Consider the following 141,690-nt stretch of genomic DNA (forward strand, 5'->3'; position numbering starts at 1 on the left):
TGACAGCATGTTTTAAAGCTTTTTATCTTATTAGTGAGGAGATGACTGCACTGGCATCTGCACGATTAGTTAATACTGATCTTCCATTACTTTAAAATCACATTTCATTTTCCTTTTAAGCAAAAATCCATGGAAATTACTTGCAGTGGTAGTATGGTACCATTCCTATAGCCTTTCTGCAGTAATCTCATTTTTGAGGATACTTCATTTTGGTTTTAGGATGAATTCCAGTATGATAACATTTCTTGCTTTGCTCTGTTGAGGTTACAGAGATGAAACTTTAGGAATTCAGCAGTCTAATTTCAACCCAATTCAGACTTGTTCATGGAGATTTTTCTTCAGAGAAAGTTTTTGTAGGGGCATGTCATAGGTAGCAAGCATAGTCCCGGAAGGGATGTCCTTGCTAAGGGGTGCTTACAGCTTCCTCTGGGATCTGATAGAACCTATCAGCTGGCCAGTTTGAATATGGACAATTCTTTAAGCCACTTAAAGTTGTGACTGCCTCTGTGATCCACACTTAAGAATAGACAAATTCCCCCCCCAAGCTCTCTCTCGTTTCCGGTGCTGGGACAGGTGTCTGCGGGGCCCGAGCGGGGGCCAGTGGGCCTGGCCAGGCCCTGCTCAGGCCAGGCCGGGCCGGGCCACGGCTCCAGGATGACCCCCCCCCCCCCAGCAGGGCTGTGGGCAGCCAGAGCAGCTCGGAACCACCCCCCCCTCACCCCCCCTCCACTGCAGCCAAGATTTCAGCAAAGCAGCACCGATGTCTGGCAGAGGTCAGGTGACCAACAGCGATAAGACACATTCCAGCTGCAAGGCCAAGGTGAGATTAACCCTTTTATTGCTGTGAAGAGCTGAAAACCTGAGGGAAGAGAAAGAGGAGATGCTTAAAGCTGAAATTCTGTTGTGAAGCTATGATATATCAGAGTATCCTGTTGTAATTTCATGAAGATATGGGGGTGGAGTGTTCAACTCGTAAGCAAAAGCACCTGCGCTGAGATAGGCAGATGCTGATGCACCTGTAATTTCATGAGAAGTTTGGACAGGAAGAGATGGAAGCGATGAAGACTTTGGCTCCAAATGGGAAAGGAGAAAACCTCAGTTCCTAGAGATGCTCCCAGAGATAGTCCTAAAGATGAAGGTGAGGAAGACCCTTTGCTCCCAGGGAAGGAGAAGGGCCTCTGTTCTTGTTTCTGAATGGCCCAACCTTAAAATTGTACCCCAAAAAACTTCAAGAGTGGATCCTCGAAAGCAGTTGCGGGAGAAGCTGCAAGTCGGGGGAAGGGACTCGCATGCGAGCAGAGAGACTCCTCTTCCTAAATGTACTGAACAATATCTGGAAGTGGGCGGCTGTCTCGTTGTGATAATGTTTTCATAGCACGAGCAAGAGAGACTCTTCTTTCTAAATGGACTGAACAAGGTTATTATGGAAGTGATAAACAGACTGAACATCTTAAGGGTTGTCTTTTTACATTGTCAGTGGGAGAAGGGAGGAAGGTGGGGGGAGGAGGAGAGTTCTGAAGGTATGGTATAATTTTTTTCCCCCCTCTTTTAGGTCTGTTAATAAACTCCTTTATATTCTTTCAAGTTTGGTGCCTGCTTTGCATTTCTCCTAATTCTTATCTCACAGAAGATAAACAGTAATGAGTATTTTGGACCAAACCACTACAGGGCAGGAAACTGTGAGCGTGTAGTGATGGGCAGAGCTGTGAGTGACTGTAAATTCAAAGCTCACATTTATCTTGCTGCACAACAATGATTTTTTTCCCCCCACTTGCAGAAATCAATTGTGAATTTGAATTAATTTTTGAATACAACCTGGATTTGTGAATAAAACTTTATGTCTGGCTGAATTTACAGCAGCAGAGCAGAATTAGGAAGGTTGCAAAGTCTGAAGTGTAGGCAATGGTGAACAATCCCTTGTACCTCCTTCTCTCTCTGCCCTAAACTTTTTTCTAAGTGAGGAGAAAAATGTACAAAGACTTCAGCAAGGTAAAAAACTCTGTGATTCCAAAAATCTGGTAAGAATAGGAAGAACTGGAACGCTTTTATTATATTAAGCTAAACCAAGACAGAAAGTTTGTATTGCAAAGAGTACTTCTTATCATGCACCTTTTTTTTTTTTATTCAACAGCATGACACAGTTTGTTCTGGGCCTATCAGTCACAGAAGCATCCTTGATGGTTTCTAGTTGTTTCCAGTGATACAGGTGGATCTAGCAGCCACCTGTATTGTCTGTATTGTCTTTATCTCCGGGAGCACAGCTTCCTTGATGGGAAATGCTTTTTACAGTAGACTGTACTCCAGCAATCAAGACTTATGACTTATGAAATGTCCATAAAAGAAACAGCTGGATGATGTTGTGATATGTACTGGAAATATTTCCCTGGTGTAAACTGATGCTGCTTCACTCCTTCAAGCAAAGTTCTTTTATTTTACAATAGACAAATACAGAATTGCTTGTACTTATATAATACCAAGAGCCTCCAGACCTGATGACATGGTTAAATTTTGCACAACCAGCACTGAAACTCATCTTTAAAATAGAAAATGCCACACTAGATGGGTAAACTGCTAGAAAAATGTGACACTTTGTGAAAATCTAGATAACTTGGTAACAGGTAAGGACTGTCTAAACTCATGGAAGGTCTTAGTTCTGCCTTCACAGAACGACTGTGAATATTGTACAATGAATCTGGGATTTTCATTTGACTGAAATCTCTCCTACGTCATAAATTGATGGTGGATGAGCAATTGACCTGACCTAGTGCTGCAAAATGTTCACTTGAGATGATATATTCAACTACATGTCACCTTTTCTTGTCCCATTTGTGCAAACATTCGTGGGCGCAGGGCTTTGCCTATGATAATATTCACAGTGGCTGCTGCTCTGACAAATCAGGACACTTGTGAGACAGAAGGGACAATGGTTACTTGATGTCTTCCAGTATAAATGGGGTCAGACTGCTCCATGCCTGGCTGCTCCCTTCATTTACCCAGAGACAGGTCAGTCCAACCACACAGCAGCTCACAAACAACTCGCCATCTCAAGTATTCACAGCCTTTTCACTGAGCAGTTATGGACAGCAAATACATCAATAAAAAAGTACCTATTCATTTGAGGATAACAGGAGGAGAAAAGCTGGCTTTATGCGGCCTGGTAAATTATTTGCATGAATCATTCAACCAGTCAAAGTGCATTTGCTAATAAAAGAGAATGGGAAAGGAGATGTGCTAGCGGCAACAACGTGTTGTCAAGCCAAGATGAAAATGAAAGCAAGAAGTAGGGCACTTTGTTGCCTTCTCTCTCTCCCCTGCATTAGTACTCAAGGAAGTTTAGACCCTTTGAAAGCCTAAGAGCTTTGCACTCCGGCAGGAAACTCCAGTAATAAAAGAGAGGGCACTGTGTCATATGGTTCCTTCCCTGGGACTCTGGAGTGTGCACAAACACATAATTTCTGTTATTGCACATTTCCACTGAGATGGTGCCCAAAGGCTCCAGTGGGGCTGGCTCATGCCACGTGAGGGGCTGAACAGCATCTCCCCCCGAGGCCAGGGAGGCTGAGGGTGACCAGTGAACACAACAGCTGTGCATGGTAGCAACTGGTGAGACCTGTCCTTTCTGCAGCTGTCAAGCAGCAGGACTGTGCAAACAGTAGCTGATTTCAAACTTGCTGCAGAGAAATTTAGGAGCAGCTGGTGATTAAGAGGAAGGAATTATCACAACAGGTTTCTTAGTGCTCTGTGTGACATGATCAGCTGGATGCAGCATGCTCCCCACCAGCTGAATTGGCCAACACTGTCACTGGCATCAGGGATGCTGCAGGTTTCTGACCCAGTGCCGGTCAAGATGTTGCTTCCATTTGGAAATGAAATATTAGCAAAACTGGCTGGGCATCTGCAGGACAGCATGCCTGGCCTGTGAAGAAAACTGTGTGAAGAACCAACAGTTTTACAGAAAAGATTCCAGGCTTTTCTTTTCCCTCTTTTCACCTTTCACTTGAGCTGTAATATTTAGGATGATCAGATAATTCAGGGGATGTTTCAGCTAAGTCAGAAGGGACATTTCTGTGTGCATGGTAGATCTCAATCTCAAAAGCTGGAAAGAAGAATCTCTGTGTATTCAATGTGCTGCACTGTCACCTTCCTTGTGACAGCATGTCATGGCTCATGATGCCAAGGTGTACTAGTTTGAAAACAAACCAGTGGGAGGCACCAAGTCAGAATAACAATTTAATGGGGAAATTAAAGAAAAGGAAAAACTAAAAGAAAACACTGGTTCAAACTGACAGAGTCAAGATACAACCTGACACCCTGTTAGTCAGGGTGGTGGTAGCAGTCTGGTAGAATGGTGGCTGCAGTCCTCTGAAGTGGTGATCCTGTAGAAAAAGGGTCTGCTCTTCCTCAGAAGGTCCAGTGGTGGCTGTGTAGCTCCTGTCCTCTAGAAGTCCAGTGGAAGGGTTGTCTCTGGTGTTCAGAATCTCAGATTATATCCAGGATGGAATGCTTGGTTCCTCCCTCTGGGTGGAGCATCTCACAATGGGGTAATGAGTCATGAGGCCAAGTGTTGATTAGGCTCATTAACAGAAGATAGTCTGGAGGGAGTTATCTGTGAGTCATGCGGCAGGACAATGATGGGCCATTAACAGCAAGATAGTCTGGGGGGAGGAGGCAAGGAAACACTGCCCCACCTGATTTCAACAGCTCATGAAGATGGTAATAGAATACACTGCAACCCAGGACACAAGGGTGGTGGCAGCCAGACTGTGGGAGCATTAGGAATATATAACTGAGGAATGTTGCCATTTTCATCACATTTTGGGCCATATGTGTTGAGAAGAAGGATTTTGCTACATGCACCTCTGCACTGGGGAGTGTGTGGGGGCAGAACTTGGTGTGGGACAGGAGCTGTCTGTGACTGATAGCTGGGTTTTTTTGCCCAGCAGAGCCTCAGTCTTCTTACCTGTTTTTTGAGCATATGGGGTATTAAACTCATTGATAAAGTGTTTGAGACGCACTGGGGAAATCCCCTTGATAAGATGAGAGGTTGTTATTAAAACATTTTAAATTCCTCCATGACTGTTTTCAGTGCCTGCTTTGCAACATAGTGGAAAAAAAAATGTTTGTTAATACCTTTTTCTTCTGTTGGCTTCTCTGCTGCAACCCTGTGTCCTTGCTTTAATACTCTGTCCTTCATGCTCCAGTTTCCTTCTGTAGCCTACCACCACAGTTTGTTGTTACCTACACAATACATGGTTCACCTAACCATATGTATCATTTCTCCTAGACGGTCCTTGCTCCTGGGGCCACTAGAACAAAATATTGCTTGGGAAAAGACCTTGTCTCCTGCAGCTCTCATCGTGCAATGGTAGGAGCAATGGTAGGAGCCTTCCCCAGGGCAGCAAGTCCTTTGCCGTGTTCTCGATGCCCCACTCCCTGGTGCTGCAGCTCTTCTCACAGCTGCTGGTGCATCTTAGCCCATGTGACCTCAGCTGGGTCCTAATATTGACAACTGACAGAGGATGCATATATATCTACCCAATATTCACTGTGTGCACATCAGTGTGCATTAATTCTTTATTTTATGAGAGCTGCCATTGTTTGCTGACTTCCTCTTCTGAGAAGATGAGAGTGGAAGCACCGTGCCTCCTCACCAGAGCCGGACTCCGACCATCGCTGCTGTTTGTTATTCACACACCAGAGACCACAACTAACACTGGCTATTACATACATTATTCGAGGCAAGGAGATAGCAATTGTATTAAACAGTGCATGATGAAACAGTTCAACAAAGGGCAACTTTCTCCAAATGCATCTTAAACATCTTAGTGCACTGCTGGGATGCCTAAAATGCTTCTGAATTTACCATATGTATTTCTTTTTTATGGGAGACAGTGTTTTTCCTAGCAAGGCACACAGATTGAAAGCACTTAAGAGCAAGAAAAGCAGGCCTGTTCACTTGATGACTGAACACAGGTTGATCCTGTGATATTCAGAAACAAAAAACCACTTTTGAAACAGAATTGCAGTCAGAGGCAAGGAAAGGGACATCAACCTGCTGTGCTACACAAGGCTATTAGTTTAATTGCCTCCAGGAGAGGGGCAACAGCTCCTGGTTCATGCTTCTCATCAGCCCCGTTTGGGGTCATCCCTGACTTTGCTGTACAGGCCATGGTACCCAGCCCAGAGGACTGGGCTGCTTCAGCTCCCTCCACCCGTGGCATTCCATTTCCCCAGCTGCCTCTCTGCACTGCTTGTGCTCCTTGCAGACAGATGGTGGTCAAGGTGATCTGCCAGAGTAAGATTTCAAACCTTATTATGGTGCACTTGTTCTCAGTCAGGATTTATGTGCCCAGCATACTCCTTTCTTGGCCTCTGCTTTCTCTGTAACCATTAAAATTAAAGGACCTGTGATGGTGATAGCAAAGAAGAGAGCATTAAGCATTTAAGGCTAAGGAAGAAAGCTATGGCAGGACAGCATATTCCCTCCAGGCCTGCAAGTTATTCCTATTTGCCGTTGAGAAAATACAAGGAATTAAACTCTTCAGAGCGCGTGAAAACTTCTTGCCCCAAACTCACATTTCAGGAGAAGCTGCTGGCCTGAGCCACTTCTGTAACCCAAGCCTGAGGCTGAGGCTGCAGCGAAGAGGTTGGTTTGCACCAGGAACCGGGAGACCCAGTGCAGCACCCCGACATCCAGCACCCTGATATCCAGAGCTTCCTCCAGCAGCATGTCTGTGGGGAGCAGGGCAGCACTCCCTTGCATGGCGTGGGTTGTGGAGCTGATGTCCCACGGGTAAGCCTGTCACAGCCATGTGCCTGCAGTGCCTGCAAGTACGCGGTGTTCCAAGGCACCACCTCTGCTCTGCTATTTCCTTCAGTTGACCCCACAGCACTTTCCCAGCTGGAAGCAGCTCCGTCACACCCAGTCCTGGCAAAGTTATCACTGAGTTCAGGGCCATTAGCACCTGATTTTTTTCCTCTGAACTGTCACAGCTTTGTAGCTGATCAAATCTGAACAGGATGCATTTTGCAGACATGCCCTCATTCTCCCCATATTCCCAGGAGCCGCCCCAGGGCCCTACCCCCAGGCTGCAGAGAGGCAGAGCACTTTGGGGGAGCTGCATGGCACTGGAGGGCTTATATGAGCTGGGTGGAAAATATGTTGAGCTGTGGGAAGCAATGGTCTTTCAATAAGCATTGAAAAGTGTACAGTCAGGCATTTAAGAGCAGCCCTGGCAGAAAAACAAAGAGAAACTCTGGGTGAGCTAATCCAAAAACAACAAAAGAAATTTTCCTTTGCCCCTCCTGGCTTAGAGCTCTGCCTTTCCATAACTTCTGCCTGTATTGCTGTCTCTCACACGCACCCTTCTACTCCTGCCCAAAAAGGTTCCAGAGAGGAAACCAGCTCTGCTGGGGAAACATTGATTTGCAGATTTTGCAAGAACGCAAGAAGAGAAAGAAGTGGGGAGGAAAGACATGAGATGGCACCCTGTACAGGGTGGGTCAGCCTGCGAAGGCTGCCTGCACTGCTGGGGCCACCTGCCACCTGCTCCTCACCTTGAACTCCTCTGGCAGGGTGAAGGGAAAAGGCTGTGCAGGGAATGGGGGAAGGAAAGGCATCTGGGGAACTGTTAGTCGAGTCTAGTTTAGTTAATCAGTTGAGCTTGGTTTAGTAACTTGTAATCATAACGTGTCATGAACGACACAGGGCATTGCCTCATGAACAGCTTGACCTGTGCTCCCACCCCAGACTGGACAGGGTTTGGTCTCCTAAATGTATATATTTGGTAAGGAAGAAAAGTTCACCTCCCTCCATCCTTTCACAGAGGCCTGAGAATGAGGAGCCTATTTGCTTTTGGGGTATAAAAGGTTTTTCGGAGCAAGTCCCAGGAGGGCTGTGATGACTCCGTCCCTAAGCATGGCTCAAAAATTGGACCATGAGCCTGGATCCTTGGTCTGGGTGTTGTTGTCACATGCTTCCTATCACACCACGTGGGCATTTCCAGGCAAACTCTGCCTGACTTGGAAAGTTCCTGCCTGCCTGGAGGTTATTTGCAACAGCACTGGCTGCTGCAGAGCGCTGGATGTGAAAGACAATGCTGCAAGGAGCATCTTCCTCCAGACAGCTGCTTTCTGCTCTGGGCTGCACAAAACACACCACATCTACACACTCAGGAACAACCTATGGAGATGTCTGACGATACCTGCATGGAAATGCCCTGTTCCTCCTGCATTTAGGTGCCTGAGTGCAGCAGTCAGAGCTGCTTTTAGGCTCACATAGCGACACAGAGCTCGTATAGCGACAGCATTCCCAGGGCAGTTCTGATTCCCTTGCATATATGCCTGCATCCCTCTGCTCCCAATTTAGCAGGTCATCTGCAGCCTGCTGCCTGGAGCAGGCAGGATACAGGAACACAGTCTGCCACTCAGTTCATCTCTCATTTGTCCAGCAAAGAACAAGAAAAGAAAATTTTTTTTTTCTGTTTAAACAGACAAAATTCACGAGAAATGCAGGATTAGGGAAATTCTGGATTTTTACAAAAATATTTTTGATGTCTGGCAAAATGAGAATGGTTGTGTTTGAGCAAATCTGAAGATTTAGAGAAAAGACTGACATTTTTAGCATCCTTTGCAATTCCACTTCCAATTTTGAAAAATGCTGACCACTTTAACCAAATTTTAAAAAGCAAAGAATAATTATATATGAAACAATAGCTTTCCTGGATATTTCAAATCACTGTGGGAGATGACTTTTTAGTTTCAAGAGCTCTGAAAGAGACAAATTCCTTTGGCCTTGACAGCAGCAAGTGAATGTGACTCATGGCTGGGGAGCTGTAGCCAGAGCAGGATTTGTCCTTTAGGACAGCCAGCAGCTGTCCAGGGGTGCTTGGAGCTTCTTGGCTCAATAGCAGATCCATAACCAATGAATAATTATTTCTGCATTGGTATATAATGGCTATTGTAATATTTTCATTGTACTTTTCTCTTTAACCGTCAGCAATGCTGATAAATAAATGAAAACTTCTCTTCTGTTGGAGAAAGGATGGTGGTGTCCAGCGTCTCTGCATGTTTATATGCCCCTGCCCCTTCACCAGGTTCTTTCATGGTCGTTATTTCAGTGAGTTATCTCCTTGTGTCATTTGTCAGCAGGGAAGGCTGCAGGGTTTCCCTGCTGGGTGGGACCATGTGTGGGCTCCTGTGAACACCTTCCCCAGTATCCTTGGGGCACACATCTTATAAAATAGTACAGAAATAGTCAGCAGACAACTCTTATAATACATTGGTCTCTTTTCAGAAATACTCAAGATCTGTTTGAGAGGAAAAGATCCTCCTGTGAACCTCCTCCCTTCGTGAAAACTGCTCCTTTGAATGACTTCCTGAAACATCCACGTGGCTCCAGGGAAAGTTTCATAATTCTGAATTAGAGAGGCTTTGCTATGCAATCAAGACTTCAAACATTGTCATTTAGCAGCCTTCTGAAATAGAGTATTTCAGTGTCTTTTGCTCTTCTCACAATAGCAGTAATGTGAGGAAATCTCACAAGCACAGCTGGTCTAAATAGTGACATGTACGAAATAAAACAGACTACTTGGGCCTGGTACATACATCCTGCTGCTCTAGATGATTTCTAAACACAGAACACAATGAGCATCAATTGACAACGCATAAACTGTTGAAAGGGGATGCTGGGCTATTTCTGTATCCTGGAAGTGTGCACTGTCTGAAAAAAATGAGAAGGAATAGTTTTCATTTTGAGCTTACATCTACCAAAAGGATTTAGACAGTTAACTACATTTAAAAATATCTTGGAGGCTGTATTTTCTTTCCTTTTCTGGAATACCTGCTAAGTAACAACTTAACCATGTGTTAAGGCCAACACACAGACAGCCCAAGCTCAGAAAGGCTCAGTGAATTCTTTAAGTGGGAGAAAAAGGAGACAATCTATGGGTGTGAATCTGGGGGAGGGTTCTCTCTCTGCTATTTTTTTACCCTCCATGGACCCCTTTCCTGTGCAATAGCTGTAGATGGCTGCAGAGTCTGCAGAGCCAGACTGTGTATGCTTCAGGCCCCGGACTTCTGCATGACACATATGCATAACCCCAAGAAATTAGAACATTATATCCGGGGGATCAGCCCTGAGCCATTTCTGACAGGAGTTAATAAATGGCACAAGATCTGCTAAGGGACAGAGGGTAACAGGCTCATTTGTCAGCCTGTTCGAAGCAGTTGTCTTCTTTGTCTTCAGGATATATTTCAGCATCTCAAATATTTTGCAAGCTGCCAGCCCATGCAACTGTACTAAATTCTTGTAGACGCCACTGCGGTGGCTTCACTCTGGGTCAAGAGGCCACATTATGCTGCCACACTGTAAACCTGGCACTGGGGCACATGCTGAAGGGTTTTGTCCACATAAGCAAGAGTAACATTAGATATTCATTGATTTACTGAAATCACCAAATCTGCTGATACATTGGACACTATAGGTGAGAAATCAGCTATCTTTTTTAGAAACATAGAATCTATCAAGAAATAGAAGAGGCTGTGGAAGTTTCTGATAAGGGAGAAATCCGTGTTATAATGGCAAAGTCCTGATTAGAGGATCATCTGCATCCAGATACCAGGATCAGCAAAACCAAAGAGAATACTGGAACAGCATTTAATGACACTTTTCTATGTAAGGATTCAAAAAGACAGCACAGTGGAAAAATATGAATTTCCTTGAGATGTGCCAAGAAAATGCTGTGCATATTCCTGGTGTGACCGTGTACTGTGCCAAACATGTGATGTGGGTACGTGCCTTGGGCAGCGAGAGTCTTGTGGCACAAGCCAGGGCACCTTCAATGATCAAATTGTCAGGAAGGGATTTCTCCATTCAGAGTGAGAGTTCAGTGACTTTTTTCAATATTTTGCCTCTTGCCAGAATATTCCTGGCAGAAAACTTGTTTATTTGGATATTTGTATAAGGTAAATCATAACAAAGGAATCACAGATGCAGCTGAAACAGGCTGCTGCTCAGTCCTTGTTCAGCGGCTCATTTTCAGAAAATGCCACTGATTTACTGCCATTGACATCCAAAATCCTATGGATGAATCAGGTCTTTGCTTCTCAGGTACTTGAGTCTGATTTTTCTGGCTATGCTGAGTAACAGGAGGGTTATTATTTAAATGGAAACAGTAAGTACAATGTAAAGAAAAGAAAGAAAAAGAGAGGGAGCATCATGACTGCTGTGAGACCTTCAGCATTGGCAGCACGAAAGTTGTGTGGTCTTTCTGCAGAGTATTAGGCCAAGCAGTGCTGCTGGACCTCCAGCTTACTCTGTAGTGCTGTGTAACACCTTTGCGGGGTTAGAGAGGAGAAGGCAGCATTCTCACCTCCAGCCCAGGGTGGTCCCTGCTGTGCTGTAGGACTGATGCTGGCTGCTGGTGATACTCTGAGGAGGGACTGTGCAGGTTCTTGATACTGTGGCCTATGTCCATAGAACACAACAGTATCAGGCTACAATTTCCTTGAACATGACATCTACACCTACTGTCTGGCAGCATCAGGAGTGTGACACAGCAAAGACTGTAAAGAGCTCGTCTGTTTTGGTGCTGGTGCTATGAAGGGTGATGCTTCCCTATATTTCTAGTCCAAAACCCAACCTGCATTATGAGGAAGATCCACCCTAAACAGCACAGAGTGCTCTGGGCACAGAGTGCTGTTTAGCTTCCTTGTTTAGCTGCAGATGCATATTGTTTTGGGCATCAGATGCTTTGTTTACAATAGAAGCCGTGGTCATCACAGGGTGTCTTCTATGGAGTGAAGGAGGGACATGGCAGGAAAAGCTTCTCAGGCTGCACTGGGGGAAACTGGGTGGCAGTGCTTGGGTTATGTCACAGGTTTGTGCATGTATTGGATTTTGAGGACCAGTTGTCCAGCAGCAGTACAGGGGTGAAGGAGCTCCCCACTGAGTGGGAGCTGGCCCATGGGTTGTGCTCCCAGGATCATTGTGTCAGACAGGGGGAGAGACAGAAGTGATTTCTGCTCTCCGTCACCTCACTACCATGTGCAGGAGTTTCCCCTCCCATGTAATGATGGTGTTGAAACTGAAAGATAATGGTTCAAGGAACTTCTGGCATTTAGCATATGATAACTTAAAATCTTATCAGGATCAAAATGCTTCTGATACAAAAAGCCATTATGAAGTTGTTTTTAAGGCTTGACTTCCTTTTCCCGGCAGTGGATGCAGTCCAAGGTAAAGTCCAAACTGAGACTGCCACACTGAGGGACACTTTTTCCTAATGCTGACACTGCTTTTCTAATGCATCTGGATGAAGCTTTGCTGTGGGGGTAGATGCTAACTCTGAAAGCTGCCAGTGCAGGGTGGGACACCTTTCCTGAGTGTTCCCCACCAGGCACCAGGATCCTTAGGATGCATGGCTATCAGGGGTGATGCCCCTGGGAAGGGAAAGAGAAAAAGCCTGTTTGTACCAGGATATGCTGTGCCGGAGCCCTGTACACACCCATGCTTGCTCTTCTCATCCATGCTCTACATAATCAACTCATGAATCTAAGACTGCTCTCCAAAACTCTTAATAACCAAAGATCCCTCTTAATTCAGTTGTTTGTTTCATGCTTTAGCTGTTGGAAAAGTTATATCTTTTTTCAGAACAGGAGGCAAAGTACTGTAGAGTAAGTTCCAAGTTCTCCCATTCAAGGAACCTGAAAAACACTGCTACAAAGTCCACAGGATGGGAGGTGTCCTGGCAGAGAGAAGGGAAGGAGAGGTGCCACATGTCGTGTCACACCCTTTGCCCCGAGCTGCACCACCGCCCTCAGGCTGAGCTGCCCCTCACTTTGCAAGTGCTAAAGGGTAAGTCCCACATAAACACTCGAAAGGAGATTAGGCCCCAGAAGGTGTGTCTGGCACCATCCTACCCTAAAAAACATAGAAGCCAAAACCCCCAGACTCCCCTGCTGGGCACATCCTTGACTCCTCCTGGTACCAGCAGCCTCTGAGCTGCTGAGCCTGTCTTGCTCCATGGCAAAGAGGTTCTGCTTTCTCATCACTGCCTCCAGCACCGAATACTCCAAAAACTAAGCCAGAGGGGGCTTATTGGGTATGAGTCCTTGCCAGGTGCAAAGGCTGATGAACTCTGGCACCCACTGCTATTTGCAGATGCATAATTACATGTTCATAACAAATATGCCATCAGTTCAGGGCGGTCAGGAACGTGTTTCATCACAGGCACACTAGGGCACAGGTACAGGCTTGAGCTGCCTCCTTCTTCTTAAAATCTTTAATGATTTTTTTTCTTCACCTGGATAATCCTGGAGCTGCTGCCCATGAGTGGTTCTCACACCTCCCCTTCACAAAATGAGTGCACAAAGGCATTTGTGGAGAACAGAAAGTACTCAAGATTTTGACAACAGCTACAGCTGAGAAACATGTTTGATTCAACATCTGGTTTTCCCTTTGTCTCACCTGAGGACCTCTGTAACTATTTGAATTTCCAATGAAAGATTTTTAAATGCATTTTTTCCATTACAAGTAACCTTAAGTGTAAGGGAGGTTAAATATAGAGTTAGGAAACACAGGAATGTTCAGGTTGAACAAAATGCTTCTGATTGCTCAAGATTAAGTATTTTTTTCCTCCCTGCCTTGTTAACCCAGAAATGTTCTCTTTCTGGTTTGTTTTGACCTCTGAGCTGACAAATGCTCCCTCCTCTGTGCCTGCTCAAGGGTACAGTAAGTGCATCTTTAGAATGTTTCTTGTTTTTCCCCAGGCATTCTCATTTGCCTTGAGCTCTTTGAATTTGAAACCTTGATGTCTGCTTTCCAGCACATTTTCTCCCTTGCCAGCTGAGAAAAGGCATGTTCAGCACTGTGATGGTGGAGGCAGCTGCTCTGAGCCTCGTGGGCAAGTTGGGCTGTGGCAGAGCAAGCTGATGGAGCTGAGGAAACCTGCGGTCCTCCTGAATGCCAGCATTGAGGTTTGTTTTAGGAGAAAAGAAGGACACTTATACTTTCCCCTCGTGGATTCTTTTTGCTTGTAAAAGAGCCAATCTGACCTTAGCAGGTCTTCTTGTACACCTCACCTTGGGCAGAGCCAAGGCCATGGACCTGCATTACCCTTTATACCTTTCTTGTAAGTACTTGCATGGCAGGTGGGGTCACCATCCTCCCTTATCATGAGTTTTATATCACCTACTCATTTGTTAAGTCAGAGAACCTCTTCTGTCATCCTGACTGGGTGGGCAGAAGAGGAAGACACCCCATTCCCATCCTCCCACATGGAGGGTGAGCATGGGAGCAGCTCCAGCTCTCATCCCCAGTGAGTGGGTGGCTGCCTTAAAGCACCAATGGTGCCTAGTTGCATGGGTGTCCCTTGCCATATTGCAGATCAACTCTCACTCCTGAAAGCATCCTCACTTTGCAAGACGTCAGGATTCAGAGGATTTTGAGCTCAGCAAAGCATTTTGGAGATACATTGCGACACATTAAGATTCCTTGTTTTGTGGTTGGCTTTCTGCACTTTGATGGATTCCTGACACCCGTTCACTTTAGGACGGGTGGTTATCACACACTTAAAGCCTCTCTTCAACTCATCAGGGACAGCCAAAAGTGGCAGTATAAAGATACAGACCAGCAGACTGATGTGTGGAAGTTTCAACATCTGCATTGCTTGTCTAATTCTTCTTCTCAATCCCTCATCATGGAGTATTGCCATCCCTGATCCTCCTGCCAATGCCTTCTAAGGGTACAGAAATGTCATGGAAGAGTTCTCATTGACAAAACCATAAACATGGGCAGTTTTACAGGAAAGCTGGTGTATTATACATACAGCAGATAATTGTGCTGCTAGGAGAGAGATAGCACAGGCAATAAAAAGTAAACAGTGAGTGTTTGCCCAGCAGCTTGTGGACTCACAGCAGGCTGCTGGAGGAGGCAGGGCGCAGCTCAGATCCACTACTTCATGGTCAAGGCCAGAGAAGCAGTAAAGGAGATCCTGAGGAGGATCTGCTGACAGCTGGGACCCTGTTGGGTAGATCTGTGTTTGTGGTCCTTTACACACACCTGCAGCCTCTGGTCTCAACCATTCTGCTAAAACAGGCCGTGGACTGACCATGTGTGACTTCTCCCACTGCCTGTCTTCTTCCACACTGAGCGCTGTGTGAGGAAGAGGGAAGAGAAAGCTGATGCAGGTGCAAGCAGTAGTATGGACTGTCCCCAGCTGAATCATGATTTTCATACAGCAAGTGAGGAAGTACTATACTCTTGCATGAATAAATTAAGTTTTTAATAATAGCATTGAAAAATCAGTTTTGTACATGTGGGTGTGCAAGAGTGCTGAGAGGAGCAGCACCCCATGCAACAGGTGATTCCATAAGCCACCCTGGCTGGCCACACCACAGGCAGCTGCCTGCACCCAGGGTCAGCCTACCCAGCTGTTGTCCCAACAGCTGTGTCATCCTAATCCCCTGCCATGTGTTAGTGTTCCCCTGGCATGCCCAGAATTGCCAGCGATGGCTGCAGCTCCTCTTGGCCAGAGCATCTGGGGAAGGGTGGCCTCCAAGAAGTCTTTATTTTCATGCTGATAAAGATCAAAATCTTTCTCTCCGGGGTTTCACAGCAGTTCCCACTGTGGAGGAGGGCTTGCTTGGGAACTGAGTGATCTGTCCCAGGGTGGAGGCAGTGGCCACAATAATAAAGCAGAGCTGCACACGAAGCCAAGGGCAAATCGCAGAGGGCAGTTTGGGACAGAGGCACTGTCAGCCCCTGGCAGATCTGTGTCCAGAAGGAAAAGCTGTCATTAAAGGCCACCCAGATCACAGCATCCGTGTCACCCAGGGGCTTGTCTGCAGAACACATGAATTTGCGTTGCCATGACCTTTCACAGCCCATCACCCTCCTGTACCCCTCGGTGATGTCACTAGTGCCTCCATAATAATGGTTCAGAGAATCCGCATGTGTGGATCAGCACCCACTCTGTTAGATGGCACATGGCCAGGGGACATGATCATCATTATCCCAATTTATCTAGATACTCTGAATAAAGAGTGAAAGGTGGCAGGTAAAAACACAGTGGTGGATTCAAGGAGGTGGCACTGTTCAAGAAGAGTTCAAATTCTTAAAAATCGTGCAAAATATTGCAAGTCTTAACAAAAAATGTTGGGCTGTGCCAAGAAGAATATCCAACTCAGAGGTTGTAAAGATTAAGCAGCTGGGTGGCGTTAGGTAGGGTGGGACTTGATAAGGGAAGAATTAATAATTCTGTTTTGCTCACTTGGAGATTATTATCAAAATGAGAAGAAGGTGCCAGGGTCTCAAGTTGACATTTAAACCTGAGGAGCTGTGTATGCACCAGAAAGCTGCATGTATGTGGAAAAATATTCCTCCTAGCTGGGAATGTAAAACCATTACGGGCTTGTTTGAATTGCAGGGCAAAGATTTTATTTAGTGTGTGCTACACAGCACATCTTCCAGCTCCCAGGTCTGTGAGGCTGGTTCCCAGTGGGAAAGTTAGATTCTTTCTCCCAGTTGCAGGATGGGAAAATCAGAGTTTGGCTAGCAAAACAAAACAGAAAAAGGATAAGTTGTAGCTGGAGTGAAAATTAATAACTCGTTTTGCATCAACTTGAAGATTTTCACCACTTGCAGCCTTCTTTAAGTGTTTAACCTCACACTCAAAAAGACGTGTCAAGTGATTGTGCTTTAAAATATTGCACTTGAATCTGTGGTTAGTATTTGTATTCCCCAGGATCTGGGGTGATTTGCTGAGTTTGACCTGACTCCACACTTTTTGTCATTCACCTGGAGCAGCCTCTTCCTGAAGGACAGACCCCATGGAAGGCACCCATGCTGGAGCAGTTTTTGAAGAACTGCAGTCCATCAGGACTTCTCATAATGTGTGATTTTCAAGTCTTTGTGAAACAGCTCTTTCAAGATAATACTTCAGTAGTTGCATTAATACAGAAATTAAATCCACAGGGAGCACAGACCTTTACAATCATTTGTAAACAAAGTCAGGTTTTTTGAGCTGCCTTCATGGCTAGGTGGCCTGACAAAACCATCAGGCAGTATTGATGTCATCACCATCAAAAAATAGTGTGTTTCAAAAGATAAAGCAAATATGAGCCACTTAGCAGCTATGTGGTACAGAAAGCTACTTCAGATTTTCTTCCAGTACCAATTTGATGGACCATAAGTGTATAATGATTGAAAAAAAACTCTTTTCACAGATCAGGAGGGAATATTTAGTGGCTGAAAAATGGTTTTATGTGTTAATGCCCTTGGCAGTGCTTCATTCTCAAATTTCTTATGACATACATGTGTGAACGCAAAAACAAAGTCAATTGTAAAATCGTTGGGGACAAAATCAAAACTAAAGCCAAATGTTGCTTGCCCTACTTCTAGAAAAAAGCCTTTTATTCATAGCTGTCAGAGCAGTTGATGTTGGTCTGGATGAAACATCAAAAATATGAAAAGTGAGGACAGATAATGCTAAAATAACAGCAACAACAACGAAAAAGCGGGAAGTGATCAAAACTCTTCCCACTGCCAAGTCAAAATAAGATGAGATCTCTGTGACAGATATATGTTACTTTGTCTATCAGAAGAGTGCCCTACTCTATCTGGGGTACTTGGTGCTGGCAGTTCTTAACCCTGTTTTGTCTCCATGGGGAGCACAGGAAGTGCTGAGGTCGGGAGAGCTGTAACGGCAGACACCACCCTGCAAAACAGCTCCTGGGGATGCGAACTGGGCTTCACATGGCCACCTCTCCTGCAAGTGTGGCCCTTGGAAAAGTCTTGGACCATATACCCCTTGTCAAAAAGCTGCATTTCTAAAGAAATAGAGCTTTGGGCTCTTCTGCTGGAGTGGCTGCTGAGGCAGGGACCCAAAAGAGGGGTAGAGGCCCAGTCCTTAAACACTGAGGTGATAAAATGCCTGGGGCAGATGGTTTGGGGAATATCCTTGGCTTGGCATGGCTGAGAGCAGTGCCATTCTGAGAACCAGTTTGTCCTTTCTGTACAGGTCAGTACGGCCAGGGCCTGGTTATTTCAGGTATTCTCCACACATGGCAGTTGAGGGCCTCTCACTGCTCTCATCTGCCGCCCTTGAAAAGACCATCAGTGCCTGCTGCAGAAGCAGAAGGACATGGAATGTCCCTGCTTGAGGACAACACAGCCTGTTTTCTAATTCTGCCTGTGTCCAGCCCACTAGAGAACCTTTTTTTTTTTTTTTCTGCAAGAGTACTGTTTTCTTCTGTTTTTAAGCCATGTCACAGTTATGAATTCCCTTTGATCCAGCATGTCCCTATCAGCTCTAACAGAGGGAGAAAGAGGAGCTCCTGGGATGAATTCCTGTCTGCAGCTGATGCTGAGAAACACTTTTTATGAGCTGTTACTGTCCTTTTCCAGTAAATTTATTACTGGAAATAAACCTTTATTATAGAGCATATTGGTCAAAACCTGAGGACTGTTTTTGGGCTGGAATGTGAAATGCCAGGACAGTGTCCAGTTAAAAGTCCTGTGATGCAAATTATGTGAATGCAGAAGATGAAGTTTCTGCTCACCCATCACATTTGACACAAATGTCCTCCAGTGCCGTGAAAGCAAATATCCATGCAAAACACGTTTTTTTATGAATTCAGAAAAAATTTTCTGTCCAAATGAATTTTTAACTTATGCATCTTCTTCATTGCTGAGCCCTCTCCCCTCAGCCAGGATGCTGCTCTGGCCAAAGAGGATATTTTGGGACACAGAAGCTTTCTGTGAGCTCCTTTCACAGACTGTCCCAAGGCTGCACACTCCTCAGAGGGGTTGAAGCAATGTCTGCAGGACTGGGCTTGCTTTCAGAGGTGGGGACTGCTTTTGGAGAAAGGTTTTATGTTTTCTACGGTCATTGTCATCATAGCAGAGATGTTGATTTGTCCTCGTCTCCTCCTGCCTAGGAGACATTAAACACTAGCTACAGACTACTGGCTGAAGTGAAGGCATATGGAAAAGACTCTCTGCACTACTGGAAATAAGGGTGGTAATGATTCCAGAATGCAGACCAGAGAGAAATTGAGCTGGGCTCTTGACACTTGAAGGCAAGTAATTTTACAACATGGAAATGCATTTTCTTGTTCTCTTTGAAAAAAATATTCCTTGTTTTTAAAATGAAGCTTGCAGGAGTTTTGATGCTGGTTAGTCATCAGAAGTGGGTATTTAGTGGGTTAACAGCTCACAGACCAATGCAAATGATTTCAGCAGCTGACAGTCACAGACTGCAGTGACCCAGCTATCTAATAACCTTGCCTAGAGTCAGGCACCAAGAGAAAAAGTAATTTTAACGTGTCTAGATCAGCAAAAACTAGAACAGCAAGAGCTAAGCAAGGGGAATACAATGGTGGGGTCAGGAAGGCGAAAGCATTGCTGCCAGCTGGATGCAACACTCCACATACTGCTGCCTGGAGGACTGATCCATGCTCCTGTGCCAGGGGGATGGAGCTAAACACCACTTATGGGGCTGGAAATGAGGTTAACTCCATTGCACACACAGCTTGCAGCTGCTCCATGCACTGTAGTTGCACCCTCTGTGCTGCCTGGGATCCTGCACAGATGCATGGGAGAGGAGAGAAATTCCAGTGTGACCAGCACTAAAACTTGCTTTCCTGCAACGAACAGGAATGACAGTAGCAGGAGAAAAGGCTGGAAGTGCCTTGGAGAAGGTAGCTAGTCTGTCCCATATCCTGCAGCAGGATGATGTGAACCTGAACCACCCTAGACTGCTTTTTGTTTGCCCTGTCTCTGTAGTTCCTTATGTTCTTCTTGTATATCACAAGGAGTTCCTTTGCTTTCTGCCTCATCCCACACACAATTACCACAAAAGTCACATTATTTTCAGGCAGTTCTCTCTTTCCTGCTGTGTCCTTGGCAATAAAGTTTAGGGAATGCAAAGCATGGATATGTAAGTGTGGGCTGGTGCACCAGCACCAGTCCATGCACTCACCTATCCTGAGGAGGCTGGTGTGCACCAGAGCCTCCTGGTTTTGATGAGCAGGATCATCCCTGCCCCAGCAGCACTCAGCTACCTGGAACTGCAACTCAGGGCAAAGCAGCTTCCTTGGATCTGCTCAGATCAAGGCACCTGGCCTGATCCCTGCTCTGCAGAGACCAGGAGAAGGAAACAAAGCCTTGCAGTTGCTGGACCTGTTAAAGAAACTGCTCCACTGAGTTTGTTCCGGCCACTGCATTGGGTTTCATGTGTCCTGGGCCCAAGTGGAGCTACGCAGGGTGTTTGATTTGGCAGGTGTTGTGCAGCCTGGCCTCAGAGCTGGGAACAGCCACAGCCTGGGCTGTGAGACTACAAAGCAACTTCTGTGCTAGGCAGGGTGCAAGGGAGTGAGTGTGTCACAGCTACACCTCCACACAGAGTCCTGCTCCTGTTACATACAGCACAGCTCCTGCAGAAACACACACGTGGCTGGAGAGAGAGCATTGCTTTTAAGGATAGCTTTTTTGTTTCCCTGGGTAAATATCCTTATCCAAAATCAGCATAAGAGAATTCTGTGAGTCTTATCTTGTTCTGCAATTTTCCTGCCTTACACAGTCACTAATAGTTCCCTATTTATTAGCCCTGGCACATGTCCACACCATCTCCCAAGCCCTGGGCTTGCAGGAATGTAGACAGCCCTGCTTCACTTCCATTCACCATAGATTTTGGAAGCTGTGGGATGACTGAGTTTTGCAGGAGCTGAAGGAACTTTGTGCCAGCATGAGTACAAGGGAGGAGCAGGCAAAAGTTAGAGTGGCAAAAAAAAAAAGAAAAATCGAGGAGAAAGTCCAGAGAAAATGAGAACTAAATATTCAGAAATATGTTACAGACTAGAAGAACTAAAAAGTCCAAATTAGTTAGAATCATAGTATAATTTAGGTTGTAAAAGACTTTTAAGATCATCAGGTCCAGCCATTAACCCAGCACTGCCAAGACCACAACTAAACCATGTCCCTCAGTGCCACATCTACAAGACTTAAATCTGTCCAGGGATAGTGACTCAACCACTTCCCTGAGCAGCCTGTTCCAGTGCTTGACAACTATTTTGGTGAAGATAGGAGCAAATTAGTAAGTATTAGAAACATAAGAAAAAGTGTCCTTGAGCAGCAAGAACACTTCCTCAGTTATCAAGCACAGCCTCCAGCTCTCAGCCTGCAGCGGATGAATATAATTCATTAGCTGACATGCAGGCTCTGTGTACCTCATTTTAACTTGAGTTGAGCCAAAGGAAGGCAGAGTGGAGAGAAAAATGAAAGCAGGGCCATTGCTGCAAGCCTGACCAGCATGAAGGTTAGCACTGTGCACTCAAGACTCCTCCTTGGAGGCCCTGTACGTCCCTGTTCATCCCATCCCAAGCTGTTGATACCATGCAGAATTGCCTGCATAAGCAGCTATTTTGCTTCCTGCCTCCAGTCTTGTCCCAATGCAAAACCAACTGCATGAAGTACTGACCCACTCCTATCTTGCCAAACCACCAGGCTTTTCCCCCTTCGAACCCCTCCTGAAAACTTCAGTCCAGGGTAATGTTGTCCAGCTCTGAGCACATTGCCAGGATTTAATAATAAGAACCTGCATGCAGAACATCAGGCTCTGGTAATAATCAGGTTACTGCACACCAGTGTCACCCAAGATAAAAAATGAACAGCTATCAGCTACATGGCAGAGACTGTATTTTCTACAGTCTGCTTGGTTCTTCTGCCCCAAACTCCCTGTGTCTGACCTTCTGCATCTCATGTTCTCTGAAAACATGATTTTCTTTGTAAGCAGTTGCTTATACCTTAGCTAGGAGAAAGGAAACGTAGATTCAATAGCTTTTCAGCATCTGGTCTTGATGGGTTGATAAATCAAGTAAAGAGAAGAGACAAAAGCACTTTTTCATTGTCATGCTTTTTTTGATCCAGAATGGTGAAGGAGGGAAGTTCACCCTGTTGATATGAACTGGAAATAAAATCTCACCCGGTGTCCTGTGTGCTTTGAAGGTCAGTGAGGCCTCTATAAGCTCAACCCATAAAAAACCTGTAGTTAAGGGCTGTGCAAAGGCATCATATGTGTAACTCTGGCTTGCCACTGATGAGTTGGAACTGAAGAGCTCTCCTAATGCTGCATGGGTGATCCCTGAAAAACTCTCCTTGACAAGAAAGAACACAATTTTAAACAAATAAAACATACACTGCAGGATAGACACAATATGAGACCCTGGGGAACCCCTTCACCAAAGTGAGAGCAGATTAAATAGGAGGCACTGGTGGTTTCACAACACAGTCTAGAGTCCCATGAGGTGATGTGTTATCTGGCAGCCAGGACAGTGAGAGGGAAGGCAGCCTGCCCACAGCCTGGCATGCTGTTAACTTTGGTGGGTAATCTGCACTCATGGTGGGGAGTCTCAGAGACTTCTGTAGACTTTGAATATGGATTCCCTGGACTGGACAAACTTGATGGATAAACTTACTGATATTTATTTCCCAAAAGTTGTTTTTAAGTAAAGAAGAGCCCAGAATTATTTGAGTAAATGTTTCTAGTGGGAGGTAAATTCAATTTTCAGTAGTTCAAAATATAATGCAGATTTCCATCTGCTTTCTTGCAATGGGAAAAAATAGTTCCAGATTATTAATCTGTTCACAGTACCACTCAGTTGTTCTCTTTGATTGATGACAAGTGTTTTTGACATAATATCCTAGTTCTAAGATTCTGTTAATGTTGTGGGTAAGTATTTGCAGAAAACAAAAGTCTAATTGAGAACAGATGCCTTAATTCTAATGAAAGAATTTCATACCAACTCCTTAAAGGCCTCTTCTGAACCCATATGAACTCCTATGGTGTGTTTTGCGGTTTCTCTCTCTCCTTGCCATACTATGCATCAGAGACGCAAGTTTTTAATTGCCCTGTCATGCTTCCTTTCCTTCTTCCTGATTGTCACCACCCCTCACTTACGGTCTGTGATGATTTTTATCTTAGGGCAGCTATCTTAGCCATGGGATATCAGCATTGTTCAATAACCCAGCTTTAACTTTTATACAATGGAAAAGAAGTACGGGAGAAGCATCGCTAAGCTGCCGGATAAGAAGCTTACATTTTAACAGAGATGGTAAAAATTCATTTGACTTCTCTAGGCATGGAGTCACACTAACATTAACCTGGCATTGGCAAAGTCTGTTAAGGGCCCATCCAGCTTCTGCTGGAATCAGTAGCAAAATCGTACTGGATGCAGGGCCAACCCTCCATCTGCCTGGTGATTATTATGGCAATAAACTGCATTTATAGAAATCCATATCCTTACAAATTTAAAAAATCCAACAGACAGTCTCCTTCCATTGTGGCTCTATAGCCAGGTGTGCTGGTTTGGGCAAATTTGGAACTATATCCTCTGAGAGAAGGCAAGTTACAACCACCCCTCTCCCCACCAGGTTCAGGAAAAAAAGAATTTTCCTTGAAGGAAAGTGAAAGAGATAAAACCTATTTATTTAACAAACACACAGGAAAAGAATAATAATGCTAAATGATAAAACCTCTCGCTCTGCTGAGAGAAACCTGGGAAAATTTTGGAGTCCTTCTGCAGATCTTTCTCCTCCTCCTTGGAGCTGGGACAGGGTGGTGGGCCCACCTCCAGGGCCAAGGCCTTGGTGAAAAGTCCTCCCAATGTATTCTGATGTTGAAACTGTCCAGCAGAGAAGAAGGGAAAAATCGGATTCCCAGGAAAAAAAAGTTCAACTCTCTGGAGGAGAAGGAGCTGAAAAACTGGCTGAAAGCTGGCTGGAAAGAAAGCAAGCTGGGTGCTTCCCTCCACTCTCACTCTCCTGCTGCAGCTGAATGCAGAGACCCAGTGTCCTTGAAACATGAAAACAAACTGCAAAACTGCTTTGAAAAAGTACACTTTTCTCTCCCACCTCTCAGGCTCAGTTTAAAGGCATAGAAATTTCTGGGCATAGAACAGCAATATGGGATACAACATCATAAAGTCACCCCAAGACACCAGGGCATTTTCTAACACCTGTTAAATTCACTGTACTCTGCTGAGGAAGAGAATTAATTAACGACTGTTTAAACAAGTCTTCAAAAAGTATGGCCCATTTCCTTCCTCCTAAGGAAGCAAGGAGTGTGCTAGTAGTTAGTGAAGTCAAAATCCTCTGTTTGCATATTTTCTACAAGAATATTTCACTATAACTTCATTTAAAAGTCATACGAAATAACCTCAGTCATGTTGTAAGTCAGGTTGGAAATACCTGTCCCCTCTCTGGCCCTAAGCCCTCTATTCTCATGGGACTGTATGGAAAGTCCCTCTGTACAAACAGTACTCTTTGTCATTTTCTAAACAGTAATCTTTCTGAAAGGGCTTTAAAAATGTCCCAAATATAATTTCAGGAATTGGCTAACACTCATATACCAGATTTACTCTGTGCTTCAGTCTCTGTTTATAATCTCCATTGGACCTTTTATAAGAGGACTGGCTTTCCCCTGTGACCTTTGCCAAAATTTCACCTTTCCTTTCCTGGTTACATCACCTGTGGATGCAATGAAATAAGAATCCAACTGCCTGCTGTCAGGTGATCTTGAAAAAGTCTGCCCACTCTTTCACAAAGCAGTAATTGCTGAGCTTCCCTGAGAAAGGGAAACCAGTATCTGTGTGTGCTGGTTTGAGACAAATTTGGAGGAAAATATCCTCTGATAGAAGGCAGGCTACAACCACCCCTCCTCCACCAAGTTCAGAAAAAAAAATTTTCCTTGGAGGAAAGTGAAAGAGATAAAAAACCTATTTATTTAACAAACACACAGGAAAAGAATAATAATGCTAAATAATAAAACCTCTCGCTGTGGAGATAAACCTAGGACGATTAAAAGTCCTTCTGTAGGTGTGGTCTCTCTCCTCCTCCTCGGAGCTGGGCCCGTGTGGGCCCACCTCTGGCACCTCGGTGGAAAATTCTCCCAGTGTGTTCTGATGTTTTTGAAACAGTTCGGAAGAGAAGAAGGGAAAAGATGAAGTCCCAGGAAAACAAAGTTCAACTCTCCATCTCCCTCCGGAGAAAAGGAGCTGAAAGCTGGGAAAAGCCGGAAGGTGTTTTTTCTGCTCTTCTTGCCACAGCAGCAGAACACAGAGGAGTGTGTATTTGTGTCCTTGAACAACTGCTTTGAAAAGTTTGCTCAGTTTTTTTCTCTCCCTCCTCTCAGGCTCAGTTTAAAGGCACAGAAAGGCACAAAATTCAATTCTGGGCATAGAGTGGTGATAGGGGATACACATCATAAAGTCACCCCAAGACATTGTGTTAGAGTGTTTTTAACAATAATCACCCAAGAACATGCAGTTGTGTTTTTGCAAAGAAGATGTTCACTAGTTATGTGTAAGTGAAACTCCACATTTTGACATCTTATTCAGAATATGGTAATTATATTGAGTACATAATAAAAATCTTAAACTGAGTTTGATGACTATATCACAGGGTATTAAGCAGTTGTAGCTGAATGAATTGATGTGTCTACTATAGCTCAACATTCTTTGTGTAAGAAGACAAGGGGAAATCCTAATAAAGAAGCAACTGGTAAGTGCTCAATATGTTTAATACTTTGCTGCCTCATTTGGAGAACAAAGAGTTGCCTGTTTCATACTACTGGTTTGGACAAAAGCAGGGCATGGAAACATGTAATCTGCATTTTCTGAGTAGTCAAGATTTACAAAGATGATTTAATGTCTCCCGTTCTTTTATGTTGGCATGCTAGCAGAAGTGGACAAGAAGTAATCCAAAGTATAATTTTTCTTTTGCTAAAATACAGAGTCAGAAACATTCCCAGCTCTCTTGTGTTTGTAATGTAGTGTGAAGCATTGGTCTAATCTAAACACAGGACTACCACCACAGAGTGTAAAATTGAACTAATTTTTAAAATCAGTCTAAAATTACCACTCCTATCTCCAAGAGCCAGCCTAACAAACTGATGAATATGTAAGAGCTTCTGATATCCAACAAGAAATCCAACTGTATAAAAAGAATAAAAGGATGATGGGAAGAGAGTCTGATTCTCTCAGGAAACTGCTCCTAATGTGATGAGGAAACTCCCACTGTGAGCCATGTCACTTCCATCATGTGGGACAACTTTATGAGACTGTGTCATTTGGTACCTTTGGAAATACACTGCAAAATGAATTTTCCTGGCAGTTTTGACAACAAAATGCATTTTACTTTATGTTATAATTATCAGACTGACAGCCTTTCTGTAAATAATTAATACAAAAATTCATAACATAGGACTATGCAATTCAGATGCAGAAATGTGCACCGCTAACATTGCCAACACAGAGAACTACGTACTAATTGCAATGGATTTCACTGGGCAGTTCTAGTTAAATATGCCCCACATTTATTTAAGTTTGAAAGAGAAGAGAAAGAATGATCTAATGTTGGTGTGTGCCTTATCTATTAATAGTCTGTTAAGTAACCGTCACCTTTTGGCAAGTTTAATTTTTCTGACAGTGGTGGAAAATAGTTAAACGGCAAATATGAGATGTGCTTTTACATTATACCAGAGTTAGCACCTTCCACTAGTGCTCCCAGCTGTTGTATGAATTTATTACTTTGTGCTGTTCTCATCTCCAGGCATGGGAATGTCTCATCTTTCTGGCCTGGAAAGGGTTTTTTGTGCCTGAATGCGTATTTGCTTTTCTCCTAAAACTAGACGAAGACATTATTATCCGAACCCATGTTTTTTCCTCGTCCTGGTGGACGTGCCAGCATTGGCCAAGAGTGTGAAGTTTCCCATTCGGGGAAACAACTTCTGCCTTTTCCGGCCAAGGTCTGACGTGCAGCTCTGGCCCCATCTCCTTCTCTCTGTTCACCTCCTTCTTCCCACAGCAGGTGTTTGCTTTTTCTTTCTCCATTCAAGGCCTATTTTGGATTGAGTTCTGCTCTCCACCAAGCAAAAAGCATCCCTAAGGCCTTTGATTTCCTGAACCCTTGTAGCAATTTTCGGTGTGAATATCTGTGTAGCAAATGTAGAAATTAGGACAGTTATGAGGTCACCTATCCCAAATTGGACAGCTAGAAGCTGTGTGGGGAAAGGCCATGGCAATGCTCTCTGTCCAGAACAGAATGACAGGGTGCAAGGGATAGGCTCCTGCACTCTACTCACTCCCTGCCGGAGCCAGGCCCTGAGCCAGCGCCTGGCTCCACTCTGTGGGGAGTTCCTCGACCAATGTGCCCACCAGCGCCAGCTTTCCTTGGACATCCTCAGCATCACTCCGCAGTGTTGTTCCTGGGGAGACAAGCGGAATTTGCAAGGGAAGCCCAGAGCTCCTCTGTCTGCGTGGCAGGGCTGAGGCAGCCAGGGCTGCCTCTGCATGGGAGACAGGACACAGTCTTGCACGGAAGGAGGGACGCGAGCACAGAAGGAAGGGATGTAGAGAAGAAAGGATGCCTGCTTGGAGGAGAGTTGCACACAGAAGAATGAGGGATGCTTGCCGAGCAGGAGTGAGGCATGCGCGGGACTGGGGATACACGCAGGGCATGGGGATGAATACATGCAGGACAAGAGGGATGCAGGCAGAGAACAGCGGGGAAGACAGCACGGCAGGGCAGCCCGACGGCGGCAGGGACGAGGACGGGGCGTGCCCTGGCTGGAGCCTCAGCTCTGCTCTGCCCTGAGTGACTCCGCGGCCGCCCATTCGCAGCGCGGAGCACCGTGATGTGCGGGCGGGCGACCCAATGGGGCCGGGCTGGCGGGGCCGGGGCGCGCCGAGCGCGGGCAGCGGGCGGGGCTGGCGTGGCGGGACTGCTCGGAACGGTGCGGACGGTGAGTGCTCCCGGGGTTCCTTCAGCGCGGCTCCAACTCGGGGAAAGTTGCAGGCGCTCGCCCCGCCGCTGGACGTGCGCCAGAGCATCCCGGGCGCGGCGGCGGCGGCGGCGGCGGCAGCGGGGGAGGCGCCGACCAGCCCCGGCGGCTCCGCGGGGCCCGGCCCGGCCCTCGCTGCCACCCGGCTCCGCTGCCGACCAGGCGTGTCTCCGGGGGATGCTGGGGCAGTGGGGCGGCGGGGCGGGCGCAGAGCCCGGCGCGCGTGGGTGCCCGGCAGGACGCGGGGGACTTGTCCGTCGGGCGCGCTCCTGCCGCCGCTCCTAGCTCCCCGCGGCGATGAAAAGGCACTTCTCCGATTCATCCCCCTGGAAAACTTCACCCCCGGGCTGAGCCGGGGCGGGCCTGGCGCAGGGGATGCGCTGCGCGCGGCCGCCGCCGGGGCTCGGCGCTGGGATGGAGCCCCGGCGGCGGCAGACTTGGGGCTTTGTGCGAGTTGGTAGAAGCAGAACCCGGCCGAGGGGCGGGGAAGTGCTTCTTCCCGCTGTGGGTTCCCGCAGAGCGGCACTGAAAAGGGGTTCGGTTTGCATTTCACTTTTCTCTTTTGTGCAGGATAGCATTCCCAAGGCAGAGAGTGTGAGGAAATGGGAGCGACTTCTCATCTAATTGAAGCGAGGTGAAATGAAGTCGTGTGACAGCTGTGTGGGTTTATTTTTATACATCTCTAATTTGGACCGGGAGAGGAAGTGTCACCCTACTCTCCTTAACAATGGCTTCTTGTTGGGAGCCTGGGAAGGGAAAGAGAAGAGCAGGCAATTTTTCAGGATTTAAACCTTCAGACTTTTCCTTTGCTGGGGCACCCCGATGCTGGCTGGAAGTATTCTAATGGATAACATCAAGTCCCAGTGCTCACAGAGGTAACAACTCTGCAGGCATGACTGTGCTCCAGTTGTAAGTTTTTATCTAAGTAGAAATAGTGGTGAAATATGTGGATGGGAACTGACCTCCAGTTAATGGTTTCTTGGGACAGGCTGCATGTGCCTGCTCTGTAAGAGCATCTGTACCTTCAAGCAGGGCATCACTTGGACTTACTGATTTCTTTTCAGGAGAGCTGCTGGTATAGATCTGAACAAATGCCACTGAATCAGCCTTTGAGGTTGTTATTGCTGTTACACAATTTCAGTGGAATGTGAGAGCTGGGTTTCCTGGTTTTGATAAATCTGTAGAAGCGACTATAAAAGATAATAGGTATCTCAAGTAAATTGCTTTTGCATGAGAACTTGGAGCCATTGTTCAACCAGTAACACTTGTGACTTCTCCAGTGAGGCTGGTAACCTGAGAAGCAAAACTCCTTAATGCTGGGAGACTTGCTCAAAGTAACTTTAAAGACAACAGCTGGAACCTGGATATAAAGAGGGAATAGTAACCGAGATCAGTATGTGCTAGTGCTGTGCATAGTGATGTATAGAAATTCAAGCTGTTTCGAAAAGAAACCCTGTGCAAAGGGGGAGCTGCTGGTGGTTTGCAAGTGGAGAGCAGTGATTCAGGGGGATTACTGGACACGAGGCAAGTCCCCTGGGTGCAATATTCTGCAGCTGATTTTTGTCCTGGGGGTGTTTGATGGCCTTATGTGGGGTGTATGCATGCAGAGACTTTAAATTCCAGATCTCTTTGTTTGCATCTAAATAACTCTTTAAAAAAAGTAAGAAAATAATTTGTTAAGGGAAACCTTTTCCAAACACTGCTGTTATCACACCCTGTTTATCTTGCCAATGGTTTAACAATTTGAGGATGTTGTTTGGTTGTAACCAAGCTCCTCTGAAGGAATTTTTTGCTTGTGAAAGATGAATTGCTCATTCTTTGTCTGAGTTAAGAGATGTGATTATTAAACTCAGTCATTCAGTGCTAGATATAAAGAATTGTGTTTAATCAGGGTCTTTGTTCTCTTATGAATTTTAATCTGATGAAGTTTCCCCTTCCATAAAATATGCAAACATCTCCCTAGATTAAGAATGCCCCAAACTCCAGAAACCTATTTACCATTTTTGGCTAGATGAGCTTTACAGCAGACAGGGCTCTGGGGACTGATGACTTCGTTAGATATTTGGATAAATGCAGAGGAAGCCTTCCCCTGGGGCTTCCTTACTGACTTCTCTGCTCCGGGTTTCAGGTGTTGTGAGATTCAGCTGGTGAGTGAAGGAATTGCAGCCTTGTTAAATGAATTTGTCCTTAATCCACTCATGCGGGGTCTTCTAGTAACTCTTTCCTGTGTTAACTTGGCTTTCTAGTGCAGTGACTTAAATGGCTTTAGAGAAGCGGAAATACAGCAGTTCTGACTTGAGGGAAGCAAAGGAGAGTGCTTGCTGCTCAGTGATTGATTGGAAGGGATGTTACGGACAGTTAATTCAGTAGTTGTGCTTAAGCAGCTGCTGGTGATCAGAGTGATCTGTGTGCCTTGTGAACGGCTTTATCTGCACTTTTTGTGTAGTTAAACTGCAAGTGCTCCACTTGGAGCTTCAGTATAGTAGTTGCATTTATGACAACGTAAAACATAGTGCATGGGAGAAGATAAATACTTCTCTTTTACATGATTGGCAGTAAGTTTAGGGAGGGTGTGCCCCTGATAGATACTGTAATGCACTTCCTTATCTAAGTAGATGATGTGATCAGTGGCTCATTTCACACCTGAAATTGTCTTGCTGCTGATATTTTAGGAGGTAATTTATTTGGTGATGTGTCCCAGCACACAGATAATGTTCTTGGTGATCCATTTTACACAGCATTAAATAATAGGTGGCGAAACACAAAGGGGCTGTGTTTTCAGCAGAGCCAAAGAGCAGTAAGTTCTGCTTTATATCAGTATGAGCTATTTCTTGTTTGTGGTTGGGATTTGTTTTTTAAGTTACAATATTTTGCATCTCTTTGCTTCATAAAATGCTGACAGATGTGGATTGGAATTCTCTGGGGACATTTGTCCCTCTTTAGAAACAGGCCTGTTAGCTTGATTTTCTTGCATGTGAATTGCCTGTGGCAAAGGAGGTGATGGAAAAGCAGCATCAAGCCTGCTTGCATTATTCCAGCACAGATTTTGTACAGATCCATCAGTGCTACAAAGCACAGTCCCGGCTCTCTAATAGTGTTCACAAGGGCAGCTCTTGACCTGCCATGTTCGGAGGCAGTTTAACCCTGTGCAGGTATATGGTGGTGATTCCGATCACAAAGAGAGTGGAAAGCAAAGGTGGGGAAGGAAGGACGGAGATGGCAGCTGCTACAGTGTTGCTGTGCAGTTTGCAGAGGGTTGGACAGGTGAAATTGATGCAGCTGCTACTTGGTTTTTATCTGTGTACCACCAAGTAGCACTAAGCAGCAAAAGAAACATCGTTTAAGTTGATGTTTTGTTCAGGCTTTGAATATTACTCTGCCTCCAGATATATTAGAGCAGTAATTCAGCATAAAAAAAGCAGATTCTCATCTCTCCAGGCCAGATGTTTAAACATGTGACTGACAAGCTATCAACCTGCCTGGTGCAATAACAGATATTAATTGTTAGCTTTCTTTTAAGTTTCTTGTCAAATTTGGAATAGCCACAACATGAGATGTTAATATTTATCAACCAGTTACTGGCCTTTGCATGCTCAGCACTTTTTGAAGTAAGTACTAGTGTGCATTTAGTAATCTGTGTATCTTTTTGGACATTGACCTCATGAAAGTTATTAGAGTTGCTAATTATATCGAAAAAGCCAAATGTGAATCCAGAAACTCCTGCCAGCAGATGTGTGAAAGGTGGATACTGAATTTTAAAAGTTTACCAAATAGCCTTAATGCATATGCAAAGCAAAACATTCCTGAATATCTTTTCTTTTCAAGCATGTTGCAAAACTGAGACCAACTCTTTTAAAGAGGGTGATGCAAAGTTGAATTAAACCAGTATTTGTTGGGTTACTGTAACAAATGTCACAACATCACCTATCCCTGGTCCCGAAGCCCCTTGATAGGCATCTGTTGACATCTTTGCACATACATTCCTGTTGGGAATTGGATTATTGCACAAGTAGCAGTGGTTGTGTTTGTGGTGGGTAGTAAAGTCTTAGCAGAGCTCTGCCTGCAGCACTGCTGGTAGGGGAGGACTTGAAAGGATCATTTGTCTTCTGACCATCCGAGAGAGTTGCTCAGACTCTTATCCAGAATCAGCTGTCCCTGCTTGCACCATTAAAGCCCTTTTCCACCCCAGAGGTACCTGCTGTCTTGCTGCTGGTGAATAAGTAGGTGGGAAGTATGAAAACTGAAAGCAGTTGGGTGATGGTCCAATATCTGGGCCCTGGGTGCTGTGACTGGGAGCAATCATGCTCAGTGGGCATCCTGGAGGTCCTCTGAGCAGCAGCAGCTCAGCTGACAGTGACTGGGCTGCTGTAATCCCTTTCAGCCATGTGACTGCTGGTCATGAATGAACTACTGTTGTGTCCCCTGCTCTGTACACAGGGGTTTGGGTGTTCCTATGGGTGTACTGTCTCTCTTGGATTTAGTAAATTAAAAACGTATATCTCCAGTGTGGTCTGTGCAGGGAGTAGGTATGAGGTGGGTGATGTTTAGACACCGCAGCATTAGTTCAGCTTCAGTCTCAGCAGCTGCCCACTTTGTGCTCTTCAATGCTGAAGTTGTAGGTGATGGGTCAAGCCTGTCCTGTCCTTGCTAGTGTTTCCTGCCCTGGATGTCTTTCCTGTTTCTAGGTCAAGTTTCTCTGAAGTGGAGACTTGAATAACGCCTTTCCATGTGTTGTGAGATTCACTTGGAGCACTGCAGAATGGTCTGTGAAAAGTCTTCTGGTTTGTGCAGATACTTCCCAAGTGAAGGATTTCACTCAGATTTCCTCTACTTTACCTGGGGGGCATTGTCACATTGTGCCATCAGCATGGGGGCAGGGGATCCTGGCTGTCAGAAGTCCTCCTTCCTCATCTCATTGTGCTGCAACCCCCAGCCCACCCCATCTGCACTGGCAAATGGCACTGGCACACCTGGGATGGGTGTGCTGTGACGTTGGGGACATGCTGCCTGGGGAGGGTGATGGAGGCCCACTCTTTTAACTGTTGACTGAAGACATGATTTGATTACAGCCAAAAGATGGGACTTGTGTGTTTGTGGCTGCAGAGCTCAATGTGGGCAGCAGGCACTGCATTTGAGATTTCAGGTATATGATGTGTTCCTGGGTCATCTGCCAGCCATGTAAAGAGCAGCCTGTACCAGCTGAGCAAGTAAATGTGGTGAATTGATGGAGCTGAAGACAGAAGTCCCCACCTAATAGGTGGAGAGTGGGGTGGGAGGAGAACACATGCACATCTGCACTCTGCTAGTGCCACCACTGCTAGTGTTTGATCTGGAGGTGGTGGCATTGGAGGTGATAGAGCTCTTCCCTGCAGTGGGCACATCTGACATCAGTGCTGACCCACAGGTGCCCTGTCAGCAGGACTGTTTGCTTGGCTCTTCTACCCTCTCCCAGCAGTTCTGTTCCCATCAGGGGTGTGGACCTCCGTGGGCAGGGTGCTGAGCTGTGGTGGCCGGCCAGTCCACTCAGTTACTGTGGCATCCACTGGTCTTCTGGGAATCTATATGTTGGCTTTGTTTTGGTAATAGATTAAAAATACCAAGAATGATAAGCAAGTCTTGTCTGGCCTGCTTGGAAGAATTATATCACGTGTGCTCCTCTAACAGCTAGGGTTCCTGTCTGGGTTTGTGGGTTCATGCCTGGGCTACTTAAAAGCTAGTTTTGCCGTGGGTTTGTGAGTGGCATGGTGATGAAAAGGGAGCTTCTGTGCCCCCAGGAGAGTTTCTATCAGCAGAAATAGAGCTATCCACAGTCATTCTTTGCCTTTTGTTTGTTTTGCCAGCTGATTCCTGTTAGTTTATCTCTACCTTTCAGCAGCTGAGCCATGAGGGTGACCACTGCCCATGAAATGCAGTATCTTTGGCAGGTGGGCTGCTTGCTTTAGGTCCCCTTCTTTGTGTTCCCCTGTGCTGACTGGTCTGCACTCTCCAACACCCTGTGCTGCTGGGCAATCTGCACATTCCTGGGGGCAGATTGACGACTCCTTCAACATCCAGGCCGTCCCCATGGGCTACGGTGGTCTGTCCACTACTAACATTTGAGAATTAGTATGGAAGTAATAAAATAATTATTGATTTGACATGCATCTGAGGATGTGGGGAGCAGGATAATTGTCTGAAATGGGAAGCTCTGGTTAGGACTGCTGCTGATTGCTCATGTCAATCCATATGGGCCATATGCTTCTAAGCAGTCTCCTTGTCTCATTTCCTTCTCTGAAATGCTTACAGCTGTTTTTCCTGCCTCTTCAGTAGGTTTTTTGTTCCTGTAGAAGGAGTGACAGCTCACAGATGCTGCTGGGAGTCCCAACTGAATAGCTGGGAAGACAGACTATTACTGTGATCTTCAAGAGAAGATAAAGTGTAGTGTCTCTGCAGGAGGCCTAATTACTGATGTTTTAAGTAAGCTTTTTTGGTTTTTTTTCTGTTTAAAGCTGACTATAGACTTTACTGTCTCATTCACAGTTTCCTTATCACATACTGCCCTTAGTGGAGGAAGTGAGAGAGCAGGTCGTTGATGAGGTCACTTGTGTTGAACAAGGAAGGACAAAGTGAAGTTGTCGATAGTCATGTGTTAAGGTGTTCAGCATCCAGTTTTGCTGCTATGCTTATAATGTTTGGGTTAGATTTCATAGTGTTGCTTAATGTTGGCTTTTTTTTCTAAAGAAGTCTGTGACCAAAGTGATAGCAGTGCTTGAGGTTCATCACTGCTGGTCCTCCGCTTATCCCAATGTACCATCTCTTCATCTTGCCCTTTCTGCATTCTGCCAAGAGAAGTAATTGCAGACTTCTGTAGTTGGGTTAATGATCCAGCCCTGGCCAGGTGAAGAAGGATCTCTAGAGATGCTGATGCCTATGCAAGTGTTTCACAGTTTATGGATGAGTGGTAAAGGGATACCTGAAGACAGTGAGAAAAGCTATCTGTACCTGCTTTTAGACAAATGACCTGTGCACTGCAAGGAACATGGGGCTAATGTGGGAAAGTAAATGGCTGTGTTGAGTTGGCTTGAATGCCAAGTTAAGACAGGGTTTGTAACAAATAAAACTTGGTGGTATGTTACGTCTGAGGTCTGTGGGATCTTGGGTTTGTTTAGGTGCTGAGAGTACAAAAAATCTCTGCTTTAAGTGGATTGGTTGCCTGTTGACCATAAGCCCTAAATAAACAAAACTTCCCTTCTTTTCCAGTCCTCTACTTTGCCTTTTTTTGCAGTCCCAACTGCACAAAAGAGTGAGCTGTCCCAACAGATTTTGTACTGGTGTCTGAAATAGGAAACCTTGTATGGGATCCTGGTGGTATGTCCATGGCTGGTGACTGTTTTCCTGCCTCATTCTCCCAAGGGTCTCACTGCTGTGCAAGGACCCACGGATTGGCTTTTCCTCTTGTAAAGATATACTGGGGCTGTACTCTCCTCAGCCCATGTTATAAATTATAAACTCTGTGGGAAATGGAAAATAGAGTAATTCTCATTTGTGTTCTTTTAGATCCCTGTTCTTTAGACCAAAATACACATGATAAGTCTGGCCCTTCCCTCTATTCACTTTTCATAGCCTCCTTTGTTTTTAATTTATATATCTTTTTATTCCTCCCATCCCCAAAATAGAATAGACATCAGCCTGCAAGCAAAGATTGCCAGGCATTGGTCTTGTGGGTTATAGTGGCTTTTTGGCCTGGTTGGAGACTGAGCCCCACCCTACATAGGCTTGGATTAAAAATAGTCTTCCTTTTAATCAGGCTGAAAACTGTACACAACACATCTGTGTCTTGGTTTCTGGGGTATTGGCAGCCACAGGAAGCCCTTCAGCTATGAAATACCTCAGAAAATCTGTTTGCTGCTAATTAATCCAAAAGTGCTAAGGTGACCACTGTTGGAAAGCTGTAGACCCAGATGTCTGACTGCCAGCTATGTAGTTGTCATAGATGTTGATCAAAGTTTTAGCTGTGCTTCTTGAAGGACCTGAAAAAATTGAAAACTCTAGTACACAGCCTATGCATTAGGCTGCCACTGTAAGAATGTCTAAGCTCAGGTGCTGCAGGAACATCCAGTGGCCAGGAGACTGCTCCTGCCCCACAGCCTCCAGCTCAGTCCTGTCTGTCCAGGACTGAACTGCACACTCCTCCCTCTTCATATAAAACAGAAAAAAAACATTGAGGGCAAGAGGCTGACTGGTATCTGGTGTGGCGATTTCATTCCCCCACTTCCTATTGGAAAAGCCAAGCCTCAAACCCAGCCTTCTCAGGCAAGTCTGAGTGGTTTGCCATGAGATAGCAGAGGGAAGATCTGAGTGTCTCCTTGCCCTGGGCATCTGTTCTCTGCCTTATGAACCTCAAGTGTTGACTTCTTTTGTTGTTTCATTTGTTTTCCACTGTCCTTGGCCATGCTTGGTGAGGCAGCAAGTCATTTTACAGGATGGTAGGAAACGCTGCTGGCAGGCTCCGGCCCACTCTGTGGGGAAAGGCAGGATGCGGCTGACCTAGGATCTGGAAACAGGTGGTGCTGCCTGGTAATTCCTTCATCTTAGCCACAGCCTTTTTGGTTGTTTAGGGCAGGGGTGGGAGTAAATGAGCAGGGGAGTGTGATGGGAGGAGGGCAGAAAGACTGCCCAGTGCCTGTTCCATGGCTGTTTATGAATAGCATGCTCTGTGGGCCTGGTTTACGTGACCTTGGTGATCAAAGGTCTTTCTGTAATGGGAGAAAATGCTGCCTTCTCTTCAGTTTTTGTAGACTCTGCCTTGGCCTGTTCTGTTTCTGGTAATTCTATTCTATTCTAGAATAGAAAAAACATCAAAATGTTGTATTGTCTCATAAAACTTTTGTAAACAGTCATGAAACTGTCTGTAGAAGGACACTAGAAGGATTTTATTTCCCCCAAAGCCTAGGGATGAGCTTTCAGCCTCTGTCTAACTCAGTTGCATGTTTTTTACTTTGAGAGTCAAGGGGCTATTTATTCATATCTCAAATTCTTGAAGTGGAAAAACTGACTCCTACAGTTATGTCTTTACTACAGACTTTTTTTTTTTTTTTTGGCTAGAGGAAACTGATTTTTTTTCTTGAAAAAAATGCTAGCCAGGCTGTTTTTAAAAATTGTATAAATACAGGAACTTACACAAAGCAAAGTGAGCTGCTGCCCACTGCAGGGTCAGGTCAAGACAAGGAAAAACCTGCAAAACACCAACTTGGCGAAAAGCATGAAGAAGAAAATCTGATAATCTGGTAGATGAGACAGGCTGAGTAACATCAGAAATGCTGCTGGCTGGTGTCAGTGTTTCCCATACAAGGTGCAGAATGGGACTGTGGCTCAGAGATATGCTGTAGGTAATCCTGCCCCTGGCCTATGCCCTGTTAGTGCAGCTTCTGCTGTAGTTGTGTGTGCTAGAACTGCTTCTTCTGCCTTGTGTCCAAATGATGGGGAGACTATCTTGCAAGGGGATTGCAGAGTTCTGGGGACACCCTCTTAGATTGCTACTGAAGTGGTTGTCTCATTGAGGTGGTGGGAAAGGAAGCTTTAGAAAAATCCCCTTCGTTTTCTCTTGTTTTTTTTTCCTGAAGGTCAACATATGAAAAGTATTTCTATAATAGAAAGCAAATAGGAAGGTGTGTGATTCTGCATTATATCTATGTGGTTTATTTTCTGCCAATATATTAGTGATTAAATTAGAGGCTCTCCAGAGCTGAATGCACAAGATGTTTGAAATTCAGGTTGAAGACCTTGGATAACAAAAGCTTGTATCCTGTTTGGGTTAGATGGAAGGTGATGTGCAGTGGGTTGTTCCTGAAACAAGTTCGCACAGTCACCTGTGTGCCATTTCTGTGTTCTTCCTTGCCTGTTGTGTTATCTGAAAACTATAGCTGAAGTCCTTTTTTCCTATGTGCGCATTCCCTCAAAGTACCTTTTTTTGATCAGATTTGGGTTTTTTTTTAATGTTTGTACTGATCTTTGCCTCAGTGATGTTGCTGGTGCATGTGGTACTGTCCCAGCCCTGGAGGTAGGAGCCCACGTACCAGGACTTCTGCTCCATGGATTCTGCTCAAAATAACAAGGGAAGGGGGGTTGCTGATCTGCCTCTTCCACTCTCTCTTGTGTACTACAAGGTAGAAGTGTCTTGCTCTACTTTCACAAACAGTAGGACTGAACTTGTTGCCTTTGACTCTGCTCTGCTGGGAAGGTCAGTAACTGGATGAGGTCCCATGGGTTTTCAGAGTCTCTGTCTCTGTTTTTGGGGAAGATCTTGGTGCAGCCCCTCTCGGCAGATGAAACTGCTGGGCAAGGACCTAAGTTCTCAGTTTGTCTGGTGCAGTGCTAACCAAGTGGAAACTTGAATTCAAGCTACCTATCCCTGTAATTGGCACTCATATTTTGTGAAGCAGTGCTTCAGCTGGGTCTGAAAGATCATGAATTCTGGTCCTTGTTTATGCTGCCATTGCAATGTTGTGCTCCCTTCTGCTAATCTGCCAGGAAAGGTCTGTGGAGTGTTGTTTGGGTGTGGAACAGGGCTGTGGTTTTGAGATTCCAGGATGCTTAGTCTTGTCCCAGGGACAGGCTTGAATGCTCTCCTGCCTTGGAGCCTCTGCAGCAAGATGTTAGTGAGCAGGCTGATATTCCAGCCCATCTCTGTTTTCCTTGGGCTAAACCAGTGTGTGCCTTCTGCTATAACTGTTGAGCAACTGCAGTGCTGTGGTGGTATATACACATATATATTCTGCTATAAATCCTGTAATTAAACATTTCCTTGACCCAGCATAGAACAAGGTGCTTGTCTCCATCTGGTCACAGAAATAAAGGAAGTGAGTTCCAAAACAATATTGCAATTAAGCTGTTTTTTCCTGAATTTTGCACAAAATGTTTTGTCTCCAAGAATGGATTGTGAGGACTTCATTTTAGGGAATACATAGGGTGTTGTGGGTGTATATAAAGTTACCGTGTTGTGATTGGTATTGGGCAGGCTTTCAGGGAGAAAGTTGGCCCTTGCTTTTAAGAACTGTTTCTGAGCTAGCAACATTCTAAAGGTCCGTAGAGAACAAATGGAAATACATTTACAAAAGTATTCATGTTTCTCAGTGCTCCTGGTAATAATAAGCAAGTTTCTGAATCCTCACTTAGATAGAATTCACCTTTCCATAAGGAGAGAGGGGAAACCAGGCCTACTGAAAACATTTTGAATAAGCAGCCTTAATGTCTGACCTAAACTTTAGCCTGTTCCTTTCTGCACTGTTTGGCTGAGGTTGGGACTAAGCTTTCTTTGGGGACATGGATAGGAGGTTCCTGTGCAGTCCTGGTCCTGCCCTTCTTTTGCCCACCCCTTTGTAATGTTCTCTTTGATCTAATTTCCAGCTGGGCTCTTGCCACTGTATTATATAAACCAAATGCTCTAGCAAAGGCAGCATAGTCAGACTTCTTGTTGAAAACTTGAAAAACTGACATTGCTTCTGCCCAGCTAAGAAGCTCCCAGAAGTCACTGTAGCTGTGCTGGATGGATGGTTAATGGCAGTACCCAGCCTACATTAGTTAGAGCCCTCACTTATGGCAACAACTTTTATTCCTCCCTCCCCTTCCCCCCCCTCTCTAAGTAGTATATACACTTTTTATGAGTTATATAGGATTGTTTTAGTTGGTCCTGTTGCTTCCTGTGTTCTGAAGATCTGTATAAAAAGAGTTGTGAAAGTCATGAAATGGAGTGAGATTCTGCCCTGTACAGTCCTTGAAACCTGCTGTTACACAAGAGCCTTTACAACCAGTACCAGTCAATGATTCACTTTAGCAATTAAAGTTCTGTGCATTGGTTTGATATCAACTTGGCACATAGCAAGGCATTGCACTTTCTTTAGTGCATTGCCCTTTCATGTGTAACACACATAACTGATACTCTTGCTCAGCATTTGAACCTCTTTGGTGTAATCCATGTTGAACCTTGTGGTGTCCTTGCTCCCAGCTATTGATCTACCTCTTCTGCCTGAGCTCCAAAGTTGCTTCATGCCTTCTATCAAATACCATGCCTTGTTTGGCTTTATGTAGGATCTGTAGATGTTTGGGTTTTAGTTTTGTTTTGTTTAATTTCTAGGATGAGGGTTTCTTTAATACTAATTCATAAAGCATTAAACTCAACAGCAACAACAGACTAGAGACTATATGAAATCTGTCAAAGACTGGCTTCACAGCACAGAGATCAGTCTGCTACTAGTAGCTGTTTTTTATGGTCTGGAAAATGTGAGATGACTTACTAATGAGCATTGTAATGAGCTGTGTGGTGAAGATGGTGCTCAAGGGACCTAAAGGCTATGGGCAACAACTTACAGTGTATGTGTGAGTGGTAATCCAGCTCAACCCCACCTTTCTACATATTTGAAAAGAGTGCAGTAGTTGTGGGAGTCCCTGGAATTACCCTGTCCAGCAGGTCCATCCGGTCTCCCAACAGGAGACTTTCTGTTGGGGACTGAGATAAAAAGAGCAGTTGGAGGAAAGCCCACAAGCTTCCCTTGCACGAGCTAAATACCAGAAAAAGCTTCAATGTCCCTTGAGATGAGATTTTGGACTAGTTCAACACAGATGAACTTGTAGGCCCCCTTGCACAATATGATGAACCATGTGCCTCTGGCAGGATGTCCAGATGAGATACCAGCCTCTTCCTGGAGATTCTCGCTGGCTGGGCTGGGTGTGTGTGCTGCTGCCCAGGCTGGTCAGTACCTGAAACCTTTCTGATAGTGGGAGCTCACCTGCAGGTGTAGATGGGTTGTGTGGGACTGAGGAGCCACCCAGTGGCAATCTTCCCACAGCCTCCCACCTGGCCAGGAGTGGGTGGAGCAAACTGGTCTGCACAGTGGTCAACAGTTGGCCAAATGTCCATTTGGTGGCCGGAGCAGGCTGTGACTGCAGAGGTGTAATCTCTTCTTGCGTATAGGTGGAAGGTATTAAGCAGTTCCTGACCTCTGGTTCTGCATAATTGCCAGTCTTGCTACAGTCCACAGATCTATTTTTCAAACCACATCTTTTTTACTGTTGTAATCTTATTTTGAAGATTACCCCAATTTTATTAGTAATCTAGTAGGGTGCTTCTGTAGGCAAGTCCCTGGTGGTGTTTGGCATTAGAGAGCTCTTGTTTTCAGTTGACTAAAAAAAAGTTGAAATGAGGTGCAGTGCTTGGCTTTGGTGGCAGTATTTATGTTTTAGTATTTAGAAAGTGAATCTTCCCAGGGGAGAAATCTGGCTCAAGTAGCTGAAAACTTTACACAGGTGTTGCTGCTGCTCAGGCTGCAGAGTATTTATCACTGACAGAAAGTTAAAAGGCTTATGACAGACTTGTATGAAAATACGAACCTCTTCTGAACAAATCTGTACTCCTGTAATTTGCATTGTGCAACCGTTTGCATTAAGATTGGGTATTTTTTGGTGCTTCTTAAAACTTTTGTGTATGTCAAAAGATCTTAGTTCAAAGAACTACATTCCTATTAAATGGCAGCTTTTCCATATTAATACATTCCATGAGGATGCAGTCCACGTGAATGCTGTATACTTCTCAATTGTAGATGTGTCTAAACAGAATGTTGCCAGAAAATGGATCAGAACGGTTTCCTTGTTCAGAAATATTGTGTGAACAGTCACTTGCGTTCTGCAATAGTGCAGTTCTAGTGTAAAATGCTATTGCCTTGAGTAGGGACTGAAGGTGGATAGTCATCTAGAGCATGTTCTCCAAAAGAGCAGAGGATTGCCTAAGTCATGTCAAGGACAGACTTGGGTAATAGACAGAGCTGGCAGTAGAAATGAAAGATGAAAACGTGTGTTTGTGCCTCCCAAGACCCTCCTACCAGACCTCCTGCCACTCTTTCTCCAGCGGCCTGGTCTGTGGCGTGGCTGAGCTGGTTCTAACTGGGGCGCTGTGCTAACAGTGGGCACTCTGCACTGCTTCATCTTCCTTGTGCTTGTGTCCATTTGACCTCTCAAATGTCCATTTGACCAGCCAGGATGGTGGGGGACTGAAATGCTGAGGAGAAGGAAAGGGACAGGATGGCCTTTGGATATCAGCCCTACCTGGGTGCAGTTTTACTGTGTCGGGTCAGTTCTTCTTCCCATGTTTCAGTAACAGTCATTAGCCTTCATCTGATGCTGTTGTAATCACCCAAAGTGTTTTCTTTGGGGTGTGATTGTTGCAAAGTGCACTTCGTGGTTGGTTAGGTGAAGCTGCAAAACTGGCTTAAAAATATTCTCTATTCCAAGTTCCTTCCAATGGCTTCTCCTTTGGCTCAGAGGTGTAGCAGAAAGGATGGGAAAGTGCCTCAGGACTGGTGGTGCCTTGCTCAGGCCTGCAGGACTGGCCAGAGCAAATCCCAAAGGCACTGCAGACCCCTGAAGTGTTTTCAGTGCTGGCTTCTGCCCTGGGAAGTGCAGCTCATCCGGCAATTGCAGCTCATCTGGCAACTGCTTTTCCAGTGGATGTGCAAAAGGGTTTCCAGGTAATCTCTAATTTCGCTCTTCCTTTACAAAAACACCCCATCCAACCCTAGACTCCCCATGGCCCATGATCTCAAGAGAATAACTTGTTCACTTTTTTCCCACTTATCCTGTCTCCACACCCACCTTTTTTGTCTTTTGAATTTAATAAAGTGGGTGACTCAGTACTAAATATAAAGCCTACTGCTTCTGGCATCATCTGCCTCTGGCTCATTTCCTGGAGCTGACATCAGTTGAAGTCTCCTGATTTCCTTATGAAATAGCAAGACATGAAATATCCTTTGTGCGGTGTTCTGGGCATACTTGTGGACTTCTTTGGTGACTGCATGGCTCCCGGATCTAAGCTGGTTAATTGCTAAGATGAGCACTGGTGAAGAACAGGGTAAATCGGGTGAGTCCTCAGATCTGTTTTGCACTGCAAAATCATACTCAAGTTTGCAGCCATTTTTAAAATAAAGGCCAACTTTCAATCCCTCCTGCATATGCAGGGTTTTTATTAAATAAGTGTGAGCCCAGCTAATGTCTTGCTTTCTTCCAGATGAAAGGCTTGCTGACAGATCAGCTCAGGAAGCTTTTAAGGGGGAAATCTAGCAAAGATGGACCTGTTTTTTCTTTAAAAAGACTGTGATAAACTGAGGAGTTAAGGTCAAATGCTTGTCCCTCAGTTGTCACATCTTTCCATAGCTGTTTACATTGATGGGATGTACACTGCCATTGGTTGGCACTGAGGGAGAAAGCCAAAAGTGCATAAACCCTCAATTTGTATCAAAAAGTACAGGTGAGAGTCCTTCTATCTGTTCATAATTTCATTTAAATCCTTATATTTAAAAGAGAATGTGGACAGAACTGGAGGAGGGGAACATCTTGCACATGGTAAATGGTCACTGATGTCAGTCCAAAATGGGGTGGTGGCTGGCCACTCAGCTTAGCCCTCTAAAGCCCTGACTCGTAGAGCATGGTGTTCTTTCTCTAGTGAAGTAGACTGTTTAAGTTACCTGGTTTTCTCTTTCAGTTAGGTATTCTTTTGAACCTCTCCTTCTTCTCTCTTCCGTTTTTTTGGGGGTTTTTTTGGTTTTTTTTCTTTTTTTGTTTGTTTGTTTGTTTTTTTGTAAGGAGAGGGGATATTCCTGAAAACACTTGATTTGCAGCACTAGAGCAGGCAGAGGCAGGAGACTGAGCCACCTTTGCTACTCCTGATGGCTCGCCAAGGTCTGCTGATGCTCTGTTGGCTCTGGGATCCCCCAAGGTTGCTGTGGTCCAGCCCTCTGGCCATGGAGGTTTCTCTAGCATGGGGATGCTGAAGTGGACCAGCATGTCATATACCCCCATGGCTGGTTGACAGTAGACCTGGCTGTATCCCAGCAAACAGATATTTTAGGCAGGAGCTAGAAGTGCCCACAGTTAAAACCCATCCCAAAAATCACTAGGACAGTTGTAGCATGCCCAGGAACTTGTTCATCACCATGGATTTTATCAGTTATTTTAAACAACTTCCAACATTAGCATGGTATCTCTTGGCATTAGTGAGGAAAATACTACTTCTGGAGTGGGCAGGAAAACTTGGTGTCCAGAAGCAGATGGTTGTCCTCTTCTGGACTCACTGGGGAGAGCAGTGGGGCTGCACAGCCTGCCGTAGCCAAAGGCCAGGCCAGCACACTGGATGAGCTCCCTTCCTCCCCCAGAACTTTGCCAAAGGGTCTGTTCTTGAGGGTTTGTAGTGAAAGATGACTCCTGAATTTACCCTCTCTGCTCCCTTGTCACCTGGAAGGCAGCAGCTGCTGCTCCCACAGGCATCACTGAATACCTTCTGGAGAGCAAATATGCATTAGTGGCTTCCCAGTGAAACTTGGCAGCTGGAGCTTTGGAGGAGATGTGTCCCCTTGTGCAATGATGTGCTAGAGGAATCCTACCAGTGCTGGAAGTTCTCCTTGTGCATAAACCTACATCACAGTGTGCCATGCAGGGGAGTGGATGTGTCACCTGAGCACCTCAGGCACCTTCTTCTTCCCTAAAAGGATTTCTTAAAGCGGGAAGAAGAGGAAAATACACTGGTATACTGGCTCTACCAAAACATTCCTATTTTGGAAGAGAGTGGGGAGTGGTGTGTGACCAGGTGTGTCGAGGAAGTGGGCTGGGAGTGCCCAGGGAACTCGTTTGCTGCATGCTGTTGCCACACCCTGGTGTGATGAGTCTCGGGACATGATGTGGAGATGAGTAGTGCTGGCACTGCCGTGGTGCTATTTTAGGTTTGACTGTAATTGCAGGTTGGACCGCCAGGACTGGATTTTGAGTATTCAGAGAGCAAAGTGCTCTTAAAGCTCTGGAAAAACTGGCTATCTCTGATCCTTTGCAAATGTGGAAGATGGGTATTTCACGTGCACTGTGTGTGAATTGAACTCCTTGTGGTGGAGCCACTGAGGACCTGTGTTACCTGGTGACAGGGGGTAGGGATGTCATTTCCTTGTCAGTCAGAGGGAATGGTTATACCTGGTAGCCCTGTAGGATGCTTTACACTTACCTGAAAAAAGAAAAGTGAGTAAGGAGAGGGCTGAAGACCCATGGGCTTTTAGGCATCTGCCTCTGCAGTGCCAATCTGCCACCTGCACACCTGCAGGTGCTGCTTTGCTGTTCCAGCAACACAGATGACAGAGACAAGGAGAGGAGGCTTTTCTTTTCCCCCCTCAAAAGCAGACATTGCTTGTGCAATGGCTCTGCCACTGATGAAAAGTCACAACCTAGTTTGGGAGCTGGGCTCTGGCATGCTCTCCCCAGGACCTGTCAAGCCCCGAAGCCTCACTAACCCTTAAAGGATAAATTTATGCTGTGCAGTATACTCACATGTAGGACAGCAAGTGGAGACACTAAACTTCATGAGATGAGTTTCTTCATTTTTGTTGCATGTTTGCCCCAAGACTTCACAGGTTCGATGAAGTCCCTGGTTTTGGTCAGAGCAGCCAGTTGGGCTTCCTGTACCCAGAGGCTGATGGGATGCTGAGGCCGGTTGCTGGTGCAAGTCAGAGCAGAATCTCGCTCTTCCGTAAAACCTGTCTGATGTGCACTCAGCCTGGTCTCTGTGGACTGCAGAAGTGTTTTTTCAATCCAGCTTCATTCCTTTTAAGTTGCAGCTGCAGTTCTGGGCATAAAACCCTCTATTTTGGTTTCCATGATGTTAACCATCTTAAGGAAGCTGGCAGGCTATGGGTTTGGGGTTAGGTTTTTTGTTTTGTTTTGTTTTTTGGGGTGTGTTTTATACCTCTTTTGGAACTTCACAGTTGGAAGCTAAATTTTTAGGTGATATCCAAGAAATGGTACCAGGCAGTGACTCACTTTCCTGGCTGATGTAATTTTTAAAGAGAAACAACAAAAAAACCACCCAGTGACCATATTGACCATAATTTTTAGAACAGTCATGAGTTCGTCAAATTTTTCACTAATTCAAATATTGTGTTTATTAGTAAATGGCATCTTTTCCTTTTAGCTATGGGAATGCTCAAACATTATGGACTTAACAAGAACACAAATTTCTGACATACCTGATTGTAGTCTGGAAAGCCCACTTAACCTTTCTGGTGATTGATTCTGCTCCTGTGCATTGCATCAGCAGCACACAGTACATGATGTTTCTGTTGCTTGTGTCTTCCTGGCTGGCAGCAGATATCTGTCCCTGTTTCATCTAGAACAGACAGGGATTAATTACTGAGGTAATGCAATATATTACAGTATGGGCCAGTTCTGAACTCTGTATTTAATTTAATCTAATCTATTCAGACCACTTTTTTGGTTTTTTCCATTTTTGAGGAACTATGAGGTGAAATAGCAGGCAGTATCCTCCTTCAGTGCAGACTGAGGCCAAATAGGTCTGGATCCTTAGTGTTCTCTGAGCTTCCGGTTGTTTCAAAGACATCCATAAAATAAGTACATAAAGCCAAATACAAGCAACTGCGTTGCTGTTTGACTGGACACGGTGAGAACTAGCAAAGAGAAATGCATTCCTTTTAAAGAGTAAAGAGCAGTAGAGGGTTGTTTTGGTTTTTTTTGCTTTGTTTTGGGTTTGTGTTTTGTTTTTTATTAAGGAAAAAAAATAGTTTGCTTACCTAAAAGCTCTGTATCTCACTGCTTCCTGTTCCCAAGTGCCAGACAACAAAAGAACAAGAGCTGGTTGTTGGGGAGAATCCCCTCTGGGTGCTTCATGCTCACGGGATGCTCGGGCCGTCCGGCGCTGGCCGCTGTAGCGCGTCTCTTCGCGACATGACCACATTCCCTCTGCGGCTCTCGGGGAAGCGACCTCCCATCGCTGGGCGGGGAGGGAGGAAGGAATGCTGGCTGCCCAGCTCAGGGCTCGGGGCGTGGGAGACGCTTCAACGCTGGGGCCGGGCGAGGGAGCGATTCGCCTTCCCTGGGAGGAGAGAGGAGGAGGACAGGTAAGGAAGGCTGAGGAAGGGTGTCTCGGGACGGGCTGGCATGTGGGTGCTGCCCGGCGGTGCGGATGCAGGCACATGCCAGAGATTGTCCTGCAACGACTTGTTTTGCTTTTCTCTGCAAAATGTCTTGTGATTGCTACTGCTGTAGTAGATAGACGAAAACAGCTGAGGGCAGAACGAATTTCAAGTTTTGATGTGTCTAAGTTTGGAATTTATCAGTGCACTTGAAGCGTGCAAACAGCGGCAGCGAGGGCTGCCACCGACTGTGCATCACCGACGGTTTAATGTTTCAGGCGAGGGCTGAGGGTGTGTCTTCCCAGAACGCTGGGGCACAGTCATTCCATCTCAGTCTGCAGCAGGCTTTTACAAAGCAAAACTGCTTAAACTTGCATGTTAAAGTGTTAAATATTTAAACCTCTGCCTTGCAGAAGGTGCGAGGAGCTCAGAGTGCTTTTGGGAAATGGCTGTAGGCTGCTGGCTGTGGCGGCTCCTGAACTTTTTGGCGTCTTTCACCTGGAGAGGTTGGGCTCTGAATGCTGCCTTGCTATTCCAGCTGGAATGGCATGAGGCATTACAGGCTGGCAGGATTTAGTTTTCTAACTAACAGAGGAGTTTATCTTGCTTGCTGTGGTTTCTGGCTATACCTGATGCTGGAAGCCAATGTAGACTCTCTAAATACTTTAGTAGTTGCTACTAGTTTGAAACACGTGCATACCAGTACTTTTAAGTATTGAACTGAAGTGCTGAATTTTTTGTGCTAAAAACTCAACTTGTCTGCAAACCGATAGAACACTTCTAGTATAGCTTCTTCATGTACCTAATTTTGTTTGTACTGCATGTATTGCTCTGAGGTTTTGCTTAGTTGTTTTGTTAAACAGATAATATACTGGTTCTTAGCCAAAAGGCTGAGAAGAGATATTTTACCCTGCATTTATTCTACAAAGCATGTCTCTAAAGAATGATTTCTACAGCTGGAGGACTCTCACACCCTCCTGAAATTCAAAGTAGTGATGAGGTTGCATGCTGTTTACAGTGCATATGTCTCTTTAACCACAACATCTGTCCTAGGGGCATTGAGCACTGGCTGAGCTGTGAAACGGAGGGAGAACGAGGAAGAGGAGGCAAAGCTGCTTGAAGGGACCTAACGAGAAGTTAGTGCTCGGTTCCAGGAGTTCTGGATGCATTTTCCTAACCTTGATGCTGGATGCATTTACCTAACCTTGAAACATGCTGATTAGAGTGCGTTTTGTGGACATTATTAATGCTTATCCAAAATCCAAGACTCGTGAAGTAGAGAGCTTGCCTGATCCTGAATTGGCGACTGCTGCCTTTGGCTGCCTATTGCTCCTCCCCATATTAAGTTAAATTATAGAGAAGTGTGGGGAACACCCTGCAGTTAGACTAAATGTGATTTCACTGTCATTGCAACCTCCTGGGAGGCAAAGCCAGCAGCTTTCCTTCACTTCTAGCCATTTCACATTAATTTTTGAGATTAATGTTTCTGATTTTGCTAAGAGTAGATGGGATCTATACCATCCATTCTATAGTAAATAAGTGTTGAATTTACAGAGTTTTTTCCTACTTCATGAGCCACTAGGACAGCTGTGCAGTGACACTGATTTATTGCAGTCTAATGTTGCTTTCTTGCTCTGAAACAAATTATTTTGACTTCTTTCCCTTTTTCACAAGTGCTTTCTAAACAAGATTACAGATAGCAGGGGAAGAATGGAAAAGGGTTTTTCTTTTATCAGTAGCTTTTTCTAGTTAGAGATCTGTTACTGAAATTCCTCTGGTTTAAGACACTTTTGAAACATAATTACAACATGCAGAGTATGGTTTGTAGTTTCTAGTGTTTTGTTTCTTATTTAAGAAAACATTAATTGACACATTTCTCTGAGTGCTTATCATCTGAGCAGCCAGAATTTCAGCCTTGGCTGTGCTCTTTCTGGACAGCTCTATTTACCTTCAACTGATAAAATAGTTTGCAAACTGCTTGACCACAGCTGTACCTTCTAAAAGGTTGCACAGAACCCACCCTCCCAAATTTAATAGCTGAAACTCCCTATTGTCCAGCTTGCCAGGAATCAGCACCATCATGCCGGGTATTTGGCTTGCAGGAGCTTGTTTGCTGGTGTTGAATAAGCAGTGACTGTACTGTGATTTAATTTAGGGATCTGGTTGATCCCCCCCGCCCCGGGTGGGAGGGAAGTTTAACAGACTGAGTAATGCTTCTTGCTTTATCGTGGCACACTGGATATCACTCCCTTTACCTGCCAAAGGTGCTACCTGGGAGCAGAGCTGGAGGTACTGGGGGATGGAGAGGGTTCTGGGCTGTGTGGGCTTTGCAGGACTTTATCCAGCTGTTCCTGAACCAGGGTGCAGGCTCAGGTCTGCAGCTCACCTTGTAAGGAACTGGGCTCCTTTGGGGCTGGATATTTGGAAATCAAGAGACATATGCTTAAAGCATGTTGAGGGTAACCTGCAGGTCTCAGCAAGCAGGTCCCAATTGCTTCTGGGGAAGAAAGTTTGCACTGATTCAGCCTTGTGAACCTCATTCCTCCTTGCTTACGCTGGCAGGGAGCCCACTGTCTTTTACACTGTTGCTCTGAGAGTCTCCTCATAAAATGAGGGATGCTGAGTTTTTGCAGTGGATGGTAAAAGATAAGTACTTTCTTGAAGGCGTTTATGGTTAAGGTACAGAATAAGCAGAAGGAAGTGTTAAGGCTGCTCTTTTTTTAGGGAGCTATGCAAGAATAAGAATTACTATCAACGTAAGAATTTCCTGAGAGGCTTGCATGACTTTTCTGTGCCTGAGCCAGGAATTTAAATGAAGCCTTCTGAGTTTCAGTCCATTAGCTGACCCCTGACCTCAGCCCTCCTCTCGTTTACCTTCTTGCACTTAAGTTTAAATAATCTCTGAGTCTTATTTGCTTTTGTGAGTTCCAGGCAGATGAGCGTTCAGCTCTTCCTTTCCTGTGAAGTCTTGAAAGGATCACCTGTTCCATGTTGTACTAGCTAGGTAATGAGAATATTGCTGTTCTGTTTCCACTGATATGAACAAACTATTTCAAAAGTTAGTTAAACCAATCTAGTGGGTTATGATTTCAAATGTTTTTTAACCTTGGAGTAGCTGCTCTACTAAAACTGGAGGTGTGTCAAAATGCAACACTTAGTAGGAGTATTTCTCAAAGAGGCTTTTAAGGTTCATTGGTGCCTTGAGCAGTATTTTATCTGTTTTCTGCTGTGCCCTGTAGATGATAAGTACTCTGTAGATATGTGTAATAGATTTTGAGCAAGGTCTGTGTGCTGTAGCTGTGAGCCTGCAGCATGATGGGGGTGTGTGAGTGCAGTTGGTCTCCTCTGTGACGATCCATCCAATCCACTTGGCCCTGGTCTTCCATGACAGGAGCCTTCAAAGAGTGTAAGGTCTGCAGAAAGCTTTTAGTGCTTCTCCCTTCCATTTGAGTCCCAAAACAGTTTTATGTTTCTGTTGGTTCAGCCTTCTTCTCATAGATGCTGGGACATGAGAGTAACCAAGCATCCATCCACTCTGTTCCAGGGTTGCATATCACCCCATAATGTGCATCAGAGGCAGCTCTGGCTCAGAGGATGGTGATGTATTGGCGGAAATTTCACTGAGGACTGGGGAAGCTTTATTTTTCCCTTCCATGGGCAATTGGAATGGAAGCATTTGTGTTCTTCTGACTTGTGCTTCCTTCCAGCCTCTGGGCAATTTGGTATCATGTGGCCAAGCATCCTCAACTGCTTGTTCTCTGTCTCTTTTCTCTATCTGTGAGACAGAGGGTTTGTATACTTGAATCCCTGTGAACTTCTGTTCATATCCTGAGCTTTCAGTATTCTGGATGCTGCCCTGGAGGACGTGGCTCTCCTGGGCTTTTATCAAGGGGCTGATTCCTATTTGATGCTGTGGGCAGGTTTGATGCTGATTTTGGGTTTTCTCTGGATGCTGGCTACAGCTCAGTTCTGTGTCAGGGTTCTGATCATTATCCAGGCTTCACTGCACCCAAAAGAGCTTCCTTGGCTGTGCAGGACTGTCAAAGGCATGTAAATTGGCTGATGGGTCAGCAGTTGTTTTTACTAAGGATTTAAGATGATTGAAGCTAGTGAATCTGGTTCTGTCATGAAGGGAGAGAAAACACTTTGGCCAGCATGCAAAAGGGGAAGGATCAGGTTGTCCAGGCTGTCAGTGGATGTTGGGGTAATGGTTAAAGTCTGAGCAGAAGGCATAGGAATGCTAAATTGCTGCATTTGTTCCCATACTGTTGGAGTGGCCCTGCCTTCTCTGCAGCCCAGATCTCTGCTGGGCATCTACCCAAGTGCTGCTTAGAAAAATAGCTGGCATCACTCCATGCAGGTCTTGCTAGGAGAAATTGAGCTTCTAACCTGGATTTGCTGGAGGAACATACTTGTCCAGAGGTGAATACCCCACTGAGACATGCCTCCAAATCTGAAGACAACCTCTGGCAAGCTAAGAGCAGTGACTAACTCCAGCATGTGTGTCTGCTCCTGATGGATTTGGCAGACTTTTCCCTTGCAGCAGTGGTGAGTTGTGCAACAACTGGAGCAAAGTTTCACAGTCCACTCCCAAGTGAACATAAGCATAGCAGGGAACTTGCCTCTCCCAGCATGACAGTTTCAGGAGTCTGAAAGAATATAAAGCAGAACCTGCTGATGGGACTTTTGCTGGTTTAGAGGTGCTTCAGAAACAGCAGCTAGAGGTAATCTCAATATGGAATTGGGATGAAGTGATGTGAAGGGTGCCTGTGCAGTGGGAATCCCTATCTGCGGTCCTGTGTCCTTTCCCTGTGATGCCATTGGTAGGCTACACAGCCATCATGGATCAGTCAAAGAGTATACCGTGTGTAAGGGCAGTAGCTTGAGGGAGCTGGAGAACTGGGTCGTGTAAGGTGGTCAATTCAAATAGCCAGGCAAGCTTAAAATAATTCAGAATTAAAACTTAATTTATGTAGTTGGCCTTGGCCTGTTGAGGTGAGCTTTTTGGTGCTTTGCATGGCCAAGAGAAGCTGGATTAAGATTGAAATAAAGCTGCATTTGGGTAATGGCTTTGCAGGTGTTAGAGTACAGTGGTGTTCAATAGTCAAAGCATTGCAGACCTTGAGAGCAGAGCTGTAGATTCATTGTGGTTGAACCTATTGTGTGTGGGGCTGGGAAAACTTCACTGAAGGGGAGATCCACAGATGAGAGACACTACTCAGCCAAATCTGGCACCACAAAGCAATACCTGCTCAAAGCATTGTGTGCCCCTTTCTTCCTGAGGCAGGGGAAACAGCTCCCTGAGTGGATAGGAACCCCACAGTGTTTGTGTGCACAAGAACCACGATTGTGCAAAGAGCAATACCAAATTGATTTCAGAATCTGCAGTAGCAGCATCATGCTGATGCTAAGGGGTTAGACACCAACATGGTGCAACCTCTCTGGTTGGGGTAGCATCTCCTAATCACTGCTCTTACCAGGATGACATCTATCACCAAAGTGTGGTGAAGGTCTGGTTTCAGCCAGTGCCTCTGACCAATGGCTGTCTGGAAGGTAATTGCCAATTAAAAGATTATGTGCTTCTGTCAGCTTGGTGTTTGCTAATAACCACATGCAAGGTGTGGGTGCTGTCTTGTAGGAATTTGATGAGCAAAACACTGTGATGAACATTTGATGAGAACACAAACTGATTATGAGCAGGAGAGGATGGATTTTATGGATAGGTTTTAATTTACAGGCCATCAGTCCCTAAACTTTCCTGTCTCCCTCCAAAGCATTGGAAACTATTTACCTCAGGGGACTCATCAGACCAAGTCTGTCACCATAAACTTTCATGTCCTCCTGTCACCATCAGGTTTGGCAAAGTTGTCTGTAAAAACTCAAAGGCTTTGCTTGGACTGGACCAGTAAAAGCAGCTATCAGAGCTGATGATGGAGATGGAAGTGGATGTATTTGTGCCCTCTCCTGCCTGCAAACATTTCCAAAAGCAGCATGAGCATAGGCCTGTGCCTGTGGAGGAGGGTTCCTGCAGTGTCAAGAGATCTCTGCAGCATCCTCTGTAGCTTCTTAGTCACCTGGGAAGGGATGCAAAGAAAAGGTACGCTTATATCCCTTGCCAGTGACTCTTGCCTCACTATCCTGAGGGTGGTTGCTCTGGGCTGTTGCAGCATCTCTGGAGCTTGCAGAGCCCTTTTGGGATGGTCACAATGCTGCTGTCCCCTTTCAGAAGGGGCTGGGGAGGATGAAGAGGGGAGTGCATGCAGCCACCCCACTCTTCAATGCAGCTGTTGGCAGGGACCAGCCCTGCCTTCGAAACAGGGAGGAAAAGGAGGATTAGGTGAGCCACAGGAAGCCTGAGGGCTGGATCCTTTGTCAGCTGAATCACTGGGTTTCCTCCAAACTGGCCAGGCAGCTGCATCAGTGCCCAAGCCTGAGGGCTCTGGCACTTGCTGTGGGTTGTGAGGGGACTGAGTGCCTGGCTGTCCCATTGCTTATTCCTAAAGATATGTGCTGGGTTAGTGGTCACAGATATGTGGAGTTTGAGTATTTTTAATTAGCTAATGCTTAACTGACTTGCTTTCTGATGTCAGGAGCTTTTGTCATGAGAAGAGAGCAAAACCACAGGTTCCTCGGAAATGGGGAATACATACGGAGTGAGTCACTGCTCCGGACTAGGTCTAGCTTACTTGTGTTGGATTTTTTTTTAAATAGGACATATTAATACCTTTTTGTTGACACTTTAATGTATCTCTGCATTGGTCTGTTTGAGTAAACAAGTTGATATTGTTAATCAGTCATTGTAGAGATATTAAAGTAAGGCAGGCCTGGAAGGGATGAAGCACTCAGTTTTCAGAGTAACACAGAGCTGCTAAGAAAGTAAATTCTTCCATTTGGATCAGCAGCAAATTCCAGCTGTTTCTGTTGGAAATGTTCAAGTGGCTGTGAGGAAATATTTGGTTGTTATGTGCTTTCAAATTTGAATTAATCTGCCAATTTTCAAGACGTACAGATATCCCCCCTTCATCAGTTTTCTACCAATCCTCTGTGTAGGATGCAGCTTCCAGGTCTTCCCCTCTTGGAGAAGAGTCTTGAGAACATTTTTCTCTGTGCTTGAGTGTTTTTAAGTTGCTGTCTGGGCAGTTAATCCACCCAAATATCCTGGTTAGCTTCTGGCACTTGTGCTGGAAGTGCTGAGTGCCTCAGCAGGGACATCCCTCCAGTGACAGCCCCTGCAGTGGCCTGTCCCCAGGTGGCTCACAGCTGTCAAAACACACTCTGGGACAGCTTTTCTTAACCTGCCCCTATTGCAGTTCTGCAAATAAACTAACTCTGGTTCAGTGACTGCAGTGTGTTTAGAACCTGTAAAATTTGTTTGCACAGGAGCTTTATACAGCCTTTCTCCGGGAAGGAGTTGATATTCCAAAACCTGACATGTACTTAAAGCAGCTCTGATCTGTATCACAGGTAAAGTCTTCAGAGGAACAGGCTGCACTGTCTGCCAGCCATGCTCTTCTACGTAGGTGCCTTTGTGCATCCATGTGTTACAGAGCTGCCCTTGCTTTTCTTCTGTGGGGTGAGGGATGAAGACAGGATGAGGGATCTGGAGCAGGGATTGCTTCCTTGTACACTTTATCTGTGCATTTACTAACGGGCTGTCAGCCACCAGACTAAAACTCTGCTGTTGTTCTCTTTTTGTCCCTCTAAAATGGTTGTTTAAATGTGAGCCATTCCCTGGCTGTCATACCCTGGTGGAGTCTTTCTTGCAGCAGGAGTGAGCGTGACATGGTCAAGCATGAGCAGCGTGGTGTGTCCCCACAGGGCTTGGAGTGAGGCAGCTGATGTGTGATCCCTGTGCCAGTGTGATAAAAGGGCCTTTTATGTCCCACAAGACAAAGCCTCTTGTTTAAAAATGCAACTGAATGAAAAACATGATTCTGAATGCCTCAGACTCAGCTACTAAAAGCAAACAAACATAAAAACTCCCACATAACAAAAAAAAAAGAAAAGCTCCCCTGCCTTCCAGCCCAGTGTGTCAATGATGGTGTAATACCTCTTCATTGAAGAAAAGCTCTGTAAATTGCTTTGGGAGCTTAACTTTGTGGCCCACTAACCTTTCCATAGACTGTTTTAACATCCTTTCCCCTTCCCAGACAGCACTGACAAGGTCAGGTGTCTGCTTTTTCTCTGTTGGTTTGAATTCTCCCTCCTTCTTCTCAAACAGGGAAACAGAAGGAAGAAGTGGTATTATAAAAACTGAGAGGGAAACCTGTTTTATGGACTGAGCTGAACAGTCTAGGGACTGGAAGGAAAAGTTTTTTTAAGTCAAGACCCATACAAACAACTGCAGAGCATATCCAGTGCATATCTCCCTGATAAAGTTTAACAGAGCAGTATTTTTAAAAGCTCTCAGCTTATGGTAGTGTTTGCTGCTTCTTTTGGTGTTCAAGATGTTAGAGATTGCAGCAAATTAAATTCCAATTAAGTGGTTAGATAGTGATGCTTTGGGAAATACCTTTTTAAGGGAAATCCTCATGGTTTGAAAATGAATTGGTGCAAATGAGAATTAGGAAGAAGGCAGAACTTGTGGAGGAGTTTTGGCTAAATTTTCAGTCTGTAGCTCAGCCTCTCCTGCCTGGCAGCTTATGCAACCTGCCTGCATAGCCAAATCTGTCTCTGTTCTTGGTAGCGTTCCCCAAGTGTTTTTGCCAGTTGTGAAATCAATCTCTTGTATCGTGCAACAAGCTTGCCCAGAGCTGATTTTCTTGCTAAGCAATGCCTTTATCCCCTGGAAATAGCCAGGTTCTGGTGGCCACTGAGGGTCGGCTGAGGCACCCATGGGAGTGCTACAGGGAAGGAGCTGCTCCAGGAATGGAGCTAGATCCCAGACTGGATGTCAAGCAAGACAGTCAGTGCTGCACATAGCATTCCCGCATCTTGCAGGGACCTGCATAGTAGCTGCACATAGCATTCCTGCATCTTGCAGGGACCTGCATAGTACCACTGCCTTGGTCAGCTAGCCTGACTTGTAATCCATGAAACAGTAAAGAAGTTTACTTTTATAAAAATTTATTTTTTTACCTCTGTCAGTCAGATGCACCTTTGCTGTGATTCCTCCCCCTGCCCCATTTTTTCAACTTGATCCCAGTGATGAAGTTTGTTGTCTTGCTGTTGGTGGCTTTTACTGACTGTTCAACATCTTGTTGTGCCTGCTAGTGCTGGGAGGTGGAGTCTGAAGTGCTTTCCTTCATGTCTCTGCAGTGATGAAACTTCTTGTTGACTTTCTCTGCTGTGAGCACCTGTCTGAGCTGCTTTCCCAGGCTGCCACACCTGGCCATTGCTCTCATCTCTAACAACTTCATTCTTTCCAGACTGAGTGAAGTGTTACAGAAAATGAATATTTACAGCTACAGGCAAACTTGTATTCTTAAGAGTGCTTGTGAAGGCAGCTGGGAGCCTCAGACAAAAGAGGGTTGCTAATCAGAGCACAGGCATTTATTAAACTGAGTCTTGTTGCTTGAGCCTCAAGCCAGAGCCAGCCCGTTCAGGATCCTGCCTTCTGACAGTCTGTAAACCTCAATCCACTCCTCATCCTTTTGCTTACAAAGGAGGAGGCAGCTGTGTGTTCCCATAGGCAGAGGAGGAACCTTTTATTTCTCAGCTTCAGGGATTGTAGTGAACAAAGTGGGAGCTGGAAAATCTTGGGATGCAAATCTCATTTGAAGTTGCACTGAGACTGCCTAAATCCCTATTTCTACAGACCCTGAGCTACAGCTTGCAGTGTTGTTAGAATGTGCTTATCAGTGCCTGTGTTTCTGTTCACACACAGGGCTTGCCCTGTAAGCATTGTTGCATCCATTGCTGCTCTCTCATGGTCGTGTCAGCCAGAGTGCCACCAGGGCGTCTGATGCCCTGTCACAAATGTCTGGGAAGGGGATGTGCATAGGTGTCTAGCTTTCTCCCATCCCTGTGGTGACACCTCCTGTCCAGGCTGGCTGGGTGGCACCTAATCAGTGCTTGGAAAGGAGGATGATGGCAGATGGGTGGAGGAACTCAGTGCTTCATCCTCTCTGTTTCTTAAACACCAAGCAGATCTGATCCAAGTGGAGTTTCTGCGTACTCAGGGTTTCAGTGTTTCTCATGCCTGCTGTTCTGTGCTTGCTCATGATGCTCCTGCCATTCAGGGGATCAGTGGCCATGCAAACAGTCTGTTCCTTGGAGTTTTTTGGGAGTGTGAATCTGGGGAAACAAGCAAGTGTTGATTCAAACAGCTTTCTTGCAGAAAAGCAAACTATTTCCTTTTTGCAAACAGTGCCAGGTATACTACTGTGTGCTGAAAGACACTCTTCATGTACTGTTCAGAATCTTTTTTATTTGGGCTTGGTAGCTGTGTGAACTTGGGACAGATGGGCAAGCAGAGCATTCAGTATTTCTTGCATTAATATTTTAACTCTGGATTCTGGTTTTGTTCAAAGTTGTGGAAAATCTCTGGAGCTGTGAGCTTTTCTGACCTACAGAATACACTGACAGCAGGTACCTTAATATGTGCAGAACAGCATAGTTGTAAAATAATATACAAAGCTAAATATTAACAAGGCTAATAGGCTTTTTGACTTGTTAAAGAGCATTATTGTATTTGTATTTCCATCTTGTATTTCCCTTCTCTGACACATCTGTTTTCTTAGTGGAAAGATAAATGTGGTTCTGGTAACTGGGGTGACACTGGTACTGATTGTTGCTATGCTGCTGTTCGAAACTGCATGTTGTTGAATGCAGCTTGGTTTCACACAGTGTTCTTTTTCTCTCTTTAGGTACTTCCTAAATCCATGAGATGGCCAACACCATGCAAATCTCCAAAGATGAGCTGGAGGAACTCAAGGAGGCTTTTGCTAAAGTTGGTAAGTCATAGTGAGGAGGTCACCTTGCTCCTGTCTGCTGCACATTTGAATTGGATTTATCCCACCCCTGTGATAAGCAGCAGTGCCAGCAGGATGTGGGTATTCTGCTGCTCTCGTGATTGTCTCTGTGCAAAGGAGTCCCTTGCCAGCCTTGTTGCTTCTGGCTTGTCACTGTGGCCAAGGATCACAAAGGCAGGGACACAAGCCGTCTGGCTATCAGGGAGCACTGGCAGACAGCCTTGTGCTGTTGCTCCAGGGTGGGCTTTGTTGCTTCCTGATGGCAGAAGAAATATCCAAACAGGTATTGCATTGCTTTGGCCTTGGCAGCACTTCAGGGCTTGGACAGTGCTTGGTTCTGGTGGTGTTGGTTTGGCAGATTGGCTGAGCCATGTGGATGGTCAGTGTAGGTGCTGAATTTTTGGTTTGTGCAGGTGCATTTTGGGGCTTGTAAGCAAAACTGAATTTGTTTACCTGGCCATCATGGAGCGACTTGCGGTGACGATCAATACCTTGTGCTGAGTACACCTCCATTGCCCTCTGGTGGCTCCATCTCTGCTCATCTCCCTCACCCTGTCGTGCTCCAGGGACTGCAGAGCCCCCAGCTGCTCCGCCTGCCTCCCAGCTTTCTGCCTGTGCTGGCATTGCAGAAGCCTCTGGCAGGCTGCTTCAGGAAACTGAAATGGGCAAAAAAGTGACATAATGGAAAAAATTGTTTTCTGTTGGTTTAGTTTCCTGATACGGCTTACTGAAGGATCAGAGAACTAGCATGGAGGGGTGGGATGGGAGTGTAGCCAAGGGGACTGAGGTCAGTGTGTGCAGCTGGGGAACCACACCCAGGACTGGCACTGGCCAGGATCTAGTTGCACAAGTGGTGAGAGCCAGCATTTTGTTTTCCTAACTGGACATGGGCATCACTTGAGCACTGGCTGTATATACAAAATCATAGTTGCCTCTTATCTGTATTGGGTGTTACCACCCTCTAGGGCAGGGTGACTGTGAAAACTCTCACTTGCTCAGAATTTCCAGTCTGCAGAGAGAATTGTGAATTTCAGAGGCAGCTGATTCTCGTGGAGCAGTATCCCCTGTTGGAACTTGAAGCAAGTTGCATTTTAAAGAGTTCCCTCTCCTCTCTCGCTCTTCTCAAGACTTTTGCAGCAGGTAGAAGTGAGTTGCCACAGAGGGAGATGTTCCTTGGGAGGAAGCATAGTGTTTCTCTCTGCCTAATGTGCCTCTGTCTAATGTGCCACTGAGTGCAGATCTCAATAAGGCCGGGATATAGGCAGCCTCTTCTGTCCTTGGATGCATTTAAAATTATTAACCTCTCTGGAATGTGGTGGCTTTTTGTCATTAGTGTGGGGGAAATTATTGAGATTAGGTTGGCTGGCTGCCTTTGTGCTGGAAACATGGAGAAACGCAGGTCAAATCCTGGTTTGTTTTAGGAAACCAGCTCACCCTGCCCAGGAGGTGGGTCCCTGTTTGGTTTTAAATTATAAAGGCAGTGTCCGAACTTAGATATTAATGAGAAATGAGCTAATTATCCTGGACATACCCACAAATGAGATAGGATCTGCTAGTTCTTTTCAACTGCCTTTTTGTGTGCTTTAGGCATGGTAGAGACCGCAAGCATGTGGGACACACCTGCCAGGAGTGTCTTTAATGGTCTCATTCCCTTTATTCTTGCCTAAAGGAGCCATGTTTGCCCTGGGATATGGAACTGGTCACTGGCCGGGTGACTGACTTTCACTGTGAACTTCTAATAGCATCTCTAGTGAATGTGAACAGAAGTTGGACTAAGACTGCTATATAAAATGAAGCCTGTTTATCGTCTCCCAGCTACTTGGAAGATTTGTAACACAGCTGAGAAGCATGGTTATAGCAAAACTCAGTTGGTTGGCTTCTAGGATGTCATGAAGGAGATGTGGGGAGAAGGAAACATTTCATAGGGTGATTTATGCTCACCAAGATGTGCCCTGCTCTGATGCATGGCTGGTTGGGCTTCCTGGAGACCTGCTTTAACTCCAGCTTGGGGTAAGTTGCTGCTCTGGATGTGTAAGTTGATGGGACTTTAAAGGTGTGTGTTTGACCAGCTTTTCTGTATACAGCTGGACTGGACTGAGACATCTGGGGATGCTGGAAGGCAGTGAGGTGTGTTACTATGTACTCTATCACCACTTGCCTTCCACGCCGCTTGAAGGTATTTCCTCTCTCTCATGCAGCTGGTGTGCTGTTCTTTGACAGCCAGCAAAAGGCATGAGTCCCATAGACATCCTACTGCTTATTAAAACAATCCACAGGTGAGAAACCACTGTTTAAGGTTATCACTAAAGTCAGCTACAGCGCAGACAAACAGCTCCCACCATCCTACAGGCAGTTATTTGTCTTGGAACTGATCCAACTGGTAAAGAGCAGTGGGGAAAAGAAGCTTTGGTAATGTCTGAAAACAGTCATTAAGTGTGGCATTGGAGCTGTCTAGGCTTTAAGTGACCCGCAGGTTAGTGGGAGAAGAGCAGGTTGCTCCAGATCTCATTGGATCTCTGAATTTGTTCTGTGGAACAGGGGCCTGTTAGTGTGTACTTGGCCAAACAGTGGCACTTCAGAGGGGAGGTGTGGCAGAATAAAATCTGCAAACTTGCTCTCTTTATTTGTCTTCCTGCTCATTCCTTCTAAGATAAGCAGAAATAAGCTTCTTTTCTGGAAACACGACATACGCAAAAATCATAACTCAGCTGAACACTTTGTTCAGCGCTGCAAGGTGGTAAAACAATGGCTCTGAAATGTTGGCTTAGGGCAAATAGGGATCTGTGATCCTGCTAGTGTGTCCTGCTGAGCATATGTCCTTAAAAGGAAATGTGTGGGTTACTTTCCCCTCTTGCATCCTGTTATTTAAGCTATTTTAAGTACTTGTCCTCAGGAGGAAGCTGAGGCAGAGCTTGAAGCAGCTTTTGGGATTCATTGCGGCTTTGCTGCACCACCTGCACATGGCAGAGGCCAGTGCTGTGTGTTGCTGCTGTGACCTTTCTCAGGTTTAGCATGCGGGCATGCATACATCTTTCAGTGGAAATAGGAAACTTCAGATGTGCTGTAGTTTCCTTTCCATCAGGCAGACTATAACGAATCCAGGCTGTAGCTTGTCTGTTAAAACAATTTTGCTTTCTTCCATTAGTAATTCTGGGCAGGCCGCTGAACAATTTCATTTGGGATAGCTTCTATTTTGACAGCCTCTTCAGCTGTTGCATACCATCTCAGATTTTGTTAGAGAGGGATTATAGACCACCTTCTTTCTGAAGTCTGGTCCTGTTGCAGGACATCCAGCAAGGCACCATATGGTAGGCCTGCAGTAATGCTGGAAATAGTTTTGGAACTGGCTGGTACTGCAGAGGTGTTTTTTTTTTTTGTTTGTTTGTTTTTTTTGGTTTTTTTTTTTTTTTTTTGGTTTTTTTGGTGCTTTTTTAAAATGCTGCTTCTTTGTACATTTGATGCCAGAAGGGGAACAGAGACAGTAGGAAGGGAAGCAGCTGCCCTATGGGATAGGGGTCTCAGGCCTATTGTAATGTCAGGCTTTTTGACATGTTAAGAACAGGTTCATTTTCCATCACATAGTCAATCAGTGACTACTTGACTCTGCTACCAAGCCAAAACCACAGGCCAGCACCACTTTATGGTAAAACCAGCAGGCTTTAACGCTCAAATTTGTCAACCAGCTAGAACTTGAAATGAGAGCATCTTCAGTGCAAAACCAGTAACTTGGTGTGCGGTCTTAGAGTTAAACTAACAGACCTGATTTACTTGTAATTCTCACTCCCAAGTGTCTGGGACATAGATGCCGTTTTACTCTGTGAAGTTAAATTGGTGATCAATTTTTTTTCCCAGAATACTATGGAAGAGTAACTCTTACAAGTGGATATTTGGGATATTGTTAAGAGTTGCAAGACCTTAGGTCCTGAATCCTGAGAATCAAAGGTTTTGAGTGAGTTAAGGTGTGTCCTTCACACTTGTTTTTTTCTGTTTGTCTGAGCCCAATGCAGCGTGATGGGCAAAATCTTTCTTTGTGCCATGCTCCTGACTCATGTGAGGTCCCATGTGAGTGTGTTTTTCAGATGGCTCTTTGTGTGGCAGAGCTCCTATTTCTTATTGCTTTTTTTTTAGTGAGCAAAGGTAAATCTTCTTTGAACTAGGCACACCTGGAGGACTGGGAAGATGCTGATTGCAGGAGTGAATGAAACCATCAGACTGGGCAGATGTTGGCCTAGCTTGGAGTAAATTCCTGATACCAGCCCTGCAGGGCTTCATATGTAGAACCAAGCTCTAAATAGGTTTCAGCATCCTTTTATCCATACGTTCCTTATTGGAGTTGCAGACTTTGGAGCTTGGTTTCCTGATGTCTCACCTAACAGGCTTCTGCCTCCTGAAATACCATATAAGGTTTTATTCCTTTCACATCTGAATAGGCTCAGACATGCAAGCCTGAATCAGAAATACTTCTGAATGCTTAACCTAGACATGTCAAGAGGAAAACCTTTACCAAATCTGAATCAAAATCAGATCCTATCAAGGATACAATATATATTTTGAAGTCTTATTTTCTCTGTTCTTTGCCTGCTACTTACATCTACTCTAACCTTTGGGTAGATGTAGAAGTTAGGTGGTGGATTGATTGGAAGAAGTGATGAACGGATGTTTCTGGATTTACATGCTTAATTTGTCAGCATGCTGAGGGATTGTGGTTGGTTCAGTCAGGCACAGGCAAAAGCAATGGAAGTTGACTGTAGGCTGAGGGTGAAAGCAAAGTTTTGTTTTAGGTTCACAGGCTCTGGAGATTAGGAAATCCCTTCTTGACTTATTTTCCTCACTGGCTGTAAGGAGGGGAAAAGATGCATAATTGTAAAGTTAGATTCAGTAATAAAAATACCGTAATAGAAGAAGGTGTGATTTATCTAGAGGGGAAATAGTTTGCTCATGACATCTCACGCTGGACTGTTAATAAAGCTTGCCTTTGTAAGCTTGTATTATTTTGGAATAAAATTCTAAAACTGAGGGCCAGACAGCAGCCTATTGGTATCATTAATCACTGCTGAAAACCACTTTATTTCATCAGCGCTATTGTAAACACTGGCTTTACATAAAGTAGTTTAATGTATTTTTTAATCCACTGGAACTGATGCTCTGCCTTAGCCTGAGACTGGGGTGTGGGAGGGAGTACAGGTTTGCTCTGGTTACTTTGGATGTTTGCCACTGAGCAAAGTTTCACTTTCTTGCTAACTGATAAAAACAATTTTAAAATCCCATATTCCCATATGGATCTGGAAAATGAGAATGGTTGGAGTGGTGGTGCAAACGTGCTGCTTGCTGGAACATTGCTGTGAAACAAAACCTAAAAACCACAGACTCCTTATTGAAAGTAAATTGACCTCCACAATTTGGTTAAAAAAAATAACCCTGGACCTTGGAGCTATCCTGATTGTTTTCTTTTATTCTTGAAAATATCTCCCTTTAAGCATAAATACTGACCCCAGTGGCTGTGGTGAGATTCCGTCTTGAAGAAAACCAAATTCTGGGGCTGGTGCAGCTCTTCAGGCACTCAGTTAACTTCCCTGGGCTGTCTGTAGCACTTGCCTACAGCAAAGGGATTTTAGCATCCTGTTACTGAGCCAGTAACAGTACAACATATCTTGAATCCCTGCCTCTCCAAAGATGGGGCTGGAGGGTCATGCTTATGTTTTGAGGTGTGAATCTGGGCTGTGCAACTACTTCAAATACTCTGTCTCCTTGTGGACCCCTCTCTGCTGAAACCTGGGTGCCAGCTGTGCTGTGAGCAGCACTCTGCTGATCCTGATTAGCTTGGGGAAAGGAGGCACGCAACCCCTGTCTGTCCATAGTGGCGGGAAAATCTCACTTCCCTGAAGAAAGGCTGGGGCTGCTGGATTTACCATGTGTGGTGAGTAGATGTGATGATGTCCCCAAAGAGACTGGGATCTGTTGTATGCAAAGCTCCAGGTTCACACCAGATTCTTGTTTTCTTCCTTGGTCTTGTGAGTGACAATATCTCACTAAACACATGGTGCTGCTGTGGCTTGGTGATAGACTGTGAAAGCAAATGTCTTTGCAGAGCATTCTTGGGCAGCAATAAAGCACCTGGTTGCAATTTGCTGTCAGTGTTAAATGGAGAACATCACTGACAACATGATAAAGATGCAACTGCAGAGCTGATTTGGTGTTTTCAGTTCTGAAAATAAGAGGTGCTGTGTTTCATTACCATCTATTTTTAACGTGCAAAGGCAGTGGCAGTTAGATGTAAAAAGAGACATTCTGGAGATTGTTTATGAAAATGCAGATGTTCTGTTGTGAAACTTCAACACCAGACTTGTCACATGTGCCCAGAGTCATCCTGGTCAGACTTGCTTTGAAGCTGCTGTTGCCCAGAGCTGCAGGGTTCCCATGGCTTGTGTTGAGACCCTCTCTGAGGATGTGCTGTGTGTATTTACTGCATGCCTTTGGTTCCTAGGGGTGTCCTTTGAACAATGGTATTTTTGGTGTGGCCATCCTGCTGTGTGTCCATGCCCTGCATGGATTCAGCAAGTCCCCAGTGTGCAGGTTGCTCTCCATAAAGCTCTTGGACATGGGAGTTGCCCCTCTGTTGGGGGTCATTTCTGTCAGGTACAGGCACATTTCTAAAACCTTCTGCTGCCTCTTCTCTTCCTCAGACCTCAACAGCAATGGGTTCATCTGTGACTACGAGTTGCATGAGCTGTTCAAGGAAGCCAGCCTGCCTCTCCCTGGGTACAAAGTGAGAGAGATCATCCAGAAGCTCATGATTGATGGTGACAAGAATAAAGATGGGAAGATTAGTTTTGAAGAATTCGTCTATGTAAGTGAAATTTCTGAATTGCCAGCAGCCTGGGGGACCCTTTTAGACTAAGCTAAGGAAGACCGTAGAAGAGGTCGAACCTGACTTCTTAGCCACTTACCCTAATCCTAATTTTCTTTTGACAAACTGATCAATTCTGAGGACTAGCCATGTAAAAATCAGTTCTTTGTACAGGTATCTGTATATGATCTGTCTTTTGTGCTGTTATTGACAGCCTTTAGATTTGGACAGTGGAGAAATATTGGTTGGTTTTTGTTCAAAAACCAACCAGAAAGAATCCATGTGGCTTTCCTGTATGATAGCTTCATTGGAGGCCAAAATACTGTTTTTACATGAGGTGACAACTGGAAAAAAAGACTTGAAATGGTCCAAGCTTACAGTATTTACTGGAAGCTGTTCAGTTTTTCCAGGCACACAGATGAATGCTTGTTTTCCCCATGTATCAGTATAATTTCCTTTCTCTGTTTAATGGGACTACAAGTATTTACTGAAGACATGAAAGGGCATTTCAGGACAGACTTGGATTTGTGCTAGGTGCTGATCTAGGAAAATTCAAATCTGTTGCCTTGAAAGGGAAGAATAGGAGTAAGGTGATAGGAAAAGTTGGAGGATCAGTCTTTTTTGGCAGAAATAGGTCTGAATTTATTTTCATAAAAGCACAAGACTTCTGAGATCATGGTTTGATGTACATTCTTCATCCTTTTGATGCTCTGATGACTGAATGCTGAAGGAGTAATTAAAGTATATGCAGTACATTGAGGGAGCTGTTTTCATGGCAGTTAGTTTTCTTGATATTTCTTAATTTATCTTCACCTTAATTGTTCCTTAATTGTTTTCAGACCCTCTGAACTTTTTTAGTTTGGAGTCAACTAGTAAGTTGGAGTTTGCAGTTTGTAAACACTTGCATGCTGGCTGCCTGTTTCAGCTGTTGGTTTGAGCTGGTCCATTACTCCTAACTTTGCACTAGGAAGGAAGAAATAAATCTCTTCTGTTGCATTTGAAAGGTACCAGTGATTGAGTAAACACAAAATGTCTTAGGGCAGCTGAGGTGTACATTAGCAGCAATGCTTAGCTGTATGATTTTTACAAACTGAACTCTTGCTGTTTTCTAACTGAGCATTTTTGCTGCAGTTATGGTAGAAAGAATGACATGAACTGACTTTACATTGGGATAAAGTGATTTAGTGGTACCTCAGCATTAGAGCACATCTTCTCAAGAAGATATGCAATACCAGTAGTTAACACAGGAAATCTCAAAGTAAATAGATCTGCATCAAAATCCTTGTGGTTAAAGCCAACCAACCAGAAATCCCCCAACTTTTGGGCTCTCAAATCTTCAGTCAGCTTTACCTAATCGACCTCTGCATGTCATCAGGAGATGATTTAACTGCACTGTATCATCATCTTGACTTGCCAACTTCCCTGTGTTTAAGGGACGGGGACAGTAAGGTGTGACAACCAGCAGCCTGGACCTGTGGTGACACCTCTGCAGCCTGGTGTCCTCTCCTTTTAGCGGAAGCACATTTTTGCCCTGCTTTACAGTGCTGTTTCATTTTCTTTTTCTGCGTAATGTTTAGAGAACCTGTATACATTTCATTTGTGTTTTCAGCTTTGTTGAAACTAATTTAGTTCAGTTTTGAGGGAGTTACAGTAGGCTTTCCAGCCACTGAATGTGTTTTTTACTAATAGCTGCTCAGTTCTGTAGGGCCTTGGGGCTGCTAACAGTAACATCCAGCCTGTGCAAATGGCATGTGCAGTCTTCCTGTGCTAAAGCATCTCTTCGGCCCTCCAACAAGAGAGTGTTTTGCCAGTTAGCCCAAGCCTGCTGTTGAGGAAGGGGGAATCTTTACCTGCAGCAGTCATTGTTACACTATTGCAGATTTGACTGTTATATGCTTAAAGAGAATTGTTTCTTGGGTTGTGGACAAAGTCTTTTGTGTGAACTAAAGTCACAGTCCCACAAAAATCTGGCTTACACAGAAAGGTTAAAATTGCCCCACAGCTTTCTCAAGTTTGGCCCTGCAGGAACTGCTGCATGTGTTACTTGTACTCAGACTGCAAAAGTTTCATGTTTTTTTCTTGTGGTCTCTTGAAATCTACTTGTAAAGGTAAATATATGCAAGGTACTTCATGGCTAGTGCTTCTGTTTCAATAGGCACTTGCAGTGTGTGTTTGAGAAAGTGGGATGACTCTGCCCACTATCCATGTCAGATTTAATATCACTACACCCTTGCTGGGCCCTTCACATTCACTGATCTTACTGTGAAGTTTGCTTTGAAGCTGAGAAGAAATAGCTCCTTCTGTGGTCCTTTTTGTTTTATGAAGACAATTTTTTCTTGTCTAACAGAGCACTTTAAATTGTAGATTTTCCAAGAGGTGAAAAGCAGCGATATCGCTAAAACATTCCGAAGAGCCATTAACAGGAAGGAAGGAATCTGTGCCATCGGGGGCACCTCAGAGCTCTCCAGTGAGGGGACCCAGCACTCCTACTCAGGTACCACTCTATCTCTTGGGCTTTTGCATGTCCTGTGCCAAAACCAGCCCATTTCTACCACGTCCTGTGCTGTGCTCTAGTTCTCCGAGAGCTGAATGATCTCATGTCAGGGTGAGAGCAGGACAGAATTTATATGCTGCAAATTTAGCAGTGTATAAGTTAAATGTGTTCTTATTTGCTTCGTTAACTGTGCTTGCTGATGAAGTCCTTGTGTCACACTTGCGTATAATAAAGTTGAGTAACAGGTAAATAACAGGAATATTCTGGAACTTGTAAGTGAGAGTCTTCTTTCTTTAAACTTTGTGTGACTAATAAAATGTATGGTAATGATAGTGGGGCTGTTACTTCCCTGGGCTATTGTACTCTGCTTCTTTTAGGAAAATCTTTGCTATGTTATGAAAAAACCTGTTTTAAATTTACAATTGGTTATCTTAGAGGAAGAGAAATATGCCTTTGTAAACTGGATAAACAAAGCCCTGGAAAATGATCCCGACTGTAGGCACGTTATTCCAATGAACCCAAATACAGATGACCTGTTCAAAGCTGTGGGAGATGGGATTGTGCTATGGTAAGTCATGATGGCTTCTGAATTAAAGAAAAAAAAATTAAAAATCAGCAAAATAACGTTCCAAAACTGTAGTTAGGGGAATTTTCATCCTATTCTAGGCTGGTTTTGTGACTGGTGTGTGTGCATAATGTTTTGCAAATATAAAAAGAGGCTCAGTCTTCCAGGCTTTCACTGCCATTTTGTGATGCCTCAGCTTTGGTGCCAGCTGATATTTTCATCCAGTGCTTTTGTTTGGGCTTGAGACTTGAGTTTGCTGAGGGGGCAGAAGGTATTTTGTGGGAGCAGGAGTTGTCCTGGTGCAAACTCAGCCTGGTGCTGGGTAGCTTGAAGGTGGTTACATGTGATAAATAGCCCATTCTCTTGGATGTTTAGACAGGCCTTATCTATCCTCTGTGGGAATGTTAGTGACCTTATTATGCATTAACCCAAAAAAGGATTTTCTGGGAATCCTCTTGTTCTTTTTGATAACTGCACTTAGTAAGGCTGCTAAATGCCACCAACCTTCTGTGTATGAGGTTTTTGTTGGTTTTATGGGTTAGGTTCATTTGTTTTATTGTAAGTGAATTAATATAGTGAAGAACTGGATCAACCTGGAATTTCAGTAATTCTGTATCAATACACAAAGTAAGTGTAAGTCAGTTAGCTGTTGTCTTTAATTTTTTTTATTTTTTAACCTTAGCTGATGATACATATTTTTAGTTTATTTCCCAAGTTTCAAGTAATTCATGGCTTTAGGCAAAGACTGAACTGAGTAAGAAGTAGTTCATCATATAAAGTTTAAATTTGCCTTATTTTGTGTTGATTAAAAATTCATTATGCTCACATGTTCCCCACTGAGCTCTCCAAGTGTTTGTTCTTTTTTGGGGCATGTTTTCTTGCCAGCAGTAGTAAACCTTTACAATAGGAGGAAGTTTGTTGTCTTACTAGAATGTGCAGTGGATGTCAGCAGAGCATTGAGTCTTCACTAGTTCAGAGACTGCACTGTGAATAATTCATATGCTCTTTTTGCTCCAGCAGCTGAGATCAGCAGTGGCTGGGAACATGTTTAAAGTTTCAGGCTTAGCTATTACTTACGAATACATTCTCGAGAATGTAAATATTAACTTCTGATTTATACAACCTTCATTTTATGAAAAAAAATTACACAAAACGAAGCAGGCTAAAGGAAATGTGCTGTGGTGTATTGTCACAGTACACTGAGTTTTGTTTGGATTAAATACTAAATGTTGTTCAAATAGAATTGTTTTTCCCCCTAACAGCAAAATGATCAATCTTTCTGTTCCTGACACAATTGATGAAAGAGCAATTAATAAGAAGAAACTCACACCATTCATAATTCAGGTATCATGCGTTTCTGTATTTTATTTTCTGAAATTCATATTAAGATAGAATTAATGAATGCAGCATGGTGACTCAAGGCATTATTGTGGAATGTTGGAAAGGAGCAAGTTCTATAACTTCTGTTTATTATTAAATGCAGTTTTGTACTGTGCATAATTGACAGTTCTGTGGCCATGGTTCAAAAATGCTGAATTAATGACAAAATGGGTAAAGTGGCTGAAATGCTGTGCACACATGATATTGCTGTGGTGATAATGTACAGCACTGCTTTTTTTAAACAATGTGGTTATTGATGTTGGCTATGAATAATTTCATACTAGGGCAGGTTGCTTTTGTGAGGATGCCTGTGTGTGTGTATAAATTAGCACTTTTCTAGCCTTATTCTTGTTGATACCACTAGATGCAACTAACTTGGAGGCTGAAATTAAATACCAGAGGGTGAAATTAAACCCTGGTGTCTAGTTCAGTTCTCATTGATTCAGCCTGCTGCCACCACAGCTTCCTTAAAACTTCAGGTGGAGAGTGGCCGGGAGTGTTTCCTCTGAGCTACTGCTGTTGGAGCAAGGACAAGGGGCAAACCTCCACTCCGCTGGTGCTGGATGAAAGGGAAAGCAGCATCTCCCTGGACTGTGTCTGACTGGGCTTTGCTGTTTGCAGGAGAACCTGAACCTGGCCTTGAATTCTGCATCCGCCATCGGCTGTCATGTTGTCAATATTGGTGCAGAGGACTTGAGGGAAGGAAAACCCCACCTGGTCCTTGGACTCCTCTGGCAGATCATTAAGATTGGCTTGTTTGCTGACATCGAGCTCAGCAGAAATGAAGGTAATTTAAATTCTAAGTTGTTACTTCTAAAGCATGAATACAGCATTGCTTGTGCTGTCAGCCCCAGCCCTGCCGTTGCCTTTTCTCTCCCTCCTCTCTGCTGGAAGAAGGATCATGTGCCAAGCTGAATGTTCTCCAGCCTGTTTGTAGCTGTGCAGCAGGTTCATGCAGGTGGGTTGTGCCATCCTGGTGATGTGTATCAGCCTTGGAGAACTGGCTGAACACCAGCCTGTAAGTCAAGATGTAGCTTGGCTTGAGCCTGGCAGTGAAGGAGCACATTGCTTGGTGATGCCCTAGGCAGCTCCAGCTGCAGGTACCTCACAGTGTTGGGATGTGGCAAAACTGCTTGCATCCTTTTAGGATTATGGACAACTGCATATCTTTCACAAAAAAATTCTTAAAAGGGGGCTTCAGCTCTGTGGTAACCATTTGGTTCTAAAATCCTCCGTACTACTGTCAGTGGTGCAGCTTGAGCTCTTGCTTTGTCCTAGGTAGTGAGAGACTGGTGCTGCAGATGTCTCCCTGTGCTCACTTGGTCCTGCGTGACAGCCTCCAAAATTTAAACTTTCCAAATTGTCTGAAGAGCCCTGACATACCTGCATGTGCTATCAGAGCATCCAGAGGGATGGAGGGGCTTCAGTGTCTTTTATTTAAGCTTCCCCATTGCAAAGTGTTGACGTAGTTTGGCTTAGATTGAAAATTCATGGCAAGAGAAGCACTGGCCAGCAGAAAGGGTGCTTATCTTGGCTCCTCTGGGTTTTTTTAATGGTGCTTATGAAACTGCTTGGAAGCATTTTTCATTGAGATAGAAGTGCATTTGCATTTAGCTTCCTGTCATTAGCTAAAAGACTGCACATAAAGTCCAGAAAATTTTGTTATACAAGAAAATGGAAAATACTTTTTTACACATATTTTTCTAGATCATTTATACTCCTCTCTGTGTAACAGCCAACTCAGGAAAAACTCTGCTTTACCCAGAATATTTTGACATAATCAGTAATTAGTATTGTACCCCCCTGAAATCTTGCTGCAGCTCTGACATGCAGGTTTGACTCTTCCCTCACAAGCATTTTTCTTGTAGCACTGGCTGCCTTACTTCGTGATGGTGAAAATCTGGAGGACCTTATGAAACTGTCCCCAGAAGAGCTGCTCCTAAGATGGGCCAACTTCCACCTGGAAAATGCAGGCTGGCACAAAATCAGTAACTTCAGCTCAGATATCAAGGTACCAAAGCTCTCCTGATTTGCAATGCCTGGGAAAAGACTGGGAGCCAGACAGGGATGTGTTTGCATGTGTAAATGAGGCCTTTCATCCTCAGACAGGACCTTTCCTGACCCTAATAAACTGAATGGTCTTACCAGGGGGGTTTGCATGTTATATTTGAGGTCCTGCAGTGCTGTTCTCTCTTGCCATGAGGATGAGCCCAGTGTTGAACTGAGTGTTTCTCTTCCAGTGCTGCTGAGGTGTGTTTTAATCAACTACAAAACTGGTATTACTTACATGTTTTCAAATGTCCTTAATCCATATTTTGATGAAGATAATGGGGGAAAATGCTTCACTGTAGAGTGAGACTTCCACATACTCTTGGCAGGTGATGGCATTTCATCTAAAATGTCATGGGCTGGAGAGAGGAAGGGAAGCAAGACCTCTTATTCTTCACTTGGGTTTAGTAGGAATGGGAGTGGGGACTCTTAAAGCTGCTTTTCAGATGTGAGGGGGGCACTGGTGAGAAATGGACTATGGTGACTCCAGGTCAGTGTGGGGCATCCAGACACTGCTCTCAGCAGTTTTCTGGAGCTTATTCACATGGCCAGCAGTTTCAAGGAGGAGAAAGATTGAGATAGAAAAAAAATTGATAATTGAGGTGTATGGGGAACATAGATCTGACCTGTGTGTGTGCATGTGTGCATAGTCACTCTTATTTTCAACTTCAAAATTACAGTTTTGCTGGTAGCTGTTGGCTTCTCTGGTGCATACCCTAGGCTGCCATGATACGCTGAGGTCCTCCTTAATGCTGAGGACTAAAAGGACATGTAGTTGATAAATAATCACTACAGCTATTGGCTCCTCCTGGTTTGACCATCCCTGGCCTCTCTCCTCTAAGCTGTTCTAGCTAATGCACAGGCACAGAAGAAAACATTCAGACATCTTATAATCAGCTTTTTGCTTGGAATTTGTCTTCACTGAGCCATTTTCATTATTGCTGTAGCAGTAGGAATGGCTGCCTTGTTTAGAGGTTAGGGCTGCCTTGGGGCATCTGGGGTGCCACGAGTGTGAGCAGCATGGGGTCATTGCCTCCTCCAGTCACTGCAGAGGTGGTTTTGACACCAGAGCATGCAGCAGAGGCAGCTTTCAAACAGTCAAACCACATAATTGTCATCCTAAATATTTCTAACCTATTCCCTTTGTTTCCTTTCCTGCTGCCTGGATTTCTACCTCTCTTTTAAGCTTACAGATTTTGGCAATTCAGTAAAGGTACATAAGCCAATTATGCATGGTGACTTGTTAAAAATGACCTTTAAATGAACTGCTGTGATGTATTCACTGCTGTGCAGGAGAGCTGAATTTCCTTTTTCATTCATTTCAGGATTCCAGAGCCTATTTTCACCTCCTCAATCAAATTGCACCCAAAGGGCAGAAAGAAGGAGAGCCTCAGATTGATATTAACATGTCGGGTTTCAATGTAAGTATTCAGGCTGTCATGTCCTCATCCTGTAGAATCATGAACTACCTGTACCCTATCATTGCCCCATGACATCTGGGTAACCTGGTATCTTAATTTCTAGAGCGTGTACAATGTCAGTGGCCATGTGCACACCTCAGGTGTGTGCTCAGTGAGTGCTTGCTGCCAGCCTGGTCACTACCCTCCAATTAACAGAGGTGATTGAGCAATTCTTTGTAGGCTTGCTCCATTCAGAAGCATACTGACTTCTTTTGAACCACCAAGTTCCAAAAGCATGAAAATTTGACAGCATGTGAGCTTGGAAAGCACCATGCTAAGAAAAATAGCAAGACAAGCCATGACAGTGGCACAGCAGCAGGAGTTGGTGTGTGTGCCTCATCCATTTGCTCAGTTAGCAACTGATGCCAGACGTGGACTTGGGACATTGCTCCAGGTAGTGGTTAGGAGCTTCCCATCTGCTTTGTAGCCCAGTCTCTCCCATGACAGCTCTTGTCTGTTACATCCCTGGCAGGAAAAGGATGACTTGCGGAGGGCAGAGTATATGCTGCAGCAGGCAGATCGGCTTGGCTGCCGGCAGTTTGTCACACCGGCTGATGTGGTTAGTGGCAACCCCAAACTGAACCTGGCCTTCGTTGCCAACCTGTTCAACAAGTACCCAGCGCTTACCAAGCCTGAAAACCAGGACATCGACTGGACCCTTTTGGAAGGTGATGGCCGTATCAGTCACAAAATTAGCAGGAGGGGACTATCTAAAGTAAACAGTTGTGTCATAGGAGGCTGTGCCCTACAGAGGTATCTCCATTGAAGTAACACCTATGATTTGAGGCTTCAGTGCTGCAGTGGTTGTTTACTCATTTGGGGCAGATGAGGAGGGCACTTGGCAGCCTGTTCAGCTGCTCTGACCCTGTTGTGGAGCCTGAACCTCTAGGCACACTGACAGCTGCCAGTCGCAATGCCAGAGGATTTGGTTTTGCCATTTCCTGTGATGGGCAAGGAAACCTCGGTAATGGTGAGATGTTCATGGGAGCGCTAATTGTTGGCCCAGCTAGGACTGGGGCTGTGACAGCAGTTAGCTAACACCCATGTGAAAGACCTTTCTGCTCCTTTTTCTTGAAGAAAGTGCAAAAGGCATCCTCTTCGGAGGCCTGAGGAAATCAAAATGATAGCTAAGACTAGATAGCAGGGTCACCCTCTTCCTTTGAAAAAAATTATAGTAGAAAAAATTACTCTTTCTCTGCTTAAAACCTCGTGGTGAGCTCTGCTGCTCAAAGCTTCCTGCCTTGCAAAGTGGAAATCCCTGCTCAGCTTTGAACTTGCAGAATTTGCAATGAACCTGTTTTCTGTCATGTAGGAGAGACACGTGAGGAACGGACCTTCCGCAATTGGATGAATTCTCTTGGTGTGAACCCTCACGTAAATCACCTCTACGGGTAAACTTTAGGCTCTTGGGAGACCCAGCTTTTTTTTTCTTTTTAGGGTTGTTGAAATTGCAACAATCTGTAAGGAATAGTAATTATTCATGATGTGACAAAGTCAGAGCGCACTCAAATCTCGAAACATTAGACTTAATCCATGTTTTCCACTTTAGTGATCTCCAAGATGCACTGGTAATACTACAACTGTATGAAAAGATCAAAGTTCCTGTTGACTGGAATAAGGTTAACAAGCCTCCGTACCCTAAACTTGGAGCAAATATGAAAAAGGTAAAAATGTCAAAAGACTTTAAAAGAAGTCATGGACACTAAAAATTCCTATTCGAGGCTTTCAGTCAAGTGAGTGTGAGTGATTTTTCTGTTTGAACTCTTGTCCTGTGTAGCTAGAAAACTGTAACTACGCTGTAGACTTGGGAAAGCATCCAGCTAAATTCTCCCTGGTTGGCATTGGAGGGCAAGATCTGAATGATGGAAACCCAACACTGACACTGGCCTTGGTCTGGCAGTTGATGAGAAGGTAGGGCGCCTCTCAAATATGAATGGAGTACAGAACTGGGGAAGTTTTTTCCATGAGAGCGTTGCTGCACCTGCAACAGGTCACCCAGAAAGATTGTAAACCCTCTGCCTTTCAGGGGGTGTCTGAGACACACCTGGGAAAAACTGTGATAGAGCTGCACATGAGAGGCTGGAGCAGACACCTCTGGACAGCCCGTTGGTGGACCTCTGATCATCCTGTGACAAGGATTACCTCTCTCTCACCTGCTCAAGTCTGGTCCACATGCAGAAACTCTGAGCAGGAATATTACAGAACTTTTATGTTCTAATTTTTAATTGGAAATTGAGAGGGAAACATTCTGGGGCTGCTCTGTGGCCCTCTTTTGCATTGGAATGGGGGAAAGAAGAAACTTAATAACAGAGAAAGTTGATCTTCCTGTTTCTTATCTAGTTCTGAAGAATTGCAAGATTATGCATTTACATGTCTGGAAAAAAGGTGCATGGTAGCTCCTAATTTGGCATTAGAGGTCTGAATGCCAACTCCTGAGTAAATACACACCTTTTAGGTAATGTGTTACCCCTATGGAGCAAATGCTCAATGGTCAAACAGTTTAACAAGTGTCCTGAGCCCAAGCAATTTTGTGAGCTCCTATTAAAGGGCATGAAATGCTAGAAAGACTAAATGCTTTAACAGAAATCACACTTCAGATGGTTCTTTCTTTTTGCTAAAGGAGTTTAAAAATACCCCCAAACCCAGAGCTGAGACTATGTAAAGACTTTCCAAGCTGCCATGGTTCATGTTGCATCCTGGCTGCATGGCTTTTCTCTGGCTCTGTGCCTAGTCTTGTTCTCTCTCCTGGTTCTCAGGTACACGCTGAATGTCCTCGAGGACCTGGGTGATGGTCAGAAAGCCAACGATGACATTATAGTCAGCTGGGTAAACCAGACCCTGAAAGAAGCTGGCAAGTCCACCTCCATCCAAAACTTCAAGGTGCAGGTTCCCTTCTTGCATACAAAAGGAGATGAGTGCCCAAAAATTCTTTCCTTGGCTGGAGGAACAGCAGGGACATCTTAGAAAGGAGTTTAAACAGGACAGGATTCAGTCTGTGCTGGGATGTGCTGGGAACAGAGTGGCTTCAAGCTAAAGATAGGAGACTGTTTAGGACTGCCCATAGCAGGGAGTAGTGGCAGAGGAGGGGAGGGTGGTCAGGATCTGGGGCAGAGGTGGGAGTTGAGATGCTGGCAAGCAAAGGGGCTGGAGCTGGTGTGCGTTTGGAGGTGAGCACTGTGCCTCGGGCTGTGCTCAGCAGGTCAGACCTGCTGCCTGCACAATGATTACTTCTTTGTATTTTCAGGGCACTGGCAGTAAATTGGAGTAATAGTATTGTATTATCACCAAAGGTGAGGCAGCAGTTTGGTTTTCCCTCTGGTCCACCTGGGAATAGTCACTAACACTGCTGCTTTGAAAAGGCTTACTTAAAATTTCTTTGGTTGCATGTTGCAGAGCAGCTGAATTGAGGTGAGAATTATGCTTTAAGGATTGGACACTCTCATCTTTACTTCTCTGTCCCTGTATTCTCTAGGACAAGACTATCAGCACGAGCTTGGCAGTTGTGGATTTAATCGATGCCATACAGCCTGGATGTATCAACTATGACCTTGTAAAGACTGGTCACCTGTCAGAAGATGACAAGCAAAATAACGCTAAGTAAGTTTGCTCTCTCAAAAGCTGTTTTGGATTGAAAGGGTGCACATTCAATGTGCTGGCCTCAAGCTGCAGGTGTTTTGACCACTGTTTGTTGCTGTGGTTTTCAAAAGTCTCTTATAAGGCACAGTACTTTTTATACAGGCAGCACTTACTGAAATCCAGTTGCTGTCCTTGCCTGTGACGCTGGAGGGAGCAGTAGGCTGAACTGTAGCTTGCTGAGAGAAAAGCAGAACAGCTCTGGCAGTTCTTACCAGTGATACTCCATTTCTCACCTGTTTGTTCAGGAGTTTGAAGTGTTTAGCTGGTGGCTTACAATTTTGAAATTGAACCCTTGTGTGTCTTGTGTTGTTGAATCATCATAGATTGTCAAGTTTAAAGTATGCCTATTAAAATATGCCTTTGAAATGTGTGTTCTGTGACTGTTAGCAGTGGCAGAATGACAGCAAAATTTCTGGCAGATAATAGCCTCACTTTGTTATTCATAAGGAGCAAACAGAAGAGGAAATGTTACATAATTAATCCTTCATTATATATGCTATTAGCCCTAACAAATTTTAATTAAGATTCTTTTTTAACTGTTGGTAAAGTGGACTTGACATTCAAAGGTCAATTTGCACATCAAAAAACACTTTACTGGGTGTAAACCAAATGATGTGGTGTGATTAAACTGTTCCACATCTTGAATCTTAATAAAGAATAGGTGAAATTGTGTTGGATGGGGCAGGATTTGACTTGTCATTTACTGGTAGCAGTCTTGGTGCTGACCACCTCATCTTTCCATGGTGAAACAGGTATGCTGTGTCCATGGCAAGAAGAATTGGTGCCAGAGTTTATGCTCTTCCAGAAGATCTTGTGGAAGTGAAGCCAAAGATGGTCATGACTGTGTTTGCCTGCTTGATGGGCAGAGGAATGAAGCGAGTATAAAAGAGACGATCCATGTAAAGAAAAAAACCCCAAAATGCAACAAAAACCCAACCTGCCACCGTGGGTGCATGAGTAGCAGATCAGCTGTGATCATGTTGAAATGCTGTTGGCCTTGGAACTGTTGAAGTTCGAAGGACTTTGTTTTGCTTTGCAAGACAGATTTATCAAAATTCTCAGGGGGAAGGAGTTTTAACCAACAGACGTGCTCTTTTCCCAAAGGAAAGTTTAACTTATCAAGAGCTCACAGAAATGCATTCATAGCAGACCTGCATCTTGCAGTATTGCTCTGGAGCTGTTTTCACTCCATTATTTCTCAGATACTTGATATGTGGTTTTTTACCCCTGAGGGCTATAAGGTGGTTGGTATGAGTTGTAATGGAAACAAATCTAATTTCTATCTGCAGTCCACTTTAATTTCTATCTGCAGTCCACTTTAATTTCTATCATACAGTCCAAGCATATTCTAGGTTTGACCACATCTTTAATTTTTCAAATAAAGCTACAGTACAAGTTGGGACCTGCAGGCCAGCTCGCAATGCTAAATGAGAAATGTGTGATTAGGAAGATGTACTTTCTCTGGTATTCTTTGTACATGGTGCTTTTTTGTACATCTAACTATTTTGATTACTTTACAAATAAAGCATGGCAGGTTTTTTTTCTCTTGCTGCTTATAAAAAGGGTTTTTTTGGTTTGTTTGTTTTTTAAGGTTATACTACATATGATAATACCACCATCCTTGGACCTCTTCCAGTAACATATGATGATGTTGCTGATGGCACAGTTACACCTGAGAATGGAAGTGAATGCATTTTTGTATGCATCTTGGCTCAGTTCTGTGCACCTAGAAAAAAAATTTTTACAAAAATCTGCATGAAAACTGTAACTTTTTTATTTAAAATGCTGTTAGATACAAAACCATACTACATTGTGGAGAGGTTTTGTGCAGGGAAGAGGCAAATGGTATAAACAGCAGAGTTCAATAAAGTGAACAGCAAATGTGCTGGAACACAAAATTATTTTTACAGATAAACGGAAACATTGTCACCAAAGAAGGAAGATGCTGTATCCATAGGATTTAATACTCTCTTGCTTTGGCAAGCTGTTTGCTATATTTTGAGATCATATTGCTATTCCAAGCTATTCAAAGTGATGTAATATGGTGGCAAAGCATTAGTTGAAATAAAAACATTTAAATACCTGCTTCTCTCCTTATTTGCACTGACGCAGCATAGCAGCCTGTCTTCAGTTGCAGCTGGTGCTTCTGGGCTGCAGTGCCACACACAATCTTTCTTCATCTTTAATGGCCTGATGTAAATCCGATACTAGGTACTGGTCCTTCAGAGCATGTTGAGGGGTTGGTGCTGCTGGGAGCACATTAGGGAAAGGTCCGTTAAAAGCAAAGGCAGGAGACATTTGTTTGAAGCAGCAGCTTCTGTATTGTTGTACCTTGGGGACTTCAGAGATTAACATTTGTATGAGGGCTAATTGAGTGAAAGGGATTTAATTTTTCTATGTGTAGGAGATGAAAAAAGGGAAGGTGAAAAGGAGGAATTTGACAGGGAGCTGAAGTGGGGCTGGTGCACCTGGGAGGAGATGAGCAGGAGCTCTGCCTGCTGCAGGGGTGAGGGCATGTGCGGCGGTGGCACTGGCTGGGAGTGTTCCCTGCTCTGAGTATAGAGTATCAGCAAACCCACCCCAGTGATTCCCTGCATGAAGCCTTGTGCAAAGCTGGCTGGAAACTTTCCACTAGTACAATTTTTTTGTAAGAAAAGTATGTTAACAAAGCTTCCCACAGGAAATTGCATGTTTTCACTCAAGATGGAGCGATATACTGTTAAGTAGAGTCACAGCCATTCCACTGAAACAGTGGTCTGGTAATTTATGGCACTGGCTGGGGGTGTGATGTAATTAAGATCAAAATTCTTGGACTCTGGAAGTGGCCATGTGCATCTGTCCTGTCTTGCCTCTTTTGCCTCCTGGTACCAGGTTAAAGGGGGAGAAATGGGTACTTTGACAATTACAGAATGGGAAAGCATCTCCTCTTTGTGCTGAATGTATTTAAGAAAGAAAAGTTTGAGGTCCAAGCAAAGCACATCTCTCACACTGAAGGTCCAGTGCAGGGCAATCAGGAGAAACCAAGTGCTTTCTCTCCACTAAACACTCTTAACAAGCAGGTTTTCAAATAGTTTGTTTTGTCAAACACACCTAAAATTTCCAACAGATGTAAACTTTAGCACATTTCCTTCTTCCTGCAACTCTTTTTCCTCTTTCATATTAAATTATTTGTTGGTATTTATACTTGGTTTTGCTTCTTCAATTACATGCTTTTTGTTTCCAAGGTTTTTTTAGCAGTATCAGATTTGTTCATAGTGAATATTTTTTTAAACAGTTGAACTTGCTGCTGCCTTTGTTGGGTGCATGTTGTCCTTACCCTTAATCTCAATGTCCTCCTTCAAATGACTTTTCAAGCCCAGACTGCCTCCTCAGGGCCTGTTTTTTTCTGGCCTTTTTCTTGTATTCCTTGCATGTTTCATTTTTTGTGGATTAAAAATGTAGCTACATGTTCTCCCTGAGCATACTGTGTATAACTTGTTAAATATTTCTATCACTTTTTATCATAGCACAGAGGATGCAACTTGTGCTCCTGTTACTGTTTAATGAGGTGGTGGTGTAAAAGTGGAAAGAATATTTTCTCAAAGCATTCAGAGAAGACAAGGTGCTCGTCCATATAAATTTTTTGCCAATTTACATTATTCAATGGAAAAAATCTAGTATTTTAGGGACTTAAACAATTGCTGAGGTGGACTTTGCTCGCTTTTTTGCTTTTGCCTTTTTCTATTGCAGCTTGATAGAGAGGAATGCAAAAGCAAGAAACCAACTGGAGTTTTTTTCCACTACTTCTCAAAGTATGTGAAGCTGAGGAGAGTGAGGATGGTGAAACAGCACCAACAGTGTAAGCAAAAATTTATTGTATTGACCGTTAAATACTTTGCACAAACCTAATCATGAATATAATGAGGGTGAAGCACATGTGGTTTTGTTGTGAAGCCCCACTTCATCCCTTCCCTGGTGCAACAACAAAGGTTGGTCCTACTCTGCACTCCATGGCAGGTTTCCCATGTCAAAATGTGCTGGTTTGTGTGTTTTCAGCCCTAAACAAGGGTTTATTTCTCTCTTACCTCTTACCAGCTTGGGATAATTCCTCTAAGGAATTATGTGATGTGTCTGGCACACATTCTGTTGCTTCCTTCTGCGAGCACTCACTAAACATTGGATAAGGGTTTTTAATATACATGCAGAAGGCTGATCTGTGTCTCCCAGCAGCTGGAGGGAGGCAGATTAGGGGTATGGCACTGGGGTGGTGCTGTGACAGACCTCCTTGATGGTGTGCAGGGAGACACAACTCATACAGACCATCCCTGAGAAAAATGACCTCTTTGCAGGGGTGAATGCAGAGCCACATTAGCTGAGGTTCAGTGCTGTGAGGAGCAGCTGAGCAGTAAAATATTTTACATGGTGATATTTTTGCCCACACCTCCAACACTGTCTTACACTCTTAACAGCAGAGATACCTGTGTGCCCGCTGTGGGAAGGTACCATGTGCTCACAGTGATGCTGGTGGACTGGGCCTTTTCTAAGGACTCCAGATGTACTGGAGCATGTGCAATTTATTCCTATTTCAGCAATACCCACAATATGCCCAATATGGGCTGGGCACAGGAAGGCAGCCCCTCCCAGGGAGGTCACACCTGGCTGTGGTCAGTTGACAAATGGGGAGGACAGAGGGGAACGTGCTTCCCGGCCCCACATCACCAGCACAAGCCCCAGCCCTGAACTCGCCAATGTGAGCATTTGCATTGAATTCTGATGTTAGCATTTCAGATTAAAGTATTGCCCGTGAAGGAAATAATTTATTCCTATATAATAAAATCCCTTTTTTTCCATATAAAATCCACCTGTCATGAAAACCATTGTTCATAAACAAATTTTAAGAAAATAAGTAGCCTCCACTTTATAATTGAAACACCATTAAAACATGGCCACCACGGTGCCCCATCCCCTCTCATTGTACCACATGTGGCAGGCAAGTGCCAGTAGGATGAGCTGGCCTGGCAGAGGGGGGGGCCCAGGAGCCACACTGGTACTGGCCACTCTGCACTTGTCTTCACTGGCCAGCTCCAGTGGCACTGTGCAGTCCCCCAGGTCCCCAGGGCGGGGGTCCTCAGGTGCTGTTGTGTTGGGAAGGCCCAGGAAGGTGCAGTCCAGCCCCTCAATGATAGCCCTGCGTGTGGCCGTCCAGCGCCAAAACCAGAGCATGCTGCAGTCGCACCTCCAGGGGTTGTTGGACAGGAACACATACTTCAGTTTGGTCAGTTTGGCAAACAAGCCCCTGGGCAGGGAGCTGAGGTTGTTTTTGCTCAGGTGAAGGAAGTGCAGCTTGTTTAAGTATAAAAAAGCAGAGTCTGAGATGGAGGAGATCTGGTTGTTGTTCAAGTACAAGTTTCTCAAGTTGAGCAGGTGTCTGAAGGTGCAGTCGACAGCAGTGATTCTGTTGGCTTCAAGGTGCATGGTCTTGAGCTGGATCAACCCATTGAAAAGCTGATTAGGCAAATCAGTGATGAAGTTGTGTCCTAAATTTAACATGCCCAATCTGAGAAGCTTTGTGAAAGCTCCATTTTGAATGATCCATATCCGATTCTTCCTGAGATTCAGATCGTATAGGGTTTCCAGGTCCTTCAGGGAATCTCTGCCGATGGCTTCTATGTGATTGCCCTCCAGGGACAGCCTCGTGAGGCTGGAGAGGTTCCTAAAGGCTTGTGGGACATACCGCATGTTATTGGAGGCTAAATCAAGCCTTTCTAAAGAAGGCAAGTGTGAAAATAAAAGTGGGTGGATTTCAAAGATATTGCAGTGGGACAAATCCAGGCTGATGAGGTTTAGTAGTCCTCTGAATGTGTTTGCGTGCAGGTAGGTGAGGCGTGAGTTCCTGCTGAGGTGCAGCTCTTGCAGCCTGCTGAGAGCATGGAAAGTTCCTGGGGTCAGGAAAGTCAGATTGTTCCCGTCTAGCCAGAGGCTGTGAAGGAAAGTCAGGTTTCTGAAGGTGTTGGTGTTGAGAATCCGCAAATAATTGTTGGAGAGGTTTAGAGAGATGGTGGATGTTGCTATTTCTCGAGGTAGGGTTTTCAGTCCAGCTCTGTTGCAGAGGATGGTCTCTTCAGGTGTACATTTGCACATGCTTGGGCATGAACTGGAGACATTCAGACTCAGCCCAGCCTTTGCTGCACAAATAAATATAAATATAACAAGAAAGAACATGACCAGCCACACATCAGCCACAGCATCTAATACCTGATGGATAGTAGAGAAGGAGGCAAGAAGAAGAGCATGTACCTTTTGGGCAGGTGAACCGTGGGCATGGCAGGGTCGGTTGGACTGCGCACAATGAAAATAGCTGGTTCTTCCTGCTGCAGCCCCGTGGGGATTAAGTGTTTAGGTACATCAAAGCTGATTAAGTGCTGCCCTGAGAGGCAGGGAGATTTCTCAGCCCAGCATCATGCTCTGATAGTAGTTTTCCCAAATCCTGCCCTTTGCAAACAGCAACAGGTGACAGACTTCCCCTGGCAGCTGTCTAGGAGAAGCTCCTGCTCATGGGTTATCACCATTATCAGAGTCTCTTTGGCAGTTGGCTCAAAATAACTGTTCTGGGAGGAGTTTTTGTGCTTTTCTCCAGCTAGAGCTTCGGCAAAGGCAGTGGAAGGTGGCTCTGCCATCCAGGTGTGAGGTGAGGGCTCTCACCCCAGCGTGGTTGCACATATTGACAGATGGTCCGGGCTGAGACTCAGGGAAATGCAGCTGTGACCAAGCCCTGAGCACAGCCTTGGTGATGGCTGTGACTCCTGTGCAGTAAAATGGGATACTGCCAGGAGCTGTGCAAGCCTCATGTTCTTTGACAGCTGGGAAAATGCAGGGGAGTGCTGTGTCCTGGCAGTGCCTCTTCTTGGGATAAGCCCTGAGCCATCTATGAGTGGTGAAAGATGAACCCTGTGGTCGAAACATGGAGCACCCCAAAGGCACACTGTTCTTCCCAGGGCACTGCCTGTCTCCAGAAGGTTGGAAGATGCCACTGAGCAGTTGGAGCTGGGCTTGGGTCATTAAAAATCTCTGTCCTTGCCCCTGCCCTGGTTTTTGTCCTGTATCCACACTGTAAAGGGAAATTGCATTTGGGGGCCTGATTGATGCACTCAACAGCCAGGGATCAGCAATCTCCAGGCTGATCATTCTGCTTATGATGACAGGAAGACTAGACCCAGGGCTTGTAGCTGATGCATCATTAGGGCAGCCAGTGACACAATTGCTGCTCTTGTTTTTTGTCACTCTTTTAATTTGTCTTTTCCACTTCTCTCTGCTGGAGTTCTTGTGTTCTGATGTGCTTGAAGCACCTTTTGTCAGCCCGCTGCCTTCCAGTGCACTTCCTTGCTCTGAATTTCTCAGTCTGTTTCAGCTTTTTTCTTTTTTCATGTTTTACAGATTGGGTTTTCTTTCTCTCCCCTGTTCTGCCAGCTCTGTCCAGACAGTGGCTAAACCCCCAAATGTATAGTATGCCCAACAGGAAGTGCGAACTGGACAAATTTGCAGCTCTGTTTTCTCAGCAGAAGCAGATTAGGTTTCCTGCGCTGTTAAATCACTATGTTGGCTTCAGCTACTTCTGTTTTCTTCGTCATTTTTTCAAGCAACAATCCCCTGAAGGACAGCTTCTCCCTGGAAGCTTGGCCAGGATGATCATGTTGTGTAATGGAGACCATCTTCTAGCTGTAAACAACATAATTTATTTAGTTAGACAGGCTTTGGTGCAGTGTTACTGGACCAAAATCTGGTTTCCACCAAGAGCAGCAGTGATGGCACTGTGCCCAGGAGCTGGTCCTGGGAGCCCTAGAGGAAGGTGGAAATGTGCACTGCTCACTCCATCCAGCTGATCATGTCTGGGGTCAGGCCAAAGGTTTTGGTGGGTGAATCTTTGTTTTCTGTATTCTTGGCTCAGCTGGGACTGTTCCTTCGAGGACATCACCTTGGAGGGGTGTCCTGCTGCTGGAATCTCCATGGCTTCTCTTGCCTCCTGATGCAGCACAGCTAGGAATATCCATCACTCCATAATTTTGTCTGTGCAACCCTGTGAAGGAGACAGGTTTCTGCTGATCTCTGTGCAGGACAAGTGAGCTGCACTGTGTGCTTGGGAATGGTCTTGTCTTTAGCTGAAGTTTGTAGCTCAGGCTGAAGAAGATGAATCTCTTCCTCTGGTGTCCCTTTTATTCTACACAGGCTTTATTTCTGGTTGTAATTCTGGTTGTAATTCCAGCAGTGTTACCATGTTCTAGCTCTTAGTTAAGCCCAGTGCTCTCTCTAACTCTCCTTGATTTCATATTGGAAATTTTCAGACCAAACGCATGCAGCTCTTGGAGCTCATTGCTGCCAGATGTTGCTTAACTGGACTAAAACACTGTGGTGGAACAGGACCATACAGCTGCAGAATGTTTCCTTGCTTTAGAGCCTATAGGGCCAAGGAAACCCATAAGTATCAAAGTGACCAGATTTTTACACTTTGTCACAGGTTTGGCAATTCCAGTTGCTCCTTGTAAAGATTCCACAAAGCATGAATGTGGGGTGGCAGCTGCCTTGCAGCTGCCAGCCTTGTGGCTGGCGGTACTTACCGATGGCAGCCCTGGTTGCAGCTGCCCTTGCAGTGGAAGCAATGCAGTGGTGTGCCAGCACTCAGCACTGTGGAGAGTGAAACCTTTGCTGCAGGCTGAGTGTTGGTCCAAGAGAGTGGCCACAGGAATGTCCTGTGTGTGCTGCAGTGCCCAGTGCTCCTGGCAAGAAGTGCTCAGCATTGCCTGTCCAGCTCCAGCTTCCTGAGCATCTCTACTACCAGTCATTGCCACGCCAAGTGCTGTAGAGACAAGGTAAGGACATGCTGCTTGAGAAGAACTGACATGAGTTTTTTCTCTAGCTACCTTTTTAACAAACTTTCCCTTTATGGTCCTTTCAAATATTAGCATCCTGCTCTTGGGTTCCCTTTTCCAAGCTCAGCTCTTTGTGCTCCACGTGCAGGGATTTTGATTGTCTCACTCCATCTGCTGGGAGGGTTTCTGGAGTGCATCGTGTTTTGGCTGAGGTGGTTCATCCATCCAGCTTTACTGGAAAAGCTGAACCACTGCAGGTCTTCTGTTAAAATGTATTCCACCCATCACATGACCATTGTTGTGGTTTTGTCTTTTTTTCAGTCACTGATTTATCTGACATCTGGGATTTATAGCCTAGCATGTTCCCTTCAGAAATTGTTTGTAGCTGATGACAAGAGCCTTGCCTAATACTGTAGGTTTTGAGGAGATGAATTCTCTTTAGAAGATGGAGGCAGCAGTCAAAACATCTACTTTGGGATGGTCTTGCTGGTCTAATAAGTTAAAAGAGCAAGGTTTTCTTTCTTTACACTTTTTGTTGGGAAAAGATGGAATGAGCAGAATCACTTAACAGCTTTGTTGGTTAAAAGATTGACTAAATAAGGTAGAATACACAAATGTCAGGAATAATCTGACACCCCCAAAGCTTTATCTAGCTGGTGAACTCTCATGTGTATCTCAGTATTCTTGGAACATAAGAGAAATTTCTAGTAAAAGCACTTAAAAAGTGGGAAAGCTATTTGCAGTGGTTATAGTTCAAAACAGCAAAGGAAGATTTTTGTTTTTAAAAGATCTCTGGAAAGAGACCCTTTGGGTGCTCTGTAACTCTATAAAACTTTCTACAGAGTCCTAACTCTTCCTAAATATCACCTTGAGACCCTAAAAAGAAATGTGAAGCATTCTCCCACATCCTTTAAATGCCAGGCTATATACAACTATATTAGTACTAATATAGCAGAAGTTAGACAGGAGGGAGCTCTCTCCCACAAGCTATGGGCATCAGTGTCTTGACTTCTGCTGCTCATCACAGCAACTGGTTTGAGAGAAGTGAGTAGGAGAAAATTACCTGTGATGATAAATTATGAAAGCTGACTGTGGGTTCCTGCTGTCATCTCAGTTGCTGAAATGCTGTGCTTTGCCACTGATGCTGCTATGGGCATTTAGGCTCTGTGCCTGTTGTTGGCAAGCCCTGGAGTCTGGTGGTTTATCTGTGTTAGGGGCATGACTGGGAGCTGTGCAGCACTCAGGAATGGAGTTTTGACCAAGTCCTGCTGCCTTCAGCAAGAGCAGGCATGCCCCAAGAACAGGCAGCAGTGCCAGGGTGTGTGTGCACTCCCTGCCTTTAATAGCAATGGGTGCAGCTTGTTTCCAAAATCACTTACATGCTTGTTTTCTTTACTACTTTTAGTAACTTGTAAAATGCTTACAGCCAATAATTTGAACAAACAATGTCATGGATGATAACCTCAGTCTTGGCAGTGCTATTGGCTGGACACAAACATCTCTCATAAAATAAATGCTCTGGATAAGTTTTCTGCATGCTGGAGGTGGAAAGGGCATCCCTCTTCCCTCCTAAACGCCTCTGTCACACTCACTGAACTGCTCCAAAACTGACCTCTTCCAGCATAGAAGGTCCGTTCAATGGGACAAGAGCTCTCTGACCCCATATCTGATGGCCCCTGTCTGGGTGGCCCTTGTGTTCACTGCTGTGCTGCTGTGAAGTGAAAAAGCATCACTTTCCCCAGGCCTACTTAGTGCTTCCATGTGAAATCATGGCTCCAGGAAGGAGAGTGAAACACTGATGAAGGTCTTGCTTTTGAGAATTCTGGTAGTTCTTCCTCTTTGCCAAAACACCGCGTTTGCAGACACCCACTGCCAGAACTGATCATGCTTTAGAGGTACATGAGACAGTGCTAAGACCCAGAATTGACCCAGCAAGAACCATGGATGCTGGGTGGGAATAGGACTCACTGCCTTGGCCTTCAACCTTCACGGTCACTGCTCACAACTGCTCCCCTCCCCAAGTCTCCAGAAAGGCTGCAAGCAATCAGCTTTCTCTGCAGGAGTGCTCTGTGGCTGGGGAAGGGTGAGGTAGGTTCTCCAATCTTACTTGAAGGACTGAGCAATGAATCCCTAAAGAAACCCTTAAACAAACAAATGCAGGAAGGAGGAATGCTTAGAAAAGTTTATGGAATGTGGGGAACCCAGCTGCAGGCAGGATGGTTTTGGGGAGCACGTGCAGATGGCCTGTTGTTTGGCACAACACACCCCAGAATCACAGAATATTCTGAGTTGGAAGGGACCCACAAGGATCATCAAGTCCAGCTCTTAAGTGAATGGCCAATGCAGGGATCAAACTTGCAATCTTGGCATCCATCCAACTGAGCTAATCCCAGGGTCTGGCGTGATGAAAATCATCATTGCCCTGGCAATGCATGCTGGATCCCCAACTCCTGCTGCCAGCCCCGGGACCAGGGAGTCAGGAGATCCTGCTGTAAATCAACACCTATGTTGGGTTATGCAACCTGGGGAGCACATTTATAAAATATTTTTTTCCCCTCTTGGTTTCTGCGAAAGGAACAAATCAAGGTCATGAATACAGTTTGCATCTGGATCTCATATTACTTTGAGCCTTTGGCAGGCTGGCAAGGTTTAGCCTCAAGAGGTGGCTCTGACAGCCTCCTGGCACAGTCAGGCTGCTTGTTTGGAATATTCCATCCCTGACAGTGGCAGCACTTCCCTGCAAAATCCAAGACGTAGGACTTGGAGTACATGGATCCTTTTATTTTTACTTGTACAGTTGATCAGAAGTTGCTATTTGAATTGTGTGTGGTGGTGGTTTGGGGTTTTTGGGTTTGATTTTTTTTTTTTTTACACACTTCTGTTGATCTTTTGACCTCTTTAGGTGCATAGGCTTGAGGATAGAAAGACAAACCTAAGTGCTATATGTGAGCCTGCAGCAAATTTCTTGCTCCTCTTGAACTGTGAATTTTTTTAGTTGGTATAAAAGACATACTTAAAATCCTTCCCCAAATCCAACCCCCAGAAAGCTCAAGCTTCTACTTATTTAAAATCAAGCATGTCTTGTGTTGAAAACTCCCAGCTTTTGTAACTTTGCAGCCAGATGAGCAGTAAAAAGGCTCTTCCCTGTGCTGAGCTGTGTGCTGGGCACTGCTGGAGCAAATCCATGTGCTGGATTTACCAGCCTGGCTGTGGAAAACACATCCCACAAGCTCAGGGGGCATTAGCTCAACTGCAGCACTACATGGCAAGAGGTTGTTTTGTGCACAGACAACTTGGGCATCCCTTTCACAGCCATACAAGAATGCTCAGAAATAGTGAGAGGAAGAAAGAAATGGCAGAGGAAATAGAAGAGAGAGGGATTTGTACATTAGTGAGAGGAAGCTTTGCAGTGAGAACTTGGGATCAGATAAGGAATCAGATGCACTGAGCATTGGCAGGGGAAAGAATGGGACCAGGATTTGTCAAAGGGCAGCCTGAGGTATGACCCCCATTACACTGGGTGCATCAGGGCCATTTCTTGTCTGCTAAAGTCTCAGTTTTGCAGGCAAAACAGAATGAACACAGTCAGTATCTGTAAGGATCAAAAGTTGTGTGGAAAGGAAAACTTTATATGTAAGTCTAAACAACTAGTGTTTGTTATTTTTGGGAAATAAACATTCTTGTGCATTTTTCCTTCGCTGGGTATTTGCTGAGCAATGGAGCAAAACCTTTTACCAATTGCTTGTGTGCAACTAGCAGCAAGGACTACTGGCTGAGGGTGTCCTGGCGCGTCCTGTTACCAAAAAAGTTAATAAATATGGTTCAGAGTGAGTGCTGACATCTCAGGTCACTCACCTGTGAGCCAGCAGTCCTGCAGACCCCAGGCAGGATGTGTACAGGGGAAACTGGTGGCAAAACATGCATCTCTTCTCCTTTGCAGCAGGACTCATTACTTTATCTCTCTTCCAATGTTTGCTCCAAGCACAGACACTGTGTGCCTGCAGCCTAGCAGTCCTGACCACCGACTGCTTTGTCATCATGTCCTTGAAGCAGTAAATTGCTGCACTGTGGTAAATAGAAATGCTGCGTGGAATTCCCTTTCTTTAAATAACTCCGTCTCCTTTTAGCACAGAAAATGCTAAGAACTGGACTTTGAATTATGAGGCAGATAAAGACAAAAGCTGCCAAGAACTCTTCTCTCCGTCTTGAATGTAGTACTCACCTCCAGGGGATGAATGTATGTGAGTTTGCTGATAAACTTCTTCAACACTCTCTGAAGCTTTTTCTGGTCAAAGACATAGCTGGGCTATGGTGAAACTGGTGAGACTGTTCTCCACAGCCTGCTCAGCCCTTGTTTCCCCTGAAGATGCTGGTAAAAAGATGTTTTCCCTGTTCCATCTCTCCTCTGGGTCACTCTGGTATGAACAGAGCGGATGACACCTGTTGTCTCTGGTGTGCTGCACAGTCCTGGAGCAAGGGCAGGCACTGGGGTTTCCCCAAGCCACCACAGGTGCATACACCTTGCTCCAAGGCTGTGCTGGTGTTCAAAGGATGGGGTGTGCTTGGGTGCAGCACTGGCTAGTGATTGAGAGCCAGCCAGCAGCACCTGGCTGGGGGAAAGGGACACGTCACTGGCCACAGGGTCTCCAGTGGTCGATTCTGTCTGGCACATGAAGCCTTGCTGGGGAGCACAGCACATGTGTCCGCAGTAGATGGATGGTTGTTGCAGAGGAGATCACACTCAGGTATCACGGCAAAATGTTTAAGCCTATGGGTGCTTCCTTTGCCCCTTTCTTATCCTCCAGGAGCCCCCTTGGAGCTCCTTCCAGGGAGAGGAGGCTGGGGCCAGGCACAGTGTGTGATGCAAGAAGGAGCAGATGTAAAAACTCTGTGTTATGTGAATGGGAGTTGGCATGAGCTCGTTTTGGTGATGTCCTACCCCCGTTCAGCCTCAGAACCAAGCCTGCTCTCAGCCATGTGGATTTGTCCTGCTGCCCTCCTTAGTCCCAGCAGTGTGCATGTCTTTGCAAGGAATAGGGCAGTGGCTTTCCCATCCTAACTAACTGGGAGATGGGATCAGCCCCCTTACGCAGGCAATGCTGTTGTGAATGCAGTGATATTCTTCCACTTTCTGTCTCTCTGTGTTCACATGGTCAATTCTGCCAGGACTAACAGCCAGTTAGTTTCATTCTCAAATGTTATTTCATTCTCAAATGTGTTAGCCAGTGCTAGGACTCCACGGACTGCATGGGAATCCCCCTGCCCTCAGAGATGCACGAATCCTTCCACAGAGGATCCCACATGTCTTCTGTGCACGTGGAGGGCAGAAAGGGGCTGCATGTGGGTGTATCCTCCTGGACCAAGAGCTGCAGTAGAAAACCACAGGGATATTTGTATAAATTTCCTTTTTCTTGCTTGCTTCATTTCTCTTTTTTTTTCTTTTTTTTCTGGCTGTCTTGTTGCTCTCTCCTGATTTACTGCATGCGCTCACGTGGCCTTGGAAAGGGGGTTTCTCAAACTATTTTGCTTCCAAAAGGAAAAGAAGCTGGAAGGCATTCATATTTCAGTTCTCAAGTTATTTAGGTTAAAGTCTCCCAGTGGGAAAAGGGAAGATATGAGAGAGCAGATTGCTGGTGGCGATACTCACGAGAAGGAAAACGGAAAAAAGGCGCATGGAATTCTAGAGCTGCATCCAGACAAATGTGGGGTTTGACAGGTAGGTTTTCTATCTGCCCTTAGAACATAATTTCGAATCATGTCTCGTGTCTGCAGTAAGAGTAGAATGAGTAGCTCAGAGCAGATCCTAAGGCACCAGTTGTTCATGACCAGAGGGGGGGAGTGTGTTTGTCAATGAAACCTTGGTCTCTGTAATGCAGCTACAAGTAATTATGGTGTGGTCCCTCTACTAGGAGTCAGTGAGGTATTTAATGCTTTGTGACTTGTACTGAGATTTCAACTTCTATATGTTAAAGTGAAGGGCTCAGCACATAAGAGTTAAGGGGGAAATGTGACTCCAGACCCTCTCTGAATATCTGTGTTCCCAAACAAAAAAGCTTTCATTGGGTTTAAGACCTGTTTGAATACAGAACATAGGCTTATGATCAACTATTTGTGACTTTAAATACTGGCACTCTGCAGAAATTCCCCGGCTGAATTTTCATTGTTGAGACAATATATTTAAAATTAAATTTTTCTCAGTATATCCAAAGTAGTGTATTGCATATTTTGCATTGAGCAAATGATAAGCTACTGTACATTAAACTGTTGATACAGAAAAATATGTTTGAAATGATCGGTTGCCTTCTGTTAAATGAGAGATCATTACCCAAATCTGTTGTCTTGGTGAAAATTTCTGTTACTTTTAGGGCTCCTTGGGAATTCTTAAATGCCTGACTGGTTCCACAAAAACTTAATTAAAAATTAATTGTGTCTTTCTAGTATGTAAAATAAAATACTTGGGTATGATATCTTCTTTATTGACTTAGAAAGTCTTAAAGTTTGCAAAATGTCCTGCTCAGAGTGCAGACACAAACCGTTGAAATGCAACAAAGACAGACCTGTCAATTAACTCTCTTATTTTAGCTGTTTTATAGCTACATTTTCCCCTAGTGAAATCCAGTCCTGATATTTCTAAATGAACAGCACATAGAACTGTTAAATCCAATGCCTGCAAGGACTGAGTTTATTGCTTGTGTCTACATTGAAATTATCTCTTTCACTGTTCTGATTAAAGCTGTCATGAGGGAAGGAGATGCAGATATGTTTGAGAAGGACACAGACAGTGAATGACATTTTGCAGACCCTTCAGTGTCTTTGAATTCAGCCCTGTGAATTGGAAAAAAAAAAATCACAGCTTGGTTTCCTAATAGTCTTGTTAAAAGGCTGCATTCATGCCCATGGAGTCCCAGGAGACCCTCAGGTGTGACACACCTGATCTCCAATGGCAACTGCTGCCTTTTTATATTATTTTAACTGTTCAGAGTGCTGGAAATAGCATGAGAAAACTGAGAAAAGGATCATGAAGAGCTTTAGTGTGGCCTTTGGGTCACAGAAGTTCCTAAAGTGTCTCCAGCTCCTGAGTCCATAATCTTTCTGCTCTGCTGGTCACAGAAAGCACCATGTGTAATCATGGATAAACCCCAGCTGCTCTCTTCTCTGCCAGGCTCATTAAAAAGTGCTGTGACCTCCCTAGGGCTAATTGTATCTTGTCAGTGGGATGGAGGTAAGGAGTTCAGCAGGGCTGCCTGCTATTTCAGCACTCAGCTTACTGACATAACTTCAAATGGTTTTTATTTTATTGTGACTGTGTGATTTCAGAGCTAAGACAGCTGCAGAATGCACGTCTAACACACGGTTTCTGATCTGCAGGTGAGTGATGTGATAGAAAAGTGCTGCCAGCCCATGAATTTCCTGAAGAAACTCTCTTTCCACCAGTACCAACATGCAGAGCAACTACTTCCCAGTTGTCACCACCATGGAAAGTCTCCAAGTCCTGTCTACAGCACTGACAAACTCATCGGCTGTGTCGCACTCGTCCCCTCCCTGCCCCCTTACCTCTTCAGATTATCAGTTTTCTCTAATTCCAGCCCTCTTCTCTGTGGTTTTTATTCTGGGCTTGGTTGGCAACAGTGTGGTGGTTGTGGTGCTCTGTCGTCACACTGGCCCCAAGACAGTTGCTAATATCTACATTTTCAACCTGGCCATGGCGGACCTGCTGTGCCTGGCCACCCTCCCCTTCTGGGCCACCTACTACGCACAGGGATACAACTGGCTCTTCGGGTCTCTCATGTGCAAGATCTCCAGTTCTGTCCTATGTCTGAACATGTTTGCAAGTATTTTTTTCATTATGTGCATGAGCATGGACCGGTACCATGCCATTGCCCATCCTATTCACTCCCAAAGGAGAACTCCACAACAAGCTTATTTTGTAGCATTGGTTGTGTGGGGCCTTGCCTGTTTGTCCTCCCTCCCAACTTTTTATTTCCGAGACACTTACTACGTTGAAAGCTTGGAGGTCAATGCTTGCATTATGGCCTTTCCTTATGAGAACTATGCAAAATGGTCTGTGGCAACCGCCTTCCTGAAAAACGCCTTTGGCTTCTTCATCCCCTTGGCAGTGATCACCACCTGCTACATCTGGATCAGGAGGCACTTGCTTAAAGCACAGGAGTTTGGGAAAAGCAGGCAGAAGAGGGACAAAGTCCTAAAGCTGGTGGCTGCTGTTGTCATGGCCTTCCTAATTTCTTGGCTGCCATTCCACGTTTTAACGTTTTTGAATGCTTTGGCTCACATGAACATCATTACCAGCTGTGAGGTGATGGGAGTCATTGACACGGCGCTGCCGTTCAGCATCTGCATGGCCTTCGCCAACAGCTGCATCAACCCCCTGCTGTACTGCTTCATTGGCAACCAGTTCCAGGAGAAGCTCCACCGCTTGTTCAAGAGACAAGTTTATCAGTTCAACAGCCATCGGGAAAGCTCCTCTGTGAGGAAGGGCAGCTGTTTCAGAGATGCCGAAACCCCCATGGGCAAAGAAGGGGAACCTGAGTCTTTCCTATAGGCACTGGGGCATGATGTGGGGTGATGTCAGTGAAGCTGGATGTCCCTGCAGTGGTGACATTCTTCTCTCCTCTTTCCCTTGTTTTGTGCCCATTCATTCACTAGCTGTTTGAAGGAGAATCTGTTTTGTCATACATGGGGATTTATTCCTCCTTCCTTTTCACAACAAGAAGTCAAGTTTTACACAGAGGGAAGGGTCCAACAAATAACTATATTGATGGCATTTTAAATATCAGCTTTTTGTATGGCTTAGATCAGGCAAGTGTTAAGTGTAATACAAGAAGTCTAAATATACTGAAGGACCATTACACCATAGCTACAATTGCGTAGGTGCTGAGTATTATACCCTAAGCTGATTTTCTAAAAGAGATTCTCACTAGAGAATGTGTAAATAAAGCAGTGCAGATACTTCTGTACCTATCTGTAAGAAAATATTTTGACATTTATTTTGTATATTTTCGTTTCTTTAAATATATGGCTAGAGATGTATGTAAAATGCATCAAATATATTTCCATCTTGCTTCAGCCTGGGATCCTGAGAGTGTGTCGAGACATGGTTCTGCAGACTGCTGAAGGTGGGAGGGTATTATTGTGGGAAAGTAAAACCACAAAGTGCACGCTTTTATACCTTTCTCATAGCAGGTAACATGTCCATAGCCAGGTGGTCCTTTCTTTGATTCAATGTGGTCACTTGTCACAAAAATACTGCAGGAAGTGAACATGCAGTGTCCCACTGCTGCATGGACATGCTGAGCCCCACACACTGTCCAGCAGCCTTTGGGGCAAGGACTTGCTGATTGTGTGGACCTTTTGCATTTTAAATGTCAATTGCTCCGTGCTGGCAGCTGTAAATTTGGAGTACGGCATACAGAAATCCTGAGTGACTCTGTCTTGTCACCCAGAAGAGAAACCACAGTGTGAGCTTACTCATTTTAACTAAAAGAATGAGTGAGGGAAAAAAGTATTTGGGAAATACTATTCTATTTTGAGGTTGCTTTTGTTGTTTATTTGAAATTTTATTTTGCTGGAGACATACTGGTCCTCTTGGACCCTTTGATAGGCTCAGTCTAAAAGAGGGGTCTGTTAGCACCTTTTTCCATTGCCTGCAGGTTTTCCTCAGGCTGAGTGACCAAAAGACCATTAGTTTCAGGGAATTGTCTCTGATGAGTTACTCTTAAGGCTTGCATTCACAGTTTTGATCCATGGGTCAAGCTGGCCTCCCTGGAAGTCCCAACTCCCTGGAAGCCATGGGAACCTGGTGCAGGAGCCATCCTTCACTGGTAGGGTAGGGGTAAGTTTCTTCACTGGATTACACAAGAAATGTGCCAGTCTCAGAGTGACGTGAGATGAAAAGTTTGTGCAGAACTTGGCAAAACAGGGCCTGACCATAAGTAAACCCCTCTCCCTGTCCTACTCCAGTATTCTGTAGTGGGGTATGTGGCTGGAGAGATGCTTATCCCTGAAAGTGGAAGAGCTACTAATGCAGCTCCCCTGGAATGTTTTTGTTGAAGATGTTCTGAGGAGCTAATAGTGTCTGGGACGTTGGATATTTCTGGAAGGACAAACTGTTAATTACTTAGCAATGAGGACAGCAAGGCAGCTGTGCTACAGCAAAACAAACCAACAAACTAAGAAAATCACCAGGTGTTCAAGGCAGCAGACTCAGAGGGGCAATAAGGTTGTGGAAGCTTTTTACCTTTGCTGCAATACAGGTCAGTAATGAACACAAGTGGGACATTAATTGACGTCTTTAGAGTCTCAAAACAAAAGCTAACCTGCACCATCTGACCTCAGTGATACCTGTGCTTCAGATGTACCTGTCTCGAGAGGAAGCACAGGCTGCACATTCTCTACATGTCAGGTTGGACCCGCTAAAAACCAACAGTGTTTAATAAGGATTGTGCCTTTTGCCTGGTGTGCAGACTTATGCTGTTAGGGAAATACTACAGGAATCTGAAATCCAGTTGCATTTACAGCTGTGAGAGGCTGGAGAAAATGAGGATTAAGCTTTCCCAAGGAGAGAGCAGCAATGCAGCATCTCCCACTGTTGTGGGACAAACTCATGTTTGGCTGCTGGAGGGCAGAGATTGATAACCACTTGCAGGGGCTGAGGCAGCTGCACCCAGTGTCACTTTCCTAGAAACAGGGAAACCAAAAAAGAGTATTAAACGTGAGGTGAACTGAGAGGGGAGGAAAATTCTTTCTTTCAAAATGCAAAATTCAAAATTCAAAAGAATTCTACCCTGAAGGTCATATTCTGCAAGAGTGACAAACTGAGTGACCCCAGTGTGACTTTTTTGTTTGCTAGATCTGCCTTGTACCTCTAATAGGTCATGAATTTGAGCAGTGTGGTTAAACAAACATTCCAAAAACTCTGTCTCAAGGGGTTTGCGGGGGAAACAGGGTGGTGCTGTATCAAGGGTTTTGCTTTATTTTTAGAGCAAACTGATTAACGTTGAGCTCTAAGAATTTCTTCCATCATACTCAAGTTTCTCATGAGATTTTTGAGGGACTTTTAAGGAAAATGTGTGTGGGGGAGGGGTTTCACAGTTTCTGCATGTTGTGTTTATTTTTTCATTATTTTCAGCAAAAGAATGTGGACGGAAATTTAAGTAGTTTTTTTTCCTTGCAATTTAGAAGCTTCTTTTTTCCTTTAAGGAGAAAGTTTAGCTGATATTTGAAAATGATTCTGATAGTTGTGCAGGACTGCAACCTCTGTCAGTCAGACTCCAATATACCTCCCACCCTGGTCCTTTGTAAGCCCTATGTTGCCTTAAGGTCTCCTAAAAATGCAGACCCCTCTCCAAGGCAGGAGTCCTGCAGCCCTTTCATGGGGTGTGCAAGCCTGGGCCCCCTGCTCAGGTCAGCCTGGCCATCCCACAGCACCCACCCAGACTTTGGGACTCTACAGGCATTCACACAGTTTTGGCAGGGACTTTGGGAGTGTGTGTGGTCGCTTAGGGTTGCCCACACTGTAAGTGCAGAAAGATGAATTTATGAGCAACAACTGGGTTTTGGCTGTGCTGTGGTGCAGCAGTGTCAGTGGAGAGGAAAGCCTGCTGTGGAAGGGGTGTATTGTGATGTACCATGGCGAAATTCTGATGGGTTTGGAGAGGGGAATGTCCTGGAGCATTTCTGGACCTGTCAGATGGTCTTTCCCCAAAAGAGATGGAAGGGATGGTTTCCATCTGTCTCTGATGTATTTGCTCAGTAAAACCTGTTTGTGGTTTCCTTTTTTAGCTCTAGTTGATTACTCTCAGTTTAAATCATTGCTCAGACCACTTTGAGCATCCTGTGCATGTCCCTGAGATTACTTGACTACACAACTTCAATACACGCACCAGAGAAAGCCACTGGCATTTTTTATTATGAGCTAGTGCTGGGTGGTGAGCTAAATGTTTTGTTTATGTAAGATATACAATAAGAAATGTTTGGTACAGCATGTTCTCCCTGAGAAGTCAACATGGCCTGACTCTTGTGCTGGCACCCACTGAGCACACTTGTCTCTCTTCCTGCCAGATTCTGAGCAGGAATATCATCTTTCCACTCTGCAGCCAACTTCCACAACTTGGCTTCCCCTCACAGCATGTCTCCTTGTCCTGGCTGAAGGGTGAGGAGGTGCCATGGAGCAAGTGAACTGCTCATGTTTCCCTATGAAAATGAGGCCTTCTGGATAGTCTGAGTGGTCCTGGCAGGAATGCATGAAACCTGAAGCGCAGGAATTGGGGTGGTCTGGCAGCCTTTGCTCCATGCTGGCAGCCTTGCTGATCTCATCTGAAATCTCCTTCCTGTGGAGGAAAATGACTGCTGTTGTTGGGAAGGGCTGCTCTGTTCAGCAAGGTCCTGGGATGCGCTTTCCTCACATCTGCCTGCTGCAGGATCCAGCTGAGGATTCAGACAGAGAGGGGCTTGTTCCTGTGGTCCATGGGCTCTGCCAGGAAGGGTTTTGAGTCTCCCGTGGCTTTGTTGTACCAGATACCTGTCTATGGAGGGAGCCCAGGCTGCTGTCTTCAACATCCCATATCCTCTGGTTTGGGTACAGTGGTCAGCCCATTGCCATGCTTCTGGCAGAGCATCCAGGTGAGGTACCTGTCCGAGAGAGGATGCTCCCTCCTGTTTGCCAGGTTTCACTAGAACCAAAATGGGAAAGAAAAATAAATAATAAACAGGGGTAAAAAAAGAGATTTATTTATTGAAAACAGTGGGGTCCTGGAGTGGAGAGTCCTGGGATAGGGAGCAAGCCAACCTCTCTCCTTGCCGCTTTCAAATGTTTACTTTCCACTTCCTCTTCAGCTGAGGCAGAGCCTGGATTTGACACTGTAAGCTCCGGATAGAACTCTGTTAATCCTCAAAGCACTTCACAGGGACAAAGCAGAGGGATATGGAAGTGGATGAGCGTCATGACATGAGGTACATCTAAACTTGCCCCCTTATCCCCTTCTGACAACCAGTAGCTCTTAAGAGTAAGTAAACATAAAATCACAAAGCTCTGCTTCGTTCCTGTAAGACAAGCAGTTATGGGAAGCCAGGATCCAGTGTGATTTTTGGCTTCAAGTATTGTAAATTCAAATAAGAAAATCAACAACTGCAACAGTGCAAATGTGACTTATCCGACACAGCTGTCAAGTCTACGTGACAGACAGCTAAAATGGAACAGAGACAAGGCTGTCTCTAGAAATCACACTCACCTTGCAACAAATGTAAGAAGCATTTCTTTCAGGAAGGGAAATGGTGTAATCATTAAATGCATTTAGACAGAGATGTATTGGATATATGAGATCCAATTACTCTTGAATGATGTGTGGGAGAGCTTGTAGAGACTTAATGCAATGAAATAAAAAGATGTCACCTTCATATAATATATTCATGAGGAGAAAGAACCAGCATTTAATTACTAATGTTTCAACTTGGGTTTTACCGTGTCTTCTGCATTCCCTGGTGATGCCTCTGAGGTTGTGCTCTGAATCTGTCTGCCCACACGTATTGCAGTTCATTCATCATGGAGGAAGTACATGCATGTAGAGGTGTTTGCTGTGCTGAAGGCATGGGACTGAACTCTGAAGTAATTTGTATGTTGCCCTAAACTTGCTCCTTTGTGCTATCAGCCCTCCCAGCCTCAGGCACTCTGGAATGCCCCACTAGCCAGGGTGCAGTGACATACCCAAAGCACAGCCTCCTTCAACAAGCACAGCAAAACATCTGCAGGAACAGTCAGGACAGCATCCAAATATGAGCTCTTTCGCAATGACAGGAAAGTGAAAATGATGAATACAGTGTGTGCTAGGCATGCAGCTGTGTCATGGCAGGGCGGAAAATATGTAGCAAGTACCCGGTCTCTGGAGAAAATGGAGCACTCCAAGAGGTGATGTTTATGTGACATACAACTCTTTAGGGCCTTCACTTGCAGGGGAGCATGGTACGTTTTCTCAGTAGATGCTGAGCAGCATTACTTTGTGGTTTTTGACTTGCTCTAATGAGTGCTTTGAGGGGTTTTACACATAGTGAAATAGATCTTGTGATACTCGTGCTCCATCTCACCCTGCAAACACTTCCACTGATCACAGCCAGGTTTCTTCCAAGGGAAGGACTTTGAAATTTGTCTCTCTATACAAATCTCTACTGTTGTGATCTCCAGGGTTATAGAGCATGATGAATCCTTTTTTATCAATAAGGTGCTGAGTGTCCTTGTTTTACTGTATTAGCTGTCTGTTGTTAGATAAATACAGTGCGCAGAATTTGTTCTTCAAAGTGCTTGTGCTTCTTTGCAAGAGGATTCCTCCATGTGCATTCAGTGTGCAGTAAAAACGTTTGACAAAGGTCTGCTTAAGAATGTACTTCCAGACCAAGATAGACTTTGTAATGTAATCAATGTGTTTAATAGTGAAAAGATTCATTTTTCTTTCAAATCTGTGCTAATAGACTGCTGTAGTTCAGTATGTATGGGCTTTTACTAGGGAAATTATACAACCCAAGGGAGTTGTTTTCAAGGACAAGTCTAAGAAAAAAAGACTTTATAGTATGACACTAAATATGCTGTATTAATTGGGTAAAGCCCTGTGGACATCGCTGGTTCTCAGCCTAGAATCTGACAGTCTTTCATCTGATTTTATTTTGATCTTCATCCCCTGCAGAAATGCTGTCTCTGTCTTTGAGACAAAACTTCAGGAGGAAACATTCCGGAGTGAGTGTCTTCTCCGAAGGGAAAAAGGCCTCCCTTTTTCCTCCGTCAATGAGACAAATGGGTCACAAGAAGTGAAAGTGGGAAAAAGGAACCCAACTGTTTATTAACACACAAACAAAACAGGGTAGAACAGGATAAAAAAACCCCTCAAAATACAACAAATTCCCGGAGAGGGAACAGACAACGCGGGCTCGGACCAGCCGGGGCCACCCCGCGGGCCCGTCAGGGCCAACCCACAGGCTCCCTGGACCGGCGAGGAGGGAAGGGAGGCAGTGAGGCAAGGGGGAGGGAAGGGAAAAAAGAACAAGAAAAAAACCCAACAGAACCTTTTCCCAGCTAGCTGGAACACAAAGAAATCCAGAAAAATACCACAGGGCTCCCAGCGCACTCCCTCCCCAGCCCTGCCAAAACCCTGGAGCCGTTGGGCCGAACCATCCAACTGCCCCCTCGGGTCCGTGGCTCCGGCCCCACCCCTGGGTCCATCTTAAAGAAACAACGTCCTTGGGCATTAAGCAGGTGGTTAAGGAATAAAGCGGCTTCATAACATCGCCCCAGCACAAATGCAAAGAGATTTTTCCTTCATCCACTGGAACACCTGCAAAAGAAATTACCCATAGGAGTCAGGAATGTTTATTCCTTCAGCTCTGAGTCAAACATGAATCTGAACTATGACACAACAAGCTGCTTTTCTAGCTATTTTTATTCTGAGGTTTGATACTTTGCAGGTAACTTTAGGATGAATGAGGAACACAAACAGGTAATGAAAACAAAAAAGTAGTTAATGTTGGGCTACCCTGTAGCTAATTCAACTGCAATAGTACTCAGAGCAGTCTTCATGCTGAAGGCGGGAGCAGATTTTAGCCATACCCAAATGGGTGGGAAATTATGAACTTGTTGATTGCGAGGACAGCACTTGGGTTAAGCAAGACTCTTGTAAGGCATGCCATCAAAAAAATTCCACCATTTAAAAAAATGTCAGATATTCATGTGGAATAAACAAGGTGGATTCAGCACAAGGGTCTGTTGGAAGCCTCTGAATAATTACTGGAATTAATTACTGTGAACAGGAATGTTCACAGGTTTTCCTTGGGTTGCAGGGCACATGACAGTGCTGAGGACTTGTTGCAACACTGGTAACATGGGGCCAGGTGACCCGAGTTAGATGCGGTTGGAGACACATGAGGAATTGAGAGGTTGATCCCAGAGTTCCCTCCTACTGTGGATCCTGTCATAAATCTTTGATGTGTTCATGATGCCACCTGTGCCTGTCCTATAATCTTTGTTATAACATTACTGAAGATGTGCAGTAGTGTTCAGACCAGCTAAACTCATAATAAAATAGGGCAATGCTGGCAGCTGACACCTAAAGCTGTCATACAGAGCATTTCCTTTGGCCTTTCTGTCTCAGACCCAATATTTAATGACAGTACGTAGAGGAAATCTCTCTTCAACTTCACTGGGGTTTTAAACCCTTCCTTTTACTTGTTGGAGAAGAAAAATACTCCAAAGGAACAGAGGAGTTAGGTCAGAGGCACAGCAGCACAACAGGACTAAGGGACAGACAGCCACGTGTTCTCCTTCATATGGCGACCAAAAGAAGTCACTACTTTCCTTTTCATGGGGATATCCATAGAACTGCTCAGAGAAGCAGCCTTTCATAAATCACCCTTTTGCTGGCTCTTCATTTACTAGCTCTACAGGCTCCAGTCTTCATTCTTTGCCTAGCAAGAAGCATTTACCTGCTCTGTAAACAAATTATCCCATTTCAACTGATGGAGTAAGTTGCTGTTCATCCATGGCAAAACATGTATTTCCTCATATGATCTCACCTAATCGCACTGCTACAAGCATTTGTTTAGCACAAAGCTTCCTGCAGAAGCACAGTGATTTTGCAATGAAGTGATTGTGCTTTTGGTGGTTGGGAAATTCTGAAAGGCAAATTAAGAACCCCTTTCCTGAGGCCATTTTGCCAGAGTGCTCTCTTGCTGTAGGCAATGCTCATTTCTGTGTTAGCCTCTTCAAGAAAGCTAAATGCTCCAATTAAACTATTATGCTGGTCTCTGCATTAGAAACCTCAATTCCATTAGATTTTTTTACCATCCAGGAAAGTCTCTTAAATGCTTTGTGATTCATCAGAGTTTTCTGCTTTTGCAGAGCACTTGGCAGAAAGAACACACACTGATGGAGTGTATGAGCTTTATTCAGAGCAGGGGAGGTGAAGCTCTGACTGTTATTTTGGATCTCACCTGGCAAAACCTAAATCGAGTAGAATAGAGTAATTATTTTATCTTCACATGCTCTTCCCCTCTGTATGCTCTTGCATCAATGAGTTGGATAAAGGCACATTGTGGTTTTGGGCTTTTTTTTCAGGAATAAAATGCTATGTGTACCTCCTTGGAAGTTGTGTGGATAAAACGTTGCTCAAGGCTCAGGCTGCAAGCCAAGTTACAGATAATCAGTTCTGTATTTTGAGCTACAGAGACTTCATTCCAGTTAGGAAACAATGAGCAGTTTTGCAATATTTATCTTAAAATCCTACTGGACAAAGCTCTTTAGATTTGCCTGAGGTTAAGGCAAAACTTTTGGTTAAGTCCTGAGGTGATATAATGATGTATCAGACCTTCTCTGAAAGAAGAAAGAGGCCACCTAGTGCCGAATTAAGGGCTGCTGTAGAAAACTGTTTGCTTGGAAGGTATGAAAACAACTTTGATGCAATAATAATACTATTCGTGGAAGGTATTTTTTTAAAAAAAACCAAGAGTGTTAGACATTAAAAATCAGATCTCAATTAGCCATACTTTAAAAATTCAGTGTGTCTGTTTTATAGGTGGATCCACTGCTTGTCATAAAAACTGAGTGAAATTTGGCAGTCTTTAGTGTAGCACTCAGAAAACAGTCCTACTCTGATTATTAAACTGACACATTTGTGAACACTCCACTGCCCCACAGAACACTGTCACACCTGAGTGAGGGGTGAAGGGCAATGAAGCAGATGTTCATGAAGGTTAACTGCTGGTGCCAGACCAGCTGCTGGGGCACCACAGAAAAATCCCTGTGGGCTGCAGAGATACCACTGGCACTGCAGGATCTCTGGCTCTCTTTATATTCAGTGTTGAAAAAGGTACCCCCACAGTTTGTTATAAATCTGATTACTTGCTGGCATTGCTTCTCTTTCTGCATTGACTTTTATGAGAGCATGGGGGTACTGGTATGTTTGGAGGAGGGTCTAAACTAATGGGGTTTTGACCAAAGGTCTTTTTGTTGTCTTCTGGAGATACTTGGCTTTTCATGCATTGTCTGCAGGAGGAAATGTTCTCCTAGGTGACTGTGCTTAATCATACTTGGATAACTAAGGTAGATGGCATGAATAATCTCCCAAGGCCTGTATCAGGTATTGCATGCTCTAGTGTTCGTTCAGGGTTCCAATGACACCCTTTGCTTTCAAAAGCAAATCTACTGTATAGAGTTCAGGGTAATTTAATACATACAGGTAAATGCCTGTTTTTATCTGGAATGAGTCATCTACACAACATGAAACAATTTTCTTGAGAGAAGAAAAAGCACTTTTCCATGTCCCCTTCTGAGCCAAGGTGTTGTCCAAAAAGATGGCTGAAACAAAGTTCTTGAATTTTAGATACGTCATAGTTTGGTGCTTAGTTTCACTCATTAGTCACTGATGGCTGGAACCTTCTGTAAGTTTAGTACTTTCTAGATTAGACCCTAAGTACCTTCTTTGAAATATCCAGAAATGGAGGTGCCCAAAATCAATGTCTCTATGCACTTGTGCCCATATCAGTTTATTCAAGCAGTATCATGAAAATACCTCTTCCCTACAAATATTCACTATGCACATCAATGCTTTAGTAATTTCTGCAAGCACAGGAAATGCCATTATGAGACTGCACAAATTGGTGCGTGCCCTGGTGACATGGAATTCCAGTAGGTCAGTTTAATTTGTTGTGTAGCTGTAATAAGAATGGGGTTCTGGTGTACAAGTCTTCTCAAAAAATAAAATTACATAGAAGTAAAGGGTAAGACAGAAGATAAGGTAAGATTCCATGTAAGATTACATATTGATGAAATCAGCTTTGTTCTGTGTTTGAGGCATTTTGCTGCAGGCATCAATTGTTGTGTACTGGATTAGATGGGGATAGCAATATAATAGCAAAAACAGTAATACTTTTTTAAAGTTGCATAACTTCAGAGAAAAAACTATGTTTAGCGAACTCAATGTGTCAAAATCCACAAATATAAATATGACTTTATTCCTAAGTGAATTATTTATTATGTTTGGAAAGTGTGGCACTTCCTTTTCATGTGGCAATTCCAGCTCTTTTACATATTTCAGTAGAAGCTCTAACTTAGTCTGGCATTTATGTGGGTAATAAATAAATTCCAGAGCAAAACAGTTAGATTACAGCAAATAAAAGACAAAGTTAGTCAAAAGTTAATAGGGACAGATGTCCTTTGAGCTGGGTTTTAATGCCTCCCAGTTATCTGGCCCATAATATCAAGTCTATCTCAAGTGTGCTTTTGGATACGTGCTCTATTCTTGAAGAGGACAGGTCACACAGGCTAATGGGAGCTTAAGTGTTTCACTATGTCTGCCTAATATCTGAAATGCCAAGATTTTAAGACATGCAGACTACTCTTTTCTCCTGCACAGTCCTACTTCAGCCAGGTTGTGTTTTTCTAACTCTTTGGATCTAGGAATCCTAAAAAAAATCCTACGAAAGTGCAAGACCAAGAGAGTACTACTAGACTGGTTTTTTTATAATTATTCTTTGTAGAAGTAGTCCACTGGTCTGCAGGGATCATGGGCAAGAGATGCCAAACCAAGAGCTGTGTTTTCCATCAGATTGGAAAACCATGATGTATGTGGTGGAACGTGGTTTGAACATGCTGAAAACAAAAGTGCACGTGACCAGGTCTGCACACACAAACTCACACACACAAACTCACACACTCTTAAGTCAAAAGGTGTCATAGGCACCACTGCTGATCCTTCTATGTCTACACAGCAGTGCCTCCACCCATGAACCACTGATATCAGTATTATTTACAAAACAGATGGGTTGATCATGGAGAAGAAAAATATTTGCCATATGGAGGTCAATATACTTCAGGTAAATAAATAATTTGCTGATGATGATCTTTATCTGTTAGGATATCTTGTTGGAGGTTTGTCAACTTTGAAGGGAGCAGCAGACTTTATCTTCATGTCCCCTACCTAAGCACAGTCCAGGAATAATGCACTATAATCAGTCTACAAATGGTGTGTTTGACACTGCAATGAGCAGTCCCTCCTCTGGGGACCGTCTGGACTGCAACTGAACTGTGGTGTTCTTTTCTATACATATGGTCATAAGAAGCAAATTTGCCATGTCTTTCTCTGGTACCTTTACAAAAGCTGTTCTCCTTCCTATCTGAAGCAAAGTAATTACTTGAGTAAATAAATACCACCTGGTAGATTTATCAGCAGCTCTAATTTCTGCCTGCAGAATCCTCCAGTCTTCTGTCTTATTGAGGAAATGTTCATAAACCCTTAAGATACAAGAACTGAAGGAATGATCTAGACCTTTTCTGATAAGCTTCAAATTTCCCTGGTACTAATGTCTTAACTTTCCAAAACTGAAGAATAATACAGATAAAAATTGCACTTAGAAGGAACACACACAGACAAAAATGGCATGTTTCAGCCAAGAGAGAACATTCTTCTGTAAGATTCTGTTTAACACCATACTATCGATTTTTTTTGCCGTTTACAACAAAAAGTAAAGCTAATATTGAGAAATCTGATGCTGCCCATTAGTATCATACACTGCAATAACTCCTGATGGAAAACAGAAGCAGCCAAATCTTTGCATTCCCTTTTCTCCCTTTTGCTTTTGTGCAGCCTACCAAAGCTGTCAGGTCAGCGATTCAGCTCTGAACCTGTTTGTCCTTGTTGGTTCTACTCCTCTTTTTTTAAGATTACCTCTTCTGTTTTGCAAATCTCTGGCCATCTCTACTCGTGCATCTTCCTATTTGGTTGACAGCAATTACAGAGCTTTAGTGCTGCATTCCTCAAACATGAAGTTAAATTTTCTATCTGATTTTACTTGTCTTTTGTCTCCTGTGCCACGGTCACTTTATTTTTCCTGTCTTTGCTTGGTTTCAGTAGAATCGGTAAGCTTTATTTGTGTTTTCCTTCTCATAAAAAACATGTTTTGCTGAGTGATTTTAACATTCAATGCAATAAGTTGCATATGGTCAGACCTGAGAGCTGGTCGTTTACAGTGAGTTTCTTCCGAATTTGTTAACCTTGTCCTCTTCCTTCCCTCAAACCCCACCACAAAGATGATGAAAGTAGTGCTGGGATGGTCCTGGCATATGTAACTGTTACAGAGTATAATACAGGAGTCCTGCCTTGTACTCCTTTAAATAAACAACCACATCTCCTTCAGTTGCTGGAGTTTGCTGCTTCATTTACAAAGTGGGATGCTATGGCTTCTTTCTTTCCTTCAGCTTCTTCCTCCATTACGGCTTCAGAAACTGAAGTTTCTTGCAGTTGGAATGCTTGGTAATACCAGTAAAGCCTGTAAATCTTCTTTGAGAAGAAAGGGTGTGGTGGGCTGTCAAGGCATCTCTGACTTCCAGCATCAAACCCTCTTTCTCCATTTTCCAACATGTAGAGAAAAGGCTTATAAGACAAAATACTTGCAGTTAGAATTTTCTTACTTTTTAGCAAATACATTTCTTTAGTGCACTGAGAGAAATCCAAGGAAAACACTAAATCAACCATCCAGTAGTTACGCCTGCTTCTAAATTTGTCCCAGGCTCTGTACTGGAGAAGAAGACACCTCCCCAGAGGATCTTTCTTTAGTTCATCCTAATTGTCTTTCCGTGTTTTGGGGGTTTTTTTGATCACTGCCTGATGTAGGAAACATAGCAGTGTTTGTCCAAGATTTTTGATCTAATAGCCTTCTATGGGATAGCTCTTTTTTTTTTTTAAATAGCCTTCTAAACTTCTTCTGTGAGTCACAATAAGCAATTTTTTGTGTAGGTGTAACTGTGAATGTTCCTCTGGGTCTCTGCACAGACTGCACAGAAAACTACCCTCAAAAATTATGCCATGAAAAACCTGTGTAGTACTTCCTGAAGAATTGGTCAGATATTATTTCACAGCAATCCTCTAACCTTTTTGCTGCAGGTCTTAATCCTCCAAACAGGTATTTCTCTAATTCTCAGTAATGTGCCTTGGAACACCATTCAACAAAGTCAGTGACATTGCTTCCTCTTCTTTCTCCCATCAGGCAAGAGGTCAGAGGTTTTACTGTTACTTGTTTTTTGTATGGGACAGAAACTTGCTGGGAGTACGTGGGGGGTATGTGGGGGGGAAGGCTGCTGTTGTATTTACCTTTGAATGGAAAGAGGGAGAGGGACCACTCAGTGTTTGCTTTTAATCTGGCAACCAAAGCATTCCTGGTTTCCTTCCAATTTCTTGGAAGCTTTGTCTCATATGCTCACAAAGCTCTCCCTATTGAGCAACAGTTTTGTTCCTTCTCTGGAGCAGGACTACCTTGGGGAGGTCCCGCTGGAGCACAGAGTAACCACAAGGCAAGGAATTGCAAATCCAACATCTGCCACGGGCTGTTCAGTGCTGGAGATGGTGACCCTCTACAGTCTGTGCCAGGCCGTGGCATTGTGCTCAGCTGGCAGGTCTCCAGCACCACTTGAGAACTGGTGTTGGGAAATCAGGCACCATTCTGGTCAGATTGTGATTCCTAGACCAACCTCAGATGAGTGGGAACATTTCTTCCCAACTACAACCATGTATGAGTCAGACGCTCCCAGGGGTGTTTATCAATTGATCAGTTTGAGGAGAGAAGCCTTTGAGGGAAGGACTTTCCTACACAGGAGGAAAGTTGTCTGTATTCTTCTCACTGCAGCACTGCAGTGAGGAGGTGACTCTGCCTTGGCACTCTGGGAACTCACTGTGCCAAACTGTACTAAAGGCATAAGACATCACATGCAGTCTGTGTGGGTGGGCTCCAGTCTGGTGGAGGCAGACTGTGGGGTTTTAACTTTCCTGAAATGCAGGGCCATAGGGGAATCCTAACAGGGGCAAATATGGTGGGTTAGGGGCCTGGAAGAAGGTGGAAGTCTCAGTCTTGCCCTTACTTTCTACTACTGCAGGAATACTTCTATCTTTTTGTGAAATCCTCCTCACTTTTCTCCACTCTTTCAGTGAGGTCAGTGGAGCTGAGGAATGTGTACATGAATTTTGGGAGGGAGAAACTCACCCCTCTCCCACACCCAAATATAGCCCTTAGAGCCTACACTGTCCTAAGACTTAATTGTACCCTGTGGTATCCTGATAATTTAACAAAAGATTAAGCAGTTTCTTCTGTTGTTGGTATTCCTCCCCAGTCTGTCTGTGTCTGCTATCAGCTTCTGAGAGGCTGCCAGAAGTTCAGCTTTGTTGTCTTCAAGGGCTGTAGAGTCCATAGTCATTCCCCTAGTATGTGGTCTTGGTATTTTTACCACTGGTGTGATCCTCAAGCAGCCATCAGGGAACAAGCTGGCAACTTGTCAAGCTTTGCTTTCAGACAGTGTTCTGCCAACACATGCCATCATCCCACAGGTGATTTGGTATCTGCCCCCAAATTCCAGGGCAGATTGGCTGGTGGATAAGGGAAGAAGGAAGGTTAAGGAGTTGTAGCTTTTGGTCATATGATGAACCTCTGCCTCTCTTCGTGGCACTCAGCTTCTGGAAGGGATGTAGCAGCAAGAGCTCTGGGCTCTGCCTCTGTTGAGACACATCTGCTGTCAGGACTGAGGAACACACATCTATACACAGCTTTTTTGAATAATCAGACATAATCTTTAATCCTGTACCAGTCCTACTGAAAAATCAAACAGGTACAAAGTCTTGAGTTGCTCTGCACTACAAAATGCTGCGCAAGGATAATCTTAGGTTAAATTTGTAGCTTAGTAGTTCTCCCAGCTCCCATACAGGAGGAAACAGAAAGATGAAATTGCCCTCTTGAGCCACGTGTCTGCATTCCAGGCATGTCCCAGCCTCCCACAGGCTCTCTGTGAGCTGTGGGTGAGAAAGAAGGTGGGAGCTGGGAAGCAGTGTCTGTGTCAGACTCAGGATGGATGTTTGCAGTTTCCAGTTCCCTGTTGTGCCTGGCAAGCTACATGGTCTCTGATTTAAAATTTGTAAGAATGTACTATGAGCCATGAGAAAGTGAAATTATGCCAGTAATTCCATCAATCTCACCTGCTTTTAGAATGTAATAAAAAAATGAAAAATTTTCTGACTAGAAGTTCTAAGAATTATTTTCTTTGGAGTCATTATGAAAACCTGACTTTTTTTATTTACAACAATTAATTTTTTCTGATACATTTTACTTCTAAATGATCAAGGTACAGATCTTTTTTTTTACTATATCAAGGCATTTCATGACTTTTTCAGCAGTGTTAACCCCAAGATTTTAAAATCTATTGGACTAAAAGAAACATTAACATTGAATTCTTTGAAGTCAAAACAAAATATTTCTGTAGAGAACAGATACAAAATTAATGTTGCCGTAGACCCCTTACACAACACTACCAAGTTACTGCTCTTTTGGAGAATTGTTCTGTGGGTGAATTTCCATCTAGATCTAACAGCAATTGAAAGAATGAGACTGGTGGGCTTTTTCCATAATTTCTAGGACTCTGTGGCAAATAATTTTTATAAGAACTTAGAATTAGAGGCACCTGTTAATAAGAAGTGCCACAGCTTTTCATGGCAATATGGTAGAAACAAACATAAAGTTATGAAACAAGTAGAACATTCAGAGTATTTAGTTTGGCAACTGCCAATTATTTTTAGAATAGTTTCTGAGTTCATCCTTGAAACTACTGTGGGCATGGCATTACTGAGAGCTGTCTGTGCCCCTTACTGGAAAGGCAGATGATTGGTTTCTCCTCTGCAATTGCCTTGGATCCAGTCATGTGCCTGTGGGGCAAGGGAGATTGTTTTGGTATTCCCTGTGGGAAATGCTCAGACTGTCTTTTCCTAGAGGTGATGAAATCCTGATCCTACAGTGCCAGTTCTGTTTGAAGCTTTCTGATGTGTGCTTTTGTTTGCCTTTCCCTGGCCTTGAAATAATTTCCACTGAATCAGGTCGGGTTATTATTACACTGGGGAAATCCAATTCTCAAGAGAATAAGTGGTTCTGACCTGACAGTTATTTCTAGTCTTTTCCTTCTTCCTTTCCCAGAATACCTCCCCTTGCTCACTCCCCAAACTTCACAATCAGTCTGTGATAGTCTGTGATAACCTTTAGAAGTATTTCCTTCCCAAAAGCCAAACCAAATTCTCCCCACCAGTTAATATCAATGCAGCACTGTAAATAGTCAGTAGTGACCTTTGGTTTTGTTTAAGCTGCCTTCTGCTTAAGACCGTGTACATGGCTTCATACAAAATTCTTCATCAAATATGATTCCCTACCAGATTTCTAATCTAATTGAACAGTTCTGTGGAAGGACATGGCATTTTACCTAAGGCAGATTGAAATTCAGTCATAAGATCTGGGTTGCAGTCCAGAACTCTGGTTCTGAATTTGTCTGGTGACCCCACTTCTGAGCTTGACCTTGTTTCCTAGTTGTTGTTCAGATAGACCAGCCTTTCCATAACATTTCATCTCTTTAGAGAATGAAGAAACTTATAATGTTTCCTCTATGTACAGTCCCAAGAAGAGTTTTTGAAGTCCTGACAGCCATCTTAATGAATCTAGGTATTTGTTGGAGTGCTCTCAAGTTGAAAAGGGAGCACTGTACATAAGCAGTCATAAATTCTGTTCTCAGTAAACTTTGGAACATTGATGGATTTATTTTTTGCACATTATTTAATTCTGAAAACTATACAGATGGTCTTTCAGAAGACGTTCAAAGTATGGAAATACTGCTGTATTAATAATGAGTACAAAATGTCTTCACAACATACAAATCATTACACTATGTGAAGAGCACATACTCAGTGGCAAAGTACACTTCAGTCTGAGAGCTGAAGTATGGGCAGAGGTTACTGTAATCAGCAACCGAAAGATCTATATGCATGTAAGACCTAGGGAGAAGTGTGGATATTGCATCACAGGATGAAGGGCTTTTCATTAGTGTTTTGCATAATTTGTAAGAGTTTTCACAAACTGTAAATCCTTGCTTGAAAAAATTGTTCATTGTCTAATGTCAATGTCCACTCCCATTTCCTACTTTAAATCCCTGTGACTTCAGCCAAAGTGAAATATCATTCTGAAGTTTTATTAAATCTTTAGAATTTTCATCTGTCTTACATTTTATCAGTTTTACAAATAATATGAAGCAGGAACATTGTATTAGAAAAAAATATTAAAATTGAAGTTACTAGGAGCATATGGAGCCTTTACCCATTAAGTCCATAACGATGCACAGGGAATTTTACCTGGCTAATTGGGCTGACCTCCATGAACCTTTTTTTATAGACAGGCATTTCTGTCTCACAGGTTTCTGTATTATGCTGTTGGCCTCAAAGATTGTCTCAGTCAGAAAGCCTAGATCTTAAGAATCATATGGAATAAAATTTGGGAGGGTTATAATTAACAATGAAATTAATGACTAACTAAGACTGACAGCAATGAAAGCTTCCTGATTAAGAAGGCTGTAGCAGCTTATACAAGACATTTCTTTTTGTTTACACATTCTCTCAACAGTGTGTGTGTGTGTCTGTGGTCTCATAAGGTTTTTATAAGGTGCTTCAAACAAACTATCTTTGTATTGCCATTGCCATTTGAGTTCATGTAATGTTATCCCTCTTATATGCACATACAGCACCAACAAAATCAATATCAGAAGCAGAAATGGAACTTAAAACCCAAACAAACTCCTGCAGCTGATATTGCTACATTTAGTAAGACAAGATTGAGGCACATGCTAACCTTGACCTGAATGCCACAGTGATGGTGATGAAAGATGGTGCAAGAATGGGTGCCCCTCCCACACAAGCTGACTCTGAACTCTGCCAGACAGCCCTACAGGCTCTGGGTTTCTATGGTGAATCTGCTCCTGCTGCCCATACTTCTTCAGCAGTATAAGCGCAGAGGTATTATGGTGGGCAGGAGTAGCATACATGAAGAGTAGGATGGGGAGGGTTGTCACAGGGAGAGAGCTCCTGTAGGAGAGGGTCCTGTGTGTACTTTTCACCAGGAATTACGTGTTGGTTGCTTATGAAAGAATAATAAGTGAATTTTGTGTTGCTCTGGCAAGGGAAGCGCGGCTTGTCTGTTTCAGTGTGTGTATCTGTTACCTAATTTGTTTTGATTTTGATACTTTAGAAGATGATGATTTGCATTCAATTCTTGCTTCTCTGTTAGTCGTGGCCTTGTGGTCCCTTTCCTTCCAGGGATCGATCCCTGCCATGGCCATGAGCTCTGTCTGGTGTGAGCAGCACTTTGCTACATGCTCATGTGCTCTGTTTGCCACCGTGATATGGTTCAGGTTTATAGGTTAGTGTTTAGGACAATGTAGAAATATATGTATGGAAAGTTTTTATCTATGCAAATAAAGGGAAAGGGATGACTGCTTCATGGGCAAGATAATGGAGTGTTCAGTGCTGAATTTCCTCTAACAGGTGCCAACTCCTCACCACTCACAGGCAGCAGCTGCTGGGCACTCACAGCCAAAGTAGCCAAATCCAGTCACCTGTAAATGAGAAATGGTAGCTCTGTGGTGTGTTTATTCAAACCATGTGACTTCCAAGATCCTTTGTGTTCAGTATGATTTTAGGCACATTATTTCTAATACAGAGCCTTTTTCTAGCATCAGTAGTTAAGCTAATCTTGTAGGCCAGTTACTTACAAAACCAGGTATGTTTTAACTGTGGTAAATCCTAGGGACAGATCAGGTCATGGCAAGGGCAGTAAGTGAAGGAGAGACCAAAAAAAAAGTGAAAAATTCTTGAACCCTGCTGCTGGCACTTATGGAAGAACATTGCATGTCTTTAAGGCTGTGCTGGGTGGGAAGAGGAGGCTGCTGGAGGGAGCACAAGCTATAAGACATAAATCCTTTTATTAAGCAATACAGGAGCTTCTCTTATCTGAAGAGAAGGAAATAGCAAGAAAGATATACCCAAGCAACAGGTGAAGTTCCATGTTGCCTAAGTCAACAGAATCCTACCTTGTATGTGTGTGGTGTCCTTAAATGCCCAGGATTTTCCAGGCTGATGGAAATTTAGGGAGTTTGATATTTCTTTATCTTCAATCTTCAGAAGATACCAATCAGATGCTGTTTGGAAAAACGAAGTTGCTATTTCTTGCAGGTCTTTCAGCATGTTCCTGTTGACTCTGGACACTTAACTTCAGGCAGTTGGCAGAGAGACAATGTAGAAAAATAATCAAGTTGTTAATGTTGTTAAAATTTTGTTTATTTGTGGGATTGTCTGCCTAGATTCTTCTGAGCAGAACCCAAACCAAAAACTGACTGATTTTGAGTCTTGCTTTTAGACTTGGAATGCTGATATGAGCTTCCAATTACATAAAAAAAGTTGAATCTAAATCTCAGCACTGTAATCTCTTTTGACCCAAATTTAGGTATGAGCTTTTTGCCCATTTTTGAAGAAAAGTTCAGCAAACAGTGAATACAACTGAGCTACAGAGAACTAGCAGCAAGTTTGTACAGGAGTGTTAAATACATACAAAATGAGCTATGAGGGATGTATACACTTCCACCTTCATTACTACTTTATCTTTGCCCTGGTGAGGTTATGTCTCCGAACAGATGAAATAATGACCTTCTACAGTAATTGTAGTTGTTGTTATAACACTGTTCTTTATTGCAGAAAGATGCCCCATGACATCATGCTCAGTATATAAAGCAGGGGAAAGAAAGAGGAAGGGGAGGACATTTGGAGTGATGACGTTTGTCTTCCCAAGTCACCATTATGTGTGATGGGGCCCTGCTCTGATGGACATGGCTGAACTCCTGCGTGCCCATGGAAAACAGTGAATTAATTTCTTGTTTTGCTTTGCTTGTGTGCATGGGTTTTTTTTTCCCTATTAAACTGTCTTTTTCTCAACCCATGAGTTTTCTACCTTTTACCCTTCCAATTTCTCTCCCCGATCCTGCTGGTGAGGCAGTGACCTGAGTTGCCTGTGGTACTTGGCTGCTGTCTGGGGTTAAACCACAACACACCCAGAGCTACAGGAGAGGCTTAAGCGGACAAAACTGAAGAGCCAAGAGCTGCCTCTTGTGCCAAGGATGGGGAGAGAGCCACCCTGAGCCCCACTTGTGATTTTACTGGAAGTGGGAATTGCAATAAATCCCTGCAGTTTGCAACACAGCACATTCCTCCTGATTGAGCTCAAGTGCTTCCTTTCCTCGTGGTATCAGACTAAATCTTGTTTTCAGCTTTTTGTTTCAAAGGCTGGGCCAGCCCCATGCTGTGAGTGTGTGTTTCACAACTGACCTGGTCCCCAGACCTTTGTGAGGTGACAATGTTACCTACTATCTTGAACTTTTCACTGTTTGGCCTTTACTCTGTGACTGCTGCAGGTGGAACATGCACTAATCCATTTATGCCTCTTCCTGCTCCCAAGTCTGTGGGAGGAGAGGGTTTGATAAAGCCTTTCAGTAAATTCCTTCTGGGTAAAACAGAGAAGGAAAAGTTATCTTGGGTCATCTTTGTGTCTACACTCCAGCCCCTTCTACGTAAATAAATTACCTTCCTCAATGCCAGACCAAGTAACTTTAAGGAAAGTTTAAAAAAAATAAACCTCACACGTTCGAAACAAACCAGCCAGAAAACAGAAACAGAGCCAGACAATTAATAGTATCTGGGAGTTGCCTCTTTACACAGCTGCATGACAGCTATTAAAGCCTCCTACATTTACACCTAGCAGGGCTTCACAGCATGTGTGTGTTTCTGGGACTCTGTGAGCAAAGTGGTGTTGCTGCATTTAACACCTGCCTGTTGGTGGTCCCTCTTCTTACATGGGATGGTGAGCACAACAAAACAGATCTTGTGGCATCTTGAAATGGACAATTCTAACCAGGCATCCCTGCTCCTCAGGCCTTTCTGAGTATTTTAACTTGGGAGAACTGTACGGGGGTTTTGGGTTGATGGCAAGCTGAATATGTCAACCATGTCCTGTGGTGCATCAACCCCAGCATCAGCAGCCATTTGAGGGAGGGGATTGTCCTGCTCTGCTCTGTGCTGGTGCAGCCCCACCTCGAGTCCTATGTGAAGTTTTGATGCTTCTTTGTAAGAAGAACATCAAATTACAGAGCATGTCCAAAGGGGAGCAACAAAGATGGTGAAAAGACTCAAGGGCAAGACTTGGAGGAGCGTCTGAGGCCATTTGGTTTGTTCAGCTTGGAGAAGAGAAGGCTGAGGGGGACCTCACCACAGTCTACAGGTTCTTCAGGGAAGGCAGTGGAAGAGGAGCTGCTGATCTCTCTCTGGTGACCAGCAAAATATGAGGAAATGGGATGAAGCTGTGTCAGGGGAAGTTCAGATTAGACATTAAGAGAAGGTTCTTCACTGGAAGAGTGGTTGGTCACTGGAAGAGGCTCCACAGTGGGATGTGATCATGGCACCAAGCCTGTCAGAGTTTAAGGAGTGTCTGGAGAACATTCTTGGTCATATGGGATAGCTTTAGATAGTCCTGTGAGGAGCAGGGAGTTGGACCGATCTTTATCGGTTCTTACATTCTATCATTCTATGATTCCTTTAGCTCAGCATGGGCTTGCAACACGGGAGACTTTTAAGTTTTTCTCTGTTCAGGACTTGCTGACAGAGTCAGAGTTTGAAAGAGCAAGGAAAAGACATGGCAACCGAAAAGATTTGGCTTAACTTGGCAGGAGGTTACTACAATATTTAAAGCAATTAGCATGTCTTCACAGGGTCCATTGAATAGGTTTTGTGAAAGCAGATATAATTAAATGGAACCTAAGCTAATCTGGCAACTTCCATGGGGACCTACTGTGTCCCATTTGGGAAATAAAGGAATTTTATGTAGCCTTTTGGAATCCAGTTTTCCACCTGCTCTACGATTACTCTCTTTGCTTATACAGAAGTCCTGTGATCTGAATATACTGCAAATAAAAAAGAAAATGCCTGTTACATCTGTTAGGCATCCACCTGACAGATGATGATGTAGTTTAACAAAGAATTAGAACAAGCCTGACATTTCCTTTGTGGTCTAAATAGTCTAATCCAGAGAAAATATAGTAGGCACAGAAACACTACATTATTTGATTTTTTCAAAACAGAATCTAAGGAATAGAATTGAGTGGAAGAAAATGAAATGCTAATAGAAGGAGATTGATGATAATTTCTCATTTTGAATATATACAAGAATAAAATAATCACATTCTTTTACAAAAGCTGTAAACACCCTTTGACTATTAGCTTAAGCAAACTATGAGTCCATTGTTACCCAACTTCTATCTTACCTTTGAAAACAAGAGGGAAAAGTTTATCTCAAAAGGAAGTTTTCTTCACTGAGACTCTACCTCTGATGGTATCCAAGTGTTTTGTCATAAAAAGAGCCGAAGGGGGACAAGAAGAATAAAATATACAGAAGGGTGTTTTGCCGTGGATTGCTACACATGATTATTAGGTTGTACTGGCATTTTATCCAGATGCTGACTTTGTTCAATAGACACAGTTAAACTGGTGTACATAGGAGCTTGTTCTACTACTCAAATGTTGCTATTGAACAAACAGCTTTATTTTCAACTGGCTCTGAAATTGCCCCTCAGTAGAGCCAAGAGTCATCGTTCCCAGCACTGAAGGGCTGCCTGTGTGCAGGTGCTGCCTTGGCAGACAGCACATTCATCAGGCTCCATTGCAAGGTGTTTCAAATTGCCTGTCCAAGAAGGTCCCAGATCATTTCTGGGGTTTGAAAACTTGGCCAAGGAGAAGGAGGAGGAGACTGGTCCTGTCATCAAGAAAACCAGTCCTGTAGGTTTCAGTCCTCTTACCACATCTTGGTTTCTTCAGCAACTGTAAACACGAGTGAGTTGTCATGGAGCTTCTGGAAGAGGAAGAAGTAGGTATTTTTACAAAGAGCTTGGAGGTCATCTGAATGTCTTTGATCAACGTGGCCAACACAGGCTCCAAGGCTCATCTCAACTTTGCTTGTACACAGGCTAAGCTTGGCATCTCATCAGAGGGGTGAGGAATGGAGATAGTGTTAGTAAACAAGTTGTGCTTGCTATCCTTCTTCCACAATCAAGCTTGAACTTTGTCTCTTTCTCACCATCCTGCTGTGAAATTGGAATTTCTGTTGTGATTGCATGTGGCTTAGGTTTTGTGTATGTTGGTTAAAGTGTGTCTGGGTTATATATCAGTTGGTCCAAACTGGAAAAAACAAGCGTAGATGCAAAGGCATTTCTTGAAGAGCAAAGGAAATAGCCAACACATACCTCCCCCTTATCTACTTAATTTGCAAATTCTTCTTCATTCACAACACAAAATAAGTGTGGCCAAAAACCTTATAGCCCAGCAGATTTCAGTAACAGTGAGAAATCAGGTATTGTGACCTGATAAAACAGACTTTGAAATATATTTAAATCCAATGAGGATAGATACAACCAACTGATGCAGAGAGAGAGAGTTGCAGAAAGACAACTGAAGGGTTTGGATGACATCACAGTGTTATTATTTCATTATTGTAAGGTTTCATTGCAATCACAACATTTGCGTATGTGACAAATCTACCATATTTTTTAAGCATGGGATACACAACAGTCACTCTGGAGCAATAGGAGCTGTGATTTCTTGTTCTAATGCCTGCTCTCAAGTCTTCAGTTTCCCATGTCATCTCAAATGTCATCTTAGCAGAAGAGCTGAGGCGGGGGGAAATGCTTCAGGCCTTTACTGGGTTTGAGCTTTTTTCTCAGAAGAAAAGTATCTTCTCTTTTCCTGGCATTAGTCTGGCAATAATTTCTGTTTCACGGGGCATGAGGAGATGATCTATGTACTGCTTTCTGCCTGCTGAGCCTGAGAAGTGCCATAATATATCCAAACTGCATCTCTGGGCTTCAGAAAGATTAGCGACTTTTTTCTGCCTTTTCCTGTTGAATTGCTTCTCTATGACTGCCAAAGACCTGTTTTAATTTTTTTCCATAAATTTAAATGATTTTAGGGTGTTAGAAGCTTTTAGTTGTTCTATTTCACTATTTTTTCTTTCCCTCATCTCCAGCAGGCTTTTGATTTGGTATTGACTTTTGGAAGTTTTTCTAAATTTCTCTCTTTCGGGAATTTCATTTGCATTACTACAGGTTTATTAAAATAGATCTCAGGACTTTAAGCAGAAATGTTTGTTGTGACAATATTAAAACAGGTCACCTCTGATTGCCTCTGTTCACTCTGAGATAAGGATAAGCTATTTCTCCTGGCTATCTTCTGAAGGTAAAAATAGTTTCAGTATAAAGCAAAAACTAACTTCTTGCTTCAGCCTAGATTTCCATCCTCGGTACTTAATTTCATATAAAAAAGGCAGAAACCTGTTCACCTGATAGACAGGAGTCTGGACTAGAGGTACTTTCCTGCCTGAGTTGTTCTGTTTCTAAACCTGTTGTCATATAAATGCTCAGGTTAAGTTGAAAGAAAAAATAAATAAAGGCAATTACAACAAAATTTAAAAGATATTTTGCAAATAAAATTTTAAAAATTATGTTACAGTATTTTTCCCTTTCAAATTTTTTTTCAATGTCTCAGCTTTTTGTTGAATTTGAGATGAATTAGTTCTTTGGAAATTCAGTTCTACTGAGTTTGCCATTTAAAAAAGACGTCTCACCTCCAGTGACTTCCTCCTAGATACTTTTCTCTTTATAAAACAGACTAACGTGATCTAATCCTCTGCAAATATAGTTAAGTTTGTTTTGTTTCCAGTGGGAAACTACCTTCAAACAGTAACCAAAGAAACACCTTAATAAATAAATGTATTAAGCTGATAAAGACTTTAGCCTTACTGGTTCTACTTTATCACCCTGCTAGAATCAACAGCTTTCCAAATGGTTTGAGAATGTGCCTCTTCTGTTAGGGTTCTCATGTAAACAGGATGCTTAGGTTGTCTTCAAAGTTTGCATCCTTACCCTCCCTGCTCTTTGTCCCTGCCTGTGGTTACCCATGTTCAAAGGAGCTTAATCCAGACTTGAAGATGTGCAGAGAATGGATGTCAGAATGACCAGGGGAACTGAGATGTGACTAGAGGAATTTGGTTTATTTACCTTAGAAATACCAGAGTGAGAAAGATATGACAGGTCTCAATAAAAAAGGACAAAAGGAAAGACAGGAGGATAGAGAAGGGGGGGAAAGCAAAGGAGGAAAAGAAAGTTAATTAAGCACAAGTGCAGTTGTTAAAGGTACATTTCAGCTTCAGAGGTGTCAGATTGTGGAAGTGCTCTATTTGGAGTAGCAGGTGGAAAACTGTAACAGGTTAAATTGTGGTTTGATCATTTTGAGAGGAATGGAACAATGCTACTGTCCACAGAGTATTGGATTGTATAACCTAGATCTACCTGTCTTCTAACTCCTGCTTTGTGCCTTCTGACACCACTGTGACCCTTCCTACTAAAGAAGCCGACAAGGATAAACCCTTTGCAGATCATCAATTCTAAAAAATTTTTGTAGAAATACTTACTTCTTTTTTCCTGACCCTGTAATAGGAATGCTTGATACCTCCTTTTGGTAAAGAAGATCCAGGTGCCAAGTTGGAAAATATCCTTTCTATTTTGGAGCAAAGCTAGCAAGTTAGCCATTTGCAGTCTGTTTTATCATTTGTGACCTTAGAGTGCCTGTGAATCTCCTGACCTTGCTCAGAGTGCCATGTCGTGATTGTATTCTTGTGTTTGCCATAATTCTCTTTCTAAATGAAAGGCCTAAAACAAGTGTCCATGTCATTAAATATTCTGCTTGAAATATTCAAACTAGTGGAGATGTTATCTGGCCTTGATTTAGGCAAATAAGGAAGGACCTGACTTCAATGTTTATATAAACAGCCAGCAGTGTAGCAGTAAATCTGTTTGCCAGCGTGGCAGATGGAACTCTTCTCTAGGGTTCAGTTTCCTCTCCACCATCCACATCCACTTCATCAGCCAATGCATGCCCATGGAGAAAGCATATTCATTGTCAAGTGAAAGCCTTAGGAAACAGTCAAGATAAATGTACCAGGATTTCTGATTGAATTCATATCACCAGTAGTCTTCTAGTCTTTGATGGGAAAATGTTTCTTTTACAGCACCATCAACCTCCTTGTAATCTTGTTGAGGTTAACAAATGAAAACATCTATTTATTCAGTGTTTCAGATATATACACCCAGAGTAAGTCCCAAGTGCATGTAATTTGAATACAATGGAAAAAAACCGTGATTGTCTTCTTAGTTAAGCAGGTGAGTAAATGCAGCCCTCTTGTCTGGCTTTATTTTCTACTACAATGTTTCCTCCCCCGCTTCAACATTCACTTAGTTAGGAAGGACACTAAAAGGAAGGACACAAAGCTGTGTAATTTAGCCTGTAAAACCACACTGTATATGGGCTTTTAAAAGCCAAGACGTGGGAAGCATTGAAACATTGGAAAAAGAAAGCCGCCAGTATTAACCCCTTGCTGGAAGGACTCGTGTTCATGTGTTGCCCCTTTTACTACTGGTGCCTAATTTAGTATCAGTGTCATCTTAATGCTGCAGACATACCTGGGACCATCCCTCAGTGTCCCAGTAAAGAAGGCAACCATGACTTATACCCTAGGAAGATTCAGATTCAGATTCAGGCAACATTTTTTTCTATTTCCATGCACATGTATCAGAATAGAGGCGACCAAGTTATGTGCTGAACAATTCCTTCTAAATGGAACTATATTCCAACATTAAAATTCACTTTCTAGGGAGCAAATAAAAAAATAACAACAGCAAAGGAACCCCTCACTCCAAAGTGAAAGCAAATTTTCATGTAACTAACAAAGCCCTGCCTCACACTCTTTTGTAACCACAGAATCTTCCAGAAGCAAGACTGGCATTTCTTCCAAAAACTGGACACTTGCTGGCACCACAAGCACCACTGGAAACAATGCCGTAAATTGACCTTTTGGTTAATATCTACCACCAGAATGTCCTAAATGAAATGCTACCTTGAAACGTCTGTAGAAGGAAGTAATATGTGCTCAGGTAATGAAGTTCTGCGAAGTGATGATCAATAAACATACAATCTTACGGTTTGGACATAAATTATCAATTTTTAAATGAAAATTAACACTCAAAAATTATTGTTTCAAATTTTCTCCATACTGCAACAGCTCTGGAGTGATTGTACTAAGCCTTGAAATATCAGGACAGAAGTGCATGGGATTGGGTGGAATAATGGAGGGACGTTTCTTTGGACTTTTTCCAGGTACTGCACTGTGCAACTGGAAAATTATCATGTTACATGATGTCAGTAGGACAGGATCTGCTTTGATTAAATCATCTAATCACATTACTTGATTAAATTCTTTAATCAAGGCGGGTCCTCTCTACTCAATAACCTGAAAATATAATGTTTTAACTGCATACTTCAGGCTGCTAAAACAGGGCAAATACTCCTATGTGTACTGGCATGGGAGGTATGGCTGCAAAGCATGTATCTGGATATGCAAACAAATACAGTCTCTGTGCACATTTCTTGGGTTCAAAGTAGCTGTTTTCTGCAAACTCTGGGCTTGCTACTATTTTTGAATTCCTACTGGCTAGCACGACTCAGCAATAAATCTGTAGGGCATTTTTATGTGGTCCTAAAAGAAGTTGCATATGCTCTGTGCTGTGTGGAACAGTCCTGGAGACTTCCCATCACAGACAGAAAACCTGGTTCTCTCATTTGACTTTTGCAACTGTTCATAAAAAACCAAAACCAAACCAACAGAGAGAAGGTGAGCTTTTGGGAATAAGAAACTGAGCATTGTACAGCCATCCCACCCAGATTGTCACTATAAACCAGAGCATTTCTCAAAGCTAGTCCCCCACGGATCAGTATTTGCTGTCCATCACAGTTTATATGGTAACTTTCCAGGGACTGCTCAATCCACTGGTTTTAGTAGTCTCTGACTTGTCCTGGTGTTCCCTGACAAGTGCATAAATACAGGTTCTTGTGTCTTGCTTCACCTCATGGGAAGGATATCAGCGCACTTCTTTACTTTGCCTTCCTTTACTCCTGTTCAAACTTTACTCCCTTGTTTGCCAGTCAAGGAGAAGTTTGTAATGAGGAGTGCAGGAGATTATAGGATTACCAGACCAAGATTATACAAAGAAACTCATGACTGTATAAAAGTTTGCAAAGCTTCACAATCCAGAGGTTTCTGGATGAGTGCCAAATGTTGATATACCAGATATCAGCCTTTATATAATTGCCTCAGCTTTAAGAAAAAAACATGTCTTCATAATACTTCTTTCACTTGAACATTAAAACCAGCCACAAAAAATGCAGGTCCTTCAAGAATAAAAAAATAACAGTGTAAAACTTCATACACTATTCTTCAGCTTTCAGGAAAGTGGAATGTATTTTTTTTTATCCTCTGGAGGAAAACATTTGTAGAAGTGGGCACCCTTTGCACTACAGAGCAGCTGTGACTTGGTGGAAGCAGGTTGTTGCCATTGGGTATACTAATAATTTTAGCAATTCACCTTTCAGAGGTACATCTGCACTGAGACCTCACATCAGGACAGTACTCAGTCCTTTACCTTTCTTTTGAGACTCCCCCAAATAAATTACCAGTCCCAAGTGGCAATTGGGTGGAACACTAATCCAAAACTGTAATCCTAGAAGCTTCATGCTGAGATGCTGCATAACATGTTTAAAATCTATGGGCCCTGAGTTTAGGGACAGGAAGTCAGGCAAAGTCTGGAAAATCTTCAGTGTTGGGAGTTCTGAGTGGCTTGGTTAAAATCAGTGCTTCATTAGAAAATGGCATCTCTTTGGCTGTTGGGCCAGGTGAGAGTGTGCTGAGAGGATCCACCTCCGAGCAGGTGTTGCCATGTTGCCTTGCTAACGGCAGGGCCACGGGAAGCAGGGAGTTGCCTTCACATCCTCGGCTGATTCTCTGGGCTTTTGGGCTCAAGTATGGCTGTTCCTGATACTGCAAGAGGAAAGGATGGTCTGGGCTGTGAGAATGGGCTGCTCAGGAGAGCTTGAGCCAGAAGGAGAGAGAGCCTGAGGGCCTGGAAAGGAATGTCAGGGGAGTGACCAGGTTTATGGCAACCAGGGTGAGTGTTGTGGGTAGTAAAATAACTTATGGTGTTTCTTGTTAAAGCTTTTTTTCAGTTATGGATTATCTTGGGGTGGTCAGCTTTCTTCCCTGCTTGAGGGGAATACAAATGCGCTCCCTGATTTTAGAGGGGAGGAGGTCCTGTGGTGAGCCTAAAGAAATTATGGGGTCTAGTGCTTGTGTCCACTGCAGTCCACATGCTCTCTGCTAAACTTGTGCTATATTAAATACTTGAGCCCTACCTCTGCTATCATCCTTGTGACAAGGTAAAAAGACCAGTTTCTTTTAGAAAGGATTTCTAAGTCTAATGATGAAAAGAGTTGTAGGAGATCTAGACAGTAGAAGGAAGAATGTTAATACCTCTAGTATTTAAATTCTTTTAAATGCCTTTTTTTTTTCTAAATTGTGAAAATGTTCAGCTAAGTAATTGTTCTAGTGTCCCTGCAAATCTTGCTTTTTTGTTTTGGACTCAGAATCGTGTGATTGCAACAGGTGACTTTATGGCATTGTTACTTGATATGAGGTTGATTTTCTTACGTGAGAAGCCCCACTGACTTGGATGAGCTCTTTCTGAGAGTAATTGCTAACCTACAGAAACAGGTATCACACAAAGGAAAGTGTTGATGGAGGTATTTCCATTACAAAGATATCAGGCAGGACTAACAGCCTGGCTTTTGTCCTTTTGTGAAGGAGGACAATCACAAAGATAATTCTCTTGGCTATCATGTAGCAAGATTGCATGTCAATATGTAAAATTACCTCAAGGAAAGGACTGAGCTGAAAGATCTTCTTTTTGCTGTGTGATAGCCAATGCCTGTATTTCAAAGCCTTACTGTTAGTCAAAAGCTTCTCAAGAATATGCATTTATGTTATCTGCTGTGAAAAGTTTTTTTTTTTTTAGCAACTAGCAAGAAAATATAGAACTGGGGATTGGGGAAGAAAAACTACCTAGCAGCATCTCTTGGCAGTGCTGAACTCCAGAAATATTGGTACTTGGTGCTGGGGAAGAATTTAAAAACGAAACTGTTAATGAGATTAATGAACTCAGTACAGCATATTTGAAAATTACTACTGTACTCACTCCTAGGCTTTACTTTACTCAATTTAAAGTGACTCCTTAGTTTCTACTGGCCCCACCTCTGAAATATTTCCTAATAGGAAAGTCATTATATTCTGACACCTATGTGCTCCCTGATCATTGTTTTGGTAACTGCACACTCCCAGTTTTTCATTTTCCCATACTTTATCTCTTCCCTTTTCTTTGTTGTATCTGTTGTTACATCTTCCATCATGTGATACCCAAGGTTTTGTGCTTATAGAGTGTTTCAGTTGCTCAAAGACAAGTTGAACGTGTTTGGAACCTTCCTCTAGGATGGTCAGGGAGGGGGCACGTGGAGTGACACCGGCTTGATGCATCCTGGAAAGGCTTGGATGTTTGTTTGGCACAAGGCTGCATGATTCATGGAAAACTGAGATGCTCTGTACCAAAAGTGGAAGCAGAACTGGGGGAATTAGGAGCCCTGGGCCACAGATGTTGTTCACTGTGATTTGGTAACTCTAATGCAAGTCTGGATTTCAGCAGAGATTTTCAGATGGTTGTGTGATTTGAACATCTAAGACCTTTTTCAACATTTAGTCCTTTTTGGTTGCTTTTCTCCTTATTCTATATGGAGCTCTGTGTTTGAGAACAACGTTATTTTCCTGTATAGCAACTTCAGTAATCTCTGACAAAATGATGAGCTCTCAGGGACTGGAGAGAGACAGTGCTACAAGAAAGACCATCCTGGAAAGAGTTTTGTTCAGAGAGTGAACTGTTTGAGGAACACATTCCAACTCTTGAATAAAATCAACTAAAGTGGAGATTAATGTACCAAGATACAGAATCTTGCCAAGAGTCATGAAAACACCTTGATTAATTTTGTGGATGGAGACCTGTGGCTTCCTCTTGAGTGGCTGGCACAGCAAAATCTTCCAGGATCAGTGTAGCAAAAGTGCAGTTCCGCAGAACCTTTCCGTTTTATTGGTATATTTAAATTTATTTCTGCCTTATAAGTTTTTCCTCCGTGCATATGTAAACTTCCCATCACTAACTTGATTAGTGCATATAATATTAAGAATTTGCAGGATGCAACCTGCTGAAAATGCCTGAAGGCAAATTTGCTTTCCATATAGTTTCAAGTCTCCACCCATCCTACGAGCATGACATCGAAGGCTTAAGCATTTTGCATTTATAGCACTTTTGCAACTGTTCCATTGGGAGGAGATAATTGAATGAGGTTTCAGCTGCTTCTTTTGGGTTATGATAGCAGACTGTCCATAGAGGCAAGTAGGAGTGACCTTGCTGCACTTCTCACCTTTGATATGGCCTTAGAGATGAATTCAAAAGTCCTGAAGTTGGGGGAAAATTGGATTAAGCACCAATCATTGAGATTTTGCCAATACAGGTCTTTAATATGATTACATAATTCATAATAGAGTGTATTATTTACTATTATGTTAGTGAACCAAGCCCATCTTTAAAAGTTTCTGAAAAGTTTACTGAATTACTGAAAAGTTTCAATGTTCCTCTTTTTAAGAATCTGAATCAAAATTTTTCAGGATTTCCATTTAATGAAAACAAATTCGTGGGTAGAGATCCATATTGATTAGATATGTGTGTCCTGGTGGCCTGTTGAGCAGCAGCAATGAACATCCCAGTTATGCAGAAAAGCACAAAACTGATAAAGAAAAATAGATCCAGGAAGGATATATAGTATGTCAACTCCTTTTCCCACGAGCAAAACCTCATCACCCTGAAGGCAGAGTTGAAAGCAAAATTGCTTCATACCTTGGTTGCACAAACTGTTGGATGGGGGCCATTAGAACCAGGCAAGCCAGTATTGGCAAGAGGCCTTTTCAGTAAGTAATTCCCACACTGTGTTTTGCTATAAACCCTGTCTGCTTCCATAGGTACCTCTCTGAAGTCACAGATGGCCATTTCAGAAACTATTGCCTTTGTAATTTGTCTGTGTCCTTGACATCATCGCCGCTCCATTCTGTCTTCTAAGCAGAAGGGCCACTTCTTGACATGCCCCCCTTGTAGATACACTTCCACCTTGCCTTACAGCAGGCTCACAGTAAAATAAGACAGCTCTCACCAGAAGAAGAATGCTGCCTTGCTTTCATGGGTTACTAGACCAATGTTTGATTTTTTTTTTTTTTTTTTTTTTTAAAGTTAGTGGCAAAGGTTTCATCTAAGTTGCCGGTAGATCAGCTCAACCCCAAGGAAATTCTCACTTGTTATCACTTTGTCTTTAAATCAAGGTTGATGCTTTCTTAGGCAGAAAGCATTAACTTAAATGTGAACTGTAGGGCTTGATTCTGTTCACCTGTAGAGGAGAGGATAATTCCTGCAGCTGCAGGAGCCAACATTCTAAGTTTTCTGCCTTGCTTCACCTGTCAGTTTATAGCAGTCCTGTCTGTCTTTCTGATCCTCTCTTCTAAAGAGTGTAACGTTGCTTATGAGTTCTGGATGAGAGTAATTACATGCTGTTGATACGACGATTAAATGATTTAGGTCATCTTCCTAAGATCCTGAAGGCCAGCATGGGGGTTTTTTGTGGTGGTTGGTTGGTTGATTAGTTGGTCTGTGCGTGTTGGTCTGCCAGGATTTAGTGAATTCTAAAGTGATTTGGAAACTGGGTTTTCTGGTCTTTAGCTCATGCCCGTTGGGGAGAGGTAAGTGAGCCCCAGTTTTGTCTACTGAATCAGTTTTGGATGTGTGTGCCAGGTGCCAATATTAGTAAGCATTGCTATCACAGAAGATATAGGTTAAGAACAAAATTTACTCATTGTATTCTTAAATAAGCACATCAAACACAATCTGCTGTATCATCAGAGCTGTTTGTGTTAGCTAAGGGCAATACCCAACACCTGATAATAGCACTGGTGCAACCAAATGGAAAACATGGGTATTTGCTGCTCCTAGGAAATGTCAGAATTGTTTGCTGTATTCTCAGCACATTATGATTATCATTAATTTATTTTTAAATTATTTTTTCTCCTATTGGATTAACAGAAGATACATTAAGTGGAATTGAGAGTAATCCAGGGGTGCTTTCCAAATTAGAAAGATGACGTCAGTTAGGCTGCTGGCCAGGAGATGGGATATCTCATCTATGGTAGAGCTAAACTGGCTCTGGTTTGCTGGCTGGTAATTCTGTATTCCTAGCTGAGACATTCCAGGTGTAACTGGCTGGCATGGTGCTTGGTTGGTGGGTAGCTATCCCAGCTGTGAGGAACCAGCCTTCAGGGATCAGCCTGGTGGACTCAGCCCCTAGTGAATGCAAGTGGAGCTGCTGTGCTGTTCAACTGCATAACTAACAGGAGAAATACAGCCCTGCTTCAGGCACAATCCTCTCTGGAGACACTCATCTCTCCACTGCTCATCCCTGGGTTTATCCCTGTCCTGTGATTTTCACTTTTCTCCTTTAGATACAGAAAATGCATTTCAAACAAAACTTTCATGTGGTCAGAAACAAAACACATCTGAGAAATGCTACCTCCAGTATAGTTTTACTTTTTAGTCATCTTCAGTTACACAGAGAGAATGACACTGGCAGTGACTCTGCAGCATTACCACATTTGCTTAATCCTGAAAGTATGGAAGGAGAGGCTGTGGCTAACAGGTTGTTTTTAATGTAATTTCATTTCTAAACAAGTTGCTAATCAGTTCTGAATCATGAGTTTGGAAGAGAACTTAGAGCTTTTGTTAGGCCCAAAATTGTTTATTGTAAAGTTTCTGTTTCCCCCTGGGCAGATAGTGACCTGCACATATTGAAGTTACCCAGAACTGAAAGTAAAATCAAATTCTCTCATTTTATTTCAAATTCTTAACTCAGATCAGGATTGTCAAAAAGGCTCCTTTAGTTTATGTATAGTTCAGACAGATGGAAGAATAAGGACTAATTTCTCAGGGTGTCCTTGGTCTGAGTTTTGTATTGTTCTATAAAGAACCAACCTGAAAGTGTTTGGTGTCGTAGCGTGGCCACTTTAATGCTGAATTTGCAGGCAGCCTGTAAAGGAGTGTCTTCTTTCATTTTTATTTATTATTTTCTCCCAAAGCCTGTGTCCTGTCAGAACACTGCACCTGTACTTGCTTTTTGCTCCAAAGATAAGAGTATTCTGGCATCTTTCAGGTCTCTAAAATAGAAGTCTCCTAGAGAACCTGCTGCGCGGGGTGATAAAATACAATCTGATTTTACCTTTCCACATTTCACATGCTGTCCCACACAGTTCTCACTCCCAGAGTACCTCTTAGTTGTGGCTAGTTTGAGACATGCTGGGTAGCACTTTGCTAAATGAAAAGTCCCACTAACTGAGGATAGAAAGGGTACTTGTCAAGGTGTGGAAAGAGCCATGAAAAAGACAATTTATAAAGGGGGGAGAGCAATTAAGCGACCAGTCAGTTTGTGTCTCCTTATGTCTGTACACGGAGTGTGCTTTGACCGGTATCCTCCTGTGTGACCTTACGGAATGCCTGCGGAAGGTCACTGTGACATCCCTTCCCCTAAAGGGTGGGACGTCACAGCCACGTTGGTGGTTGAAGCAGGGGAGTGCTTTAGAAAAATCCTTAAGTCCTTCTGCTCAAATTCCTCCTCTGGAGATGACTTTGCTTTTATGACCTGCCATTTCTGTGCCTGTACCTGAAAGATGTGTTCAGAAGCTGAAATTTCCATGGTGTTTAACCCCCTTGTGCCCTTTGCTTTCCTGCGTCTCTTGAGCCTGGACTCCAGCATGGAGCAGGTTAAGAAAGAATGAGAGTGGAGCAGGTAGGGGTGGAGCAGGGTCTCTGGCCGGTGAACATAGGTGAGGCAGACAGGCAGTGGCTCTGTGGGGAGGCACAGGGAGTAGTGGGGTCAGCTGCTCAGGTGAGGGTCAGTGTTTGATGGGGAGCTGTCAGCCTGGAGATAGAAGACAAGGAGGAGAGTGTGTGGGTAGGTACTGGAAGAGGAGGGAGAGGGGTAGGAGTGGGGCGACATGCTAGAAGGGAAGGCGAGTGACAGAGAGGCGGCCAGGCAGGGCTGCAACGAGGGCTGAAGAGCCCGGACTGGGGGAGCGAGCCCAGGCGGGTTCGTGGCAGGGGAAGTGGGTCGGGATAAGGCGAGTAGCGAAGGCGTGTGGAGGGCAGGGGGTGTTTAGGAGGGGAAGTGGGCAGGTGGCCGGGCAGGGCTAGGCAGGTAGGTGTTCCCGAGGAAGTGGGCGCGGGGCCGGAGGAGGGTCAGCGGGCGGGGTGCAGTAGGGAAGCAGCTTTGGGGCTGGCGTGGGGCGGGCTGCGAGGGGCTGCGCCGGGGGCGGGAGGCGGCCGCACCCGAGCCGTGGGGCAGCCCAGGGGTCGCGGTTCCCGGCAGGGCGGCGAGGGGCGGGCGGCAGCCGGTCCGATAAAGGACCGGGCGGCGTCCGGCGCGGGCAGAGCAGAGCGGCTGCGGCGGCAGAGATGGGAATGCTCAGCCTGCCCGGCTTTCTGTCCTGCGGGAAGAAGAAGGTGAGGCGGCGGGGGGAGGCTGGCCAGAGGCACCCGGGCAGGTGTGCGAGAATGTAGGCAAGTGTGGATGCACCTAAGCAGGTGGGTTGTGGAGGTGCCGAGGTGGGCGTAGAGGAACTCGGGCAAGCAGGGTGCAGGTACGTCGGCAGCTGTGGGCAGATACGAAGTTGTCTGGGCAGGTGAGATCCAGACAGGTAAAATGGGATGAGCACCTGGGCATGTGTGAAAGACACCAGGACAGGTGCTTTTTAAAGTGGGCATACAAGTATGTGCTGATGTAAACATCTGAACAAGTATGGGGGCATCTGGGCATGTGCAGGGGCAGAATAGGGGAGTATCCTGGAGCTGCCCCCGGGAGCCGACAGCACAAAGGACTAAGGCAGGAGTAGGGCAAAACTGTCTGTGGAGGTGTTTGGGCTTGCTGGTGGGACCCTCTCTCACAAATCTGTGCTGTCCTGCCAGGGATCAGCTGGACTGGCAGCCCAGCTGGTTATGCCCAGCCTGTCCAGCTGCCCAGCCATGTCAAGGTGCGTCTCTGGACAGAGAAATGAGGATAAGACTGCCTTGCTTGCCTGGTGGGTGATCACAAGCCTTCCCTCTTCTCTTCCAAGGACTTCAATTTGACAAATGAAAAAGATGCCCACTCCAGTGACAGCGATGAGAACTCAGAGCGTGGCAACTGGTCAAACAAAGGCGATTACCTGCTGTCCATGGTGGGCTATGCTGTGGGCCTGGGCAACGTCTGGCGCTTTCCCTACCTCACCTACCAGAATGGAGGAGGTACTTGTGCTTGAATGGCAGGGTTGGGTGGGCACACCTTGCTATCCTGAGGAGAGAGGAAGACAAGCTCCAAGGGCCAGCTCTGAGGTTGGGCATGTTCTGTCAAAGCTGGATGAGAGCCCATTCATGGGAAAGGGGAGTAAGAGGCATCTATGTGCTTTTTACATACCAACTGAGAGGGGAAATTGTATTTAGTTTTAATTGCAAATTTGTACCTGAGAATTCCAGAACTCTTCTTATTTACTCACAACCAACATGCACCTTTTTGTCCATGTGCCAATATCCTCTACTTGTCTAAATAGCTATTCTCCCTCCCCAGTGCTTACCTCCTGGTAAGTTTATATGTCAGGATATGTTTATAGAGAACAGTTGAATCCCCTCTGCACTTCTGTTTTTCCATGCAAACAATCTAAGCTGGCATAATTATCCCAGCTTAATAATTACCCAGATCGGATACTTGGGAAGTGTGAGGGAGAGAGCCTCTACCTGCTCACACAATGAACTAGTGGCAAAGCCAAGTGGAGGCACTGGCTTCCCTGGCTTGTATTACAGAACTTTATCTACTTGCCAGGTTACCACCGGTAATTAAAGAGAGTGTAAATAGTAACTGCAGAGAACATACTTATATGTACCTATTTTCTCTGCCTAGCAGTCTTTGAAGTCAAATTCGGGACTGTAAATGCAGCACAGCCCACACAGCTGCACATGGAACATAAGGAGGCATTCTCAGTACAGAAGTTTTATTGGCACGAGTTTGACTGGTTTGCATTACTTACAGTTTTGTTGAAGAAAATTGTGAAAACAAAATAAGTTGTGGCGTCGGCCCTTGGACTAGATCTTTTTTCTTATCTGCTGCAGCAGAAACTTTGCATTTAAAGCACACTTGTGCTGCCCCTTGCCCATGATTGATAAAGACAATTGTTACATCCTTGTTTCGAAACACAGGAGTAATCCAGTTAATTCTCTGGGACAATTTGCTTCCTGAAATTACATCAGGTATTTGCAGTTCCTTGCAGAACTGGGTCCTTGATTGCTTGAAATTCACTGAACACGATGAGAACAGATTCCTGCAGGGATATTGGGTTGTGTTTATGAAACGTGCTCTTGCTTTCCCTGTCTTCTGTGCACACACAAAGAAGTGTTAGTCCCTTTCACATAACAGGGCACTCATTGATATCAGGTTAACACGCACTTTTAAATGGACTTGAACAAGAGCCATCCTGAGATGTTGTTTGACACAGGACTTGGCCAGCCATAGAAAATAATCTTCATGCTTTGATGTCCACTAGCTGCTTAACACGGCTGTTGCAAAACACAGCTAAGTACACAAAGGAATGGTTCTGTTCCTCTTTAAATTAAAAGCTGGAAGATTTAATAGAAAGTGGACAAGGCTGGTGGTACCTACAGCTGAGCAGTGTTCCTGCTTGTATTAGAGCACATCTTCAATAGAATTTGTAAAAATAATTTACTTTCTATAAGAGAAGCCATTCTTTTAAACTCAGCAGTTCTGACAGTCTGTGTCTCTTCCTTACAGGTACTATTTAGTCTTACAGAAAACAGGACTTAGAAACAAATCTCTCTATTTTGAAAAAAAAGCCCCTACAGTGGGGTATTTGATCAGGGGGAAAGGGGGGGGGTATAAAATGTGATAAAACTGTGGTGAATGCTGAAAGATGCATTGTTTTCTCTGTGTGTGTGATTGTGTTTTTTCCCCCATTTTTTGCCTCCTTCTCTCAGGTGCTTTTCTAATCCCCTACACCCTGATGTTGGCATTAGCTGGCTTACCCTTATTTTTCATGGAATGTTCCCTTGGGCAGTTTGCCAGTCTAGGGCCAGTTTCCATCTGGAGAATACTACCATTGTTTCAAGGTTGGTTTTGTTATGTTTCCTTAGATCTTTTTTATTCCAGTAATAAACTGTTGTGAATTAATAATTTCTTCATGAAGTTACTAATTCTGAGACACTGATAACCATGTAGCAACTGTTCCCAATTTTACAGGGTCACTGTTATGCTCCCAGGTACATACTTCCTCATTATTCAGTTAATAAACAGATGTTGATTAAAGATTTCCCCAGAAAGGTTCTTGGTTATGAAAGGTTTTATCAATGATTCTCCCAGTATTAAGCAGCACATCACCCTCACTCTAGCTGTCCAGGAAGAAGGAAATAACCCTGTTTTGCTGTGTGAGGGGAAAACCTCAGTAAAACAACTGGTGTTCTGTGTGCAACAGATAGAAAATAAATTCTAGAAGTTGACTTTATCACTGTTCCTTTGCTTCACATCCAGTGTAGCTTGCAAGGCACTTCTGTGTTGGATGGACTAATTCTGTATTTGGCTGCCAGTGCTGGCATAGACACACGGGTCTGGGTGTTCAGTGCAATACTGTGCACAATCATCCAGCAGCTGTCTTGGGAGTCATCTGCTGGTGTGATAAAATAGCCTAGACTCTGGCTTTGTAAAGTGAGGTGCCTCTTGAGATAAGAGAAATCGTTGCACTCTGTAGTGGTCGTTTGTCTCTGTGAGGGTTTGCATTTCATAGGGAGATTTGTTTGGAAACAATTAACCATGTGCTTTACTCACTCCTGTACATCCTGGTGCTGTGCCATGGGTGTAAAGGACTATGCAATGGTTTTGTTTGTCTTAATCTACCAGAGGAGTTAATGTAGGAACAAGGAAGTTTCTGATGTAACAAGAATTTTGCTTGTCACCTACAGAAACTGGTTGCCCCAACATTTACTCTTTTTGCCAGTCTCTGTTCCGCAGCACAAAAACCTTTCATGAAAGCAGTGTGTTTATTTTTAAAGCAAAAGTCTTTAAGCACAGCATATCTTTTATTTGTCTCTGAAGACAGAAACTTAAATATCATTTCTAAGATGATTGGTACAGTTTGTCAGGCTTTCCCAAACTCACAGAACAAAACTCATTTTAACAAGGGGGAGAACAGTAATACTGGCACAGATTTACTGTAGTTAAAAGCATTAATTACAGTGGAATCTTTAAAATGGCTTGGGCAGTCCTAGTACAGTTTGTTTTATTTTACTAAGTTTCCCTCTGAACTGGGAGAGAACAAAATACTGAATTTCTCCTTTAGACTTTGCAAATAGTCCAGTTTTTCTATGGGCCTGATTCAAATTCTGTTTCAAAACCATGTTTGAGAGGGTCAGTTTGGATCACATCCATCATTTAATGGGTTTAAGATTTCACTGTTTGTTTGCTGTTAAAAATATTTTAAAACCAAACAAAAACCAACTTCAACTTCTTCCCAAGTAGCCTTTTAAAAGTCAAGTGAAGGCTATTTGTTTTGCTGGGGTTTTTGTTGTTGTTGGGTGGGGTTTTTTTGAGTTTGGGATGGTTAAGACATTGTGTTTTTCTCTTTCCTAGGAGTGGGCATCACAATGGTCATCATCTCAACATTTGTGACTATCTACTACAACGTTATCATTGCTTATGCACTCTACTACTTATTTGCCTCATTTCAAAAAGTGCTGCCATGGTCAGACTGCTTTTCCTGGGCAGATGAATTCTGCAGCAAGACACGAATAGGTACCATATTTACCAGATAGAGTTTAATATAACTGGTTTTGGTAATTGTACTGTTTTCTGGGTGAAGGTTTAGGAGCAAGACAGCTACCTGTGTCGTCAAAAGTCCTTCCTTCAGTTTTGCATCTGAACACACAGGAGTGATGCTTATCCACTTCCGTGCCAGTTCTGGGTGCTTGGGAAATCTACAGAGAACTGGGCTGAAATCACCTTATTGGATCCTTTTTTTCTCCTTTAAAACCTCAGTTTTTTTCTAGTACATACAGTCCCTGGAAATACTGCATTCCCATTTCATCAGGCTTCGTGGCAAAAAAATACCTTCCTCCCATGAGACAAGCTACTGCAGTTTTTATCGAGGTTTTTTCATTACCCCTTGCCTTCCCTGTGGCTATGGTAATCCTGAGCACCACTGAGCACTGGTTTCACACTTCATTAACTTTATAACATACCTCCACATTATTGTTGTGTTTAGTGGCAGATGTAAGGCCAACACTTGTTATCTCACCGGTTTCCATATCAGACCAGTTTAAGGCAAAAGGTGAGGTTGGTGAGGTAATTGCCAGTTAGCAGCTGGAAATGTCTTGCCAGGTAACCGGTGATTATTAAAATAACAAGGACAAGATCAGAACGGATTACATTGTTTACAGTATTAATGTAAATGTATCTCAACCATATATCTGAAAATCTCTTCTAAGATGCTTTATGTAACAAAAAGTGGATGATTACTTATTGGCAAAACAAAAAATATTTCAGTCCATAATTTGTAAGTGCTGGAGGAATACAAAACTGGACCAAAGAAGCTGTCCTGAAATAGGCTTCAACAAGATTTTGCAGTAAATGCTGATATGTATGCTGATAAGGTGTTCTTTATTGTATGTTCTGGCAAAAAATTCCCAACCCAGTTTCCATTCCTCCAACCCTGCTCAAAGGAAAATATTTAAAGCACTCTAATAACCCCTTTGCCACAATAAGATGAATACCTGATACTAGATGATCCATGTGTCACCTTGGTGTGGGACAAAGGTTTTCATAAAGTAACCAAGGCTACAATTTTAACTGTGCTTGGTTCTGATTTTTACAAGTATCCTTGAGGATAAGTAAAACGTGGTGAGCACACCAGATTCTTGGTGTTTTGATTTACAGTCAAGTAGTGAAGTCACAGCTGCAAGTGACATTTCAGGTTTGTTTCTAAATATTGTTAGCAGGCAAACTGAAGCTGTAATTGCTTAGGAAACATTTGCTGTAATAGTCTGTGGTTTTTTGGGTTTTTTTTTAATAATAGTCATCCCAGTGTTATTGATTCCTTTTTCTTTATTTTAGTAAGCGACTGCAACATAACCTTGCATGGGGAAATCATTCATGCAAACTACTCGTTCATCACAAGCAACAATCTCACGTGTATAAATGGCACCATAAGCTACAAACCGGTGCAATTTCCCAGTGAGCAATATTGGAAGTAAGTAAATACTTTAAAGGAATTACTAAAAATACCTTTTTATGTATTGTGGTTTTGCATGTACCTTTTATTTTTGTCTAATCTTGCAGTCCAGAAAAAATGTAGTCAAGGGACATGGGCATGCAAATCACTAGAGAGGGGACTTAAACTTTAATTGATAAGTTTGGCCTTTATAAAAGATTATTATATATAGAAAGAGAAGCAAGTGAGTCAACCTTTAACCAACTGAAAAATACTCCAATTTAAAGAAGTCCTCTTCTCTGGAGTCCTGGTAGGCACTACTTAGCATCTTTACCTATAGCATATACTTTTATTTTTCTCAGGAGTTACTGTATAAAATATATTCACCTTATTCTGAATCTGGGCCTGTTGTGAAATTGCTGTTTCTTTATAGCCTCATGGTCTCAATTTGCCTCGTGCTCCCTGGGTTCCTGGAAACTGATTCTTATGGGCTCTTCTCTTGCTGTCAGAATTTCATGATTAACACATAATATCTGAGGTGGGCCTTATGGGAGATGTATGGAGAGATGAGAGCTGGTAGGCTTCAAAAAGAGGGGAAAAATACAGTTAAATATACAGCTTTTCAATGCCAATCATGCAATTCCAACTGCATACTCTTGGAAGAGGCTGCAGAGTCTTGTAATAGCACCACACACCAGCTCACTTTTTCCTGAGAAGTAGCTGAAGAGGAGGTGTGTGTATGCTGCTGTCACCTCTCCTCATGGGAGCATTGTGTGCTTTCAGCAAAGTGGCTCTTCAGCGCTCGAGTGGGCTGGACGAGACCGGCAGGATTGTGTGGTACCTGGCTCTCTGCCTCCTCTTGTCCTGGATGATTGTTGGAGCTGCACTGTTTAAAGGAATAAAATCTTCGGGAAAGGTATGTTAGGAAGAGCAAGGAGATGATTTTTGGCCTGATTCTGCCCTTCCAACGTTAGTTGGACGCAGAGAAGTTTAGCACAAGGTAGGATGCAGTCCTAACACACCCGCCTCTGCTGGGCTCAGCATTTGGCTTCACTTCTGCTCCTCAGCTTCATAACTGTTACATAAAATAAGAGTAAGGTGCTGATTACAGTCATTATGTAACACCTAGGCCTCAACTCCACCAGGCTGCCCTGTATTTTGGGATCTTGCTGTCGTGCCGGTGATTCCAGCTGAGTTTTGGCAGTTAACCTGGGCTGTGTGATGGAACTGTGCATGTGATGGCACACATGGGCACACGCCCTGGAAACACCTAGTGAGATTATTTTGCACTTCCAGTCTGGTTGAGATGTTTGCACAATACAGGTCAGGTCCTGTGAACAGATGTGTGTGTGCAGGTTCCTGCCAGATTGTGAAATGTTGTTTGTTCCCAAGAGTTGAAACGATTTTTAGGGACAAGGTACTTAGATGCTTGTTTTCAGAATCTGTCTCTGCTGAGCTTCCATTTCCACATGCTGCAGCATGGTTTTCTGGAGTTTTTCTTGGGCTAGGCTGACTTCAGGCAGGCTGAATTTCATCCTTCCTCACCTGAGACCCTTTTCTTGGTTTTATTCCTTCCTCCTCATACTCTTTTCTCGCCTTCATGTTGCATCGCCATCATTTAGTTCTTCAGCCTCAGTTGCCTTTGTTCTTTCACCTTTTCTGCACAGATTTTTTCCCCCACCTTTCCTTCTGTCATTGTGCCTTTCTGTGGTTTCTTGCTGCCTGCCTTCCTCTGCTCAGTGTGACGTCTCCTCCTGTTTTGCTTTCTATTTGGAGCTTTCTGCCCTTGTTTCAGTGCTTTGGGGTGGAGCATCTGTGCTTTCCCAGCCTCAGTTATTTGGCTGTATGGCTCCTCTTAATCTCATGTTCTTTGGGTTCCCGGCAGTTAGCTCTTCCTGTTGTCACTTCATTTCTCGCACAAAGGCAATCCTCTTTGGAGAATAAGGTAAGGCTTGGAAGAATCTAGCTGGGCAGGAACAAGACAGATGAAAAGCAGTGAGAATTGTCTATTCTAGGCATCGAAGCATGAAGGAGATCTTCAGAAATGTCAGACTCATCACATGATGGTGCAGTGCTCTGGCTTGGTGGAACCAGCAGTACTGGGTCAATTACCTGTCTGCGTAACACTGAAGCTAAGACTCAAGAAACCAGAGTATTGCTGAACATAGCCAGTGCGACAATAACTCTACCGCTGGCTTCGGTCCTACTGCGCTAGATCAAACAACAGACTAGGTCTGTGGTGTTGAGAGAACCTAAAAGTACTTGTTCCCAGTAAAGAAAGCTTCTAGAACAGTGACTTAAAAATTTTTTTTGGTTTTCTTTTGGCCTTTTTTTGCTGGGGCAGGGTGGGGGGGGGAGTAGCAGGGAGCTCATCAGGAAATAATTCCACCCTGGTTACCTGGTTTTTCCTGGCTTTCAGTTTGCAGTTGCTAGAAGCACTAGCTAGGAAGAGAGGAAGAGACATCTGGAGCAGCTGAGTGCAGGCCTCGCTACAGCAGTAAATCATGTTAGAAAAATGCATTTCTGAAACTGGTCAAGTGCTATCTGAAATGTGGATATGTGGCTTGGGCTTTTTGCTTCTGCTGGAATGCAGCTCCAGAACTGGCTAAGCCAGATGGTTTGGTGGTTGGCATGTGTTCACTTCCCTGGCTGCCTGTTTTTCTTTTGTACTGGCAGATCTTAGCCTAAAGCCTGTCCAGTCTTCCTGCATGGAGGTCTATGGATCCCCTCACGCCTAATGTGTGTCCCTGCCCATCTTTCTGCAGGTTGTCTACTTTACTGCACTCTTCCCATATGTCATCCTGCTCATCTTGCTGGTGCGAGGTGCCACCCTGGAAGGTGCTTTGGATGGCATTGAATACTACATTGGGAGACAGTCCAACATCACGAAGCTGATGGAGGCAGAGGTGAGAAGTAGCATCAGCCCAAGAAGTGTGACACACTTCTGTGGTTCTGTGGGCTTGCTTCTTTTTTATTCAGTCAGGTGCTTCATGTCCTGCCCTGTATTTTGCATCAGCAGCTGGTTGTGTAAAAAGTCCAAGCCCCTATTCCAGCTACTCTCAAACTGAAAGATAGTCACCTTCTTCCCCCTCCCTGCCATACCAGTGATGACAACTGTGCTATTGCCTCTAAACAGTTCTTGGGGGTCATGCTGGAATTTCATCTTAGCAAGACCTGCTGAGAAAGTTCTTGCTGATAATTTTAAGGGACTTTATCAGAAGGCTGAAGGGATCCCTGAGTTTGAAATTCAGGCTGTGCCTTGCCTGGGAAATTAGCTTGGGTAATTAGGTGGACCAGGAAGGGTACCTTGTGCAAAGAAAGCTGGGACTTATTTTGTTCTGGCTTATGCCAATATTATTTCAGTTTTATCAAAAGCAAGAGTTAGTTGTGATATTTATTTGTGGTACTTATGTGAGTGCTTAGCACTAATTGAGGGGCTGCATCAGAGGCAGAAGTGGTTTGTCTGGGTCACACAAGTGGGAGGGTACGTGGAAATTCTCACTCCTGCAGCCAGCCCTGGTTGTCCTTATTTGTTGTCTCTGTGCCAAGATTCATATCTCAACAACCCACCTATGTGAACAAATTGAATCTCTTCTTCAGGGCTAGCCCAGTAAGCTTTAAGTATTCGGCAACATGCTTGGGATGTGACCTTTGGAGATCATGGAGATATTTGTGATTGAGACTGCAAGGTCACCAGCATGCTATATTCTATCTTCCCTAAAATTTATATGAAATAAATTAGATATTCAGGCTGAATGAAAAAAAAAATACCCTTGGGCTTCAGTGGAGGGAAGACTTAAATGTTTATGATAAGTACTGCAAGTAATACAGTAATTCTCATGTTCTTATTTTTGGTAGGTTTGGAAAGATGCAGCTACCCAGATATTTTACTCCCTGTCTGTGGCATGGGGCGGGCTTGTTGCTTTGTCTTCATACAACAAGTTCCACAACAACTGCTACTCAGATGCCATTCTAGTTTGTGTAACCAACTGTGTCACCAGCATATTTGCTGGGTTTGCAATATTCTCCATCCTGGGACATATGGCATTTGTGTCTGAGAGACCTGTCTCAGAGGTCGTGGATTCAGGTAGGCTGATGGTCACGCTGTTGGTATTGGGACTTGCATTGACCAAGGCATGACAATAACATCATTCTTTTCACTGCATTTCAGGGTTTGATCTGGCCTTTGTAGCCTACCCAGAGGCTCTCTCCAAGTTACCAGTTTCTCCTCTGTGGTCCTTCTTATTTTTCTTCATGCTTCTGCTCCTGGGCCTTGACTCCCAGTTTGCCACCATAGGTCAGTGGGGTTTTAAGTGACTCATGGCTTTTCAAATGACTATTGCCTTTCTTAATTGTGCTGCTCAAACTCCCTACTTCTTCCTTTGCAGAAACACTTACAACCACCATTCAAGATATATATCCCAAAGTGATGAAAAAATTAAGAATCCCTGTAACCCTGGGTCTGTGTACACTGCTCTTTTTTCTCGGGCTTATCTGTGTTACTCAGGTAAGAAATTAAGATTTTTTGGTAGTGAGTTTAGTTATGCTGCAAGTGATGAACTCAAATCAAAATACCCTTTCCAACTGTTCCTGTCTGTGTGGATCAGTCTTAGAGACTCTTGAATTTTGACAGTGTGCCTGGACACGCGAGTAAAAAATTCCCAGGGGGAAGCTTGAAGAACCTAAGATTTTCTGTGATTATTGAACTGAGACATGCTTTTAAATAGAAGGCCTGTACAAAGCCTGTGAACTATCAGACTGATTTATCATTCCTCAGTTCAGGAATTTATTTGTGTAATCACAAGTACATGCATACAACATGTCCGCGGCACAGTGGGTACTGCTAATAAATGCTGATGGGATCTTTTTGTTCAGAACTCACTACCAAACAGGACAGGAATTGAGAAATGGCCTACTCATGTAATAAAAACAAATAGAAACATTAGCTCATGAGCATCCGTAGATTGCATGGTTACTTCTCCTGTGTGTGTATATATATAAAAATAGTCATACGGAAAAGGAATTTTAAGTATACTGTGTAAAATTTCTTGAGGCAATTGCTTTTAAGGCTATAAAGGTTTACTGCAATTACTCCATCTAGAAATGCAGATTTATGTGTGTAATTAGACTGCGAATGTGAAGGAGGTAATTGTGGTGAGTAGTCAGTTGTATGGTCAAGCAAAGTATGTAAGTCATGAAACAGGATGGGGGGGGAAGCTTGCAAGGGACTTAGTACACAAGAGTGTGAAATGGCTCAGAGATTGTTTCCTGCTCTGTGATCCTGCTATTGCATGCTTGTGTTTAAAGCTGAGCTTAACCCCATGGAGAAGTTGTGCATGTAGGAGGATAGAAGCATCCCAGAACTGATAACTGGTATAGCTACTGCTGTAGCTCAGTGTAAGGACTTCAGCACCAACTTTATTCCTGTAAGCTCCAAATTTAAATCTTGCTCTCAGCTGTTTATATATGCTCTGCATATACATAGATCTTGGTTTTAGCATCTATAGTATTTTGCTAGATGTGCTTTTCAACTTTACATAGAGGGATTTAAAGAAAATAATACTCACAAATCTTTACTTGACCTGGAGAACTGTGAACTTAAAAACTCAGAGTTGTGATTAGTTAAATTGTCTTGAACAAACGCATCTTATATTTTTGCGTAAGTATGTTACTACTCAAATTTTAACCTTTAATGTTTGTTCTGCAGGCAGGAATTTACTGGGTTAACCTAATAGATCACTTCTGTGCTGGATGGGGAATCCTTATTGCAGCTGTCCTGGAGATAATAGGCATCATCTACATTTATGGTAAATTATTTCCCTTGAAAATACATAAATAAACTAAGCAATCCCAGGAACAGTGTATATCACAGAGTTACAGCATGGTTTTGGGTGGAAGGGACTTTAAAGATCATCCCATTCCAACGCCCTGCCAGGGGCAGGGACACCTTCCACTAGACCAGGTTTCTCAAAACCCCACCCAGCCTGGCCTTGAGCAGTGCCAGGGATATTAAATACTAATTAGTGCAATAAAGAATTTATAACTTAATTGTCTGAATAATAATATAATAATAAAAGCTTTAATAATTAATGCTGAACTGGAGAAACTTTCCTTGATCATTGCCTTTCTTTGATCACTTTTGAGTATGCCCACGTGCAAGGGAGGCACCTGCTTTACAGTGAGCCGCATAATTGTCTTCCAACAGGAGGAAACAGATTCATTGAAGACATTGAAATGATGATTGGAAAGAAGAGCTGTTTATTCTGGCTGTGGTGGAGAATGTGCTGGTTTTTCCTCACTCCTGTGCTGTTAATGGTGAGTGCACATGACTGGATTGTGTCAGTGTGACAGAACTCAGTAATTTAATATTGAAGAGGTTTCCACGTGAAGATTCAGGGTTGACTGCCCAGGCTCTGTGTATAAAAATGGGGCATAGCTGTGCCAGTGAAGTGAACTATGGGCTGTCTCTGCTTTCTGATACATTCCCT

At 43.9% G+C, this 141,690-nt stretch overlaps 4 protein-coding genes and 1 long non-coding RNA gene across 12 annotated transcripts in view; 3 read left to right on the plus strand and 2 right to left on the minus strand.

Moving 5' to 3' along the window:
• Positions 1-27,716: 27,716 nt before the first annotated feature.
• On the plus strand, positions 27,717-78,195 carry PLS3 (plastin 3). Of its 6 annotated transcripts, XM_042027471.1 has the most exons (18): positions 46,673-46,753; positions 47,822-47,904; positions 57,577-57,663; positions 64,365-64,528; positions 66,893-67,022; positions 67,458-67,590; positions 68,850-68,931; positions 69,589-69,754; positions 70,836-70,978; positions 72,203-72,229; positions 72,342-72,437; positions 72,949-73,144; positions 73,789-73,867; positions 74,026-74,140; positions 74,254-74,387; positions 75,233-75,356; positions 75,949-76,073; positions 76,865-78,195. In XM_042027471.1, the coding sequence occupies exons 3-18, from the start codon at positions 57,597-57,599 to the stop codon at positions 76,995-76,997; spliced, it is 1,914 nt and encodes a 637-aa protein (XP_041883405.1). In that variant the 5' UTR covers positions 46,673-46,753; positions 47,822-47,904; positions 57,577-57,596; the 3' UTR covers positions 76,998-78,195. The 6 variants fall into 6 exon arrangements, with proteins under 6 accessions (XP_041883396.1, XP_041883424.1, XP_041883414.1 ...); XM_042027462.1 differs by lacking the exons at positions 46,673-46,753; positions 47,822-47,904 and adding an exon at positions 27,717-27,797; XM_042027490.1 differs by lacking the exons at positions 46,673-46,753; positions 47,822-47,904 and adding an exon at positions 28,458-28,711.
• On the minus strand, positions 43,768-46,606 carry LOC121664296. Of its 2 annotated transcripts, XR_006015951.1 has the most exons (4): positions 46,427-46,606; positions 45,866-46,005; positions 45,171-45,410; positions 43,768-44,850 (listed from the first exon to the last, which is right to left on the minus strand). It is a non-coding gene; the product is annotated as an uncharacterized LOC121664296 (long non-coding RNA). The 2 variants fall into 2 exon arrangements; XR_006015944.1 differs by lacking the exon at positions 43,768-44,850 and having other exon boundaries at positions 45,075-45,410.
• On the minus strand, positions 77,337-82,454 carry LOC121664288 (nyctalopin-like). The gene has a single exon (XM_042027504.1). The coding sequence runs from the start codon at positions 82,311-82,313 to the stop codon at positions 81,027-81,029; it is 1,287 nt and encodes a 428-aa protein (XP_041883438.1). The 5' UTR covers positions 82,314-82,454; the 3' UTR covers positions 77,337-81,026.
• Positions 79,833-94,053, plus strand: AGTR2 (angiotensin II receptor type 2). Its single transcript, XM_042027514.1, has 3 exons — positions 79,833-79,950; positions 90,461-90,671; positions 92,324-94,053. The coding sequence occupies exon 3, from the start codon at positions 92,397-92,399 to the stop codon at positions 93,513-93,515; it is 1,119 nt and encodes a 372-aa protein (XP_041883448.1). The 5' UTR covers positions 79,833-79,950; positions 90,461-90,671; positions 92,324-92,396; the 3' UTR covers positions 93,516-94,053.
• Positions 94,054-128,831: 34,778 nt separating this feature from the next.
• SLC6A14 (solute carrier family 6 member 14) overlaps positions 128,832-141,690 on the plus strand; it is a 15,770-nt gene continuing 2,911 nt past the window's right edge. Inside the window, exons 1-12 of one of the 2 annotated variants that reach the window (XM_042027538.1) lie at positions 128,832-128,916; positions 130,076-130,244; positions 131,982-132,113; positions 133,627-133,788; positions 135,106-135,241; positions 135,986-136,118; positions 137,968-138,108; positions 139,061-139,289; positions 139,374-139,499; positions 139,591-139,709; positions 140,910-141,009; positions 141,408-141,517. In XM_042027538.1, coding sequence (XP_041883472.1) covers positions 130,175-130,244; positions 131,982-132,113; positions 133,627-133,788; positions 135,106-135,241; positions 135,986-136,118; positions 137,968-138,108; positions 139,061-139,289; positions 139,374-139,499; positions 139,591-139,709; positions 140,910-141,009; positions 141,408-141,517 — 1,458 coding nt within the window. In that variant the 5' untranslated portion in view covers positions 128,832-128,916; positions 130,076-130,174. Of the gene's footprint in view, positions 128,917-129,332; positions 129,465-130,075; positions 130,245-131,981; positions 132,114-133,626; positions 133,789-135,105; positions 135,242-135,985; positions 136,119-137,967; positions 138,109-139,060; positions 139,290-139,373; positions 139,500-139,590; positions 139,710-140,909; positions 141,010-141,407; positions 141,518-141,690 lie in introns of those variants that run through there. The other variant, XM_042027529.1, reaches the window with a different exon arrangement.

Source organism: Corvus kubaryi, unplaced genomic scaffold (genome assembly GCF_017639235.1).
Source record: "Corvus kubaryi isolate FWS band 111438036 unplaced genomic scaffold, C.kubaryi_AGA036_p1.0 130, whole genome shotgun sequence".
In the NCBI taxonomy this organism is placed as follows: Eukaryota; Metazoa; Chordata; class Aves; order Passeriformes; family Corvidae; genus Corvus; species Corvus kubaryi.

What these genes read in the sequence shown, in the direction of transcription:
- AGTR2 (XM_042027514.1), top strand. Translation starts at nt 92,397, where the DNA reads ATGCAGAGCAACTACTTCCCAGTTGTCACCACCATGGAAAGTCTCCAA.
- LOC121664288 (XM_042027504.1), bottom strand. Translation starts at nt 82,313, where the DNA reads ATGTTCTTTCTTGTTATATTTATATTTATTTGTGCAGCAAAGGCTGGG.
- PLS3 (XM_042027462.1), top strand. Translation starts at nt 57,597, where the DNA reads ATGGCCAACACCATGCAAATCTCCAAAGATGAGCTGGAGGAACTCAAG. An exon ending in CGAGCTCAGCAGAAATGAAG is followed by an intron (nt 69,755 to 70,835) that starts GTAATTTAAATT and finishes TTTTTCTTGTAG; the next exon opens with CACTGGCTGCCTTACTTCGT. An exon ending in ATTTTGGCAATTCAGTAAAG is followed by an intron (nt 72,230 to 72,341) that starts GTACATAAGCCA and finishes CATTCATTTCAG; the next exon opens with GATTCCAGAGCCTATTTTCA.